General features: G+C 36.9%; 2 protein-coding genes across 5 annotated transcripts; both read right to left on the bottom strand.

Annotated features, from left to right (window-relative positions):
• Window positions 1-1070: 1070 nt before the first annotated feature.
• LOC143660060 (uncharacterized) lies at window positions 1071-57314 on the bottom strand. 2 transcript variants are annotated; one of them, XM_077133456.1, is made up of 5 exons: window positions 57197-57314; window positions 50301-50389; window positions 47511-47637; window positions 46337-46432; window positions 1071-10626 (listed from the first exon to the last, which is right to left on the bottom strand). In XM_077133456.1, the coding sequence occupies exons 2-5, from the start codon at window positions 50307-50309 to the stop codon at window positions 9266-9268; spliced, it is 1593 nt and encodes a 530-aa protein (XP_076989571.1). In that variant the 5' UTR covers window positions 50310-50389; window positions 57197-57314; the 3' UTR covers window positions 1071-9265. The 2 variants fall into 2 exon arrangements, with proteins under 2 accessions (XP_076989571.1, XP_076989570.1); XM_077133455.1 differs by having other exon boundaries at window positions 46337-46435.
• A 15144-nt stretch (window positions 57315-72458) lies between these two features.
• On the bottom strand, window positions 72459-96478 carry LOC143660058 (uncharacterized). Of its 3 annotated transcripts, none has more exons than XM_077133452.1 (5): window positions 96020-96462; window positions 91610-91697; window positions 89335-89461; window positions 87717-87809; window positions 72459-77975 (listed from the first exon to the last, which is right to left on the bottom strand). In XM_077133452.1, exons 2-5 carry the CDS (start codon window positions 91616-91618, stop codon window positions 76606-76608), a joined length of 1599 nt encoding a protein of 532 aa, XP_076989567.1. In that variant the 5' UTR covers window positions 91619-91697; window positions 96020-96462; the 3' UTR covers window positions 72459-76605. The 3 variants fall into 3 exon arrangements, with proteins under 3 accessions (XP_076989567.1, XP_076989568.1, XP_076989569.1); XM_077133453.1 differs by having other exon boundaries at window positions 95955-96462; XM_077133454.1 differs by lacking the exon at window positions 89335-89461 and having other exon boundaries at window positions 96020-96478.
• Window positions 96479-112564: the final 16086 nt, after the last annotated feature.

Below are 112564 nucleotides of genomic sequence, written 5' to 3' on the forward strand. Positions count from 1 at the left end.
AAGAAATAAAAAGAAAAAAAATAAAACTCAAGCATCCCATACCACTTAGCCACCCCAACCCCATCCCTGCTTATTGGCCCCTAGTATTGATTTTTTTCTACCCAATTTAAAGACATATAATAAAAGTAAGTTAACTAAGACATTGTAGTATTGTCAGAGATATATGGATTAGTGGAACAGAATAAAATATCCCAAAGTAGATTCATACAAACATGGGCAACAGACATTTTTTTCTTTTTGCTCTGTAGCTATACAATCATTATTTAAAGATCAGGACTACAGGATTACAGCTCAACAATTTCTGGTATTTCCTTCTAGCTATTTTTTTTTTACAAATTAAATTAATGTTTATTTCTCAATAGCTTTTATCCTTTAAATCTCAAATGTCATTTCCTCATTTTCTTATTTTTTATTTTATTAAATTTGTCACAATTTTAAATTATCCTGTTTAATTATTATCTTATTACTACTCACTTATTCACTTTTTTGATTAACAAGAATCTTCCAGTTTGTTTACCATTGTACTTCTAATCTCTTTGCTACAGAAGACACAAAACATCTGTTAAAATAATTAAAGTATATGGTCCCCAAATAAAAGCTGTTGTTTGATATATACCAATATCTTGAAATTATAGCATGATGGATTATTCTGTGTTTTCCTATAATTTAAACTGAAATGGAAATCTGTTGAAAGCTCAGGTGTCAAAAGTTGAGAGAACCAAGGGCATGCTCTGGTCGAGGTGAGGCAAATGCTCAGCCAAGTCCTCAGGGTTCTAAGGCAGTAAGATAGGAAGGCTTCTGGCTTCAACCAGAGTAGCTCTGCAATCATTAGTGGACACGGATTTTCTGCATAAGCTTCTGTTTGAAGAAAGGGTTCCAGTGCTTAAAATCAGGGAGGTGGTGTTGGTGGAACCACTATTGTATGAATTTTGGAGCAAAAACCTAAAATTTTTGAACATTCTAAATTATATTTCCCCAAAAAAGCTAATATGCTATATTATCAATATTTTATAGTGTCACAACACAAATTTATTCTGCTTCAATATTAAAACATCAAGCAATAATATTTATTTAAAGAAGTTTAGGGATGAATATAGTACTAAGGCTTCTAGTACCAGAAAATCTTTGACTTTTAGCTATATAAATATTAAAAGTTATACCTCATATTGAAGAATTTTTAAATCTTTGGATTCAAAGATATCTCTTTCCACTATATTACTATTACATTTACATTGATTTCTTTCTTTATAGAGAAAGTGTTCTGGTTTGCTAGCTGCTGGAATGCAATATACCAGAAACAGAATGGCTTTTAAGAGGGGGAATTTAATCAGTTGCTAGTTTATAGTTCTATGGCTGAGAAAATGTCCCAAATAAAACAAGTCTATAGAAATGTCCAACCAAAGGCATCCATCCAGGGAAAGATACCTTGGTTCAAGGAGGCCGATGAAGTTCAGGGTTTCTATTTCAAGTGAGAAGGCACATGGCAAACACAGTCAGGGCTTCTCTCTCAGCTGGAAGGGCACATGGTGAACATAGCGTCACCTGTTAGCTTTCTCTCCTAGCTTCTGGTTTCATGAAGATCCCCGGGAGGCATTTTCCTTCTTCATCTCCAAAGGTCACTGGCTGGTGGACTCTGCTTCGTGGTGTTGCAGCATTCTCTGCTCTCTCCAAATCTCTCTCATTCTCCAAAATGTTCCCTCTTTTATAGGACTCCAGAAACTAATCAAGATCCACCCAAATGGGTAGAGACACATTTCCCCCAGTCCAGTTTAACAACCACTCTTGATTGGGTCAACAACCACTCTTGATCATCTCCAGGAAGATGATCTAATTACAAAGTCAAACATACAGTATTGAATAGGGATTATTCTGCCTTTACAAAATGGGATTTAGATTAAAACATGGCTTTTCTAGGGGACATATATCCTTTCAAACCAACACAGAGAACATATAAAAATATAGTTATTGTATTACCCCATTCCAGGTTGTATTTTTTCTAGAGTAGATTTAAAACCAGATTAGCAGTAACAGGATTCTAAGATGTGGGCGTATGTCTATTTGCCATGGACAATCTGTCTTGCAATTAGCTCCTTCATTATTTCATTGGTACCACCATAGATTGGCTGAATTCAGTCATCCATAGAGGCTTTTGCAATTGGGTACTCCCACATGTATCCCCAACCTCCGTAGAGCTGTACACAGTCATAAGCTATACTGTTTTATAACTCAGATGACCAATATTTCACCAGGGAAGCAATGCCAGAGTCCAGACGTTTCATTTCATGCAGCTGGAGACAGCTGTCCACAAAAGCTCTGGTAACGCAAATGTGTGTTTTTAATTCTGCTAGCTTATGCTGCACTGTCTTTACTCAAGACTGGCATCTGCTGGTTCTCTGCTCCTGAGCTCCATTGCTTTCAGCCACTATTCCTACTGAGGTTCCTCACTTCTCCAGGGCTGGCTTTCATTTCGTAGCTTCCCTTGGCTCTCTCCAGGTTCTGGCTTGCTTAACAGCTCATGTCTGCGGCTCCAAGCATCTCCAAACATCCGCGTCTGTGTCAGCTCTGCTGTGATGTTTCTGTCGGCTTCTGTTGTTTCTGTCAGCACTGTTATTTCTCCCTTCTAGCTATTTTAATACACTAGAAACTAAAAAGAAATATCTATATTATGAGTCAGTAGTCATAATCATTTGTTAAATTCAAATTTCTCCATTACATCACCCCCCCTCTCATTTAATCATTGTCTCAATCTTCAGGAATATCCAGGCAATGACCATTTTAACTTCTTTCTGCTGGAAAGTGGTGTTGCCCATATGGGGTTAGAGAACAATTGGTTGATGTTCTTGGAGATACTGGTACCTCTGTGTTTCAGGGCTTATCTGATATAGGAACCACCTGGAGGCCTTGAGTTTCTGAAAAAATAAACTTACTACGTAAAACATTTGGAGTCTTAGATACAGCCCAAGTATTCTGTAGATTTCTCAGGAATACTTTGGTTGGGGGTTGGCATACTGTGGCAATTTGCAATATATGGCTGAAGCTTGCATAACAGTAACCTCCAGAATGACCTCTTGACTCTATCTGAAATCTCTTACCAATTGTTTTGGTTTGTGAAATGCTGCAAGAATGCCATATACCAGAGATGGACTGCCTTTTAAAAGGGGAATTTAATACAAGTTCACAGTTTTCTAAGGCCAGAAAAATGTCCAAACTAAGGCATCCAGTAAAAGATACCCTGACTCAAGAAAGGCTGATGTCTGTCACAAGGGAAGGCATGTGACTGGCAACTGCTGTTCCTGGTTCCATTGTTTCCAGTTTCTCATGCCAGTAGTTTCCTCTCTAAGCATCTTTGGGTCTTCACTTAGCTCCTCCAGGATACAACTCTGGGTTCTGGCTTGCTTAGCATTTCATGGGAAGGTACATGGTGATATTTGCTAGACTCTGCCTATGTCTGGGCATTTGCTTTTTTTTGTCAGCACTCCAAGCAACTCCAAACATCTGTGTCTCTGTCAGCTAGAAGCAACTCTTCTCCAACCATCTGCCTCTGAGATTTCTCCAAAATATTTCCTTTTAAAGGACTCCAGTAAACTAATCAAGAACCACCTTAAATGATGGAGTCACATCTCCATCTAATCAAAAGGTCACACTCACAACCGGGAGAGTCATATCCCATGGAGATGATCTAATCAAAATTTTCTACCCTACATATTGAATCAGGATTCAAAGACAGTTTCCTCTGCAAGATTGTATCAGGAAAAAGACATGGCTTTTCTGGTGTACATAATAGTGCCACTGAAACTCTATTTTGTTCCATTTCTTTTGCCCCTTTTGGTCAAGAAGGCAATCTCAATACCATAATTCTAGGGCCAGTCTCATCCCTGGGAGTCATGTCCCATGTAGGAGGGAGGGTTGTGATTTCATTTGCAGAATTGGCTTAAAGAGAGAGGCCACATCTGAGCAACAAGAGGTTCTCTGGGGGTTACTCTTACACAGGGTTATAAGTAGACTTAGCTTTGCCATTGCAAGAGATAAGTTTCCTAAGTGTAAGCTTCAAGATTGTGTGCTTGGATTATTCAATTGGGAGTCCCTAATGCTTGATATTATATCAAGAGTTCCTCAGGTTGGGGAGATTGATAGTTCCATATTTTTTCCCAGTCTCTCAAGGGGACTTTGTAAAAACTTTTTTACTTTCTGCCCAAAATACTCTGGAATATGTCAGGGTATTACCTTAACCTGTACAAAATAAGATTTCATGTCCTATTTTAAATTACATGTAATTAGGTTGTTTAGATAAACTTACCAGACAGGTTAAATTAGTGTGCTACAGAAAATTTATATTTTGAACAAAATAAACATCTCTTCCTTTGGTCTCACACAGAAGTTGGAGATTTAAAATATAGACAATACCCTCCTTTGTATTCTGATTTACCTTAGTCCTAACCAGATCCATTTCATTCAAATCTCTAATGGAAGTCTGATCTCTTTTTCAACAACTGCTGTATGCAGTAATGCTGACTTCCAGAGCTGCAAAACTCTAACACTGAACATGAGGTGTCACAAAGATAATCAAAGTTCAAGGGAACTACTGGGTTATACAGAAAAAGCACATCATCTCAGAATTTAAAAATAACAGTTAAGACTCAGGAATAGATGTGACTGCTGTAAGACCTTACAATGTAGGAACATTTACAATGAGCCTTATTGAAGATTCTGTATTCCTTAATGATCAATTGCCCAATCTGCCCACTTAGTATTCCCTGATACGTTATGCTCTTGCATTCAACTTCCAAGAGCATGCTCATTATCATTAGTTGTCAGTGTAACCATTCAATATTTGTCCTTTTTTCTGACTTTCCAACCTGCTCTTGAAACCTTTTTGGCCATTTTTCACTTCAGTTATTGTGGTCTTCAACTCCTATAGTCCTTTTGGTTCCCTTTAAAATGTCTGTCTCTTTACTAAATTTCTCATATTGCTCATTGTTTTCCTGAGATCCTTTATTTCTTTCTCTGTCCTTTCCATCATCTTCTTTAGCATTTTAAAGAACATTTCTTAAAAGATTTCGTACAGTATGTACACATTTTCATCTTCCTCAATGGCATTTTCTCTATTTTGATCCTCTCCTTTTTGGGCCATCATTTCCTATTCCTTTGTCTCATACTCTTTTGTTGCACACTGTGCATTTTAATACCTAAAAATGTTAATCAACTCTGGTATTTATTCCCTGCGATGTCTGCTTCGTGGTTTTGTAACCAGCTACTGATAAGACTGATATTTTCTTGAGCTTCAGCCCTCCTATCAGGAAGGTCTGCCCAAATGCAGTGTGCAGGGTTTTCCCTGTCTTTCTGGGCCTCTGTCTTGTTTTGAGCTTTTGGTTGTTAGCTGTTTTGGACATTTCCTGTTTACAGGAGTTTGGTTGTTCCCTCTGCTTTCTAGGAGACAGATCTCCCTCTCCCAAGTATTTGAAGCCAGCAGACCTTTGTCCCAAACTGTCCACCCTTATAGTTTTTGCATTCCTTTTATCTCATGCTGCTTTTGCCTAGAAGGCAAATTCTCTAAGGAGGTACTCCCAGGAAAGGTCTTTTCCAATCCAGATTTTCACAGCCAACAGAGGGCCAGGGACCCATGAAGGAGGCGCAGACAGACTCCAAAGTGCTCTGGGGAGGGAACCAGGAAGGATGCCAATATTCCCAATGGCTCCCTAAAGTTGAGCTTTCCTGGCCTGCTCAGCAAATGCAGCCCTCCAGCTAACTGCCCCCTACAGCCCTGAGCAAGTGGACAAACAGGTGCTGTTCATAAGGGATCGCTACAATGATATCAGAGAGTTAACTGACAGTACGAGTTGAGACAGTTTTCATTCTTATTTTTGGGTAAGTAATAATTCATTTAGTGGTGAATTCTAATTACAAATATATGTTCATAATGCTGTGTTACATTAGGAAAAACCAAGAGAATGAATTCAGATTTGAGGCTAAATCATGTCTCTTTTCCATCATTCTTACTTTGGAGAATTAGAACACATAAAATTCAGATAATAATTAAACAAGTATAGTTCAGGCCTAGACAGACTAGTAATTTTCCTATACCAAAATTATTTTAATAGATTGCTAAATTCATTATCCTGTATTTTATTTAGAATTTTTGCATCTATCTTCATAAAAGTAGCAGGCTTAGACTTTGCTTTTTAGGAACTATTCGCATTTTGTTTTGTATCAGGATTGTATTAGCTGTGCAGAATAAATTAGTAAAATCTTAAGGATTACCTATTCCATAAAACTTTTAGCCGTACATATATCCCATTTAAAAAAAAACAAAACAGGGAGTTTATATAAACATATACACACACATTTGTTGGTTTACTTATGTTCTGTAGCATCAAACTAATTATAACATATTCTTGTAAAACTATAATTCCTCCATATTTTTACACGTTTTTCAATATATAGTATTTCTTTATAACTTTAAAAGAATCTTCTTGATAGTTTGAAGTTATAATACCATCATTGTTAGTACCTTAAATGTATTATCCTTCTTTTATTTTTGCTTGATTAGATCTGACAAAAATCTAGTCATTACTAACACTAGATGAAGCCTGCTATTGTCTTGTCTCTTAACTGCTATTTTAAATTGTACTTTGGGTCTGTTTACTAGTGTAGGTTTTATTTGTTGTTTCTGTTTTTTGACATAAATGCTTATTTATTCCTGCAACACATTTATCAAGTGGCTACTATGTGAAAGGCCCTGAATTGGTTGCTGAGGATAAAGTGAACAAAATGCACATTGCATCTGCAAATGAAGTTTCCTTAATGCATTAAAGATTATTAGTTTCCCACTGTATAGAACTTTCGTGATATCCTCTACAAGTTTAGATATGTAGGCATTTCATTGTCATTCATTTCTAAGTAATCTATACTTCAGTTTTGATATGCATTTTAAAACATTTTATTAAACATTCAAACAAATACTACAAAAAATGTAGTAATATTAAAAGAATGAACATACATGGACGAACCACTCCATTCCAATAATTGTCAACATTTCACCAAACTAGTTTCCAGCTCTTCTCCCCATTTTTTTCCTTTGCTGGAATATCATTTACTAAATACATGAGTATGTGTCTCTAACAAATAAGATCTTTACTTTTTAAAACCACATTGACATTATCACCCCTAACAAAATTGTTATTTCTAAACATAATCTAATACTTGGTCCATGTACATATTCCCCCAATTGTCTCCAAAATGCTATTTTATATTTTATCCAATTCAAGTCAAAATAATGCCCAGGAAATGAATTCAGTCATATGTCTCTCAAGACTCTTTTAATCTGGTAATGGTTGTTTTTTTTCTTTTTCTTATTTCTTGCTACCCAATAGTTGAAGATACCAGGTCTTGATGATTAGTTAATTTGGTGCCACTTACCTTTTCATCTATTCTCCAAATTCTTGGTTTTAAAGAATCTGATTTAAAGGTTTGATTCCTTCAGTATATTATCTTGGTAAAAAGACTTCACAGGGAGTACTGGATACTTTCTGATGCATTTCAGGAGGTACATATTGTCTGACAGTCCATAGTCCTACTTTTATTAAGATTGATCGAAGGGTTCAGAGGTGGGTCAGCTTTATACATCTACTGTAAAATTCCATCAATCTTTCATCAAATAGTTTTAGCATCAACTGAAGAGAATTTACTGTATCCCATCAGTGGATAGGAAATGGTAATTTTCTTTTCTAAACTTATTATCCTTTTTGTATCTACTGTGCAGCCATAATCAAGGAAACTATTAAACCCCTGGTGGAGTCAAGCCAAAAGACCCAGCTTGAAAGAACTCCCACTAGTCAAAGATGGAGGAACATGGACATCAAAAAAGTATACTGACTGCAAAGGAATTATGTTTTCTCTCACACAGGAATCATGCACGTACACACATATGTGATACAACATTTCCAAGTGGTTAATTTCCTTTTTGCCATCTTTTTGATAGCTCCTAATTAATCTTGAACTGTGTTCAGACAATGGGGGGGGGGTGGACTGTAAGCCATTTGTTTTTAGGAATTTATTATAGGCAATTAAGTCCATATTTCTCTTTTTCTTTAGAAGCCATATTCCTAACAATCTCATGTTCGTGAAATTCACAAGGTTTCTTTTCAGTCTAAAATCTCTGAAGCATTGTAAGGGATGAAGAACATACATTAACTATAATCTCTGAGATTTTATCTAGAATAAATTATTTTAAGTGCTGAGAAGTGACAGAAGGCATTTCTACATTTATTTACCTATGCAGAATCTTCCTTCCATATGAGTTCACAAATACTGATAATAATTACAGAGAATATTTACAGAATATGATCTCTGTAGCTGCTATTCTTCCAAGTACTAACTACTTAATTCTTAATCCTATTACAGTGTGACAATCACTTAAAAAAAGGGCCCCAAGGGCCCCTGCCTCATGGAATTCACACTGTTGTGTAATCCCCTCCTGTGAGTGTGGGATGGCCTAGTGACCTGCTACTAGCCAATACAGCAACAGTAATGAGCTGTCACTTCCATGATTAGATTTCATGATAAAATGTTAACTTCCATCTTGCTAGTGACTACACTGCCTTCTCAGCTTGCACAGTTTTGATGAAGAAGACAGCCACACTGGAGGTACAAGTGGCAAGGAACTAAGGATAGCTTTTGGTCAAAAGTCAGCTGGAAACTGAGGACATCAGAGGAATGGATTCAGCCAACAACCTTATAAGCTTAGAAATGGATCTTCCCTCAGTTAAGCCCTCAGATGAGACTTCAGAACTGGCCAAAACTTTATATCCTATGAGACTCTAAACCAGAGGACCCAACCTAAGTCATGCCCAGACTCCTAACCCATAGAAATTGTGAATTAATAAATATGTTGTTTTAAGCTATTATGTGTATGGTAATGTGTTACACAGCAATAAATAATACACATAGGTACTATTATCACCATTTTATGAGTAAAAGGAGGCACCGAAGTTTAAGTTTCTTGCCAATATCACACTGGTAATAAGTAATGAAATGGAGATAATGATTTTTTAAAAAAGTTAAAGGTTTTCCTGCATTCATTACATTATTCTCACATATGAATTTGCTAAAGATAAACAATGTTTGAATGGTGATAAGCTTTTAAATCAACATGCACTTATTCTAATATGAAATTTCTTATTCTGAGTTGTGTACATGAAACAAATTTTCTCAAGAATGAATTTCCTGATGTTCTATAACATGATATACATTTGAAAGCTTTCTTGTATTAAATTCCACTATGAATTTTCTGATGCTGAGTAAGGTGTGAATGTTGTCTAAAGGCTTTCTTACATTCTTTACATTTATAGGGTTTCTCCCCAGTATGAATTCTCTGGTGTTGAGTAAGAAATGAATACAGTCTAAAAGCCTTGCCACATTCCTTACATTCATAAGGTTTCTCACCAGTATGAATACTCTGATGTTGAGTTAGTTGTGACAGTAGTCTAAAGGGTTTCCTACATTCTTTACATTCATAAGGTTTCTCTCCAGTATGGATACTTTGATGCTGAGTAAGTTGTGAGATCACCCTAAAGGCCTTTCCACATTCTTCACATTCATAGGGTCTCTCAACAATGTGAATGCTCTGATGTGAAATAAGCTGTGAGTAACTACTAAAGGTCTTCCAACATTCCATACATTCATAGGGCTTCTCACGATTATGAATTCTCTGATGTCGAACAAGTTGTTGCCTCAATCTAAAAGTTTTTCCACATTCCTTACATTCATAGGGCTTTTCACCAGTATGAATACTCTTATGGACAGTAAGTTGTTGACATATTCTAAAAGCCTTTCCACATTCCTTACATTCATAGGGCTTCTCACCAAAATGAATTTTCTGATGGACTCTTAGGTCTGGACCACATACAAAGGCTTTCCCACATTCTTTACATTCGTATAATTTCTCAGCTGTATGAAGTCTCTGATGTCGAGTAAGGTGCGTACACTGTCTAAAGGTCTTCCCACATTCCTTACATTCATAGGGTTTCTCGCCAGTGTGAATTCTCTGATGTCGAGCAAGCTGCTGATGAACTCTAAAAGCCTTTCCACATTCTTTACATTCATAGGGTTTTTCACCAGTATGAAGTCTCTGATGTTGAGTAAGTTCTTGGAGGACTGTAAAAGCCTTCCCACATTCCTTACATTCATAGGGTTTCTCACCAGTGTGAAGTTTGTGATGTCGAATAAGGTGTGCACGTTGTCTAAAGGCCTGCCCACATTCCTTACATTTATAAGGTTTCTCACCAGTATGAATTCTTAGGTGCTGACTAAGTGTTGAGCGACGAATAAAGGTCTTTCTACATTCCTTACATTCATATAACTTTTCTCCATTATGAACTCTCTGATAATTAGTAAAAAAATTATGATCTTTATAAGTGGCAACTTCTTCAGAGGTAATTTGCCTAAAATATCCCTTTTGTGGTTCCTTTTGTCCCTCAATATTGCTTTTGCATTCCCAATTATTTCCAAAAATGGAACCCTGAAGGTTATAGCTTTGAATTCTTCCCATTATCTCCCATTGAAGGGAATACATTTCATAAATATCCTTTTCTGGAGAGAAATTATTGGTTGTGTATCTGGAATCTAAATCTGAAAAACAAAACAAGAAAGCAAATACATGTTATTTTCCTGTTTCAAAAGAAAATTTCTATAGAAACACAAAAAGCAAACTTAAAATAATGCCTGTTAAAAGTGAATGGATTAGACATACTAAAACATAGGCATTTCTGTTACAGTGCCACATGTGTTTCTACAAAACCTTATCTTCTGTAAAACTACATGCAAAAATTTACAAGGGTCATGGAAAAAACAGGACTGAAGTAAACCACTAAAATCTAACCTGGATAATCCAAAAAGCAGCTCAGCATGTCTGAAGGCTGCTTCATAGATACTAAAACGCACAAAAATAGGGTAGAAATAATGAGTTTAGGTTCTGAGACACTGCATATAAAACAAATCCATGAGCTAGTGAGGCTACCATTTAAGTGGGAACAGAGAAAAAGTGTAACCTGTCTTTAACTACAAGCCATGCAAGATTGAAAATATACTTCTCACAGATGGAGTCCTGGGTGTAGGTATTTATTAATTTTCTTAAAATAAAGATAAAGGAATTCTGATAGCAATACATCAAGTTGCGGACTTAAGCCTTTCGTGTTGAAGGCTATAAGCACTTCTATATTGGCTACACATATCTAGGAAAAATTACCTACTAACTTCTACATTATACTGACATCAATTGCTTATATTCTATCACTATTAAGCTTATTTGCATTATACTTTACTGCCATACATTTTGAAAAAAGGAAAGAGGCACATGGAGAATAATGAGAACCATGAATGCAGGTAAAATTGGTGATTAGGGGAACAAGTCAAGTCAGTGGTTCTCAAATTTAAGTCTGGATAAGAATCAACTGGGAGGTACAGAAACCCCAAACAGCTAAAAGCATATAAAAAAAGAAAAAAAAAGTGGGCGGATTAACACTTCCTGATTTTAAAACTTATTTTAAAGTCACTCTGGTCAAAACAGCATGGTACTGGCATAAAGATAGAAGTACTGACCAATGGAATTGAATCGAGAGCACAGAAACAGATCATCAAATCTACAGTCAACTGATCTTTGACAAGGGCCCCAAATGCACTGAACTGGGACAAAATAGTCTTTTCAATAAACAGGCATGGGAAAACTGAATATTAATAGCCAAAAGAATGAAAGAGGACCCTTGCTTTACACCCTATGCGAAAGTTAACTCAAAGTGGATCAAACACCTAAATATAAGAACCAGACCATAAAGCTCCGAGAAGAAAATGAAAGGAAACACCTTCAATACATAGTAATAGATGGTAGCTTCCTAAACTATGCGCCCAAGGCATGAGAAACAAAAGAAGAAATATATAAATGGGAACTCCTCAAAATCAAATGCTTTTGTGCCTCAACAGACTTTGTCAAAAAGATGAAGACGCAGTCAACTCAATGGGAGAAAATAACTGGAAACTACACATTGGATAAAGGTTTCATATCCTGTATACATGAACAAGCAACATAATTATAAAATGGGATAAAGATATGATAGGTATTTTTCTGAAGAGCAAATAAAGATGTTTAAAATGCACATGAAGAGATGCTCATTTTCATTAGCTATAGGGGAAATGCAGATCAAGACTACAATGAGATATCACCTCACACCTATGAGAATGACTGCTACTAAACAAATAGGAAACTACAAATGTTGGAGAGGATGTGGTGAAATTGGGACACTTATGCATTGCTGGTGGGAATGTGTAATGGTACAACTGCTATGGAAGACAGTTTGGCAATTCCTTAGGTAACTAAATTCTGAGTTGCCCTATGATCCAGCAATACTACTATCCAGAAGACCTGATAGCAGTGACACAAAGACATTTACACACAGATGTTCACAGCAGAATTATTCACAATTGCCAAAAGATGGAAACAATCCAAGTGTCCATAAATAGACAAGTGGATTAACAAAATGTGGTATACACATACAATGGAATATTATGTGCCAATACGAAATGATGAAATGAAGCATATGACAAGATGGATGAGCCTTGAGAACATAATGCTGAGTGAAATAAGCCAGACACAAAAGGATGGATACTGTATGATTCCACTTATATGAACATGTTAAAGGTAAAATCAGAGGCTTATAATACAGAGGGGGGACCTAGAGATACATGGAAGCTTGAGATATGTGAACAGTTAGCTAATGAGTTTGAACTCAAACGTGCAGAATAGATGGAAGTGAAGGTGGTTTAACAGTGGGTCTGTAAGTAATATTACCATACTGAAGGCGAACATGATTGAAAGGGGTTGTATAGACCCATATGTCACACTGATTAACACTACTTATATAAATAAATTCTTACATGAACTACTTCAAAGGTATGACTCTTGTACAAAGTAAGTTCGCCGTATAGGAGAAAAACTACTATTGTATGCTATGGGAGATGTTTAAAAGGAAAACATCAACAGTACCACAGCAACACGAGGGGTAAATAATGGTGGGAGGGATAAGAGTTAAGGGGAGGTTTTAGATTTTCTATTTGGTGAGGGTATGTTTGCTGGATATCCTTCTCTTGGGAGTAATGAAATTATTTAAAATTGAGAGTGCTGATGGACTGTTGACTTTGGACATTGTGGTAGTTAGATTCAGCTATCAACTTGGCTAGGTGAAGATGCCTAGTTATGCTGCTGTGGACATGGCCAATGGCATGTGAACTTCATCTGTTCCTGATCTCATCTGCACTCAGCTAGGAGGCGTGCCTGCTGCAAAGAACGATGTTTGAGTTAACTGGCTGGTGCTTAAATGAGAGAGCTCAACGTAGCACAGCCCAGGCAGCTCAGCATATCTCATCTCGGCACTCGCAGCTCAGCCCAGGCCTTTGGAGATACAGAAAGGAATCACCCCGGGGAAAGATGTTGGAACCCAGAGGCCTGGAGAGAAGGCCAGCAGAGATCGCTTTGTGCCTTTCCATGTAAGAAAGAACGTCAGTCGAAAGTTAGCTGCCTTTCCTCTGAAGAACTTTACATTAACTAAATAAATCCCCTTTTAGTGAAAGCCAGTCCATCTCTGGTGTGTTGCATTCCAGCAGCTAGCAAACTAGAACAGACATTATACATGATGACCAATGAATGGAGTCGGCTGAAGAATGCACTGACTGAGAAGTAGATTGGCGAATGGTGGTGTATACATATGATCAAATATTGTGCTGCTACAAAAAGGAACAAAGTTGTGAGGCATGCAACATTGTGAATGAACCTGTGGGATATTGGGTGAGGCAAAATAAACCAGAAACAAAAGAACAACTGTATGGTCTCATTTAGAAAATACTTATAGAAAAACAGGGGCCTAGATTACAACTCATATAGCAGTCACATTTAGTCTGGGGTGGTAATTATAATTTCTGGATTTTGAGAGGCTGTATAACCTAGTATTTAGAGATAAAAATGTAGCCAATCAAGTTGGGATTAAGGTAATTCAGAGCTGAGATAAAGAAGACATTGTCTATATTTTAGAATCTCATCTACTCCTTGAGACCAAAAGAAGAAAGGTGTATTTTTTCCAGAACTTAAATTTTCTGTAGCACATAATCTAACTCAACCCGTCTGGCTAGATCACGTAAACAATCAAAACACAGGGAGCCCAGAGTAAGAATGAGGGCCTTTAATCTTGTATAGCTTAATGTATTGCCTGAATATCTCCAAGAGTATATTTAGCAGATAATCAAAAAGTACTGGAAAAGTCCCTTGAGGAATGGAAGAATATGGAACTATTAAACTTCACCATGGGGGAAGCCCCTGATTCTGTGTCAAACATTAGGGACACCCAAATCAATAGGCCAAGCCCTAGCTGTTGAGGCTGGCTCTTCTGATGCTCATGTATGTAGTGGAGAAGCTTAGCCTACCTATAAGTATGCTTAAGAATTACTTCCGGATGACCTTCTTTGTTGCTCAGATGTAGCCTCTCTCTCTCTCTCTAAGCCCAACTATACAAGTGAAATCATTGCCCTCCCCCTTACATGGGTCATGACATCCAGGGGTGAAAGTCTCCCTAATGGTATCAGAGATGGTTCCAGGTATGAGCCTGGCCCTGGCACTGTTGGATGAACAATGCCATCTGACCAAAAGGGGGAAAAGAAGCATAACAAGGTATCAGTGGCTTAGAGAGTTCAAATAGAGTCGAGAGGCTACTCTAGAAGTCACTCTTACACAGACTTCAGTTAGATATTGCTACCTACCATAATCTGCCAAACCCCAACCAAAGCCATTCCAGCCAGTCCTGAAGAACACCTAGGGCATTACATTAGATTCTATAAAGGTTCCATGCACTAGGATAACTTCCCAGAAACCTACAACCTCCAGATGAGTCCCTGGACCAGATAAGTCCTGAAACCTAGAGGGCCAGCCTCTCCAGAACATCAGCTAGTTTCATCTCCCTACCCCATATTATTGACAGCCCTTTCCAACATGAAAAAGTTAGAATAGGCATAGCTCAACTACCCCTAAAGAGTAGGAGGAAGACCAAAAGTGATGGTGGAGTTATACAGAGAAGGTAGGGTTTAACAAACAAGTATGATTGCTGAATCACTATACTGATATTTTTTTTAGTCTCCAGTATTTTAGAGCAGCTAGAAGTAAAAACCTAAAATTGTGGAATTGTGACCCATACCAAACTCTGAAAACTGTTTTACAACTAATTGTTGTGCTGAGCTTTGAAATTTATTGCTTTTTTGTATAAATGCTATTTTTTCACATACACAAAAAATATTTCTTCTAGCCTCCAGTGTTTTGGAGCACCTAGAAGGAAAAATCTGAAACAGTGGAATGGTAACCCATAGCAAACTCTGGAATCTGTTCTGTAACAATTTGTTGAAATGTACTTTGAACATCATTGCTTTTTCTTTCTTTTCTTTGTATATATGTTATATTTAACAATAAAAAAAAACATTAAACAAAAGAATCAACTGGAGACTTGTTAAAACTGTACAGAAATAATCTTATCTGACTGAAACTAGGTCCTAGGCACGTGTTCGTTTTGTTCTTATATATATACTCATAAGTATATTATTCTGATGCTAATCAGTGTTTGAGTCTCCCAATTTAATTATTTCAATGATTTATCTTTATCACTAGAATAAAAGACAAATATCTTAGCATGGATAATAAGGCTTCTGTTTACCTATAAGTCTCCTCTCTTGTTTATTCTTTCTGTTACTGAAACTATTAGCCTCTTTTCAGCTCAGAGAATGCACTACAACTGTTTAAATCTATGCATTTTATGTTCTGTCCCAGCCTTTATTACACTTCTCCCAATTTTGGATAACTTATGTATTAATTTTCTCATTTGGAATTTTGTTAGTTTCTTACCCCTAAATTTCCTCAAGGGAAAAAACAATCTCTAACACCACTCTCTATTTAATAAAAAATCCAAATACAAGAAGATATTACTCATTTAATTTCCATAATTATGTAACCATTAATGAATATGTACACCTATCCCTAATTTTTTACAATGTTGTACAATGATTTACTTATCTCCATTAGAGTTTATATTACTTAAAACTGTTACATATATGCTGAGCCCAGCAGAATGACTGTCACATATAGAAGAAAGTCTGGGATCACCAGAATGCAAGAGGGGAAAACTAAGGAATGTTAGCTGTGTACTAGAAGACAGTGATCCAGATCGAGTATGTGCTTCAGGAAAATCTAAAATGCTGACTAGGCAAGCAAAATTTGGGGGGAGAAGTGACAGGGATAAGAAGGAGAGAAAAATTTTTCTGTGACTACAATTTGAATGTATACAACTGTTGAAATGACTCAAACAATATCTGATTCTTTATAACAGATAATTTTAAAAATAAAATCAAGAGACACCATCATTTCAAATTTTAAAAACTTTCTACTAAATAAATTTTGGAATAATAAATAAATTGTAGAATTTCTAAAAAACCATGATGAAAACACCACATCTAGAGTGTATGAACCACAGCCATAGATCACTGAAGAAAATTAATTCACACATTTAAATTTTTATAGCAATAAGAAGGAAAGAAAAATTATATGAATTAAATTTAATTTATAAATTTTGTGAATTAAATTTTTCTAACTGAAAAGTTAGAAAAAGAACAACAAAGTAAACAAGGATGAAATAAACTAAAATCAGTTTCATTAAGTAGGTAATAGAAAAATGATGGAATTAATATACAAATAAAAACCCAGGTTGACTTGAAACCATAACAAGTAAAAAGATTAACCATTAGCTAACATAATAAGAAAAAAAGAGAAAGAGTTCAAACAAAATAAGAGATAGTAACTAAGTATTCAAAAATAATTCCTCATGGGTCTCTCACTTTCCTGCACATCTTAGAAAAAGAGGCAATAATTTCCTTTGTTCTGGACTATCTTTACAAAGATTCTTGATCAGAGATGGAGTCTCCAGCACAATGGGCAGGTGTTTGGTATAATGGTTGTCTCTCACAGATCAGAGGTCATACATGCATATTACCAATTATATATATTTGGGTTCTCAAAGTTCAGGGTTCTTCTCCTATAATGCAGCCAAATGCATGTGGAGGTATTCATACAGACCTATCTATATTGTCCTGATAAGACTTGGGGCAAGGAGGAACTAAAGCAAATATGCTGAAAGCCAAGCTGCTTGCTATGCTTTGTAAAATCACAGACCCTTCACAGTTCTTAACACTAGCGAATAACTAACAAAACAGAATAAAGGCCTACCATGCTGTTTTACTTTGTTAAAACTGCCAGAATGCAATATCCCAGAAATGGAACCTCTGTTATAAAGGGAAATTAAGTTGCATATTTACAGTTCAAAGGCCATAGAAATGTCCAAGCTAAGGCACAGTGATGGTTAGGTTCTGGTGTTAACTTGGCCAAGTGATGATGCTGAGTGGTATTCTCAGCCAAGCAGTGCCCTCAACATTGCTGCAAGGATATCTATATCTACAGATATTTCTGTGGGAACTGCTGTCACTGAATTGGAATCCTGAAACAGAATGGGGATGATCATTTCCTGAGTTGGAAGAAATCATATGCATCTGTGGCTGATTACATCTGCAATCAACCAAGGCATACCTCCCACCAAGATAATCCAATCAGTTAACTTTTTAAGGAGGAAGAGAGACCTTTTCATTGATTCTTCAGTCAGCAAGCCTCTCCTGTTGAGTTTGTGCAGACCTGTCACTAGAGCTTCAGCTTCACAGCCTGCCCTATGAATTTTGGACTCTTTCAATCCCATGGTTGTGTGAGAAACTGTTTTAGTTTGCAAGCTGCCAGAATGTGATACACCAGAAATGGAACAGCTTTTAAAATGGGGAATTTTCAAGTTGCTAGTTTACAATTCTAAGGCTGTGAAAATGTCCAACTTCAAGCAAGGCTATAGAAATATCTAATCTATGGCATCCAGGGAAAGATACCTTGGTTCAAGAAGGCCAATCACATTCAGGATTTCTCTCTCAACGGAAAAGGCAGGTAGTGAACATGGCAACATATGCTAGCTTTCTCTCCAGGCTTCTTGTTTCATGAGCTCCCCTACAGTCATTTTCCTTCTTCATCTCTAAAGGTCTCTGGCTGCGTGGGCTCTCATGGGTCTCTCCAAAATGCTTCCTCTTTTAAAGGATTCCAGTAAATTAAACAAGTCCCACCTGAAATGGGTGGAGTCACATCTCCCTATAATCAAAGGTTAATACCTACAATTGGGTGTGGAAATAATCTAATCAAGTTTCCAATTTACAGTGCTAGATAGGGATTAAAAGAAGTTGCTGCCTCCACTAGATGCATCAGGATTTAAAAATGGCTTTTCTAGGGGACACAATCTTTTCAAAACTGCACAGACACCTTTTTAAATCTCATATTTATAGATATCTCCTTTTGGTTCTGTTTCTGTAGAGAACCCTGACTAATACAGGCATCCAAAGAAAGACACCTAACTCCAGAGAAAGAACCAATGGAATAGGCACGTGGCAATGTTACGTGCTGAGGACTGAACTGCTTACTTGGAGGAACTAGAGAAAGAACAGCAAACTAACCCCAAAGCAAACTGAAGAAGAGCAATAACAATGATTAAAGCAGAATTAAATGAACTGGAGAACAAAAGAACAGAAATAATCAATAAAACAAAAAGTTGCTTCTTTGAGAAAATTAATAAAATCAATGGATTTTATTAGCTAGGCTGACAAAGAAAAAAGAGAGGATGCAAATAAACAAAATCAGAAATCAGAGATGTGCCATTTCCATGGACCCTGAAGGAATTTTAAAAAATCATAAGACACCATGAACAACCATATGTCAACAAACCAGACAATTTAGAGGAAATCAAAAAACTCCTAGAAACACACAAACAAGCTAAACTGACTCAAGAAGAAACAGAAGATCTCAACAAACCAAGCCAAGTAAAGAGATTCAGTGAGTCATCAAAAACTTCCTAAAAAGAAAAGCCCAGGCCAGATGGCAGCCAGAAGTAAAAACCTAAAACTGTGGCATTGTAACCCATTCCGAACTCTGAAATCTGTTCTACAACTAATTGTAGCAATGTATGTTGAAATTTAGAGCTTTTCTGTATATGTTATTTTTCACACACACACACACAAAGTCAATTGTGATGATAAATGCACACCTATATGATGATATTGTGAACCACTGATTTTACCCTTTGTGTGATTACATGGTTTGTGAATATATAATATGTATCAAATAAAAATTAAAAACTCTGTTTAAGGAAAAAAAATAAGAATCTGCAAAGTCCCCTTGGGGAACTGGGGAGAAAGGAAGAAATATTCAACTTCCCCATTTGGAGAATTCCTGATATTCTTGCAAGCAGTGGGAACAACCAGATCAATAGGCTGAGCCCTTGATTTTTGGGGTTTGCCCCTATGAAGCTTATTCTTGCAAAGGATAAACTAAGCCTACTTATAATTAGGCATAAGAGTCACCCCCAGAGAACTCTTTTGTTTTTCAGTTGTGGCCTCTCTCTCTAACCCAACTTGGGTGGTAAACTCACTGCCCTCTCCCTACAAGGGACATGACACCAAGGGATTTAAATCTCCCTGGCAACACAGGACAGAATTCCAGGAATGAGCCAGCCTCTGGCATCAAGGGATTGAGAAAGCCTTCTTCATCAAAAGGGAGACGTGACAAATGAGACAATATAAAGTTTCAGTGGCTGAGAGATTTCAGAGTTGAGAGTTTATCCTGGAGGTTACTGTTGTGTATTATATATATATTCCATTTTAGCCTGTGGTGTATTAGAGTGGCTGATGGGAAATATCTGAAATTACTGAGCTGTGTTCCAGGAGCCTTGACCATTGAAGACTACTGTACAACAATACAGCTTTTACAATGTGACTTTGTGATTGTGAAAACCTTGTGTCTGATGTTCCTTTCATCCAGGGTATGGATAGATGAGTAAAAAATAAGGAAAAAGAATAAATAAATAATAGGCGGGGAATAAAGCCTAAAAAATTGGGTAGATTGAAAAATTGGTGGTCAATGAGGGAGGGGTAATGGGGATGAGATGTACAAGTTTTTTCTTTTTTATTTCTTTTCCTAGAGTGACACAAATGATCTAAAAATGATCATGGAGATGAATACACAACTATGTGAAGATATTGTGAGCCATTGATTGTACACCATGTGTCACAGTCAGGTTCATGTGCCAACTTGGCCAGGTGGTGCTGCCCATTTGTCTGCTTGGGCAAGTGCTGGCCTGTCTGTTGCTATAAAGGCATTTCATGGACTTAAATCATGATTACATCAGCTGCATCAGCAGCTGATTGCATTTATAATTAGCTAAGGGAAGTGTCCTCTGCAGTGAGTGATGATTAATCTAATTAGTGGATGTGCTGGTTTGAAAGGAAGTATGCCCCCTAAGAAAAGCCATGTTTTGATATAAATCCCATTTCTAAAAGGTAGAATAATCTTTATTCAATACTGTATATTTGAAACTGTAATGAGATCATTTCCCTGGTTGATGAGATTTAGTTAAGAACGGTTGTTAAACTGGATTAGGGGATGACATGTCTCCACCCATCTGAGTGGGTCTTGATTAGTTTCTGAAGTCCTATAAAAGAGGAAACATTTTGGAGAATGAGAGACTCAGAGAGAGCAGAGAATGCTGCAGTACCATGAAGCAGAGTCCACCAGCCAGCAACCTTTGGAGATGAAGAAGGGGAATGCCTCCCGGGGAGCTTCATGAAACCAGAAGCCAGGAGAGTAAGCTAGCAGATGATGCCGTGTCTGCCATGTGCCCTTCCAGCTGAGAGAGAAGCCCTGACTGCATTCACCATGTGCCTTTCCAGATGAGAGAGAAACCCTGAACTTCATCGGCCTTCTTGAACCAAGGTATCTTTCCCCGGATGCCTTTGATTGGACATTTCTATAGACTTGTTTTAATTGGGACATTTTCTCGGCCTTAGATCTGTAAACTAGCAACTCATTAAATTTCCCTTTTTAAAAAGCCATTCCGTTTCTGGTATATTGCATTCCAGCAGCTAGCAAACTAGAACAGTGGAAAACTTTTAAGGAGGATTCAGAGAAGACAGTCATTCTTCCTGCTTCAGCTGGTGAGCCTCTCCTGTGGAATTCCAGACCCCTTATCAGAGCCCAGACGCTTCATCAGGGTCATCAGCTTCAGACCTGCCCAATGAATTTTGGACTCTTCCATTCCTATGGCAGCCCAGCCAGGCTCTCCTGAGAGTTTGTTGAGAAACTTCATCAGAGTTGCCAGCTTGCAGCCTGCCCTGCAGACATTGGACTCTACATTCCCACAATTACATGAGACACTTTTATAAATTTTTTGTCTACAGATATTTCCTGCTGATTCTGTTTCTCTAGAGAACCATAGCTAATACAGCTTGGTATTAAGAACCAGGAGTGGTTCTTAAGAAATAGAATCTTAAAAGGGTTTGTACGATTGGTTTTCTACTCTGACTGGGCTCAAAGGCACTAAGGACTCTATTTCCCATAATCAAAATATCACCATTGGATTCTTCTAATACTTTGCTTGTACAAAGCCAAGTTCCTGGGGAAAATGTTTTTGACCTCTTTATGGAGTTTTGTGGAAACAGGAGGTATAGAGATGTTGGCTGGTTGTTGTTAGAAAGGCTGTATATATTAATGAGTGAAAGGGATGGGCTTAAGGCTTCAAATGAGAAGCTTATGCACCCATCTGACAGATATCAACGTTTCTATGAGTGCCCTGAAGGAAAATCCTATTTCCTGTACCCATAGACTTGAGATGTCTGAAAATCAGACTCAGAATCTTATTGTTAGAGTAGCAACTTTAACACATAAACTGAAATCTCAATCTTGCATGATGTCTGCCATTAAAGTAAGGGCATTCATTGATTGGAAAGAAGTGGGACCCTGAAAAATGGGATGGCGACATATCGATTTATAATGATGTCAGTGGAGAAGTTGAAACTCTAGGTCATGCTGAGTCTTTTCTAGATAACCCTGTAATAGTCTGTCCTAAGGACATGGCCACCCCACCTCCACCCTGCCCTGAGAAGCTGGCTATCCAACCTCCACCTGAAGGGATTAGCCCTAGAGGGATTAATCTTGTTTCACCAAGTGAAACTGCAAATGAATGCTCTGAAGCAAATGGCTTGGAAGATACCTCTCATTCTTTTCATGACCCACCCCCACCACCCCTCATTTCTTCCAGACCTATAACTAGACTAAAGTCCCAACAGGTTTGAAAAGGTGAGGTACAAAGTATAACCCATGAGGAAGTATATTATACTCCAAAAGAACTGTGTGAGTTTTCCAATTTATATAGATAGAAATCAGGGGAATATCTGTGGCAATGGATTTTAAGAATGTGGGATAAGAATGGTGGGAGGAACATAAAGCTGGACCAGGCAGAATTTATTGACATGGGCCCACTAAGCAGAAATTGTGTATTCAATGTTATAGCTAAAGGGGTTAGAAAAGGCATTAACAGTTTGTTTGGACGACTGGCTGAAACATGGATCAAAAGGTGGCGGACATTACCTGAGGTTGAAATGCAAGAACTACCCTGGTATACTGTAGATGAGGGGATCCAGAGGCTTAGAAAGACTGGAATGTTAGAGTGGATTTTTCAAGGTAAACCTACTTATTCACCCCAGAAAAGTCCGGCGGATGTACCTTTTACCAGAATTGTGAGAAATAAATTTGTGAGACTAGCTCCCTGAAGAGCTCTGTAGTTGCCCTTCTCTGTATGTGAGATATTACTGTGGGAACTGCTGTCACTGAGCTGGAATCCTTAAACACAATGGGGAAGACTGGATCCCGAGTTGGCAGAAGCCAAGTGGCAGTACTTAATCGTCAAAAACAAGGTATACATGGCTATCATAATAGACAACAAACTCAAAGCAGGAGTCAAAATGATTTGACTCACAGAGACTTGGGGAGCTAGCTAGAAGATCATAGGGTACCTAGAAATACAACAGATGGGTAGTCTACTAAATTTTTGTTTGCGCTGTATAAACAAAAGAGTTGTAGGTCAAGTGAACAAAAGTCTAACTTGAATTACAAAAACAGAGAGTTAGAGTCCCTTAATCTATTTCCAGATTTGAGACAATTTACAGACCCAGAGCCCCTTGAATGAGGGGGAGGCCAGGTCCCTTTGTGGGAGAACGCTGTTACACTGCCACAAATTTATACTGTTAATCTTCCTCCAAGCCTTCTTCAAGAAGACTAATGGCCTTTCACCAAGGTAATTGTGAATTGGGGAAACGGAAATAATCAGATATTTCAGGGATTATTAGACACTGGTTCAGAAGTGACATTAATTCCAGGGGACCCAAAACATCACTTTGGTCCACAATCTGTAGTTATTTCCCAAGTTCCAGAATGTATAATTGGAATAGACATGTTGAGCAACTGGTCGAATCCTCACATTGGCTCTCTAACTTGTGGGGTGAGAGCTATTATGGTGGGAAAGGCCAAGTGGAAACCCCTAGAACTGCCCCTACCTAGAAAATAGTAAATCAGAAGCAATACGGGATTCCTGGAGGGATTGCAGAGATTATTGCCGCTCTTAAGGACTTGAAGGATGTAGGGGTGGTGATTCCCACCACATTCCCATTCAACTCTCCCATCTGGCCTGTGTAGAAAACAGATGGGTCTTGGAGGATGACTGTAGATTATCATAAATGAACCAGGTGGTGACTCCAATTGCAGCTACTGTTCCAGATGTGGTATCATTGCTTGATTAAATCAATACATCCCCAGGTACCTGGTATGCAGTTACTGATCTGGCAAACACTTTTTTTTCAATAGCTGTTAGTAAGGACCACCAGAAACAGTTTACTTTCAGCTGGCAAGATCAGCAATACACATTCACTGTCCTACTTCAGGGGTATATCAACTCTCCAGCCCTATGTCATAATCTTGTCTGCAGAGACCCTGATTGTTTCTTCATCCCACAAGACATCACACTGGTCCATTATATTGATGATATCATATTGCTCAGACTTAGTGAGCAAGAAGTAGCAACTATTCTAGACTTATTGGTAAGGCATTTCTATGTAAGAGGTTTTAAAACCCACAAAAATACAGAGGCCTTCCACCTCAGTGAAATTTCTAAGTGTCCAGTGCTGTGGGGCATGTCAAGATATCCCTTCTAAGGTGAAGGATAATTTGCTGCGTATCACCCCATCTATGACCAAAAAAGAAACACAACACCTAGCCGGTTTCTTCGGATTTTGGCAACAACATATTTCTCATTTGGGTGTGCTACTCCAGCCCATTTATCAAATGACCAGAAAAGCTGCTGATTTTGAGTGGGGACCTGAACAAGAGGAGGCTCTGCGACAGATCCAGGCTGCTGTACAAGTTGCTTTGCCACTTGGACCACATGATCTAGCAGATCCAATGGTGTTGGAAGTGTCAGTGGTAAATAGAGATGCTGTCTGGAACCTGTGGCAGGCCCCTATAGGAGAATCACAGCACAGACCATTAGGATTGTGGAGCAAAGCCTTACCATCTGCTACAGGTAACTACTCTCCTTTTGAGAAACAGCATTTGGCCTGCTACTGGGCCTTAGTACAGACTGTAACACTTAACCTTGAGACCTGAGTTGCTTTTCATGAGCTGGGTGTTGTCTGACTCACCAAGCCATAAAGTTGGGTGTGTGCAGCAGCACTCCATCATAAAATGGAAATGGTATATATAAGATAGGGCCAGAGCAGGTCCTGAAAACACAAGTAAGTTACATGAGGAAGTGGCTCAAATGCCCCTGGTCTGCCCTCCTGCCATATTGTCTTCTTTTTCCCAGACCAGACCTATGGCCTCTTGGGAGGTTTCTATAGTGAACTGACTGAGGAAGAGAAAACTTGGGCCTGGTTTACAGACGGTTCTGCACAATATTCAGGTATGACTCGAGAGTGGACAGCTGCAGCACTACAACTCTTTTCTGGGATATCCCTAAAGGACAGTGGTGAGGGGAAATCCTCCCAGTGGGCAGAACTTCGAGCAGTGTACCTGGTTGTTCATTTTGCTTGGAAGGAAAACTGGCCAGAGGTGCATCTGTATACTGACTCACGGGCTGTTGCTAATGGTTGGGCTGGATGGTCAAGGGCTTGGAAAGAGCATGATTGGAAAATTGGTGATGAAGAAGTATGTGGACAGAGTTTTCTGAGTGGGCTAAAAACATGAAGATATTTGTGTTCCATGTGAATGCACACCAGAGGGTGATTTCAGCAGAGGAAGGTTTTAATAATCAAGTGGATAAGATGACCCATTCTGTGGATACCAGTCAGCCTTCTCCCCAGCAACTCCTGTCATTGCCCAGTGGGCTCATCAACAAAGTGGTCATGGTGGTAGGGATGGAGGTTATGCACGGGTTCAGTAACAGAGATTTCCACTCACCAAGGCTGACCTGGCTACAGACACTGCTGAATGCCCAATCTTCCAGCAGCAGAGACCCACACTCAGCCCCCAATAATGCACCATTCCCTGAGGTGATCAGCTGGCTACATTATGGCAGGTTGATTACATTGGACCACTCGTGGAAGGGGCAGCAATTTGTTCTAACTGGAATAGACACATACTCTGGATATGGGTTTGCTTTCCCTGCATGCAATGCTTCTGCCAAATCTACCATCCGTGGACTTACAGAATGCCTTATCCATTGTCATGGTATTCTACACACAGCACTGCTTCTGATCAAGGAACATACTTCACAGCAAATAAGTGAGGGAATGGGCACATGCTCATGGAATTCTTTAGTCTAATCATGTTCCCCATCATCCAGAGGCAGCTGGATTGATAGAATGGTGGAATGGCATTTAGAAGTCTCAATTACAGTGCCAATTAGGTGGAAATACCTTGCAGGCTGGAGTGATGTTCTCCAGGAGGTTGTATAAGCTCTAAATCAGCGTCCAATGTGTGGTGCTATTTCTCCCACAGCCAGGATCCATGGGTCCATGGGTCCATGGGTCCATGGGTCCATGGTCTAGGAATCAAGGGACTGAAATGGGAGTGGCACCACTCACTATTACCCCTAGTGATCCACTAGGAAAACTTTTTGTTTCCTGTCCCTGTGACCCTTAGCTTTGCCAGTCTACAGGTTTTAGTTCCAGAAGTGGGTGTGCTTTCGCAAGGAGAAAAAACAATAATTCCACTGAACTGGAATCTAAGACTACCACCTGGTCATTTTGGGCTATTCATACCCTTGGATCAATAAGTTAAGAAGGGGGATTACTTTACTGGCTAGGGTGACTGACCTTGACTATCAGGGGGAAATAGGACTGCAACTACACAATGGAGGTAAAGAAGCGTTTTCTTGGAATATAGGAGATCCTCTAGGGTGTTTCTTAGTACTACCATGCCCTGTGATTAAAATCAATGGAAAACCGCAAAAACTCAATCCAGGCAGGGCTACCAATAGCTTTGAAATTTCAGGAATGAAGGTTTGGGTCACGCTACCAGACAAAGACACATGGCCAGCTGAAGTGCTTGCTGAGGTAAAAGGGAAGATGGAATGGGTAGTGGAAGAAAGCAGTGATAAATGTGAACTACAACCACATGATCAATTACAGAAACGAAGACTGTAATGCTGTTTTGTTCCTGCTATAGTACTTAAGTTGTAAGATATCAAGTTTAAGAGTGAATATTACCCAAGAACTTGCACCTTATCCTGGGGAGATTTAATGCATTTCCAGCCGTATGCGGGACAACTGGGTATTGTTAGGTGAGGAAAAAACATGTCTGTTATTGTTTTCTATTTAGAGATTAAGTATGGTTTAAGGTGATGTGTATAGCTGCCAAGTTGACAAGGGACAGACGTCATGGTCAGATTCATGTGTCAACTTGGCCAGGTGGTGCGGCCCATTTGTGTGTTTGAGCAAGTGCTGGCCTGTCTGTTGCTATGAGGACATTTCATGGACTTAAATCATGATTACATCAGCTGCAGCCACAGTTGATTGCATTTATAATCAGCTAAGGGTAATGCCTTCTGCAATGAGCAATGCTTACTCTAATCAGAAGAAAGCTTTTAAGGAGGATTTAGAAGAGACAGTCATTCTTCCTGCTTCAGCTGGTGAACCTCTTCTGTGGAGTTTGTCCAGACCCCTCATTGGGGTCATCAGCTTTACAGCCTACCCTACTGATTTTGAACTCTTCCATTCATACAGTAGTCTAGCCAGCCTCTCCTGAGAGCTCAGTGAGGAACTTCATCAGAGTTGCCAGCTTGCAGTCTGCCCAACAGACGCTGGATTCTACATTCCCACAGTTACATGAGACACTTTTATAATTTTATATCTATGGATATTTCCTGATGATTCTGTTTCTCTAGAGAACCCTAGCTAATACACTATATATAGACTGCATGTGTGAAGATTCCTAAATGAAATTTAAAAAAAAAAATCAGTAATATTTCTATACACATGCAATGATCTAATTGGGGAGACAATTAAGGAAAAAATTCTATTCAAAAGAGCAACTAAAATAATCAAGTATCTAGGATTGAACTTAATCAGGGATGTAAAGCTGAAAATGATCTACAGATAAAACACAATACCAAACAAAATTCTTACAACCTACTTTGAAGACTTGCAAAAGCTAGTTCTCAAATTCATTTGAAAGGGAAAGAGACATCGAATAGCTAAAAATATCAAAAGAAAAAAAAGAATGATGTGGGAGGATTAACAGTTCCTTACTTTAAAGCTTATTATAAAGCCTCTTTGGTCAAAATAGCACGTTACTGGCAAGATGGCAGAAGGAATGATCAACAGATTCAAATCAAGAGGGCAGAAACAGTCCACCAAATTTACGGTCAGCTAATCTTTGACAAGGCTCCCAAATCCACTGAACTCAGGATAATATAATCTTCAATAAATGGGCATGGGAGAACTGGATATCAATAGCCAAAAGAATGAAAGGGGACCTTACCTTACACACTATACAAAAATTAACTCAAAGTGGATCAAACACCTAAATATAAGAGCCAGTATTATATAGCTCCTAGAAGAAAATATAGGGAAACATCTTCAAGACCTAGTAATAGAAGGTAGCTTCCTAAACTTTACACCTAAAGCACAAGCAAAAAAAGAGAAAATAGACAAATAGGAATTCCTCAAAATAAAATGCTTTTGTGTCTCAAAAGACTGTCAAAAGGATGTGGAGGTAAACAACTTAATGGGAGAAAATGTTTGGAAATCACACTGGATAAATGTTGATATCCTAGACACTTAAAGAAATCATAGAACTCAACAAAAGAACAAACGACCCAATTATAAAATGGGCTAAAGATATGAATAGACATTTTTTCAAAGAGCAAATACAGATGGCTAATAAGCACATGAAGAGGGGCTGCAAGGGTAGTTCAGTGGAAGAATTCTCACCTGCCATACAGGAGACCTGAGTCTGATTCCCAGCCTGTTTTTCCCCATCCACAAAAAAAATTTCAGCAAATGGTGCTGCAATAATGGGATAGTCACATGGAAAAAGAAAGAACTGTGACCCCCACTATACAGCATATGAAAAAACTAAAACAAAAACACATGAAGAGATGCTCATTTTTATTAGTTATAAGGGAAATACACATCAAGACCACAATGAGATATTACCTCACATCTATAAGAATGACTGCTATGTGTGTGAAGATTTCTCAATAAAAATAGTTTTAAAAAAAGACAAAAACAAACAAAAAAAGAATGTCTGCTATTAAACAAACAGGAAACTACAAATGTTGGCGAGGATGTGGAGTAGTTAGAATACTTAGGCACTGTTGGTGGAAATGTATAATGGTACAGCCACTAGATAAGACAGTTTGGCAGTTCCTTAGAAAACCAAATATCAAGTTCTCCTACGACCCAGAAAACCAATACTCGTATATGCCCAGAAGAGCTGAAAACAGTGACACAGACATTTGCACATCAGTGTTTGCATTATTCTACAACTGCCAAAAGATGGAAACAATCCAAGTACCCATCAACAGACAAGTGAGTAAATAAAATATGGTATATACAAATGATGGAGTATTATGTTAACAGTAAGACGAAATGAGATCCTGAAGCATAAAACAACATGGATGAACCTTGACAACATAGCGTTCAATGAAATAAGCCAGACACAAAAGGGTAGATACTGTATGATTTTGCTTTTATGGTCTTGGTAAAGGCCAGAGGCTTAACACATAGAATATCAGGGACCTAGAGATACATGGAGGCTAGAGATGGGTGAATGGTTAGCTAATGAGGGCTGAACTTAAATGTAAGGGAATGGATAGAAGTGAAGGCAGTTCATTAGTGGTTCTGTACATAATACTGCCATATTGAAGGTGGACATGATTGAGAGGAGTTGTTTAGAGCCATATATCCCACCTATTAACACTACAAATATAAATAAGTTACTGAATGAACTACTTCAAAGCTATGAACCTTGTACAAAGAGTAAATAATATTGGAGTATGGAGGGGAACTACTATTGCAGACCATAGTCTATGTTTCACCAGAATACTCAACAGTACCACAATAATACCTGGGATAAAAAATTGGGGGGGGGGGGGGGTCGAGGGGCGGGGTATGAAAGCACAAGAGTTAAGGGGAGGTTTGGACTGATTTTCTATTTGGTGAGAGTATGTTTACTGTTTTTCTTTTTTTCTCTTGGGAGCAATAAAAATTGCCTAAATTGAAAGTGTTGATGATTATACAAGTGAGGATAATGTGAGACATAAATTGTTGACTTTGGACATTATATATGATGCCCCATGGGAAGAGGCAGCTAAAGGATACAATGAGAAGAAGAATGGCAAACTGTGGTGTACACATATGATCAGATATTGCGCAGTTACAGAAAGGAAGGAAGTCAAGAGGCATGCAACAAGGTGAATAAACCTGCGGGTCATTATCTGATGCAAAATAAGCCAGAAACAAAACAGCAAATATATATACACCAATACTATGGGTCAACAATGGGGGTTGGGAAAAGGGGTATGGAGGATTTGGGTTTTCTTTTTCATGTTTATTTCTTTTCCAGAATAATGAAAATGTTCTAAAATTGATCATAAGGATGAATGCACAACTATGTGACAGTATGGTAAGCTGCTGATTGTATAGTTCGGATGGCTTGTATGGTGTGTGAATATATCACAATAAAATTGTATTCAAAAAGCCAAAAAAAAAAAAAAAAAAGAACAAATATTGTATGGTCTGATTTAGAATATATTTATAAGAAAATTGGGCCTAGATTGTAAGCTTTTATACCATTTAGTCCAAAGCTATGATTGTTATTTCTAGATTGAGAAGCTGCGCTATATATGTATAAAATAGTATTTCCTTGGAACTTTGTATACCTGTTTGACACCTAAGACTCAGAGGAGGAATTCTGCAGGTCTGGAAGTCAGCACTGCCACATACAACAACTGTTAAAGAAACTGAAAAAGAAATTGAGCTTCTATTAGAGATAAGGACAAAGCCGATTAGACCAGGACTAAAGTAAATCAGAATATCAGGCTAAGGAGGATATTGTCTGCACTTTAAATTCACCTATCCAAGGAGAGCAAAGGAAGTTTATTTTGTCTAAAACCTAAATTTTCTGTAGCACATAATCTAAAGCAACTTGTCTAGATAGATCATTTAAACAACCCAACACATGGAAGTCCCATCCAGAATGGGAATGAGGGCTTGTAATTCTGTACAGCTTACTGTGATGCCCAAATATATCCCAAAGTATGTTGAGCAGATAATTTAAAAGTATTAGCAAAGTCTCTTGAGGGATAGGAGAAAAAATATGGAACTACTAAGCTGTACCACTGGGGAAACCCCTGATATGGCTCAAACATTAGAGACTCCCAAGCCAAGAGGCCAAGCTCTTGATCCTGAGGCTTGCTCTTGCGAAGTTTATTTCTGTAGTGGAGAAGATAAGGCTACCTATAGTTATGCCTAAGAGTTACTTCCAGGGGACCTCTTTTGTTGCTCAGATGTGGCTTCTATCTCTCTAAGCCCAACTATGCAAGTAAAACCATTACCCTCCCCTCTACATGGGACATGACAACCAGGGGTGAAAATCTCCCTGGCAAGGTGGGAAATGAATCTCAGGGACGTGCCTGGCCCTGGCACCATGAGATTGACAATGCCTGTGTGACCAAATGCAGGAAAAGAATTCTAACAAAATAAGTTTTCAGTGGCTGAGAGAGTTCAAATAGAGACGAGAGTGTTTTCTGGAGGCTACTCTTACACAAGCTTCAGCTAGATACCATTATTTACCATGGTTTGCCAAACCCCAACCAAAAACATTCCTACCAACCTAGGAACACCTAAAGAACAACCCAAAGAACACTAGGGATCTACCTGATATTCTACAAAAGTTACATGCACTATGATTACTTTCCAGAAACCTACAACCTCCAGATGGGTTCCTAGGCCAGTTAAGTCCTGAAACCCAGAGGGTCCAGCCTCTCCAGAATGTTAACTAGTTCTCTCCCTCATTCCATATTATCATCATCCCTTTCCAACATGGAAAAGTTAGAATGGGTATAGTCTAAACACCCCCTGTAGACTGGAAAAAAGATCAAATGAGGAGGAGGAGTTATAATAGAAAAGATAAGATGTTACAAATGAGTATGACTGCTGAATCATCATATCATTATTTCTTTTAGTCTCCAGTGTCTTGGAGAAGCCAGAAGAAAAATTCTAAAATTAAGGAATTGTAACCCAAACCAAAGTCTGAAATATGCTCTACAACTACGTATTACAATATACTTTAAAATTTATTGGTTCTTCCTTCTCGACCAAAAGGGGGAAGAGGGAAATGAGACAAAGTGTCAATGGCTGAGAGATTCCAAACAGAGTCGAGAGATTATCCTGGAGGTTATTCTTATGCATCAAGTAGATATCATTTTGTTATTCAAGATGTAATGGAGAGGCTGAAGGGAACTGCCTGAAAATGTAGAGCTGTGTTCCAGTAGCCATGTTTCTTGAAGATGACTGAATAATGAAACAGCTGTCACAACGTGACTGTGTGATTGTGAAAACCTGTGTCTGATGCTCCTTTTATCTACCTTGTCAACAAAGGAGTAGAACATATGGAATAAAAATAAATAATAGGTGGAACAAATGCTAAAATAAATTTAGTTTAAATGCTAGTGATCAATGAAAGCAAGGGGTAAGGGGTATGGTAGGTATAATCTTTTTTTTTTTCTTTCCTGTGTTCGTTTTATTTCTTTTTCTATTGTCTTTTTATTTCTTTTTCTGAATTAATGCAAATGTTCTAAGAAATGATGAATATGCAACTAAGTGATGATATTGTGAATTACTGATTTATGTAAGTTGTTTTATTTTATTTTTTAATTAACAAAGAAATTTTTAAAAATTATTGGTTTTTGTATATATATTTCACAATAAAGTCTTTTTAAGTAATCATAAAGGAACTAGAGAGTAAACTAACAAATAAAGAAAAAACAATTAAAGTATAGAAGTTCAATTGTATTTAAATGGTCCAGTCCATTAACAAACAAAAAAAAGGAAAAACTGTGAAGTTATCTTTAAAAAGTAAGTTCAAAAATGGAATTACAGCCCAATAAAGGAAAACTATATACCAATATCACTCACAAAAATTCACACAAAACCAAGCAAACAGAATCCTATAGCATACTAAAATACAATATATCATAATCAACTGTGGTTTATTCTAGGAATGCAAGAGTACTTCACTTTAGGAAATCTACTAAAATCTAAGATCTATTAAAATATGATCATAGACACTGAAAAGGCATCTGATACAATTCAGCACTCATTATTTATTTTTAAATAAGCATTTGAAATAACTGGAATGTGCAGTTACTTTCTTAACACCTTAAAAAAATTTTGTGGGAATTTGGGGGTGAATGATTGAACTTTTGTAAAACTTTACTGTGATGACAATATAATCCAAATGAAAATAACAATGGATTTATTTTCCCTAGAATTAAACAAGTTGATTTGAAATCCATATAGTAAATAAACAACCAAGAATAACCAGAAAATTGAAAAAGAGCAATGAGAAAGGACCACCCAAAGAGTTATTAAAAACACATTAAAAAGCCTCAGTAAGTAAAATAATATGATATTGATGACAAAAAACTGATTAGAAATGTTAAATTGTTTTCAGTAAACACACTGCTAATAAAAATACTGATGTTGTTATTCTGAAACTTAAGTGTGTGTGTAGATGTAATGTATGTGTTCAAGTATATTAAGATAAAGTAAATTTGTAATTATGTAAATTTCATTAGGATCAGTAAGTCTGTCTCCAGGAATGCAATAAAGAATAAGCTAAAGAAAAGCAAGAGATGTCTCAGAAAAAAGACCTAAGTCGTAAGGACTGATATGAACATTAAGTCCTTTAACTCAATAACAAATATTAATACAAATGTGTTATATTAATACAAATGTGAGGATTAGGGTAAAAGAAAGTAATTTATATTTTATTTGCTCTTATATGTAGAATTAATATAATTAACAAAAGATGGCAAAGGGAACTTCTGCTTCTGGCTATAATGGAAAAGCTGATATCAGACTTAGGACTAAGAACAGTAAATAGGTCATTGAATAAATAAATCAATGAATAAACTGATCATTCTTGAATGGTGGAGGTGATTTCCCTTTCTCCACCTGCCTGCCAGAAGCAAACAACATATTATACAGAAATAATATCATTCAGAACTTCTAAAAGTTTTCAAACATCAAGTCCAGCATTTAATCATAAATTATTATGTATAAACAGATAGGATCAAAATGACTAAAATCCAAGAGAGAAAACAGACAACAGAAAAAGACCCAGGCTATTCCAAAATTTTTATTAACTTTTCAAGAAAATAGATAACAAGATGGAGAATTTAACCAAGGAATTGGAGTGCATTAAATATATATGAACTATTTAAAATATTCTAATAAAAATCTTAGAGCTGAAAAATACAGTAACTAAAGTTAAAATTTTTTTTTTTTTTTTTTTTTTTTTTTTAAAGGGAGGAAGGGAAGGAAAGACAGAGAGAAGGAAGGAAGGAAGGGAGGAAGAAAGGGAAACATCTTCAAACATTTTCTTGTTTTATTGTATTTTGTTTGTTTGTTACATGGGCTGGGGCCGGGAATCGAACCGAGGTCCTCCGGCATAGCAGGCAAGCACTTTGCCCGCTGAGCCACCGCGGCCCGCCCTAAAGTTAAAATTTTAACAGATAGATTTAACACAGAAGAGATTAGCAGAAATAAGTGAACTGGGAATTGGCTAGTAGAAGATATTCAGGTATGAAGCACAAGAGAAAAGAAAAAGCAAAAGCAAAAAGAACATGAAAGATATATGGAAAAATGTAAAGAGGTCTAACATATGTATAACTGGAGTTTCAGAAGAGAGAGTACAGCAAAAGTAGAAAAGAAACAATATTTGAAGATATAATGATAAAGAATTTTCAAAACTGGAAAAAGACATCAAGGATAAGATTTTTTAAATCCCTAAAAACCTCAAGCAGAATATATACAATATAATGTAAAACCAGGGACCACCAGAATAAATCTGAAGAAAACCAAGTTTTAAAAATTATAAAAGCAGTCATTGGGGAAAAAAGATAAAGTAACTCTAAATAGATTTCAATAAGTCTAGAAAACTACTTGTCAACAGAAATGATAGATACCAGAAGACAAGGGGAGGACATCTGAGAGAACACAACTGCTAATCAAGTATTTTGTACCCAATGAAAATGAAGTCAAAATTCTGTACCCTTTAAAAATAAAGACAAGGTTTTTCAAGAGAATTCATTGCCAGTAGACACAATGAAAGAAATACTAAAGGGAGTTCTTCATATAGAAAGAAAATGAATCCAGATAAAAGAAAAAGTATAAAGAGTACGGCTTTATAAAGCAACTTTAAATTAACATCTTATGGGGATTAAAATGTATGTAGATCTGAACACTGCAACAGCACAAAAATATGGGGGACAGGTAAAAGGAATTAAAATGTTAGTAAGATCCTTGCATTATTGGGAAAGAGGTAGAGCAACTAATTTAAGGTATAGTCTAGTAAGTAAAGGCAACCATGAGAAGAAAGCTAAAGAAGTATAAACCAGAATAAAAATACGTGATTACACACACACAAAAAAAGCAGGCAAGAGAGAAAAAAAATGAACAGATTTTAAAATTAAGGAGATAGAAGATATAAACTCATATATCAGAAAAGTAACTAAATGCAAATGAATACAATTTATAAATTAAAAGACAACGATGTTCATTTTCCATATTGTGGGTAGGGGACTGTGTGGATGTCAAAGTCTAATTGGACTGAAGAGGGCATCAACTCATGGGAGCAGTAATGTGCAGAGGAGCAGCCCTATATTTACAGTCAGAACACCAGCAGGATGAAAAGGCATCCATGCACGGAGGTTTGAAGCTGCTATGTACCCCAGAAAAGTCATGCCTTTTTCCTGATCTAATCTTGTGGGGGTAGCCATGAATTTTTTTTTTTTAAATCCTGACTCAACACTGCAGAGCAGAAACCATCTGATTGGATTATTTCCATGGAGGTATGGCGCACCCAATTGTGGGTATGACCTTTTGATTAAATGAAGACGTGACTCCATCCACTCAAGGTGGGTTTTAATTAGTTAACTGGAGTACTTTTTTGCTTTATTTTTTGTTTGTGTGGGCAGGATCTGAGAATTGAACCCAGGTCTCCAGCATAGCAGGTGAAAATTCTGCCACTGAGCCACCATTGCACTGCCCAGTTTACTGGGAGTACTTTTTTCTTCCTTCAGTTCATATCATTTATTTCAGTGAGCATACAGTTTAAAAATTCACCAACACATCAATTTTACTGGTGTTCTTTTAAAGGGGAAATATTTTGGAGAAATCTCAGAGCCAACAGGGATCCAGATGTTTGGAGATGCAGAAGGAAAATATACTTAGGGAAGCTGTTTGAAACCAGAGGCCAAAGCACTAGCAGGCACCAGCTTCATGCCTTTCCAGCTAGCAGAGGTGTTCTGGACCCATCAGCTGTTCTTTTTTTTGTTTGTTTTTCATTTTAATTTTTTATTTTTGTTACATAGGCAGGCACCAGGAAATGAACCCAGGTCTCTGGCGTGGCAGGCGAGAACTCTGCCTGCTCAGCCACTGTGGCCCATCCCCATTAGTCTTTCGTGAGTCAAGGTATCTTTCCCTGGGTGCCTTATTTTGAACATTTTTATGGCCTTAAAATGTAAACCTGCAACTTAATAAATTCCCTTTTTAAAAGCCATCCATTTCTGGTATATTGCATTCCAGCAGCTTTAACAAACAAAACATGGGGTATTCTAGGCAAGGGATGTTGGCGCCCCAGCTGGCTGAGAGCCATACATGCTGAGGAGGGGGAGTGGCCAAGTATAGATATCACAGAGTAGGTTGAGGAGGTTATCTACAGTGGAGGAGGATATTAATGGTGGAGAGGGAATAGGGAGGGGATTTGGAAACTGAACAGGGAGAGAACTACTTCCAAGGCACAGGGGCTATTGGAAATCAGAGTTTGAATGGGTTGATAAGGATATCCATGTGAGACATAGATGAGAGATGGGTTACATACAGGGAACTGAAAAATAAGTAAATATTAAGAATAATAAGACCTAAGTTTTTAATGATTGATATAGGAGTTACAAATAGGGAGAGGGGAAAAATCACAATGAACCCTAAGATGTTGGATTAGAATTACAAGTACTTATACAAACTCATGATTTCCAATACATATGAATCCATCACAAATAAATATAAATGTGTATATATAAATAAAATTCACACATATATGCATACAAACATAAATAAAAACACATATGCTTTCCAGTTCAGTCCAATGAGGAAGTCTGGGAGCAGCAAAGACCAATAGTAATGAGTATACCAAGCACTCCATCTCAGTTGCTAAACACCTCTCTTCATTAAAAGGAAACAGTCCTCTATGACGAAATGGCTGCTTCAGAGCTAGGGAAAAAAGTACAAGATAAGGCTGGAACATCTTGTACCAGAAATCAAGGAAGTACTCAAAAAATAATAGGGACATATCAAAAGGAAAAAGAAATCTGCTTGAATAGCTTCCATTATCAAATGGGGGATATTTTGAACATCCAAATAAATGATGACGGATGTTCAAATGTAACAGCATATAATCCACTAAAAAAATAGAAAGCCCATAATCCATACAGAAACAAAGGGAAGGGGGAACGGAAGGGGAGGAGAAGGGAAAAGAATTCTGCCTTTGGCTGGTCTTAATATGTATTCTTTCTCTGTAATAAACTGTATCTGTGAGTATTACAGTTTTCAGTGAGTTCTATGATTCCTTCAAGTGAAATCTGAAGGTGATTTTAGGAATCCCACAATATACATAGCCTATTTGTATCAGAAGTGAGGGTAGTCTTGCAAATTTGATCCCTAACTTTGGAGTTGTTGCTAGTATTGAGGACAGTCTTGGGGAGTATGCTCCCCCTCAAACATCACACATTCTGAACAATTAGGGGTGATGGGGCATCAGGTTGGCAATTTACTCACAAATGGTGCAAGATGAAAGTTCTCAATACTATCAATTTTTCTGTAAAAGTCTAATTTTTTTCAAAACTAAAAAAATATTTAAAGACAAAATAACCTTTAAATGTATATGTTGGAAGAAAAGAAATGTTGAAAAAATAGTATTAGCAACCATCTGAAGACTAGATTAAAAAAAAGCAAAACTCAACTAAATAGCTAATAAGACAAACACCTTAAAATAAGGACAAAGAAAGATGGAATATAAAATGTATGTATACATATGTATACATGTGTATTATATATGTGTATATATATACATATATAATACACATATTATATATGTATAATATATCTAATATATGTTAGATATATTATACATATCTAACCCAAGAAAGCTATAGTAATTAAGACATTATAATTGGGCTAAAGATGGATAAAGAGACCAGTGAACCAGATACAGTCCACATAGTTAACCTGATTTAGGATAAAGGAAATACTGCACTGCAGTAGAAAGAAGATAATCTTTCCAATTAATGGTGCTGGGTCTATTGGATATCCATATGGGGAATAAAAAGCATACATACACACATATATATCTTAATTCTAGTTTATACCATACAAAACATCAATGGATCATAGATCTAAATGTGAAGGTAAATAAAGAAGTAAACCTATCTTTTAGAAGAAATCATAGGATGGTGGTTTTCAAAACATGGTCCTGGACCAAGAGCATTAGCATGTCCTAGAAGCTTTTAGAAATAAAACTACTGGGCACCACCCCAGACTTACTCAATTAGAAACTCAGCAGGTAGCATTCAGAAATCAGAGAATTAAATTTAAGAACTTCTTATCATTAAAAGACACCATTATGAACATGAAAAAGCAAGCCACAGAGTATAAGAAGATATGTGTAATACACATAACCAACAGAATAATTGTATCCACAACACATACAAAGAATTCTTAGAAATCAGTAAGAGAAAGACAGTCAAACAACAGAAAAACAGACAAAATATAGAGGTGCCCAACATTATTAGCCATCAGAGAAATGTAAATAAAACTATAATGAGATAGCATCAGTGACTACACACTTACCAGAACGGTCAAAATAAAAACGACAGCTAATACTAAATGTTGACAAAAATGTCAAGTTACCAGAACCCTCATACACTGCCAGTGGGAGTATTAATTGGTAAATATTACTTTGGAAAACTGTTTGACTACCAAACATAGGCATATTTTCATAACCTTTCAATTTCATTTCTAGGAAAACACAAAGAAAAAATGTGTACATATTTTCAACAAAAGACATGTAAAAATATTTAGAGTTTTATTCTCAATAGGAAAAAACTGGAAAGTTTCCAAATATCTATCAGCAATGGAATGGGTTAATAAACTGCAGTATACTCACACAGTGGAATACCAAACAGCAATGAAACTGAAGAAACAACTATAAGCAACATGGATGAATCTCACAAACATAATGTTGAGCAAAAGAAGTCAGAAACAAGATGATCTCCTTTAAATGAAGTTCAAAAACAAACAAAACTAATCTACCAGGATAGTGGATGGTAATGACTGAAAATTGGCAGGAGGATAACTTCTTGCAACCTGGTAATATTGACTTTTTATATGTATTAGTAATTTCAGAAGCATTTGATCTGTGACACTCTGGGTACTTGTCTATGTATTTAAGTAGACACTTATGTTCCAAAAAACAAATGTTCACTCAAGAATGAAAGAATAATGAAAGTAGAATAACATAAGCCAGCTTGTCTTGAGTCTGAATTACAGTTCTACTACTTAATTATTGTATAACCTAAGGCAAAGTACTTAAAACTGTGCCTTAATTTTTATATCTATAAAATGCTAACCATAATAGTATCTATCTTAAAGAGTTGCTCTGAGAACTGACTTAATGAACATAAAGGGCTTACAGCAATACCTAGAATAGTGAAGCATTCCATAAATGTTATCTATTATTATCATATTATTTGCTGAAACAGAAAATAACAAAAAAGAGAACAAGTCATTGAAGGGTAGGTAAATTGAAAAGTGGTGTTAATATTTCATATCCTCTCTCTCCTGAAACTCTTAATATCCTCTTTATTCCACACATTCTGCTGATGACTAACCTGCTTACGTTTTACTAAGAACACAGGGGCAATTAAAAGAGAAATATGAAAAGCCAGAGATGGGGAAAAGACTATCCAATGAGGTTGACCTATATGCAAGGAAACGGATAGAAGTGATGGTAACTAATTAGTGAGGTTACAAGTAACACTGCCATACTGAAGATGAATATGATTGCAAAGGGATATAGAGTGTCATGTAATTTAATTATAATTAAATCTACAATTATAAATAAGTTCTCTCATGAACTAATTCAAAGGTTCATTCAATATCGGACAAAGAGTCAATAGTAGAAGGGTATAGAAGGAAAACTAAAAATGCATGCTATAGCCAACAGTTAATAGGAAGACATCAACAGCACCACAGCACTACCAGGGGCAACTAATTAGTGGAGAGGGGACAAATGATAGGGGGTATTTTTTTTTTTTTGGGTGCATGGTCTGGGAATCGAAGCCGGGTCTCCCATATGGAAGGTGAGCATTTTACCACTGAACCACCCATGTACCCCGATAAAGGGTAGTTTTGATTTGATATTTGGTGATGCTGTGTTGGTCAGTTCTTTGTCACTATGGACCAATAAAAATATTGTATAAAATTGAGAGTGCTGCTGATTGTACAACCAAGTGAGGATACTGTAAGACATGGTTTGTTTATTTCGGACATTATTCATGATGCCCAATAGATAGAGGGAGCCAGAGGGTATAATGTCTGAGGAACAGAACTGTGATACATTTATATGATAGAATATGGAGTGGCTACAAAGGCAGGACATGAGATGCACACAATGAACGGAATACACCTTGCGGATAATGTGTTCTGCAAAATAAGCTAGAAACATGTCTGATGCTCCTTTTATCTAGGATATGGACAGATGAGTAAAAAAATATGCATAAAAAGTAAATAATAAGGGGAACAAAGGTTAAAATAAATTGAGTAGATTGAAATACCAGTGGTCAATGAGAGGGAGGGGTAAGGAGCATGGTATATTTGAGTTTTTTCTTTTCTCTTGTTTATTTCTTTTGTTGGAGTAATGCAAATGTTCAAAAAAAGATCATGGTGATGAATACACAACTATATGATGATATTGTGGGCCACTGATTGTATACCATCTATGGAATGCTTGTCAAGAATGTTTGTATGATCTATGTGATGATATTAAGAATTACTGATTGCATATGTAGAATGGAACGATTTCTAAATGTTGTATTAGTTAATCTTTTTTTAATTAATAAAAAAAAGAATGTTTGTATGTTAAATTTTTACAATAAAAGGTCTCTTTCAGAAAATACTTGGAAGAAAATTGGAGCCTAGCTGTAAACCCTTACAGAAGACACACTTAGTCTGAAGCTGTGAGTGCATTTCTAAATTCTGAGGCACTGAACTATATATGTATCAGCTGGTATTTCCCTGGAACTTTGAGTAACTCTGTGACACCTAAGACTCAGAAATGCAATGCAGCAGCTCTGACAGTTAGCACAGCTACAAACAATAATGGTTAAAGCTACCGAAAAAGAGATCAAACCTCAATCAGAATTTAAAATGAAGCTGATCTGGGCTGGGGCTAAGGTAAATCAGAATAAAGGATAAAAGATGATAGTGTATACTCTATATCTTCAGCTACTGCATGAGACCAAAGGCAAAGAGGTTTATTATGTCAGAACCTAAATTTTCTATAACACATAATCTAAATCAACCTGTCTGGATAGCTCATTTAAATATCCCCAAATCCTGGAGTCCAGAATGGGAATAGGGCCTTGTAATTCTTTGTAGCTTAATGTAATACCAGGATACATCTCAGACTATGGTGGGCTGATAATTAAAAGGTATTGGTAGAGTCGCTTGAGGGTCTCACAGGGAAGAAAAAAAAATACATATATATATATATACACACACACATACATGGAACTATTAACTTTCCCATCTGGGAAACCCCAGGTACCCTCTCAACCACTGGGGACTGCCAAGAAAATAGGACAAGCCCTTGATTCTGAGTCTTGTCCTTATGAAACTTATTTCTGTAGTAGAAAAGCTAAGACTACTCATAACAAAGTCTAAGGGTGGCTTCCAGGAAACCTTTTTTTGCTCAAATGTGGCCTCTCTCTCTGTAAGCCCAACTCTACAAGGAAAATCATTACCCTCTTCCCTACATGTGATATGACATTCAGGAGTGAAAATCTCCCTGCTAATGCGGGATGTAACTCCCAGGGACGAGTCTGGCCCTGGCACCATGGGATCAACAATGCCTTCTGGACCAAAAGGGGAAAAAGAAGTGTAATAAAATAAAGGCATCAGTGGCCAAGAGAGATCAAACAGAGCCAAAGGGCTATTCTGGATGCTACTCTTTTATAAGCTTCAGTTAAGATGGTGCTAACTGCCATGGTTTGCTAAACCCCAATCAACATCACTCCTGTTAACTCTTAAACTGAGACTCTTTCAAAGTTTCTTGCACTAAGTTTGCTTTCCTGAAAAAGTTGTAATGGGCACTTCCTGAAAAAGATTCCTATAAATTGGGAGAAGGATCAAAGGAGGAGGAGGAGTTATAACAGAGAAGGTAGAATTTAATAAATGAGTATGGCTGGTGAATCACTATATTAATATTCCATCAAGCCTCCCATGTTTTGGAGCAGCTAGAATGAAAACTCTGAAATACTGGAATAGTAAAACTATAACAAACTCTGAAATCTGCTCTGTAACTACTTGTTGAAGTGTACTTTGAAAATCATTGCTTTTTCTTTATTTGAACAAGGTTATATTAAAATATATTTTTATTGTGAAATATAACCTGTATACAAAGGTTATATAATCTTTGTATACAGGTTATATTTCACAATAAAAAACCTAAATATGAGAACTAAAACTATAATACTCCTAGAATAAAACAGGGGACATCTTTAGGACCTTATATTAGGCAATAGATTCCTGGACTTTGCACCAAAAGCACAAGCAACCAAAGAAAAACTACATAAACTGGACCTCACGAAAATTAAAAACATTTGTGCATCAAAGGATATTATCAAGAAGTGAAAAAAAAACCCTACAGAATGGGAGAAAATACCTAGAAAACACACGTATAAAAAGATTTAATATCCAGAATTTATAAAGAGCTCCTACAACTCAACAACAAATAGAGAAACAATCCAATTGTTTAAATAAGCAAAGGACCTGAGTAGACATTTCTCCAAAGAAGATATACAAAAAGCACATGGAAAGATGCTGCTCCATATCATTGGCCTTTAGAGAAATGCAAATCAAAACACAAGGAAATATCACTTCACCTCCACTAGAATGGCTATTATTTTTTTTTAAAAAAAGGAAACTAACAAGTGTTGGTTAGGATGGGGAAAAATAGGAATCTTCAGGCATCGTTGGTGGGAATGTAAAATGGTGCAGCCCCTATGGAAGACAGTTTGGCAGCTCCCGAGGAAGTTAAGCAGAGAATTACTACATGACCCAGCAATGCCAATTCTAGGTATATAACCCAAAGAATCAAAAGCAGGGACTCCAGCAGGTATGATGTTCACAGCGGCATCATTCACAACAAAGAAAGAAACTGGATCCAATACATATGCACACACAAACACACACAAGAAATTTTAGTCATTGAGCAAGACTTTGTTCAAATTTTTTACCTATATCCTCTCACATCCCAAAGGACTTGTTTCAACCTTTGAAATTGTATTTATTATTAAATTTTGAAATAATTATAGATTCACAGGAGGTAACAAAGAAATGCACAGAAAAGTCCTGTGTACCCTTCCTCCAACCTCCACCAATATTAATATCTTTCTCATAGAATTATAGCACAATATTTAAGCCAAGAAATTAAAGTAGGTACAATCCATTGAGCTTATTCAAATTTCACCAATTATACATGCTCTCATATATGTGTGTACATATAGATCTATGCAATTCTATCACATTTGCATAGCCACCACTGCAATCAAGACTGCCTCATGTTACCCCTATTTATAACCTTAACCATTCCTTCTTTTCCATCCCTACCACTTGGCAACCACTAATCCATATTCCATCTCTATATCTGTGTAATTCAATAAATATTATACAAATGGAATAATACAGTATATAACTTTTTGTGATTTTTTCCACTCAGTATAATTTCTTTGAGGTTCATCCAAGTTATTGCATATATGAATAATTTACTCCCCTTTGCTGATGAGTATCATTCCATATACATGGAATATATATTTTATTCATTTTTAATTGAGTTTATGTTTTTAGGATTGAGTTGTAGGAGTTTTTTATAAATACTGGATACCAGTCCTTTGTCAGCTATGTTTTACTACTATTTTCTCCCAGTCTGTGACTTACCTATTCATTTTCTCAATGGCATAATTTGATGAGACCAAGTTTTTCATCTGGATAAAGTCTAATTTATCAATTTTTAACTTTTATGTGTATTGCTTTCACCTAAGAAACTTGCACCTATTTCAAAGTCATGAGTTGAGACTTCCATGTCTGTTTTCCTCTAAAAGGTTAATGATTTTATCTTTTATATTTAGATCTGAAGTTCACCCTAAATTAATTTAAGTATGCAGGAGAGTTGAGGTTATCCAGTTATTCTAGCATCACTTAGTGAAATGCTTTCCTTTCTCCATAGGAATACTTTGGTGCCTTTGTCAATAATTAATACTTTGGTGCCTCTGTCCCACCTCTAGGTGGTGGGAGGTCTATTTCTGGGACCTCATTTTGTTCTGTTTATTGATACTTATACCAGTATCACAATGTCTTTTATAAAAGTTTTATAAAAAATCTTGAAGTATCTTGAAATTATGTAGTCTAAGTCTAAAATATGTTCTTTCCTTTTTAAGATTGCTTTAGGGATGCTAAGTCTTAGTCTCTCCACCTACATTTTAAAATCATCTTATAATTTCTACAAAAAGTCTGCTGGATTTATAACTAGAAGTGTGTTGAATATATAAAACTGTCCTTTTACAATTCTGAGTCTTCCAATCTAGAAAATGGTATCTCTTCAATCTATAATTTCTCTATAATTTCAGAGTTTTCACTTAAGAGATCTTATATACGTTTTGTTAAATGTATTACTATGTATTTTAAATTTTCTTACATCATTGTAAACTGAGATATTTAATTTTCCCATATTTTTTGTTTCTAGTATTTGAAAACACAATTGGTTACTCTATATAACTTTATATTTTATGACCTTGCTAAATTCACTTATTACTTTGAGTAGTTGTTGTTTTCTTTCCCTAGGATTTTCCAAGTAAACTATTCTGCTAACTCCAAAGAGGTAGTTTTCTTCTCCCATTCTGATCATTATGTGTCTTATTTCTTTTCTTGCCATATTGCAATGGCTAGGCCCTTCAATATAATGTTCAATAAAGGTGGTAATAGTTAATATTCTTGCTTTGTACCAAATCTTGTACCAAAATATGACATGCTAAATCTTAGTATAAGAAAATTTAGCACGTCATATTTTTTTAGATGTCTTATCAAGTTGAGGAAATACCCTTCAATTTACATTTTGCTTGAAGTTTTCCCATGAATGGATGTTGAATGCTGTCATATGCTCTTTTTACATTTATGGTGATGAGCATATACTTTCTCTCTCTTTTTTTTTTGTTAATATGGTGAATTACATTAAGTTTTGAATGTTAAACTAAGCTTTCATTTCTAGATAAACTCTACTTGATCACTTTTTTTTTTTTATATTGCAGAGCTTGATTTGCTAAAACTCTGTTAAAGATTTTACATCTATGTTCATGAGAGATATGAGTCTGTCATTTTCCTTTTTTTGGAATCTCTTTGCCAGGTTTCAGTATAAAAGTCACACTGGCCTAGGGCAGGCAATGGTGGCTCGAGTTCTCATCTGCTGTGCCAGAGACCCAGGTTCAATACCCAGTGCCTGCCCATGTAAAAAACAAACAAACAAACAAACGAACAAACCAAAAAAGTCATGCTGGCCTCATAAAATGATTTAGGAAGTGTTTCTTCCTCTTTTAAAGGAATTTTCTAATATTACTGTTATTTCTTCCTTAAACTTTTCAGAGAATTCACCAGTGAAATCATCTGGGTCAGGCATTTTCTTTGTGGGAAGAATTTCGCTAATGAATTCAATAGATATAGGGTAATTCATATTTTTCTTTTTATCTTGTGTCTCTTCTGCTAAAGTGTATTTTTCAAGGAATTATTTCATTTCATTTAAATTGACAAACTTACTGGCATAAAGTAGTTCATGGTATTCTCATATTATCTTTTCAATGGCTATAGAATGTGAAATAAAGACCCTTCTTTTATTCCTTGATATTATTATCTTTTTTTAACTTGATTAGTCAAGCTAACTGTTTATCAGTTTTGTTCTCTTTTCAGTAAATCAACTTTTGGCTTTATTAATTTTCTCTACTATTTGTTTCTTATTTTGTTGATTTCTGCTCTTACATTTATTAACAATTTTTCTTCTGCTGAGAGTTCCTCTCATTGATGGTAAAGAAATGAGAGAAGGGAAACAGAGTGTTGTAAACTGAGGTCTTAGACCTTTGCTAGTCCAGGCTTTAATTTGCTTTCTAGGTCTCAGGTTTTTTCTGCACAGGCTAGGGACCTTAGAAGGGTGTTCCTCAACAACATATCAAGTCTGTGCCTCTACCCTAACCAGCTTGGCTACTACCTATGGTAATGACATCACCATGCCTGCTTGGCCCTCACTCACCAAGGCGGTGTCTTCTTATCCCTTCCTTCACAACCATCCAGGGCTCCTTTCCTTCATCCAGTAAAGTAATCACATCTGGCTTAGAAATAGAAGGTGCTGCTTAAAAGAAAGACATGACATAAAATTATAAGCCCAAAAGACCTTAGACTCAGACTTTGTTAAATTTATAATTAACTATAGATAAAAATAGTACTTTATAAAGTCTGATCAAAGAAAGGTAATGGAGTTGAGAAAACTTATATTAGGGTAACTCTGGGACCACAAGGACTAAAGAATCCATATGGTTAAGAAAAGGTCTAATAATATTTTAAATTTGCACAGGCTCTATTGAGAGGCAGTATTGGGTACTGGTTGAAAACCCAGACTTTGGATCAAATCATGTCTCCATTGTCTGTATCACCTTGGCAAATTAATAACCTCTTGTGCCTAAGTTTTCATATCTGAAACGGGGAGGATAATAGTATCTTTCTCATAGAGGTGTTGTGAGGATTAACCACTAATATAAAATGTTCAGAACCCGTACCCAAGCACAAATCACAGTTCTATGTACATATGCACATAATATATTTGATAGCTATTAATTTTTATTCTTGTTTTGCTGGCAGGAGAACAAAAGCCTTCCTAAGACAATCACAGATCTTTCCTAAGGTATTCATTCAATGTTAAATGCAAAGTTCTTGGATTTTAACTTTTAACCATGAAGAAGATAGAACCGAATATGTCTGTATGGGAAACAGAATGTGTTTACTTGAGTTTTAAATTAACTCTATGGATTCCATTATATAAATTTTACATGCTTCTTTGTTAGCGAAACTTAAGAACTCCATGGCTAACTAGCCTCCTTGCATTCGGATGAGAAGTACTGTTAAGCATCTTCATCAATTCTTAGTTCCAATATAAAGTGAAATCTGCTTTCTGGGCCAATGCTTCTGCTCTAAGTTATCCAGAATTCAAATCCAACCCCTTAGACTTTGAGGAAAAGAGGAAAGTACTGGAAGAGCCTGAAGAAAGTCTGAAGAACATGGGAGGATGGGAAAGAAGTATTAAACTGAAGGGCCCATTTCCAACCTAACAAAGCTTAAGCCATAGAGAGCAAAAATTTATCTAGAGTTTCAAAAAAGTCCTGAAATTAACAGCAGAAAAAGCCAATATCATTTGGGATAAATAATCGTACCTAATGAGATGAAGTTGCTATAGTTTTCCCACATCACATCCCTATACAAGTCCCTCTGAGCAGGACCCAGGCATTCCCATTCTTCCTGTGAGAAGTCTATGGCCACATCACTGAATGTCACTGAACCCTGAAAAAAAAAAAAAACTCATGTATTACTGGTGAAAGTAAATGAAATAGTTTCAAATGGAAAGAGAAGAGATTAAGTATGCAATGCAGACAAGGGGTCACACAGCAAACAAATAGGCTAGGGCTTAAAATCTGTAACATGAATAAGGGATAAGAAGAAAATTACTATGGCTGAAGCCCAGTACCTACACATTCTTAAAGAGTCCTGGAGCTGCAGATTAAATTCTTGCAGTGTGGACTACCTTAATTATCCAAACATATCTGGAAATAACTAAAATAACCAGAGAACTCCAATTAAATAAAACAGTATAGATAAACCTTCTGCATGCTATGTGCCTTCATCATAAATGCCTAAGAAATGGGAGGACTTCCACCCTCTTTTCCCTTTAATAATCATGAAAAAAAATGATAAAAACTTGTCCAAAATGAACTACAAAATCTGTGAGAAAATGCCACTTAAATAAAATGAAAGACGTTTTCCAAGACCCAAATTCAACACAAAGTCAGATTTTATCATAAACCTTTTCCGTTATGGCCCATTATTTAGTAAATGTTTAAAAAATGGCTACATAGATCACATTTTGAAATCTGTTAGATTCAATCCTTTAAAATTTATTATTTAGATGTTTTAATTCAATATAATCTCAAGCCTTCCATTACTCTCAAAGTCAACAATCATGTAAAACTTAGGTATCTGGGTGATCTTTTGTTCTTTATCATTAATCATCCTTTACTGAGCTCTTTGTTTCTGAGTAAGAGGAATCAGAATTGTGAGGGTATCACTTTAGACCAGTAGTTTTCAACAAGATTTTTTCTCCTCTCTCAAGGACATTTGGTAATGCCCTGAGACATTTTTGGTTGTCACAACTGGGACAGAGGGTGCTGATGGTATCTAATGGATAGAGGCTTAGGATGCTGCTAAACATCCGACAATGCACAGAACAGCTACCCATAATAAAGGATTATCTGGCTCAAAATGTCAATAGTGTCGGGGAAATGAAACCCTGCCCTAGAACAGCACATCCTGTAAAACTAGACAATGCACATTATCCCTGGTACTCTCTCAGAATTTCCCAGAGATAATCCTTAATCTATATGCAGATCCCAGCCACATCCCTACTCAATCCTAAAAGCCTTATAAAGCATAAAATTGTAACATATATAGAGATCGAGACCAGTGAACATTAAATCTCATCAACTCAGAAAACTCAGGTTTGTGGAGTAGTTTAGTTTTCTGTATGAATAGTCAAACAGAACCAAATTCTTGCTTTCATTAAACCCAAATCATCTAGGAAAGTTCAAACTACAGCTCTCCCACTTAACATCAGTCATCTGTTCTTGAAAATCAGACATTCTAGCACTACATTATTAACCAGGTACCTAGTTTCCCATCATTTAAAATCAGAAAATTATATCATATTTATAATACATAAATCCTAATCATCCAACTAGCTTCACAACTTTTCCTCACAGAATAGAATCATATTACACATGGAGGTAACTCTCTTGTCAGCATGCACTTGATGTCTTTGGCTTTATTATTTCACCCTTTCTTCCACAGAAATCATTTTTTCTCACTTGCTTTGTTTCTTTCTCCACAGTTGTCTTCAATAATTTTAAAACTTTTTAGGAACTCATTTTATATTAGACTAAAACAAGGGCTAAATATGAAATACACTGTGGAAACAGTCAGTTTAATGCTCTAACGCCTCCTTTATTACCAGCAGCATCAGATACACACATACTTAGTACAAAATTCAAAACATCTGCAGATGATTCTGACAGTCTAGCAACTGTACTTGCAATATGACAAGACTCTTCCTGCATACTGTATGTGTGTGTGTGTGTGTGTGTGTGTTTTAAATGTTCTGTGGAAATCTGATTCTAAAAATAGGCAAAATTAATCTATGGTGGTCAAAGTGAGGACAGTAGTTACATTTGGGCTGGGCAAGGTAGGTGGGGAAGGACCGAAAGGAAGGCATCGAGGTGCTAATAACATTCTTTCTTGACCTGAGCACTGGTGGCATGGATATACTCAATTTATGAAAATTCATTCAGCTATACACTTGGGATACACTTTTCTGTACGTTGTTTTACTTTAATAAAAATTCAAAAAAGTGGGTGGGCCACGGTGTCTCAGCAGGCAAGAATGCTTGCCTGCCATGCCAGAGGACCCGAGTTTGATTCCCGGTGCCTGCCCATGTTAAAAAAAAAAAAAATTCAAAAAAGTTTTTAAAATTTCATAATATATATTGGGGATATAAATTTTTCCTATATAAAGCTGGACTAAAAAATACAAAATTAAAAAGGACATTCTACTGGAAAATGTTAACATAGGAGAAATTCTACTGGGAATATCTATCTCCATTCTTCTCAACTCATTTCATTTTATGCTCCCTCATTACTCTTGAAAGAAGATTTTGTAGATGGAAGAAGCTGAACACTGGTCAAAAAAAGGGAAGGACTCATAAAGAAAAAATGAGCTATTTGTCTCTATGAGTCCTTTCCTTTTTTGACTAGTGTTCAGCATTACAGTAATAAAAGAAATTAGAAAGCAAGTTCCTAGAAGGAGCTCTGCTTAGTTGGAAGTTTCAAGAGAACAAATTAATATGTAAATATAACCGAAAATTAATAGTACTTCAAAAAGAAGAAAAACCAACTTACGTGGGCCATGGTCTAAGAATGCAAGGACTGTGGTCAGTCCTTGTCAAGATTTCTCTGTTGGAGAACTGCAGAATCCACAGAAGCCAAAGCTGGAAGAAGAAAACGAAGTCAAGAAACCAGATGTGCTTCAGAGCTCCCAAAATAACTTTAGTTAAGATGAGCTTTTTTCCTCTTCCATTTCTGCTTCCAAACTATATCCTACCACTACACCAAAACCCACCACATGAATCACACAAACTGGAAGAGAGTAAATGGAATCTGAAGAAATTCAAACCCTCTTCAATCTTGGGAAAACCCAGTTGAACAATGAAGAATGAGATGTAGAAGCTCAGATATTTCAGCAGGAATATTTCTGACCAGCTTCCCATCTGGCAATGGGATCTAGACCTGACATTGGGGAACTCAGACTTGCTTTGAACAGCTTCTCCGCCCTCCAGGACAACTTTCCATGGCTGAGAAGGGGCCATGCAATCCAAACAGAGGCTTTTTTTGAGCTCCCAGGATCCTACCTGAACTTTCCAAACACAATGTCTAAAAAACACACAGACTGAGTGTGGCAGCTCCTGCCACTGCAAGACTGCACTAGACAAGTCACCACTCCCTGCTTCCCAACCTCTCATACCACAACTCACTTCCTTCTTCTTTTGTTTTTTCAGAAGTGCTACTTTTTATTAAGTACATATTTATGCATATTTTATTACAACTTGCTACAATCAAACATCTTTTTTTTTTTTTTGCATGGGCAGGCACTGGGAAACTCAAACATCTTTTAAACTCGAAAGTCACTCCTGTTTCCTCCAAAACAAAAAGCAAAAGAATACAGTTAATACAAATTAGGCTGAGAAATTCTATGAACTATAAATGTTAGAACAATTGAAATTTAGATCTTATTTACAGTTTCAAAACATTTTGCACTGATTTGGTTTGATTACCATATTATCCGGTTATGTGCATTAGAAAATGTCTCTGTGATGTGCCCTCTATAAGACTCACTTCCTTCTTTACTACCATCTTTCAGCACCTAACCTGGGGAAGAGGGGATTTATGATTCCTGCAATTAGACAAGCACAAACATTCACTGGGAACTTTTATATGATGGGTACTTTAGACAATACCATTTGATTTTTAGCACTGTGCTGCAATTTAGTTCTTTTCTCTCAATAGCTTAAGAAATTAATGCTCAGGTGGCCCATGGTGGCTCAGCAGGCAAAAATGCTTGCCTGCCATGCCAGAGGACCCAGGTTCGATTCCCGGTGCCTGCCCAGGTAAAGAAAAAAAAAAAGGAAATTAATGCTCAAAAGTCAAATCATTTGCCCAAATTCACAGTTATTAAATGGCAGAACACTGTTTTAAATCCACATTTTCTAACTAAAAAGTCAGTTTTCTCAGTTTGGCAGTTCCTTAGAAAACTAAATATCGAACTGCTCTATGACCCAGCAATACCACTACTCGGAATATATCAGAAGAACTGAAAGCAGTGACACAGTCAGATATTTTCACACTGATGCTCATACCAGCATTATTCACAATTGCCAAAAGATGGAAACAATCAAGTGCCCATCAACAGATGAGTGGATAAATAAATGTGGTATATAAATATGAAGGAATATTATGCAGTAGAAAGACGAAATGAGATCCTGAAGCATAAGACAACATGGATGAACCTTGAGGACATAATGCTGAGTGAAATAAGCCAGACACAAAAGGATAGATACTATATGATTTCACTTTTATGACCTTGGTAAAGGTAAACTCAGAAGCCTCTTTTGTTGCTCAGACGTGGCCTCTCTCTCTAAGCAGGGAAAATCATTACCCTCCTCCCTACATGGAACATGACATTCATGGGTTTTCCCTACCCACCGCCAGCAATGTGGGACTGACTTCCAGGGATGAGCCTGGCCCTGGCACTGTGGGATCAACAATGCCTTCCTGACCAAAAGGGGCAAAAGAAATCTAACAAAATAAGGTATCAGTGGCTAAGATAATTCAAAAAGAGTTGAGAGGCTATTCTGGAGGCTACTCTTACACAAGTTTCAACTAGATAGTGCTATTTACCATGGTTTGCCAAACCTCAACCAACACCATTCCTGTAACCCTAAAGAACACCCAGGGCTCCATCAGATTCTATAAAAGTTTAACACACCAAGATTACTTTCTAGAAACCTACAACCTCCAGATGGTTTCTAGGCTAGGTAAGTCTTGAAACCCAGACGGGCTAGCCTCTCTAGAATATCAACTAGTTCCATCGCCTAATCCCATATTATCATCCCTTTCTAACATGAAAAAGTTAGAATGGGCATAGCTCAAATATCCCTAAAGATTGGGAGAAGGACCAAAGGAGAAGGAAGAGTAGATAGGATTTAACAAATGATTATGACTGCTGTATCATTATATTGATATTTCTTTTAGTCTCCACTGTCTTGGAGCAACCGGAAGGAAAATCTAAAATTCTGGAACTATAACCTATACCAAATTCAGAAATCTGTTCTACAACTACTTGTTACAATGGACTTTGAAATTCATTGCCTTTTTGCATATATGTTACATTTCACAATTTAAAAAAATGTTTTTTTTTTAAGACAGTCTTCTTCCAACCTTGATTTTTGCCTCTGAAGGCTAGAATTTCTTCTTCCTGAGCATGGACAATTCACTAAAAACTAGGAATAACAAAAAACCTTTCAAAAGATAATAAATTCACTACTCATTAGGGAGCAACATGTTAATACAACAAAAAACTAACTTATTTTTCCCTGTGTTGCTACAAATTACTTCTCTCAGCCTGCATGCTTTTTTGAGGGTGTCCCATGACCTCAGAGAGTATTAGGACCACTTTTTTATTTTCTACACAAAAATTTTAGGCATGTTAAGACCACCAGGGTAGATTCTTAAAAAACACACTTTTTACAGTGACTAGACTAGGAGATCAAAAAGACTCATGATGCCCATATTAGCAAGGTTGTGGGGAAATGGACACTAAGTCCAACTTTACAACTATGTGGACGCAGCATTTAAACCTTGTAACCTTGTGAGTCAGAAACTCTACTTCTGGAACTAAAGAAACCAACTGTACATGCAACATAAAGATGTACACAGAGTTATGCTAACAGATATGGTTCATGAAGGAGAAAAACTGAAAAGAACCTAAATGGGGAAATGAGTAAATAAATCATTGAAAACCATGCAACTATTAAATTTTATATTTCTCTAACGCTCTAAGTTTGACATGGGTGAAGCCAGTGTACTGAAAAAGCAGAATGTGAAACTTTTTTTTGCATTGGTGGTTTTTAATTAGAAGCATTCCTTTGAAACACTGTTTCATTTTTTATATTTGAAGTTCTAACTACTCAGCAATGTGAAACTATTTTGAGAAAGAGAAAAAAATCACATATATGCCTAAAAGGAGGAGTTAAAGTGTTTAATGAAAGGCAGCAAAACTCACCACAATATTAAACAGCGTGTGAACCTGAAGTAAACAGATACTTCAAATCAAAGAAAGACATCTTTCTTTCAGTTTTCTCCTGAACTGGGGGGTGGTCAGGGGGGAAACAGCTCAAGATAATCTAAAAACAGCTGCTATTTTCCCTAAGCGGCTTTTCTTTTATTTCAGCTTCCAAGTCATGAAACAACCCTATGATTTCATATATGTTGGAATACTGCCTAAAAAGGAACAGAAAAAATCCCTGACCTCATTTAAGTACTGATGACAGTGTCGCGGTTGCTTCCTTTCATATCTCCCTGACACATAGGTTTATTTTGTTTCTGAACCAGTCCTTTTAACTAAGATGCCTATGAAGCCCTCCAGCAGCTACTAGCTCTTCTTGTTCTATTAGTCTCACTCTGCATATAACATCATTTATTAAAATAAAAACTGTAAGGCATTCACCTCCACAGAGATCCCATAGCTTCAGTATGATTTGGACATATAACAGGACAGCTCTTGCTGCCATCTGACTGCTTACCTATGAACTCCCAAGGTATGACATGTGAATTCTTGAATGACCTTTATTATACCTTACCTTAGACTTAAACTTATTATTTATATATTTTATCTTCTTTGCTCAATTAAAAGCAACTTAAGGAGAGCACCTATTTCTTTATAACGGTGGTAGCTCCCCACAGCACTAGAATAAGTTCTGGCAAATTGTTGGTAAATTAATAAATGCCTGTTATTTATTCCCAAATTTGCATTTGTAGGAACTTTTTTTAAGGAAATAAAAAGTTCACAAAGATATATCCTAAGAATGTTTATCAAAGAATAATTTATAACAGCCAAAAATTAGACCTATCAGTAGATCAAATTACAGTCAACTATATGATGACATTCAATGTCATTATTAATAAGGATGATGGTCCACAACAATAAAAGGGAAAAGAAATTATGAATTATTAAGGCAGGAAGGATTTTTTTTAAAGTATACAAGTTAGTATATTGCTATAATTACAAATATAAGATTTGCTGTCAGACATCCAGGATATAAATCTCAGCTCTGTTACTATCTGTGCAATCTTTTCAGTACCTCAGTTTTCTCCTCTATAAAACAGTGATGATTAAAATTCCTGCTCAAAAAACGTGTTATGAGAATTAAATAAGGTATAACATATAAAGCACTAAAAGAGCCAATAAGCATTTAACAAAAGTCAGCTTAACTATGTCAGTGAAGATGAAAAATACTGAATAGCTTTCTTTCCATAATTACTACAGAAATGCTCTACTGCTCTTTACTTTTTCTTCCATAAAAAAATATAAGCTTCTCAGCCCTGCTCTTATAATGCTAAATAATATATTTCAAAGCCTCACCTTTATAGGCAATGTTCGATTAACAAAAATTTACAAGGAGGGGGGTGGATAGATGAAGAAAATGTGACAAAATTCTGATAATTTTTTAATATGGGTGATAGGAAAGAACATGAAATCACAATATAATGGTAGCAGTTAACATCTATTGAGCACTTGCTATGTGCCAGGCTTTATCTAAGGGTTTTTACACATACTATGTATTTATAACAGCCCTATACAGTACATTCTATCATTATCATTTTGCAGATGAAGGAACTGTGGCATAGAGAGAAAAAATAATTTGCCCCAAGCTTATCCAGCTATGTGTCAGGTTATGAGTTATGAAACTAATTACCACAGTAATTAGTTTCATAACTCATAACTACTGACACTCCACTAAACTGCCTATCATAAAACCACATACTTTTGTGGCCTGAAACTCAAGCTATTAAAGACTTCAAACCACATCTTAAATTTCCATAAATGTCTTCTGTAGAATAATTCCTAAAATTTCACTAAAAACTCTTATCACATCACCATTCCTAGGAGCCTCAAAAAGCAACATATCTTGTCTCCAATTAAACCATCTCCTATCTTTCCCTGCTTTGAAACTCTATTTTGTGGAGAAGATCAAAGATACCCAGTGTGTGATTCCATCTAAACTGTAATATCTGTAAAAAATCACAGCCTAAACTAACTCTGCAGTTAGTCCATCTTCAGGTTTACTTGCAGACTATGCAAATGATAAAACAGCTCACAGGAGAAATTAAATGATCTGCCAAATGTTTATGTGAATTCCCTCTGGAGAGGGAGGGACATAGTGTGCATGTGTGTGTTGAGGGGGGAGGCAGTTCTATCCTCATGACACCCATCATTCACTGAGAAGGAAGTCAAAAGCACTAGCCTAATCAGCTAAAGACTACTAAGAACGAGTTTGTATACTTTGACAAAATCATATTTATTAACTTGCAGAAAAGGAGGGAATTCCAGAGGAATGGTGGAACAAAATGGACAAGAGAAAGGAGAAAAGGATCTTTTGTACGAATTGAGTTACCGCTGAAGAATTCTGAGGAGGATCTAAGACAAGCAGGGATCAATTCTGGATTGGCTGCAATTTCTGAGGTGAGTTTAAGAGAAGCAGGGTTTGAGGGATTGATTGGAAACTGGGTGCTGTCATTAATGCTTAAGCAAATGACTTAATAATTGCACAGCCCCAGTAATAAAATGAAAATAAAGCGGGTCTGGGGCATCATTCCTTAAGAAAGCAGTAATTTTCCAAAGAAGGAGGTCAAAACGGTTTTTACAACTACTACACGACCTTGGGAGAAATATTTTCTATTATTTTTGCAGCCGATTTATCTGGCTTTTCTTTCTCACCCTAATGACGTGGCTGCTTTTGCTTTTTTCCGTCTGAACGTATTTTCTCGCTTTAACAGAAAAAAGCAAATGTTTCCATGCACAGAAAAATAAAAATTACAGTTCATAAAACAAACAGGAAACACAAACTCATCTTAACCTGGATTTTTATATGCACAACAGCAATTCCTTCCTCTTCTTCTTCCTCCTTCCTAGGGCCTTTCTAGCAAATATCAACAGGACTGAAGCAGAAGACGGTCATCTTGAGACACCAGGCCTTTCTCGGAACTCTCTGCCTGGCTAAATCAGGACACACTCCCGCAATCACGCTAGCTCCCACAGTTTACCACACGCACAACCAGATATAAAAGGGAGCCTTGGGGTAAGCTGACCCTTTCCGATATCAGAGAGAAAGGCCAGAATATATGAAAGCAGAAGTTATAATCTGTCTCCGAATTCAGGGCACATTCGTTGGGAGGGATTCTGGAGAAGCTGTGGTTCTGAGATCTGCAGCTGTTCCTCGCAGGACAGCAGCGCCTTTTTGTTGTAGCCTTTCACTCGGGGGTTCAGAAGTCTAACTCGGAGACATGTGAGGCCGCTAGGCCTGTGCGGTCTCAAAGCGGGAGGGAAAAGGACGCAGCAGGACAGCCAGCGCCAAGTCAGCGTCACAAACTCCACAGCCACTGCAACCGGCTTACTCTGAGGCCCGCGCCGCCCCCGCGCCGCCCCCGCGCCCATTTCCTCATGCACGCTACCAACTCACCTCTCCGAGCCGACACCAGCAAGGAAGCCGGAAGGAAAGTAGGAGCCGAGGTTTGTGGGAAGCGTAGTCCGCGGCCGGGAGGTCCTGCCCCAAACGTTTGCTAAGAGTGTTCACAGTGCGCAAGCGCAGGCGCTAGCACCAACCCAGAGGGTGCGCGACGGCTGTAAGGACCTAGCGGGGGGTTAGAGGCTGCAGCTCGGGTCTGTGTTTGCTGCTGAGGAAACCTTCAGGAGCGCTTGGGAAGAAATCTGGACACCAGCGCGAGCCTAATATAACTACCCACGCAGGACCTACGCACACAGCAGGTTCTCGATGTATATACCTAAGCAAGGGCATGGGTGTAAAGCAGGCATTCAGTAAGAATATCTCCTAAACGCCAGCTGAGCCTGGACCAGAACCTAGACACAGAAAGATGGCTTAAGCCAATCTCTCTCTCCCTCCCTCCTAACTTATCTCCCTTTCTTTCTCTCTTACTCCATTCCTGTTCTTTCTCTCCTGCAGGGCTGAGTGTAAAAGTTCTATAAATATAAGGCAACGATAGTTGATATTGTCATTGAGGTGTTCTTACTGAATTTTAAAATCTAGTTATATTAATTGCTGAGAAAGGTGTGTCTTATATTTTCCTTTTAGTCCTATCAGATTTTGCTTCAAATATTTCCAAGCTCTATTTATACGTGAATGTTTTCCATGTAACTGTTATGAAGAGGATTGAAAAGTGAACAGTATCTTCAGAGGTCTTTCTTAGATTAGTAATCATTGTAATTGTCCTGTCCAGGGTTGTTCAAGAAGAAAAAGGGAAAGTCCATCAGACACCACACTACAGCAGCATCCTCAAATTCTTCGAGGATGTTACTAGATTAAATAAGTTTTTCTTTCATCAAGAATATAAAATTTTAAAAAGTTTTGAAAATGTCTCAGCCAATCTTGTCTTGTTTTGCAAACAGAATATATACGAAGTAGACGATAACATGAAAAAATTCAAGCTACTTTATAACTACACAGAAGGTCTAAGTCAAAATATTTCTTTAAATTCAAGACAAAGTCTAATTTACTTGTTCCTAGTTAAATTTATGCGAGGAAAAGCAACACTCCATGAAAACAAAACAATAGAAAGAACTTCTTAAGTGGTTTCTCCATCTTCCATTCTTAATCTTATTCTTTCTCAGGTTTGACTAGGTTTTGAGGAGTTTAAAACTCCAGACTGTAAATTCTTCATACCTATAACTGCTAAGGAGTTGACCCTTGATGGCAAACCGTAATCCATCTTCCTTGCTAGGCCGCTCAGCTCAGCAGTACCAGAGAATTAACTTGTGATTAACCAAGATTCAGCAAAAGGACTTTTGGAAAGAACACTGCTCTGTGTCAAATTATGGTACACTTTGTCACTTGGTCCAATGTGCTCACTGAATTTCTGAATATAATTTTCTTTAGGTTGTTTGTTTCCCTGTGTTATTTAGAGGTTTGGATCTTCAATTCATCAATGGTCATCCAGAGCAAAAGATTTTGTTTCAGATATTTACTTTTCTCAATATCTAAATTTGAACTATTTTAGTTGTCTCTTTGGTGTCTGTCTCATTGAAACAAAGTCACTTCTCTGAAACCTTTTACACTAATCTTTTTTGTTGTTAATAACATTTCATTTTAGTAATTTTTGAAATCCTAAACTAAAAATGCTTCACCAGATGATAAATCCATGCCATCTCAATATATTTTGGGAACTTTAATGTATTACCATCTAATAAACTATATCTCATGGATGTACTTTGAAGTACGTTTATACTCTTAGAACAAGAAAATGTCCCCAAATGTAATATACCTTATGTTTTAAATATTTATAGCACTATCAGGTAATTTATGACTTGAACCTTTGTGAAATACTTTCATGGCAAAGGCAATGTCAGCAAAACTCACACCACCACCACTGGTAGAAGAAGAATTTGTTTCTGATTTCTTTTGCCTTCTTAATCTTGCATGAGTTTATTTCATTGGAAAAACGTAAATAGCATCCAGAATTCTAGAACCAAGAGTCTAAGGATTGGAGTTCTTAGGCTTCCAGCCTCTGTGGTACAAAAAAAAAAATTGTAGTTCTCAGGCTTCCAGCCTCTGTGGGGGTAGACTTGTCAGAACAGCTACAAAAAAGATATCCAGCACATTTGTTTTGTTTTTTAATTTTAATATCGTATAACAAATGGTTTTGATATTTGAAAGAAGAAATACTTAACTCATCACATTAAAATAGTCTTGTTCCTTATTTGTCTATGTACCTTATTAGCCTCCTCATTCATGGTTTCTAATGTTTTAATCTCCTCCTTTGCCTGGGCCATTGCTTTCTGTTTCTTTAAATGTTTTATAATCTTTTGTTGAAACTTGGGCATTTTGGTATTTTAGTGTGTTATTGCTGGAATTTAGACTCTGAAACATCTGTTCCTTAAGCTTTTTTTTTTTTCTGACTTATTTATTTTTTATTGACCTATAGTTTACATAAAATTCTCTCTTTTAGAGGATGCAAGTCAGTGGTTTTCAATATATTCAAAAGGTTGGACAACCATCACCGTTATCTGATTCTTTACGATGACTAATGTACTATCTGTTTCCATGGATTTGCCTATTCTGGATATTTCATATAAATGGAATTGTACAATATGTGTCTTTGTGACTGGCTTCTTTCAGTTAGCATAATGTTTTCAAAGTTCATCCAGGCTAAGCGTATATTAATATTTCATTCCTTTTGATGACTGAGTAATATTCCATTGTTTGAATATGCCACATTTTGTTTATACATTCATCGGTTGATGGATATTTAGATTGTTTCCACTTTGGGGCTTTTTTTGGTTTACTGATGCTGCCGGAATGTAATATACCTGAAATGGGTTCATTTTTTTTCAATGAGGATTTATTAAGTTACAACTTACAACTCTAAGGCCATGGAAATGTCCAAATTAAGGTATCAACAAGAGGATTCCTTCACTGAAGAAAGGTCAGTGGCATCCAGGGTTCCTCTGTCCCATGGGAAGGCATCTGCTGGTCCGTCGTTCCTGGGTTCCATTGCTTTCAGTTTCCGAGTGTCTTTGCTTGCTTCTCCAAGGACACCTCTCTGAGCTCTCTATGTCTGTAGGTCTTCTCTTGGCATCTCTGGGGCATTTCTCTTTCTGCACGTCCTTCACTTGGTTTCATCTCTCTATCTCTGTGCTTTTATGGTCTTTTATCCTCTCACAAAGGACTCCAGTAAAGGATTAAGATCCACCTTGAATTGAGTGGGTCTCACCCACAATAGGTCTGCCCCCACAGGGGTGGATTAAAGGAACATAGGCTTTTCTGAGGGTACGTAACAGCTTCAGACCAGCACAGGGCTATATGCGTAATGCTTCTGTGAATAGTTGCCTGTGAGTTTTCATGTGGATCTCTGTTTTTACATCTCTTGGAATGGAGAGGGGTTGGAGTTGCTGGGGTCATATGGAGACTCTATGTTCAACTGTTTGAGGACTGCCAAACTGTTTCCAGAGCGGCTGCACCACTGTACATTCCCACCAGCAGTAAGGGTTCCATTTCTCTATATCCTCCCCAGCAGTTGTTATTATCTTTTCATTGTACCCAACCTAAAGAGTAGGTGTGCATTCATTGTCATTTTGATTTGCATTTCTCTGAGGACTAATAATATTGAACATCTCTCCGGGTGTTTATTGTCTATTTGCATATCTTCTTTGGAGAAATTTCTAACCAAAAATGTCTATTTTTAAAATTGGATTATTTATCTTTTCACTATTGGGCTGAGCTTTCCATATGCTCTGGATGCCAGATCCTTATCAGATAAATGATCTGCAACCTTAAGCTTTTATCCAGCCAGTGTTATGACAAAGCTTTCCCTGAATTTCAGGAGTAAACAAAGAAGGGGGAAGAAGGGAAAACACCATTCCAGGCATTGCAGATTGATCTGTGTGAATGCTCTCCTTCATTGCTTATCCATACAAAGAATTTACAGAATAGCTCCATGCCAAAGTATAGGGGCCTCCCTGGTCCTTTCTGTACATGTGTCTCATCTTGGGCGTGCACATTTGGCCCTAGGAATTACCCCATTTACGTGGCTATGAATGTCCCCTCTTCCATAAGAAACAGCTAATAATAACAAACTAGCAATCCCTTGCGCCAGGGGCAAGCATGACTTGATTCTGTGTGCCTCCTTCTACATATAGGGCAAGTTCTGGGACAGATCCCTCAGGCCACCACCAGACAGATTGGGCCACATTTATAGTATGTGCTTGAAGGTTATTCTGCTCCCTCTGAACAAGGACCAGGGATCTTCACTGGAAGCAGAAATCAGCTCCAGATCATGCCAATGAAGAGTGGGGAAGGGGCCAGCTAGGACACCAGGAGATCCTACCACTTTTAAATAGGTTTTTGTTTGATTCAGCACAACAGCTCTTCAACTGTTTCCTGAAGCTTTGAGAAAGATGTTTCTACCAGTTCTTACTAATTGTTTAGAAATTCTTTTGGGGGACAGAGCCCTGAAATCTCTCATTCTGCTATCTTGATCTCGGCAGTGTTAATCTTTTAAAGTACAGCCATTCTGGTAGATATGTAGTGTATTGCATTGTGATTTTAATATTTGCATTTCCCTGATATCTAATGATGTTGAGAATGTTTTCATTATTGGTCATTTCTATAACTTCTGTTGGTAAGTCTTTGTTCAAATCTTTTTGCTCATTTAAAACTTTGAGTTATTTGTCTATTATTGAATTATAGTAGTTACTTATATATTCTGGATATCAGGCTGTCGTCAAATATTTACTGTACAAATGTTTTCTGTGGCTTGCGTATTCACTTTCTTAACAGTGTCTTTTGAAGGGCAGACATTTTAAATTTTGATGAAGTCTAACTTATCATGTTTTCTTTTGATTATTACCTTCTGCACCTTGTTTTATAAACTTTTGCCTATCCCCAAGTTATGGAGATATACTCCCATATTTTCCTCAAAAGCCTTTTTGATTTTGCCTGTTACAGAATTTCATATCATTAGAACCAAACTTATATACTCTTTTGAGTCCAGCTTTTGTGTACCTGTCTGTGAGATTCATCCATGTGTTGCATGTATCAGTAGGTCATTCCTTTTTATTGCTGAATAGTATTCTATTATAAGAATATTCCACAATTTATTTACATATTACTCTGTTAGCGACATCTGATTTTTCCAATTTAGTCTATTATGAATAAAGCTGCTATGAAAGTTCATGTGTATCTTCAATTTTATAAGAAAATTCCAACCTTTTCCCAAAGTGTTATGGCTTTTATACTCCCAGTATAATATATGAGAGTTCTAGAGACTCCATATCCTCACCAATATTTTGTGTTGACAAGTTTTAAAAGTTTAGTCATTCTGATTCATGTGTAGAGATACCTTATTTTGGTTTTAAAATGTATTTCTTTGATGACAATGATGCTTGAACCCTTTTCTCATACTCATTGGATATCTGTATATCTTCTTTTAAGAACTCTGTATATATACTCAAGTCTTTTTCTCATTTTTAAATTGGATTATTTTATTATTGAGTTGTAGGTTTTTTCTAAATCCCAAATACAAGTCCTTTGTCAGATAGATGCTAAACAACAATTTTATTTTTTAATGGTATTTCTTAAGTTTTTGCCTGATCACAGGTTGAGAAGATACTCTTCTACAATTTCTTCTAGAAGCTTTATTTCTGAAACTAATTTTGTAGGATGTCTTTATTTACCTATTATGTATATATATGCATGTATATATATGTATGTGTATTATATAGACAGCCTACCTAATATGTACATATATATAGCTGGAGCAATTTTAAAACATTTTCTTAGTTATTACAGATTTTCTATAAGATTGAGAAGATATTATATCTTCTCAAAATGTTTGATAGAATTCACTGGTAAAATGTTCTAGATCTGGGATGTTCTTTGAGGGAAGGTTTTTTTTTTTTATGAATTCTAGAAAATTGGATGCCCCCTAAAATCTACCAAAGTTGGTTTTTTACTTTGTGTAGGTCCATTTGTCTGTTTAATTTAGTTTTCCTAGTGAAAGGAATGTTTTAATGCGAGCTTTTCATTTTATAAATACACTATGAGTTACTGAAAGAGCATGGATTTTGTTTATTCCTAAAATGTACATATAACATAGCAATACTTAAGCTAAAATACCCAGTACTCAGTTTTGAAAGAAAAGGCACACACACACACAAAAAAAAAAAGTACAGGAGAAAGCTGAAGAATGCACATTTTTAAAGTTAGTACATTTTGCTATACATCAGAAAATCAGATGAAAACTTGATTGTGTTTCTCAAAACTGAGCAATAAACCTGAGAGGTGCCTGCCATGAGGGAGACCAGGGTTCAATTCCCGGCCCATGCACTTCCCCAAAACACAGACAAACAAAAATTCAACAAATGGTGCTGCAATAATGGGATACGCACATTGAAAACTAATGAAATGTGACCCCCGCCATACAGCACACAAAGAAAAAAAAACCTCTGAGATAATTTTTTCTATTTGATCTCTTAAACATAAATATTTAGGATGCGTTGCCGTACTGTATTAACAACCCCCTCACCTCTTGTATCAGTCTTGAAATATTTTGTTTAAATCAATGTGTTTAATATGTTCTGGGTATTTATCTCCCTGTAGATATATTTAAGTTGCAAATAGTACCAGAAATTAAATCTATGTATACCCCAAATCTGTGTGAGTTTCACCAACTCATGTCTGCTCACTTTCCTCATATACAAATGAGAGAATTGGCTCACTGATCTGGGAGATGTCGGTTTCAGGTAATACTTTATATGATTCTTTCAGCTTCCTCAAGTCTAGCTTCTGGGCCACTAGACCTGGCATTTTTTTATACTGTAATTGTTACATGCTTACTTTAGTATTTTTATCATTAATCTTTTTTAATGGTCTAACTATTCTGTGGGTCTTTGCTGAAATCTATGGAAATGGATCTGAAACATATCCTTTAAGGTAATTGGGATGATCTGCTTATTAAAAAAAGATTTCTAACCCTTTGCTTTTATCTTCAGTGTACTTTCTTAATCCAACTTCCACTTGATTCATTTATCTTGTTGAACACTGAGAGTAGGGTATAACCTTATGGGTGAAGACTTGAAAAGAATGGAGCTAATAAGACTTCTTATTCTCAAATATTGACTTGTTATCTGCAGTCACAGATTCTATTTCAGGATTGAGAATAAGGATCCTTCATACTTAATAGCGTCTGCTGAACTGAACACCATTTCTCTTTATGACTTTATTCTGTCTAAAAGTCTGTGGACAAATCCCTAGCACTTTTCCTATCAAATCTGAAGAAAGTCCAAATAATTTTCCTATGTATTATTAGGCTTTTAATTTTCAGTTTACTTACAAACTTTTCTTAACCTTAACCTAGGGTTAAGAATGGGCCAAGAAAAACAGGATTGACCGGAGGAGTGAGGAGTCCACTTAGATTTCAGGAGGGAATAAAGACTTTATATATGCTCTTAAAGACAATAGTGCAGTACAACCTTGGCATCACTTGGCTTTCTGAAAAACCAACTTTGATATAATGGTTGTTGAAAAAGCAGTGATATATTCACTTTAGAGCTGATTAAGCCAAGTAAATTTTTTTATTTAAATGACATCTTTGATGCTTTAAAATTAGGTACCACTTTTGAAAGTTAGCTGTGTTAGGTAAAACAAATACCAAAACCCAAACAAAAAAGGCTGCTTCTTTTCCTCTAGACATAACATTTCTGAATACTATCCTTTTCTACCTAAACAGCTCTAAACTTTTTAGAGCAGGATGAAAGCAGGCAATCATGATGATGCTGGCCAAGTGGTACTTAGCAAGTAGAAACGAAACATAATCCAAGATTTCAGTAGAGTTAAAAGCAGGTTGAATGTTCCCATGTACCAATGTTGCACACTTGTATAAAATCTCTGGAATTGGAAAATATGTACTAGTGCATGTTAACCTGCTTCTTTGGGCAAAGATGAACTTTTGTTTTGTTCCATAATTTGTATTTAAAGTGTAAGCATTTAAACATTGGTTTCATTCAAAGTGTTATTCTAATGACATATTTTGATGTTCCTATTATACCAGCTCCTTGAGGCTGACACTGTGACCTTTTAACATGTTTCTATCAATTCTTTGAGCATTTTCCTAATTTCTGCCTTCATAAAATGTTCCAGGCCAATCAAGCATTTTCTCTGCCCAGCCCTGAAATACACTGTTTTTCCAAGGAGCCCTGGTTCCTTGGATCTGGCTGTTAGGTATGCTCATTGCTCACAGAAGCTAGGGACATCATTGCTTCAATGTTCTCTCTGCTAGGATATATGTATCTGTTTATACCTATATACACATAAATATACATATATATATATACACATATACATCTAAATGTCTATATTACCCATATGTATATTTTTAAAGCATGACTTTATAGTGATATCTCCACTTGCAATCTAGTATCACAGGGTTCATTGTTGCCTCATTTCCTTATTTGCAACTCTGTTCTCCAGCAATGATAAACCTGGACCTCATTATCCACAACAGATTGACTTTTGTGTTCAATACTAGAACACATGAAGTAGTTTCAGAATTGTCAATCCATATCATGGTGAAAATCAATCCTACCTTAGTATTACTTGTTCACAGGTTTTTCTTTCTTTAGTCTGAGGGTATATGGTCAAATTTTATTCAAAAATTGCTTGAGTTACTTCTTTTTTCCACTTTAGTGTGGGGGAAATATTTGTTTTGCTTGTACTGCAATTTAGTTTCTTTCTTCAACTTTGTTGGTACTTTAAAAAATAAATAAAACATTAACATGATCCCCAAAGCAAAAACTATACAAAAAAATCTCTATGTATTTCAGTCTATTTATGGATTTTGCCCTATTCCACTGGCAACTCATGCACTAGTATCACACTGTTTTTGATTATAGGAACCTTTAAAAAGACAAATTTGGCAAATATGGATTATTCAACTAACCCAGCATTAATTATTGAAAAGACCATCCTTTCTCTACCACATTGCAGAGGAATCTGTCATAAATCAAGTGAACACATATGTGTGGATCTACTTCAGATCTCCTTATTCTGAAGTAGATCATTTTTCCATTGTTGCACCAATATCATACTGCCTTAAGGACTAAAATACAGTTTATTACATTAACAAATTCAAGGAGAAAAACATATTAATGTGCCAAAATGACATCTGACAATATTCAGCAGGCACTCCTAATAAAAAAAAAAAAAAAAGTTAAATAGGAACCGAAGGAAAAAATTTAGCTGCAATAAAGTCTATTTACTTCAAACCAAGGGCAAACATTACACTTAGTGATTTCCATTAAATTGGGGGAAAAACTAGATACCTGCTTTCACTACTAATATTAAGCCTTCTGACAAAGATTGTTTTCCTTCTCTAGACCAAGCTGCTGGCCCTAATTCTCACACATCCCTACCTACTACCTCCCTAGACCTGACAATCTTGAAACTAATCTTGCAGCTGGGGGGCTGCAGGAAAAAAAGAACTTAGACTGCAGAGGGGGAACAAAGGAAAAAACACAACTTCACACCCTATTTTAAATATTCACTCAGCCCCCAACCTGTCCCTCCTCTCTTCCTCTCATCCTGGCTAACCATGGTGCCTGAGAGGCTCCTAATTAGATAGTTCCTTAACTCCCTCTTCTCATACTCCACTTGCTCAGCCCTAACAGAATCCAGGTGGCCTAATTACTGCAAAGAAAACATTCTGAATCAAGGAGTGTTAGTGTTAATCACAACCTCAGTAAATCTATCACCCAACTCCGGAGAACCAAAGTATTCTAAATGCAACCTCAGTAATTACTCACCCTCCCAGTGATCAATCGCCCCTATCTTCCAGTGCTGTTCCTCCAACCCACCCCGCCCTTAAAAATCTTGATGTCCATTGTTTCAATGAAATTGAGTTCTGCTCTCTCCTGTTATACCAGTCCCCTAAATAAAGTTGTCTTGCTCTGTGTAACATTATCTAGTGCAGTTTTTCTTTTTCTGACACTTGTTCTGGAGATTATTTCCATTACAATACGATTAATTAATAAACTAATCACTCTAAATATTCTGAAATTACATGTATTTGCAGTTGACACAACTGGTTGCCTAGAAAACCAAGAATCAAGTAAAATAAAAAAGATTATTGGTTAAGAATGAAAGCTATTATTGCATCCATAATTAAAATTTTTATATAATCATGTCATTATAAATACAGATGTAAAAGAAGCCACAATCTCGAAGAAAGTAAATTCATCATGGACCAGATTTTTATCCAGGGTGCTATTTTTTTTAAATACTATCATTCTTGTAAGAAATTTTTAAAAAGATTCTTAAGACAGAACATGGTAAAAAGAAATTAATTGGAAAGTCATAGGGTTTGCCCAATAAAACATGAAAATGTTCATCTCACAATTAGTTAGGAAAACATTAAACCACATACCAGAAATGGGGATAAAAGAAAATTTTTCACTAATTGAGGAATTGTACATTGGACAATGATGTCCTCAACTGCTATGGCAATATTTAGTGAGGTTGAAGGTGAGTATAATCTGTAACTGACTGAGCAATTTCACTTTTTGTTAAATACCTCAGAAAAACTCTTGCTTATATACAGCAACAAAAACATTAAAGCATTTTTGAACAGTGAGAAATTATATACAGCCTATAAATATTGATCAACAGGTTTAAATACATTATGGTGATCTATGTAAAGTATAGGATTAGTGGGTTTTCCATTCTGATGAAAAGCACCATCTCCACATTCAAAAAATCAAGTTGCATGTTGCATGATATGATGTGAGTTGCAAAGAAATTATTCTTGGTTTTCTTCCCATAAAGGTAACCACTACCTAGCATCTAGATTTTCCCATTCTGGAAGTCACTCTTTTTGGTTGTGGCAGCTATCAAAGTTCAATTACATCTACAACTGGTACCAGGAATAGAGTTCTATAGCGTAATCTGAGATATACTGGGTTATACAAAATAAAATAACTTTCTGTGCTAGTCTTTAGATAGGTACAAAATGTATTTTCTTTCTCTAGATCTCACAATCTTCTTAGACCACAAAACCATTTTCTTCAGATACTATTAAGTAGTACGGTTCAGCGGAACATAATTCATAAGTGTATCCTCAGTAGCCGCTAACACAAAAACATTACCTGTGAGGAGGACATAACTTTTAAGTGTTGAATTCCTGTTTTGCATATTCATTATTCATTCCTTTTGTAAAGTCAGATAAAGCTAAATGGAAACAAAACCAAAGATGTTTGGACTGAAACAGGTCATTTTTTTCACTTTACATTGCTAAATTATAATACTTCAAATAGGGATACATTAATTGAATCCTATCAGGCCCTGGGTATGTAGACAAATTATTTCACATTTTAAGATTACTTTAGTATACTGAGTTAAATCTAAAGATTTTTGGAATTTTTGCAGGTGTTAAGTGACATTGGTCCAATATTGTTTAGGTGCTATCTAACTTTTATTATTGATATATTTGCCTTATAATATTCTGGGTTTGAAAGCTAAATTATGTCCCCCAAAAGATATGATGAAATCCTAACCCCCTGTACCTGTGAATGTGAATTTAGTTGAAAACAAGGTCTTTGCAGATATAATCAAGTTAACCTAAATCCAATGACTGCTGTCCTAAAAAAAATGGTCACATGAAGAGTCACAAGGAGAATACCATGTATGCTGGTCTGAATCTGTTATGTACCCCAGAAAAGACTATGTTTTTTTTAAATGCAATTTTATTGAGATATATTCACATATCCTATAATCACTATGTTCTTTTAACCCATACCTGTGGGAGCAGACCTGTTCTGGGTGGAACCTTTTAATTAGGTTGCTTCCAGGGAGATGTGAACCACCCAATTCAAGGTGGGTCTTAATCCTTTACTGGAATCCTTTTTCTTTTTTCTTTGTAATTGTCTTTGTTTTTATTAATTTTTAAATTAAAAAAATATTACAAGAAAAAAATACATTCTTAACATATGATCATTCCATTCTACATATATAATCAGTAATTCACAATATCACATAGTTGCATATTCATCATCATGATCATTTCTTAGAACATTTGCATCTATTCAGAAAAAGAAATAGACAACACAAAAATAAAACGAAAACAGAAAAAAAAATTATACATACCATACCCCTGACGGCTCCCTTTCATTGATCACTAGCATTTCAAACTACATTTATTTTAACATTTGTTTCCCCTATTATTTATTTTTATTCCATATGTTCTACTCATCTGTTGACAAGGTAGATAAAGAAGCATCAGACACAAGGTTTTCACAATCACACAGTCACACTGTGAAAGCTATATCATTATACAATCATCATCAAAAAACATGGCTACTGGAACATAGCTCTACTCTTTCAGGCAGTTCCCTCCAGCCTCTCCATTACATCTTGGATAACAAGGTGATATCTACTTAATGCATAAGAGTAACCAGGATAACCTCTCAACTCTGTTTGAAATCTCTCAGCCATTGATGCTTGATTTTGTCTCATTTTGCTCCTTCCCCCTTTTTATCGAGAAGGTTTTCTCAATCCCTTGATGCTGAGTCTCAGCTCATTGTAGGTTTTCTGTCCCACGTTGCCAGGAAGGTCCACAGCCCTGGGAGTCATGTCCCATGTAGACAGGGGGAGGGTGAGGAGTTTGCTTGTTGTGTTGGTTGGAGAGAGAGGCCACATCTGAGCAACAAAAGAGGTTCTCTTGGGGATGACTCTTAGGACTAATTTTAAGTAGGCTTGACCTATCCTTTGTGAGGTTAAGTTTCATATGAACAAACCCCAAGACTGGGGGCTCAGCCTATAGCTTTGGTTGTCCACACTGCTTGTGAGAATATCAAGAATCAACTTGGGGAGGTTGAATTTTCTCCCGTTCTCACCATTCCCCAAAGGGGACTTTGCAAATACTTTTCCACTCACTGATCAAATCACTCTGGGGTTCATCGGGGCATCTCTCTGGACAAACCTACAAAATCTCATGTCCTACCCAAGGTTCCATGTACTTATGTTGTTCAACCAACTATCTACATAAGCTATATAAGGAGATGCACTAGTCAAAATATAAATTTTGTACCAAAAAACATATTTTGCTTTAGTCTCACACATAAGTTGAAATTTTAAAATATTAATTGCCATCTATTTTCAGCTCCCTGCAGTATTGACATTCCTTTGTTCTTCCTCATGCAAAAACATTTTTAAAATTTGTACATTTAGCCATTATCATTATACACTCTAGGCATTCCTAGATTACACCATCTCAATCTTTATCATCTCTCTTTCTTTGTGATTTCATTTATGCCCCCAGCCCTCCTCCATCATTCTCACATTCAGCTTCATTCAGTGTTTTAACATAATTGTATTACAGTTAAGTAGTATTATTGTGCTGTCCATTTCTGAGTTTTTATATTCAGTCCTGTTGCACAATCTGTATCCGTTCAGCTTCAATTACCCAATATCTTACCCTATTTCTACCTCCTGATGGTCTCTGTTACCAATGAAATATTTCAAGTTTATTCACTAATGTCAGTTCATATCAGTGAGACCATACAATATTTGTCCTTTTGTTTGCGGCTAATCTCACTCAGCATAATGTCCTTAAGGTCCATCCATGTTGTTACATACTTCATAACTTTATTCTCTCTTACAGCTGCATAACATTCCATCATATGTATATGCCACAGTTTGTTTAGCCACCCATCTGTTGATGGACATTTTGGCTGTTTCCATCTCTTGGTAATTGTGAATAATGCTGCTATAAACATTGGTGTGCAAATGTCCATTTGTGTCCTTGCCCTCATGTCCTTTCAGTACAGACAGCATATAGATGGGTCCTGTTTTTTAATCCATTCTGCCAGCCTATGTCTTTTGATTGGGGAGTTTAATCTATTAACATTTAATGTTATTACTGCACGGGTTTTACTTTCTTCTATCATTTTGCCTTTGGATTTTATATGTCATATCTAATTTTCCTTGTTTTTATCTTTCCTCATAGTCTGCCTTTCTACACTCTTCTCCACACCTCTCTCTTCTGTCTTTTCGTATCTGTCTCTAGTGCTCCCCTTAGTATTTCTTGCAGAGCTGGTCTCTTGGTCACAATTTCTCTCAGTGATTTTTTGTCTGAAAATGTTTTAATTTCTCCCTCATTTTTTAAGGACAATTTTGCTGGATATAGAATTCTTCATTGGAAGATTTTCTCTTTTTAATAATTTAAATATATCATCCCACTGTCTTCTCACTCCATGGTTTCTGCTGAGAAATCTATGCATAGTCTTATTGGGCTTCCCTTGTATGTGATGGATTGTTTTTCTCTTGCTGCTTTCAAGATCCTCTCTTTCTCTTTGACCTCTGACATTCTGATTAGTAAATGTCTTGGAGTATGTCTATTTGGATCTATTCCCTTTGGGGTACACTGCACTTCTTGGATCTGTAATTTTAAGTCTTTCATAAGAGTTGGGAAATTTTCAGTGATAATTTCCCTCATTAGTTTTTCTCCTCCTTTTCCCTTCTCTTCTCCTTCTGGGACACCCACAACAGGCATATTCATGACCTTCATATTGTCATTCAATAACCTGAGTCCCTGCTCATATTTTCCCATTGTTTTCCCTATATTTTCTTTTTCTTGTTGGATTTCAGATGTTCCATCCTCCAGTTCACTAATCCTATCTTCTGCCTCTCAAAATCTACCATTGTAGGTTTCCATTGTTTTTTTCATCTCTTCTACAGTGCCTTTCAATCCCATAAATTCTGTGATTTGTTTTTTCAGACTTTTGATTTCTTCTTTTTGTTCATTCCTTGCCTTCTTTATATCCTCCCTCAATTCATTGATTTGGTTTTTGATGAGGTTTTCCATGTCTGTTTGTATAATCTTAATTAATTGTTTCAGCTCCTGTATCTCATTTGAATTGTTGGTTTGTTCCTTTGACTGGGCCATATCTTCAACTTTCCTAGTGTGATTTGTTATTTTTTGCTGGCGTCTAGGCATTTAATGACCTCAATTAGTTTATTCTGGAGGTTCCTTGCACTTCTTTTACCTAGGGTTTTCATGCTGGATGAATTTGTTGTCTATCTGTTCTTTGACATTCACTTCAGCTTTTTCTGGACCACTAACTTAGGTTCTGTTTAACAGAGGAGAATTTTTCAGTTCTTGCCCTGCTTGTATGGTGCCTGCCCCCCCCCCCCCCCCCCCCCCCCACTTAGGAGCATCTGCTTAGTTATTATAGACCCCAGCCGGACTTCCCCAGACCAAACTGGCCTCCTATCAGGAGGAAAGAGTCACCTGCATCAGTTTTTCCTGAGGGTGAGACCTAGCAGGTTAAAAGACTTTCCTGTGAAGTCTCTGGACTCTGTTTTTCTTATTCTGCCCAGTATGTGGTGCTTGTCTGCCTGCAGGTCCCACCAGCATAAGATGATGCAGTACCTCTAACTTTGACAGACTCTCCCTGCTGGGGGTGTGGTGGAGACAGAGGAGAGGTTGTAGGCTGGTTTTAATGGCTTCAAATTGCCAAGCCCTGGTGTCTGAATTCCTTGAGGGAGGGATTCCACCTGAGCTGGGCTTCACCCCTCCCCTGGGGAAGGCACAGGCTCCAGACAAGCCCCAAAAGAGCTCACTTCTGCCTATGCCTGGGCCAGTTGCAGCCTGAGAAGCCCTGCCACTGTATCCAAAGGCAGTCAAGCCTTTGTAGAAACACGGCCACAAAAACCTGTTTCCTTTTTTTTCTTTTTCCATCAGCCCTGCCCCCTTGGGACTGGGGCAAAAATGAGTGACCTCTGTCCGCTGTGACCAGGTTCAACTGAGCTGGGGTAGTCAGAATTTAGTAGTCGGAATTTGTTAATTCCACAATTGGCGTTTGGTTGCGCTCAGCCCCTGCTGCTGGTAATGTCTCTTTCCTTTCCCCTATGGGAAGCAGCCTGTGGGGGAGGAGCGCCGGCCGCCATGGCTTGGGGAATTCATGGTTCTTGGGGGGCTCACAGCTGGTCCAGCTGGTCCAGACTGGGGTATGTTGTGTGTCCGGTCACTGACGTGGCCCCACGAGCTGTTCTGTATTGTTTCTGGTTATTTAGTAGTTGTTCTGGAGGACGAACTAAAACGCACACATTGCTAAGCCGCCATCTTGGCCCAGAACTGGAATCCTTTTAAGAGAGCTCAAGAAGACAGTTTAGAAAGAAAATGCCCTTGTAGAAGTGGAAAGAAATGCCAAGAGACATTTTGGGTATAGCTATTTAAAGCAGAAGTGGGAAAGAAGGGCCAGCAGACATCAGCCATATCCCTTCCAATGTAACAAAAGAACCCTGGATATCAGCAGCCTTTCCTTCAAGAAGGTATCTTCCTGTTGATGCCTTAATTTGGACACTTCCATGGCCTTAGAACTGTAAAAGTGTAACTAATAAATTCCCATTGAAAAAGTCAACCCACTCCTGGTATTTTGCATTCCAGCAGCTTTAGCAAACCAAAACACCACATGACAAAGGAGGAAGATGCAGCTGTAGGCCAATATAGACGAGGAACTGTTGATTAACCAGAAGCTAGAGAAAAATATTCAATACATTTCCCCCTCAGAGCCTCCAGAACCATGAGAATTTCTGTTTTAAGCCACCCCAATTGTGATACTTATTACAGCAGATTTAGGCAACTAATAGAGACAGCAAAAACATGTTAAAGATTACGTTTCCTTTAAATATTTTTATTACCTGCAAAACTATTACAAGTTTTAGGTGTGTTTTTTTGTTTTTTTAACAAGATCAACTCATTTAAAATTTTTCATCTATTTACAGGTTTTGTTCAAGTTTTTTGTAGTATAGGTTTCTCTAACTTCTTCTGTATTTTTGTACATATTGGATATATGTATATAGTATTACATATATATTTTTTGAAGTCTGTGGTATATGTAATTATCTCACCTTTCCCATACATAAAGCTGCAATTGAGTTATCCACACCACCTCATAAGAACTACCAATTCTTTAAGTTTTCTTGAAGAAAACATCCTTGCTTAAAGTCTATTAACTATTCCAATAATTTCTGTTTCATCGTCTTACTTTGTGCTAGATTGGTTTTCTTTCCTTTTTCTGTCTGCTATATGGCAGGGTCACATTTCATTATTTTTCCATGTGAATATCCCATTATTGCAGCATCATTTGTTGAATTTCTGTTGTCATTGTTTGTTTTGCTTGTTTCTATTTTGGGGGGCAGAAGTGCATAGACCAGGAATCATACCCAAATCTCCCACATGGGAGGTGAGAATTCTACCACTTAACTACCCTTGCACCCCCTCTTTTAAGTTATTTCTGTGGCTTTAGTCAATGCTAATTTTTTCTCAATGTGTAAATTGCCTGTTATGTGACAGGCACTGTGTCAGATTAAGGACAGTGGTAAATAAGACTAGTAAGTTCTTCAATTTAAGTTTTCTGAATGCATTAAGGTTTCTAGCTTTCTACCAAGTACAGAATTGGCAACATCGCACAAATTTTTATTGTAGACATCACATTATCATTCATCCCTAAATAGTCAAAATTTCAGATTTGATTTAATTTTCAAATATATGCAGTATGAGAATAGGTACCATCATATGATTTTTAGGGATGCATGTACCTTATAGTGTTGTGGGGTCAACCTATGTACCCATTACTAGCTTCAACATTTTGCCAATCTTGTTTCAGCTATCCCTCTCACCTTTTGTCTTGAAGCATTTTAAAACAAATGATAGATGATATAATTTTACCCTTGGCCACTTCAGTGTGGATCGCTAATATACAAGGACTTACATAAACAAATAGACACTTCCACAATGTCATTATCATGCCTAACAGTGTGAACAATAATTGCTTAACATCCTTTAATACTCAGTACAGGTTCACATTTCTGCAAGTCTCAAAAATTTATTTGCTCAAATTAGGATCCAAATCTATTCCTTACACTATTATTTGATGTGCCACATAAGTCTCTTTTTATTTATAAGATTCATTTTTTCTATGATATGTATCGACTAAGAAACTAGGCCATTGGTCTACTGAATTTCCCACATTTTGGATTTGGTTATTTGCTTCCTTGTCATCAATTTGTTTCTTTACTCTCCCTGTTTCTTGGAAACTGGTAATAAGATTTAGAGACCTAATAATGATTCTGGTTCAATCTTTTGGGCAAGATTTTCACAGGTGGTGGGGTATACATTCCACTGTACATATATACTGAGGTGTATATTCTGGCTGATCCACTTTAGAGATGTTAATATAGATTGGTCAGTTGTCATTCTGCTCCTTTAATTGTCTTTCACCTAATGGCTTTGATATCCACTGATATCACCATCAAGATTCATTATTTCATAAATAAGATAAATATCATTCCTTCGATATTTATTGGCTGGAATTCTCTAATAAAAACTTCCCCTCAACTTTTCGTTGCCTTGAAATATAGTACGTAAAGGAAACATAAGATAAATTCCCATTCTTTAACTTAAAAACAATACTATAGTTGACCAATACATTCAGTCAGATCAAAGAAACCATCAAAGGTTATAGTGACCCGACACAGCAACCAACTTGAGTGGATTCCTACTGTTGAAGCTAGAATATTCTTTCATATGAATTCTGAAAAAGAGTAGTATTAATGATAGTAATAAAACAAAATTTAGTGGCTTAAAACAACCATCATTTTATATCTTGGGTCAGAAATTTGGGCTGGGACTCTAGCTGGGCAATTCTTCTATTCTTTATGGCATCAACTGAGGTCCCTTGGTGGCGTTTGACTAATGACAAGTCTGAAGGATCCAAAATGATTTCACTCACATGTCTGGAGTCTCAGGAATAAAAGGCTAACCAGGGTGCTTTTCCCCCTCCACATGGTATCTTCAGATGGATAACCAAACCTCTTTTTAACATGACAGCTCAGGGATTTTAAGAGTATTCCAAGAAATGATGCCAGTAAAGCCTGCTTCCAGAAACTGGCACAATAGCACTACTGTATTCTACTGGCCAAAGCAGTCACAGAGCCCACCCATTAAAAGAGTAAGCAATATGGACTCTATTGCTTGATAGAATATCAAAAACTTTGTAGCCACCTTTAATCTGACCATTTTATGCCAACATTTTATAAATGAAGAAACTGTAGCACAAAGTAATAAAATGTCTAGCTCAATACTAACATAATTAAGAAAGTGGTAGATTGAGATGGTATTAAAGTGTTTTTCTCACATTTGCTATATTAGTAGGATTAGTTTTTAGAATGAATTTGCTAAAGTTTTAGTGATGGTGGAATATATTAACACATTCTTTCACTGGTATAAAATCTTTTATGCCAAGACAAGGGATTAATTACTACATTCATAGAATGTTCTATAACACAAGGTTGAGAAGGTTTTCTTATATTTTTACATTATGAATTTTCAGATGATGGGTAAGGTGTGAATGTTGTCTAAAAGCCTTTTTACATTCCTTACATTCATAGGGTTTCTCACCAGAATGAATTCTCAAATGTTGAATAAGGGATGAATTAAGTCTAAAAGCCTTCCTACATTCCTTACATTCAAAGGGTTTCTCACCAGTATGAATGCTCTGATGCAGAGTAAGCTTTTGACGCAATCTAAAGGCCTTTCCACATTCCTGACATTCATAGGGTTTTTCACCAATATGAATACTCTGATGTTGAGTAAGTTGTGAGAGTAGTCTAAATGTTTTCCCACATTCCTTACAGTCATATGGTTTAATACCAATATGAATACTCTGATGTGAAATAAGTTGTGAATAACGACTAAAGGCCTTCCAGCATTCTTTACATTCATAAGGTTTCTCACCAGTATGAATTCTATGATGAAGAATAAGATGATAACCACGACTAAAGGTCTTTCCACATTCGTTACATTCATAGGGTTTCTCACCAGTATGAATTCTCTGATGGAGAGTTAGTTGTTGTCGCACTCTAAAGGCCTTCCCACATTCCTTACATTCATAGGGTTTCTCACCAGTATGAAGTTTGTAATGTACCCTAAGGCCAGAGGCACACAAAAAGGGCTTCCCACATTCTTTACATTCATAGGGTTTGTCAGAAATATTAATTCTCTGGTGTCGTGTAAGGTGTGCAAATTGTCTAAAGGCCTTCCCACATTCTTTACAAACAAAAGGTTTCTCACCAGTATGAATCCTCTGATGGAGAGTAAGTTGTCCACGCACTCTAAAGGCCTTTCCACATTCTTTACATTCATAGGGCTTCTCAACAATATGAATTTTCTGATGTACTCTAAGTTCTGAGCCACATATGAAAGCTTCTCCACATTCCTTACATTCATAGAGTTTTTCACCAGAATGAAGTCTTTGATGTCGAGTAAGATGTGCGGTCTGCCTAAAGGCCATCCCACATTCCTTACATTCATAGGGCTTTTCACCAGTATGAATTCTATAATGAAAAGTAAGTTGTTGGCGTACTCTAAAGGCTTTCCCACATTCCTTACATTCATAGGGTTTTTCAACAAAATGAGTTCGCTGATGCGGAGTAGGAGACATGTGTTTCTGGTAAGAGGATACTTTTTCAGAGGTGATTTTCACTTGACTGAAATATCCCTGTTGAAGTCCCTCTTGTCCTTCAAATTTGCTTTTGCCTTCCCAATCATGTTTTAAAACAAGGCCCTTAAGGCCATGGTTTTTCATTCTTTCCATTATTTTCCACTGGGATAAATTTACTTCATAAATGTCATTTTCTGAAAATAATTTCTTGGTCTCATAACTGGTCTCCAAATCTGAAAGACAAGAGCACAAGCACATGCTGTTTTCTCATTTAAAAGAAGGAAAATTTCTACAGTGAAAAAAAAAAAAGACAAATTAATGTCCAATAAACTGTAAAATACTATCATGCAATTTGAAAGACAAAAAGCAAAAAGAACAGTGGGAATAATAAGAGTTCATCTAAGAAAAGTGAGGCTTTGATTAAGTAAACATTTGAAGTCAATGGTTCTCAATTTGAGGTGTGGATCAGAATCATCTTGGAGGCTTACTACAAATACTGAAGTTTAGACACCACCCAAACAGATTTTACAGTTCTGGGCAAGTCTATATTTAATACTTTCCATATAATGATTCTAAAGGAGATCAAAGACTAAGGATCCCTACATAAAATTTTTTTCAACAATTTCTCTTAATTCTTAGACTAGAATCCAAACTTGCCATGGTTAACAAGGTCTCTGCTTACTTATATGACATCATCTCAAATCCCCTTTATTGGCACCTGGAGGGCCTTCATTCCAACCTTAGAACATGTCCCATCTTGATCCCATCTCAGGATTTTTCACACCACAGCCAGCTATATCTCCCACAAATGCTCTGACAGTGTTCTATACATGACTGGATCTTTCTTATCCTTGAGTTCTGAGATTAAGTCACTTCATTTAAGGTTGATTGTACTGATATCCATACCTCCTCCAGGGCACAAATGGTCTTTACTCTATTCTCCATTAATTAATAAATCATAAGTTTTATTAATTTAATTCTCATTGTTATATATTTGTTCTGAATGTATCTCCCTGCCTCTAATCTCTCACACCTTACTCCAATGATTAAATATCCTCTTAATTCATCCAAGCCAGTCCAGTTTAATGTATACCTAGGCATCCTTCCATTGCTTATACCCTTCCCAATGCAATGAAAAGGTACTAGGAAGTTCTACTTATTTACTTCCCTTTAAGCTCATTCTATTACTCATCCATTTTATAAATGTTCAACCATTTTTATTCCTTCCCCCTTTCCCAAGTCATTGTCTTCCATTCCCTCAAGGCAAGGAAGGCCATTCCTGTATTTCCTGGAAATATATATCAGTGATTTTTTCAGAGAATGAAACCCAGTTATACCACACTGAAATTCCTAACAATAAATATGTGCATATGTTAGTAACTCACAATTGGGGACAAAGGGTCTGTGCCATCACCTGAGTGTGAAGGACTTACTAACAAAAGTCATGCTGGATATAGGCTGGAGGATGATAAGACAGTATGAGGAATAGATGAAAATCTAAATGTTTAAATGAGTTATGTTTAAGAGGGGAAAAGAATGAAATTTTCAATTATTATAATATGGTCTGTATAAAAGTACAGAAAGCATACAGGCATTTTGTACTAAAATTAAAAATAACAAATTCAGACAACTATATATAGTCTATATACCTGAACAATTAAAACTTGGTATTAAATTCTTCTTAGATCAGGTTTTAATTAAAGAGTTCAAAACAAAGCCAATCTGGCAGGGTCTAAGGTAAATAAAAATGCAGAGTAAAAGAAGATAGTGTACATACTCTAGACCTTCAGCTACTGAATGAGACCAAAGGCAGAGAGGTTTATTATGTTAAGAACCCAAATTTTCTGTTACACAAAAATCTAAATCAATCACTCTTGATAGCTCATTTAAACAACCCAAACTTCTGGAATCCAGAACAAGAACTGGGCCTTATAATTCTTTATAGTTTAATACCAGAATACATCTCATACTGTGGTGGGCTGATAATTTAAAAGGACTGGTTGAGTCCCCGAAGGGCAGGGGTGGGGTAAATATATTATAGTATATTTATTATTAAACTCTCCCATCTAGGAAATCCCAGGTACCTCTCAACTTGAGGACTTCCAAGAAAATACAGGTCAAACCCTTGATTTTGAGGCTTGCCCTTATGAAACTTATTTCTGTAGGGGAGAAGCTAAGACTACCCATAATGAGGGCTAAGAGTTGCTTCCAGGAAGCCTCTTTATTGCTCAGATGTGGCCCTTCTCTCTCTCTAAACCCAACTCTGAAAGGAAAACTGCTGCCCTCTCCCCTACATGGTACAAGCCATTCAGGTGTGAAAATCTTCCTGACAACATGAGGTCGAGATCAACAACCGAAAATGAGAAAAGAAGTGTAATAAAATAAGGCATTAGTGGCTAAGAGAGATCAAATGGAGTCAAGAAGCTATTCTGGAGCCTACTCTTAGATGAGATTCCATCACTAACTGCCATGGTTTATTAAACCCCAATCAACATCACTCCTGCTGACCTTTAAGAACACCTAGGGCTTCAACTGAGATTCTATAAAGATTTCATACACTAGGTTTGCCTTCCTGGAACACATAATTCCCAGAGGGTTCCTAGGTTAGATAAATTCAGAAATTCAGAAGCACCAGCTGCTCCAGGATTATCAATTAATTACGTCTCCCTATCTTTTAGTGTGGACACCCCATCTCAACATGAAAAACTCAGAATGGACATTGCCCAAAGATCCCCACAGATTAGAAGGATTAAAGGAGGAGAAGGAGATATAACAGAGAAAATGAGATTTAACAAATGAGTATGGCTACTTAACCACTATATTAATATTCCTTCTAGCCTCTAGTGTATTGGAGCAGCCAGAAGGAAAAATCTGAGATGGTGGAATGGCATCTCATGACAAACTCTGGGATCTGTTCTGAAACTACTTGTAGAAGTATGCTTTGAAAAGTTATTTTTTATATTAAAAAAATGTTTAAAAAAATAATTCTTAGATCAACAGCAAAATAAACCCAAAATAGCCATTTAATTTTTTAGAAAACAATGGTAATTTTACAAACTACATAAGTATCTGCAATATAACAATAATGCTTAGAAGAAAATTCAAACACTTAGATATTGCAATAAAAATGAAAGAAAAATATGAATAACCCTACTTAAAAAATTAAAATAAGAAAAAAGAATAAAGCAAAAACTGATTCTTTTTTTAAAAAAATCAGCAAAATAGATATGCCATTCGTGAATATGATGAAAACAGCAAGAAATAAGACTCAGCAAAGTGAAAATAATCATTTCTACAGAGAAGAGTTGAGAAAAAGATTACTTTGCCAATAAAATTTTAATGCAGCTGAAACAAATTCATTTTCTAGGAAAACAGAACTTACCATAACTGACCACAGAAGAAAGAGAATATTTAAACAGATCAATTTCCACATAGAGAATAATTCATACATACCATCTATCAACCCCCTACCACTACCATTTGCCTCTGCTGCAAGGAAAATAGGCATCAAAAGAATACTAAGGTTTTGATAAACAGGTAATCCAAAACTTACTTAGACTTAGAATTAAGAGAAAGGAAGACTTTTCATGGAGTGACTTCACAGTGAATAAAGATCACTCATAAAAAGAAAGCACAGACTAATATGCTAATGAATAATGATGTAAATATTCTAAACATACAATAAAATATGTTGAAAGACCCATTACTGTTTAATCTAAGAATGTTAATGTGGTCTATTATGGAGAAATTTATTGAGATGATTCATACTAACTGAGTTAGGGCGGAAAAAAATCACGTTAGTTCCAGACATACTGAAACGACAATTAAAAAAAGGCAAAGAACCATTCTCAATTTAAAAAAAAACAAAACAGGGCAGTGCAACAGTAGCTCAGAGGCAGAATTCTCACCTGCCATGCTGAAGACCAGGGTTCAATTCCTGGAGCCTGCCCATGCCAAAAAAAAAAAAAAATCAAATAAAAAGTGGGGAAAAAAAAACAGCTCAATAAAACAGGAATGAATACTTCCCTCAAATGATAAAATATATATTATTTCAGCCAAAAATGCAGCTTGCTCACCATTACCACTACTGTTTAACCACATACTGGAGTTGTAAGACAACACAATTAGGAATCAGAAGAAAATCCCAAGTAGAAGAATAAGAAGATAAAACTTTACTTCTAAATAATATGATTTCATAAATGGAAAGCTCAAGAGATTTAAATAACAGACAACAGCAGAATTTAGTCAAAATACTAAAACCAATAGCCTTCATATATATATTTAACAATAAGGTATAACTAGGGAAAAAGATCCCATTCACAATGGTAACAAAAAGGGTAAACTTCAAATATATACATAAGGAAACTTCAAACATATACATATGAGGAAATTTTTTAAACATTCACGAAGTATTTGGTATTAGATTTTCTAAATCACAAACCAAGTCACAAAAGGGAGATTACTCTGCACAAGATGAGCTTGGCCTACAAAGATAAGTTGTCAAGAAAGGTGCAGGTGTGGAGAAAGTGGTAAACACTGTGTTCGAAGCAGTGAAATGGACTGAATTCTGTAGATTATCTCCCTTGCACCAGACAACAACTACTACCATTTGCCTCTAATGGAAGCAATAGGCATGAGATCCAGGAAATGAGAGGCAGGCAGTATTTGATTCATGTCCTGGGGATATTTCACACTAATAGGCCCAGCTGGCAAAGCACCCCTGCCTAAGAAGAGTCAACTGCTTGTTCCATTCCTGGACTATGCACACACCAATAAATAAATAAAAGAACATACATAAATACCCATTGCTAAAAATCATGGCTATCGAAAACTAAGTGTGAGAGGGACAACTAGATTGGGGAAGCATAGTAAGTATTCTGCACTACATTGCAATTTCAGTTTTTGTTCTAATTTTAAAAAACTTGAAACTAGAAATAACAGACAATGCATTTTATGTGGTTTAGTTGACAAAAAACTAAATACTATGAGGCTTGGCCAAATGTAAACACTATGAGGCTTGGCATACATTTACATTTCAATGTTCTGAGTTAAAATAATACTTTTACATTATGTAAATCCATTTTTATGAATTAATAGATCAAAGACATGACCTTTTATTCTACTGGATCAAAGGATTTCTATTCTGTCAAACATTGCTGATAAGAACATAGGAAAATGTTAGGCCTTTTTTTTTTTGATCAGGTAAAAATACAGGTAAAAAATTATATATATTTGCATTAGTTATAGTTTATAAAGTATTGATAACCCTGAGTTAGTGAATACTGAATCACTCCTCCTAGGGGAAATACAAGGTTACGTTCCTGCAAGCCTCTGGTCACAATGTTTTCATCAACTGATTAATACATAACCTTGTTTCATGTGTTTCTGTTTAAAGAAACTTGTTTAATATATAATGTTGGTTCATTAACATTGAACTCAGCCAATACTATAACTCATACTTGAACAAACCTTATCTAACACATATTTTCATAGCTTTGTTGCATTTAGGAACACCACAGAGCACTTCAGCACTATGTTTTTTAGCTATTTTAAACAAAATGCAAAAAATGTGGAATATACCACAATAAGGACATTTGTTTACAGTATGAGAGCTGAAACAAGAAGGCAGAGTGTTACCTTGTTTGACTATAGCTAGGAATATGCATGCTGAGTGACTCGAGTTTTTTGCTGTTTTGCGCATGTGAGCTAATGACATTGATTTGGGGGCTACAATAAATTTTAGCAAGTAGACAAATTTTGCAAATACATGAATTTATATTTATATAAATATATATAAATATAAAATCACAAACATGATTCTCAACTTTAATTAAATGGAAAATATGAAGAACGAGGTTAAATTAAATAAAAAATATGAAGCAAAAATCACCTGGATTTAGCACTTAACCTGTATGGGCATTGTTAATACAAAATGATTTGGTTCAAAGAAAGCCCTATTCACATTTCAATACAGGGGAGTTTACTAAAATCTGAAAATAAAACCTGACAACCAAGGAACTGTACCTCTGAGAATTAATTCTAACAGTATTCTAATCGTAAATCCATACTGAATACTAAACACTGAATAATCCTCACATACTGATGATCTTATTTCTTATTTCACTGAGAAAACAGGAACAATAGAAAAATATGCTGCATTCCCTCCTCCATACTGACCAATATACCTGCATCCATAACCACATTGCTTTCCTTTTATTCTCTCTTGTTCACGGAATCCCTATCCCCTCCCCTATTCCCAACTCAAGGATTCTGCTCCCACCATTATCCTTTCTCTAAAATAACAATTTCTACTATCTACAGAAGCATTCCCATCTCATATCACAAAATATGTGCTTATTTCCCATACCTCCAAGTCACTACAGAACCTATTTCCCAGCTTCCATTCATAGATAATTCCTCCAAAGAGCTATCTTATATTCATTCTTGTCACTGCCTCATCAACCCTTCTCTCTTTAAGTAACTCCAATTAAGCTGTCATCCTGATTCAAGTGAATTCACTACTGATAAGGTCACTGGCATTATCCATCTTGCCACAACCTGAAGATCAGTTCTTACTCCTCATTTTCTACTCCCTACATCTTGGAACACTTTCATCTGATTTAACTTTATCTCAATAACTGTTCCTTCTCTATCTGCTTTGCTGCCCCCTCTTTTAAAGGTCTAAATAGTGGAACTCCCCATAATCAGTCCGTAGGCCTCTTCTCCTTATCTGTTCTCTTCTATCAGCATGCCTTCCCTAGGTGAGCATGTCCAGATCCATGCCTTTAAATTCCAAGCATAAAGTAAAAACACTCAGATGCATATATCAGCCCCGAATCTCTCCTTGCGCAACAGGCATGCCCACTCAACTGCCTATTCAACATCTCAAACTGAATTACGAACAATTCAAACTTAAAATATTTGAAACGGAATTCAATGTCTACCTTCTAATCCACCGTTCCTTTCTTCAGTAGACTATGCTTCCATTTATACAGCTATTCAAGTTAAAACTCTTATCTTCTCCTTGAGATCACTCCTTCCTTTTTAACCCATGTATAAAACCAAGGGCATGTTCTTTTGGCACCACCTCCATACATATTACCAATCTAACAGCTACTCACCTCCTTCTACCACTGCCATTCTTATTCAAACCATCATTATCTCTAGTCTGGAAAACTGAAATTGCCTCCATACTGGTCTTTCCGGATTTTTTTTCCTCCATTTTAATTAACACTTTACAACATAGTACAAAATACTTGTGGGGAACATTAGGTACATTTTTTTCTCTCCATAATACAGTATATGAATTTTGAGGGTTTTGTTTTTCTCCAACAAAGAAAATAAGCATGAGGGTCCCTGGGGGATGAAGATTTAGGACTGCTCAGCTCTCTCTCACCCCCCTCCCCCCCAGACCTTGAGACAGATGACAGCACTACTGCTACTGCTGGTGCCATGGGGCCTGTCATGCCAGGTGGGCCAGATGGCAGGAAGTCCCCTGACCTCTTGAGGTGGGGGGGGGGGGCAGGGGAGAGGCCCTTCAGAGCCTCACTGCATACCCAGTACCCACCCTTCTCCCCCATCTCAGGATAACAGAAATTATTTTGGCATAGAGCAAGAGGGGCACCAGAAATGTTTTTGTTGTTAGTCCCTCACTGTTTTGGAACCAGCCCTGCCTGCTCAATTCTCCCTGGTATTTTCTGAACAGGTAAACTGAGGCAATAAAAGTAACTCACACAGTGGTCGGCCTTTTTCTTAGGCCCTGAACTTGGTCTGTTTCTTCTTCTCCCCTGTGGTTTCCAAAACTTGCTGGAAACTCTTCCAGGATGGGCCCCGAGTAAGTGAGGGTGCATCGGCACCCACCCTCTCACCCTGTGAATACTACCATCAGGACCAGCCACTTCGCAGAGGCAGCACCGGAGGCCCAAGCCACTCAGGAATGGCTGCATGGTCCCAGCTAGGAGTTCCTAGGCATCTGCAGAGCAGAAACTGCCTGGGGCCAAGCCCCTGCTCAATGCTTACCCCACTATGCCCTGATCACCTATGTGCATGGCCCATGGGCAAGAGAGCTCCCAAGGACTCCAAATAACAAGCGAGCCAGACCTTAGCTCACATCTGGATTCTGCACAAGCATATACACGCACATATACTAATCTGTGTCACATTTACGTGTATATAAAAACACAGGTGTGGTTGTGTGCAGAACCCAGTGTTCAGACTCCCTGGGAAGGGGCCGCCCTGCAGTTCCAACTCTTATGTTCTCCCCTTATTAAAAGGTTCCCCCCGATTTTGAACCAGAGGGATCATTTTAACATAAGCAGATCATGGCTTCCAATTTATCCTATGATTGCATATCCTTGCTCAGAATGTTCTTTCCCTAGAAAGTCACATGGCTTAAGCCCTTACTTAATATCTCTGCTCAAATATCACTTCCTCAAAAGTCTTCCCTCATTTGTTCACCTTTCTGTATGCATGTTATATTTAAATAAAACTCACTTAAAGGAAGGAGGGGAAAACAGAGACAAGGAAATGAATTATCTTGTTTAAGATATCTAACTTTGAGCCAGCAGTTATTACTTGGCTTATTCACTTGGAACCTCAGCATTGCATTTTCCTTTTGTATTAATAGTTTACCTTAATATAAAACAGAAAATACATTAGGATTGGTAAAAAAAAAAAAAAAAAGCCATTTTTCTTTCCTTTGCTAGAAAGTGAGTTAGAAGATATGTATATATAACATCATATACAATGTGGGCATTGAAATGGCCCTATAGTTACAAAATGAGAACTGCTAGTTCAAAATGAGTTTTCTTAGTCAGCCCTAAATACCCAGGTAATAAAATACAAAATGACAACATATGTCTCTATATAAAGAATTTCATGGAATCTTTTTTTAACAAGAGATTCAAAGAGAGAGGTGAAAATAGCACCGAGGTAGAAACTAAACCAAAGCATTTTCCCTGTAGTCAATTGCATCCATGTTTTTTCCCCTCAACGTGAAAGTAGAGGTACACAGATTAAAAAAGGCAAAGAATGATATTCTGTGAGCTAAGGCATCTTCTACAGTAAACATATATGAAACCTTAGTCGCTGATAAAACATATATTACAGTGTCAATCGCATCCTTCTTTATAGACTCTTATTAAAACATTTATGGAAAAAGTTTTTTAAGAAAGACAACCCTGACCATAATAACTAAAATGGCCTTCTCATCCCAGCTTTCTCTCTATCCCTTTACTCTTACTTTTCTTCAAAACACGCTGTTATTACCTGATACTATATTTTGTATTTCTTTAAGGTCATTATGCTTCTATTATTACAACATACACTCCACTGGTTTTGTTCACCACTGTAATGAGAATGTTAGGCTCAGAGTAGGCACTTAAATATTTGTTGGATACATGGAATAATGTACTTTCAGGTTACAGAGACATATATTTAAGCCTAAATACAAAAGAGGAAAGAAACTGAACAAAATACAGATGGAAGGTTGTCAATAACACTCCTACTCCCTGACTTTCTCATAGGGGAGGAAAACAGAAGAGAAAAAAAAAATGAAAAGAGTGGCAGGGGTACACTAGTAGTTCAATGGTAGAATTCTCCCCTGCCATGCAGTTCAATTCCTAGCCCATGCACCCCCACCTTCCCCCCCAAAAAAGTTGTGAACAAAAATTCCCTATGATATACATATCTGCCTGTGTGTATGTGTATGTACAGATTAGAAATACATCTATATAGGGAGACATATAAAAAAATAAAACAAACGAAGAGTGGTAAATAGGTAAAGAAGTTCTTCTAGTATCCCCACCTGAGAAGACCTTCATTTGATTCCCAGGTCTCAGACCTTTTCTCCTCAGGCCACAGACCTTTAAAGAGGGCTTTCTAAACAATATCACAAGAGTGTGTGTCTCTTCCTCAACCAGTTGGGCTGTTTCCTCTGGTGACGGTGACCTCTTACCTGATTGATCTTTACTCACCTGAGTGTCGTCGTCTTCCTTTCCTTGCAACTTTCCAGGGCTCTTTTCCTTGTTCCAATAAGGAAATCACATCTGGTTTAGAAATGTAACATCCTGTTTATAAGAAAAAGGAAGAAATAAAAAATAAGTTCAAAATTACTTTGATTCAGTCTTGGTTACATACATAATAAACTACAGGTTAAAATGGTAATTCACAAAGCCCTCTCAACAAAAAAGGGCAAGATAATTACATAAAAACATTAAGGACACACAATAACAGAGATTAGAGAGGGAAAAGGTCTTATTTTAATTTTATTAAACAGTGCTCCTTCTTTAGAGGCATTAGAATGTCGTGACTGAGAGCACACACTGCCCGAATTCAAGTACTGCTTCTGCCATATCCCAGCTGTGTGACCTCGGGCAAGTTACTTCTAGACCCCATTTTTCTCATCTGTAAAATAGGGATAAATAATAGTACCTATCTTACACAATTGTCCTGAAGATTATATATTAGTCTATTTGTCTCAGAACAATGCCTTGAACATATAGCAAGCACTGTATCTCTATTTATTAACTATTATTTGCTGTTACTGTTATCTTTGTTGAGAGGAAAATAAGAAGTTTCCCAAGACATTTACACTTATTTCTTAGGATATCTGGGTTAAATGTAACGTACTTAGATTTCTAACTTTCAGTCACAAAAGTAGGTAAAAGTGAATGTTTATTAAAAAGGAATGTGTTCTCATGAATTGTAAATAAATCCTATTGATTCAACTTACATAAATTAAATGTGTTCCTTTGATAGAGAAAAAACAAGAAACAGAATCTAGCTATTTTCCTTACAGGCATACCAACAAATAAAACATCTATAGGAATTCTGAGTTCAAAAATAAAGTAAAACTTGGTTCCAGTGACACTGATTAGGCTATAAATCACAGATTTCAAATCCAACCCCTTGTTCATTAAGGAAGGCCTGAAGATGCCTTAGGGTGCTCACTTCCCCCTAATAAAGCTCAAACCATTTCTCAGAGAACTGGGAGCAGTAATGTAGCTAGTTTGTTCAAAGAAATTCGCAGAAAAGCTGTTACTCCAGAGAACTTAGTCTAAATTACTTGTGCTGTTTTGAAGCTGTTAATGTACCCCAGAAAAGGCCATATTCTTTTAATTTATTACCGCGGGTACAGACCTATTGTGGGTAGGACCTTTTGATTAGGTTGTTTCAACTGAGATGTGACCCACCCAATTCAAGGTGGGCCTTAATCCTTTATTGGAGTTCTTTATGAGGATAAAAGATAGAAATAGCCTCCAGAGAAAGGACAAAGAGAAAAGTTCTGGAGACACTAAGAGAGAACCCATAACTCCGAGAGGAGGCCACTGGAAACAGGAGCTGAAAGCAAGAAAACCCAAGAGTGGAGGACGAGCAGATGCCAGCCACATGTCATGCTATCTAACAGAGGAACCCTGGATGCCAACAGCCTTTCTTCAGAGAAGGTACCTTCCTCTTAATGACTTAATTTGGTCATTTTCCGGGCCTCAGAACTGTAGATTTGTAAGCTAATAAACCCCCATTGTCAAAAACCAGTCTATTTCTAGTATATTGTATTTTGGCAGCTTTAACAAACTGAAAAAATAGCCTTACCCAGTGAGACCAAGTTGCTGTAGTTCTCCAACATCACATCTCTATACAAATTCCTCTGTTCCAAGTCTAGGCATTCCCACTCCTCTCGAGAAAAGACTATGGACACATCACTGAACATCACTGATACCTGAGATGACAAAACCACGTATTATATAATTAAATGAAAATTATTTTAAGATGGCAGGAGAAAAGATGGAAGAAAGTGCAGGAATGAATAGCAAGTAAGCAGGCTTAGAATGGAAGCCTATAACATAGAAAGTGAGTTAGGAAATGAGTGTGCCTGAAGCAGAGGTTCTGAAGAATCCTGTTGCTACAGACACAGCTTCTTGTATACTATGGTATATCTTAATTATACAAACATGTCTGGGAAAGAAAAACAATCAGTTTTCCAATAAAATGAAAGCTGTACATAAGCCTTCTACATGCTGTCTTCATAAATTCCGAAAAACTGTGAGTTATTTCAACTTTTTCCCCTTAAGGGACAGATAAAAAAAATTTCCCTTCAAAATCACTATCTTAGAAAAGGACCTAAATACAATTAAAAGATTTCACTATTGAGCCAGAGTATATCATAAGCATTTTTCCTTGATATGACAAATTTTTTATGAACTTAAAAAAACTGGTTGTCCCCTGCAAAGGCTAGGCCAAGCCTATTTAAAATTAGGTCTAAGAGTCACCCCCAAGAGAATCTCTTTGTTGCTCAGATGTGGCCTCTCTCTCTCAGCCAACACAACAAGCAAACTCACTGCCTTCTCCCTCTATACGTAGGACATGACTCTCAGGGGTGTGGACCCTCCTGGCAACTTGGGACAGAAATCCTAGAATGAGCTGGGACTCAGTACCAAGGGATTGAGAAAACCTCGACAGAAAGGGGGAAGAGAGAAATAAGACAAAATAAAATGTCAATGGCTGAGAGATTCCAAACAGAGTCAAGAGGTTATTCCTAGAGGTTATTCTTACGCATAAAATAGATACCACCTTTTTAGTTAAGGTGTAACAGAGAGGCTGGAGGGAACTGCCTGAAAATGCAGAGCTGTGTTCCAGTAGCCATGTTTCTTGAAGATGATTGTATAATGATCTAGCTTTTGCAGCATGACTGTGTGATTGTGAAAGCCTTGTGCCTAATGTTCCTTTTATCTATGGTATGGACAAATGAGTAAAACACATGGATTTAAAAATAAATAAATAATAGGGGGAACAAATGTTAAAATAAATTTAGTAGTCTGAAATGCTAGTGGATCAATGAAAGGGAGGGGTAAGGGGTATGGTGTGTATGAATTTTTTTGTTTCCTTTTTATTTCTTTTCTGAATTGATGCAAATGTTCTAAGAAATGATCATGATGATGAATATACAACTATGTGATGAGAAAAAAGAATGTTCATTTTGTATGTTGACTGGTTTTATTAATAAAATTTAAAAAAATAAAATTTAAAAACCTGGTTGTCAAATAGTCTAAGCAATGGATATATGAGATAATCTTCCTTCTAAACTTAGATATTTTGATGGGACAAAATCTCTAAGGTTCTTCTCAATTGTGAAAGCCTATGATCATCTACAATCACTTATGTATCTGGATGATCTTCTTAGGTGCTACCATTTTCCATTCCTCACTGTACGTAAGTTCTTGTTCCTGAGTTAGAGTATACTGATAAAGTATGATCCAAAAACACAAAGATGTCACCTTAGACCAACACATCTTATTCAACTACAAAATGAACCTTGTTTCTGGGTACAAGTCTTAGGGATTCCTAGAGAAGATCCTTGATTTCTCACCTATGGCAAGACCTAACCTCATTCCCCCCCCCCCCCCCCCCCCCCCCCAGTCCTCAGAGTGTGAGATCTCATAATATACTGAGGCTGAGGCCAACCAACAACAAATCCTATCTTACATTCTTGGAAAATGCAAGTCTAGAAAAGTTGAGAGTTTTCTTTTTAGTGGTCAAATGGGTTTATCCTCTCTCATCAATTCACAGGGATTGTCAAACAGCTCTCTTAAGAGATTTTGCTTCTGCTCCATCACTGCTCTTGGCAGAAGATTAAGCACATAGGAGATGTGGAGTGATCTGTTCAATGAACACAAGAACAATGACTGAAAAAAAAGGAGAGCTTGGATGAACATTAGGTAATTTAATTTCATCCCTTTCTGGATTTAGAGCAAATGGGGAGTAGGTTCTTGGATTGGGCTCTGACAGTTAGGAAGTTTCAAGATAAAGAAATATATACAGGACCTCAACATGACAAAATTTCCAGATGGAAAAAGAACCAGTAACTTACACGGGCCATCGTCTAGAAATTCAAGAACTGGTCAGTCCTCCTTGAAGTTTACTTGTCTGGAGAGGCACAGCATTCACAAGGGTGAGAGCTGAGAGAAGGAAAGGGAAGTCATGAGAACAGACAGGCCTTAAAACTCCCAAAATAACTTGAGTTAACATAACCTTTTCCCTCTCCTCACCATCCACCCCCACCCCCCCGCCATACACACACACAAGGAAAGACCTGAGAGAGTCTGGACAAATCTAATGCCTTACCCTTCAGTCCTGATAAAAGGCTACATCATCCAAACCAGAACCTCTTTAAAGCCTCACAGGACTACCTGGATTCACCAAATATAACTGAGAGGAATTCCAAAGGACCAAGGTTGCCAGGGTTTACCACGGCAAAATTTCTGCATCGGTAACCCTACCCACCCCTAAATGAAAGTTCCGAATCCTCTGGGCTTATCCTTCTCAATTTCCAATCAGAATCATCAACATTGCTTTCTTGGATAAGCCATTCTCTTTCTTACCATCTAGGCTGAAGGAGTGTATTCATACTATCTGCAGCTAAGCAATAACATATATCTATTTATTGAAAACGCCCATGTAATAGGTATTTTATACACATAAATTTTATCATCAATATTGCTATATAATTTAATTATTATGTGAAACAGAAAATTCACCCTCAAAAAAGTGAAATCATTTGTAGAAATCCAGTTTATAAATGACAAATCTACATTTAAATTCTTACTTTCTGACCTACAAGGCCAACTCTTTCAATTCCAGGTCTTATCTCTGGGACCCAGAATTTCTAGCTTACTGAGAGAAACTTGAGCATGCATGATTCACCACAAAATAGAAATAATATATTAACTTACCAAAAGATATTTAATCTCACTTAAAAATATACAGGTGCCCCACATTAGCAAGTTTGTGAAAAAATGGACATTTTATCAGTATACTGCAGCTGTGTAAATTTACAAATCTGTACAAGCAGCATTTAAACCATGCAAAAACCTTTGACTCAGAAATTCTACTTTTGAGATTAGAGAAAATAATTGCCCGTATGGATAACGATGTAAGAGTGTGTTGGCAGACACTGTTCATAATGGAAAAAAGCTTTAAAGAACCTTAATGTCTGTCAACAGGAAATTGATTATATAAATTACACAGCAAACGTAGCATGAAAAAACTGCTGCTATTAAAAAAATGATGATATCCTGAGATGATGGTATTGTAGCCCATGACAGACTCCAGGATCTGTCCTTCAACTACTTGTTGAAGAGTGCTTTGAAAACTATAGTTTTTTTCTTTCTTAGTTCTGTATATATGTTATACAATAAAAAAAAGTGGGGAAAAAAAAAGACAAAACCACAAGGCAAAAAAAATGATGATATAGATCTTTAACTGGAAAGATGAATATATGTATATAACATATTGCTGAGTGAAGAATGCAGATGATAAAACAGTATGAATAGCGTCATCCTGTTTTGAAAGGGCAAAAAGACTATATATACATATATATATATACGTATGTGTACAATGATCATTAAATGCTAAGTTGTAGAAAATAGTCAAGATAAACAGTTTTTAAAAAATAACATGAACACTATGATTATTTTTGTAATTATAATATAAAGAGGCATTAACACGCATCAGCAGATAGAAAAAAAATCTAGAAACTGTGAATCTAAAACCTGTGATATGAGTGGGTCCAGTAAAAATATCCTGTGACAGAAATAAACACACATCAGTTCTTTTACCATTCATCAAAATTATGAGAAACCTTCACTATCAAGAGTTTTCTGTGAATGAACACAATCAAGGTAAGCAAAATTTTCCAAATTCAATAAAAATATACCAAAGTAGATAGTATTTGGTACACAATACATGTTTAAACCCACCTCTCTCTACTGAATAAAGTTTCACATTAGGGGTAATCCTTGCAAAATGTAATCTCTGGTCTGATAAAAAAGACTCATATATAATTAAAAATTTCTTGAGTCTTGTTCAAAACTATGACCACTGCTTAATAATGATCATGTACTTTTAGCTTCTCATGACTAACATATTTATTAACAATTAAAAAGCATCACATGCTTTCCGGTGCTTGCCCATGTTAAAAAAAAAAAAACAACAACAACTCAACTTTGGGTGGCCCATGATGGCTCAGCAGGCAGAGTTCTCACCTGCCATGCCGGACACCCGGGTTCGATACCCAGTGCCTGCCCATGAAAAAAAAAAGCATCACATGGATGGAGTATGGCTTAATCATTTTATATTGTTAGACATTCATTTCACAGAGGACCATCTCAAAGAACATTTCCAGATAACAGTCTTTTGATTCCAGGCTGGGGGTCTGAATCATTTCGGGTCAGGTTTGATAATATCATGAAGTTATAGACTTGTATGGTCAGTTTAGCTGAACACCATAAGTACATGGAAATGTGAATAGGGCACGAGATCTTGTTGGTCTGTCCAGGTTAGTGTGATGCCCTGATAAATCCCAGAGTAATTTGGGCAGTGAATAAAGAAGTGTTTGCAAAGTCCCCTTGGGGAACCAAAGCGAAAGAAGAAATATACAACTTTCCCATTTGGAAAATTTCTTATATTCTTGCAAGCAGTGGGGACGACCAAATCAATTGGCTGAGACCTCAATCTTGGGGTTCACCCCTATGAAAACTTATTCCTGCAAAGGAATGCTAAGCCTACTTATAATTATGCCTAAGAGTCACCCCAAGAGAACCTCTTTTGTTGCTCAGATGGGGGCCTCTCCTTCTACTCCAACTTGGCTCACTGCTCTCCCCTCTATGTGGGACATGACTCCCAAGGGTGTAAATCTCCCTGGCAACATGGTACAGAACTCCTGGGATGAGCAAGGACCTGGCATCATGGGACTGAGAAAGCCTTCTTAACCAAAAGGGGGAACAGAGAAATGATGAAAAATAAATTTTCAGCGACTGAGAGATTTCAGAGTTAAGTGGTTATTCTTATGCATTATACAGATATCCTCTCGTAGTGTGTGGTGTATTGGAGTGGATGGAGGGAAGTAACTAAAACTGCTGAACTGTGTTCCAGTAGCCTTGTTTCTTGAAGACAATTATATAATGATATTGCTTATACAACATGACTGAGAAAACCTTATGTCTCCATTTATTCAGGGTATGGAAAGATGAGTAAAAAAATATGGATAAAAAAATAAATAATGGGGTGGATAAAATAAATTGGGCAGGTTGAAATACTACTGGTCAATGAGAGGGATGGCAGGTAAAGGGTATGGGATGTATGAGATTTTTCTTTTTTCTTTTTATTTCTTTTTCTGGAGTGATGCAAATATTCTAAAAATGATCATGGTGATCATGATGATGTACTATGTGATATCATTGTAAACCATCGATTGTACACCATGTATGGACTGTATGTGTGAAGATCTGTCAATAAAAAAATTTTTTTAAAAAAATCTGGTTCTACACCATTTGAGCAACTGGTTCATTTTCTTACTAGCAAGCGCCCATCAGAATTAACTTCGTAGTTTTCACCTTTCCTGCTTTAAAGACTGATAGTGAATTGTCCAGAATCACCGCCTAACACTTAGCATTATATTAAGTATTTATGAAGCACCCATGAAATGAAAGCTCATAGATGATTCAGAAGCATCCACCCAAAGTCTTGGTGCCTACAGGTACTCTGGAAGGGGGCCTAGGTATCAGTTCAATGGACAGGACATTTAAGAAAGTAAAATAGTCCCATGTCCAAAAAAAAAAAAAAAAAAACAACGCCTTTCACAAAAGGAAAGCCTTGACTTTTTTTCTCCACAAAGACGTCAAGAGTTTGGCAGGACTCGGGAAGGAGGGAATCTTAAGACATCAGGCCTTCCTACCTGGCTAACTTACCAAACAACTCCATGAGCACACCCACCCACAAGCCACCAACCACGCATATACAGAGAAAAACAAGAGGCAACCTCCGTGATTCTTTCCTGGTTCTGGGTAAATAGACAAAAGGCTCAGATCTCAGACTGAGATATTAAATCGCTCAGATGTCTCATCATTTCTCTGAAATGCCAGCCGGCGTAGGGAGAGAGCAAAAGACGCAGCCATAACGCTAAGGTCAGAATCACACAATACACGGCCACAGCAACCACCGCTCAAACAAAAGGTTCTACAGCCAGCTCACTCACACGAACGTCGTCACGTACCGGTCCCAGCCCCATAACCTTTGTACACAGTCCCAATAACACACCCGGCCCAGTCACGCCCACAGACACGCGCACACACACCACCAGCCTCATCACGCACACTCAGGCCTGAGGCGCACAATCTCCATGCCTTGCCATAGGGCCTTCTCTCCCCCCTTCTTACGCCGTGGGTCGCACTGCCCTCCTGGCGGATGGCTGGATCCTACACTCCAATACAGGACTACCCACCTAGGCGCGGAAACTGACACGCGATGATGCCCACAGTAGCCGACAACACGACAGCCCAAATTTATCCACAGCTCACGGGACCTGGCGGGCCGAACGCAGGGCATTCTGGGAGAGCCGGCTGCGCGCGCTGAGTACGCAGGCGTGGCTGGTCTTAGGGGGCGGTGCATTGGGACGGCCCGCGTGTGCCTGGCTGCGGGTTCAGTCCGCGTGGTTGTCAGCTGTTAGTCCCTGAGTAATCCGCCGTAAGGCTTGTAGCAGGCGTAATAAATGGGATGTGTGTGGATATAGATTCTCCGTGGGGCCTGCTGTGGCTGTGTGACTGTGGAAGGCGCTGCTTGTCTGTGGGGTGGTTCTGGGTGTAATTCTTTAATTGAATGTGACTGGTTTGTGTTTGCAACTCTGCGACTGTGGGGAGGCTGTTAATGCGGTTTGTGAAAGCAATTGTGATGGAGTTGTGCGTAGGGCTGTCTAGGACTGAGTGACGTGGGGACCTCTGATGTCATGATATTGACTGAGTGCATGAGATTGTGTTTCTGTGAACGTCTCTGTAACTGAACGTTTATGTGGTGGTTTTGATAGATTTGCTTTCTTCATCGGGCCTCCCCTGGGGACCGTGGATGTGCTCCTTACGTGTATGTCTCAGAAACGATCTCCTTACAGGAAGTGCTGTGTGTGTGTGTGTGTGTGTGTGTGTGTGTGTGTGTGTGCGTTTCTACGTGGCTGTGAAGAGGTGGCTATCTAGGTGACTTGATATGACCCTAAGCGTTACTCTCCTCAACTCTTAAATATAGAGAAATGTTGCATCTTCATGGAGCATCACCCTTACTGAAGGATTTGGTTTTTTTTTTAAAAAAAGCGATTTTTCTGTAAAATGTATTTATTTTACATTCACTCACAAATATTTATTATGGAGAAGAATGCAAATGAACATAACTTTTAAAATAAGATTTCAAAGGAATTTCTGTCATGGCCTAGCTGATTTGTTTCTGCCCCAGATTCCCTGGAGTGGGTTTTTCTTCCTAGTGTTGAGGGCATTGGTCTGGAAGATTTGAGAGATACCCTAGACTGAGAAAGCATCCTTACATAAAAGATGTCAGCATTGTTAAAGCAGACAGCCCAGGATTAGAGAGTCAGTTATCTGGGGTTCTAGATCACTCTTCCTTTGTTCAAGGAGGAAAAGAAACTTGTTTAAGACTCAAAACAATATTCACACTGACATTTGCCAATTCGAATTTTAACATTACAGGATTTTATTCTTACCTTTCATTTATTATTCATGTCTCTTCTCTAACAGTAGAAATCTTGGTTCCGAATAACATTACCATTTACTTATTTGCTTTAGCCTCTAATTACAATAAAATCATTTAAAATTACAGTGCCGATATTATTACTAACAATAAACCCAGTAAACAAAATTTTTTTCTGTTCTACATATACGTTCAGTAATTCTCAATATCATCACAAAGCTGCATATTCATCATTTCTTAGAACATTTGCATCAATTCAGAAAAAGAAATAAAACAATAACAGAAAAAAAAAAGATTATACATATCATACCCCTTACCCCTCACTTTCATTTATCACTAGCATTTCAAACTAAATTTATTTTGACATTTGTTTCTCCTATTATTTATTTTTATTCCATATGTTCTACTTGTTTTTTGACAAGGTAGATAAAAGGAGCATCAGAGACAAGGTTTTCACAATCACACAGTCACATTGTGACAGCTATATCATTATTCAATCGTCCTCGAGAAACATGGCTACTGGAACACAGCTCTACTCTTTCAGGCAGTTCCCTCCAGCCTCTCCATTACATCTTGAATAACACGATGATATCTACTTAATGCATAAGAATAACCTCCAGAACAACCTCTGGACTCTGTTTGGAATCTCTCAGCCATTGACATTTTGTCTCATTTCACTTTTCCCCCTTTTGGTCAAGAAGGTTTTCTCAATCCCTTGATGCTAAATCTCAGCTCATTCAAGGGTTTTTCTCAATCCCTTGATGCTGAGTCTCAGCTCATTCTAGGATTTCTGTCCCACATTGCCAGGAAGGTCCGCACCCCTGGGAGTCACGTCCCACGTAGACAGGGGGAGGGTGGTGAGATTGCTTGTTGTGTTGGATGGGGAGAGAGGCCACATCTGAGCAACAAAAGAGGCTCTCTTGGGGGTGACTATTAGGCCTAAATTTTAAGGGGACTTGACCTATCCTTTGTGGGGTTAAGTTTCATATGAACAAACCCCAAGACTGGGGGCTCAGCCTATAGCTTTGGTTGTCCACACTGCTTGTGAGAATATCAAGAATTCAACTTAGGGAAGTAGAATTTCTCCCTGTTCTCACCATTCCCCGAAGGGGCTTTGCAAATACTTTTCCACTCACTGATCAAATCACTCTGGGATTCATTGGGGCATCACTCTGGACAAACCAACAAAATCTCATGTCCTTTCTGAGATTCCAAGTACTTATGGTGTTCAATCAAACTACCTACATAAGTTATATTAGGAAATGCACTAGTCAAAATATAAATTTTGTAACAAACATTTTTTGCTTTACTCTCACACATAAGGTGACATTTTGAAATATTAATTACCATCTATTTTCAGCACCCTACAATAATGACATTCCTTTTTTCTTCCTCATGCAAAAACATTTTAGAATTTGTACATTTAGTCACTATTATTATACACTCTAGGCATTCCTAGATAATACCATCTCAATGTTTAGCACCTATCTTTCTTTCTGATTTCATTTATATCCCCAGCCCCCCTCCCCCTATCATTCTCACATGCAGCTTCATTCAGAGTAAACAAAATTTTAAATTGAAGTCTTTTAGAGCAGGGATTGGCAAACTACAGCCTGCCTCCTGTTGTACAGCTGGTGAGTTAAGAATGGCTTTTGCATTATTAAGTGATTAAAAAAGAAATAAAAAAAAGAATATTTTGTGAGATATGAAAATCAGGAATTTCACATTTCAGTGTCCAGAAATAAAATTTTATTAGAACATAGCCATGCTAGTTTTTGTAGCCTCTGAGATACAAGACAGAATTGAGTAGTTGTGACAGAGACTGAATGACCATGGAACCTAAAATATTTACTATTTGGCCAACCCTTTTTTCACACTATATCCCCCTTAGTTGTATTGGTAGAGTGTTTTAAAACTACTTGAAATAATTATTTTCCCTGTGCCATCAATAATGGCTGAAATTGATTGTAGCCCATTAAATAAATCAAAATCCACAGTTGTAATCTGTTGTAAAAAGGGTGAGTGAAAAAGGAAAACTCTTTTAATAGAAGAATGCCAGCTAGTAAGTGGCATTTACCTACAAGTTGTGAAGTCTGCTTCAAATACATTTGTGATATTTAGTTTTGATGAGAATTTTGTAGACAATGGTGTTTGCCTTTAAACATTATTTCTATTGCCTTCCCTTATGCCTGCTATTGCCTGCAATCATGTAAAACAGTGACATCATTAGAATGAATACATCCTCATGGTCCAATGGCTACCCATTGGTAGGATAATATTTCAACAATTTAAAGGTAATACTGATGTTTTGAAGTCAAGCCTCTATCTGATTTGTTCTAATGCTTGGTATGTATCGTGCCTCCTAGTGACCAGCTTTTCTGCTTCTTTATATAATTTTGTCATTTACTCAGTGTAAAGGCAATGCTGGAAACAAGTTAGCCATGAGTCTCAGGGGGTAAATGTGTTCGAATCACATAAACTGTGCTGGTAACTTCTGTGTGTTCTCAACTGCATTACCACTGGGGTGCTGACTTGGGCCTAATGTGATTGCTAAGGCCCTGTCCAGGCCCTTGTCCAGGAAGTAAGGACACTGATGCACTGGTCACCTCTCAGGTGTGGACTACTGGGACCACACCTCATATTTGCCTACTTCCCATCACTATTACTGCCATGAGCAAGCCAAATCACAGAGCTGGCAGGTCCAGGCACTCGTGACTTCAAAAGCTATAAGAAATTGCAAACGTATTTGTATCTTTTATAATAATGTATTCATGTATTGTTTAATGCAATGTATAAAAGCAATATAGGAAACAATGAGATAGGCTATGAATAGGCAGTTAATAGAAAAATGCTAATAAATGTATAAATTTACTCAAGTTAATGAGAAATATCTCAGAAGAAAAATCAATTAAAATGACTTATTTTATTAGGCAGAATTTTTTTTTTTATTCCATCAGTTTTATTATGAACTACATAAGGGGACTACCTTTCCCAAAGCATCAGACGTTTGAATTTCCTTTTCCTCTTCATTAAAATTTGCAGAATGAATAAACTTTTCAGCATACATTACACTAAAACTTGGGTAAATATTGCTCTATTTTCTATCATTTAATATTCTCAACAAAAATTCAGAGATCAGACTGAAATTTACCTCTGTATAAGTGACAAGATTTTGCCGAGATTTCTACGGAATTCTAAATTTATGCTTGTTGTCCTGTGTTTGTTCACTTCAGCTTGTTTATATAATTCTGGCAGTAGTACATGATTAGGGAAGTAGTTAAATTGGGGGATTCCGTACACAGAATATTAGTCTAGATAAAATATCCCGTGTATAGTCTGGTCTAGAGATGAGAGAAATCTAAATCCATATTATTTCTAGATTAAATTAGATTGTATAAATCACCTCCTTCTCACTCTCTTATGTTCTCAAGGAAAAAATTACTTCTAAGGTATTCACAATGAAGTAAAAGAAATATTTTAGTTTCTAGCCTGCTGAAACAAATACCATGAAACGGGTTGGGTTAAACAATGGGAATTTATTTGCTTATAGTTTTGAGTCCAGGAAAAAGTCCAAATCAAGGCTTCCTCAAGAAAATGCTTTCTCCCTGAACCCTGTGGCAATCTGGAGATGGCTGCCAGTGATCCTTGGTTACTCCATCACATGACAAGGCATGTGATGGCATCTCCTAGTCTCTTCTCTTCTGGGTTCCATTTCAGCTTCTTACTTCCTGTGGCTTTCCCTTTGTGTGAATTTCATTCTCTTATAAAGGACTCCAATAATAGGACTAAGACCCATTCTGATTGCAGTAGATCACACCTTAACTGAAGTAGCCTCCATCAAAGGTCCTACTTAAAATGGGTTCACACCCACAGGAATGGATTAACTTTAAGAACAAGTTTTTCTGGAATACATATAGTTCCAAACCACCACAAAGGTATTATGAAATCTATTCAAATAATCACTATTTAAATGTGACTTCACATTTTCTCATGCATTATAAACCTCACACTTAAAATTACATCATGAGCTTTAATTTATGACTTATCCTTAATATTTTAATGGATGCATAATATTCCTTTCCAGTTGATGTGGTGATATTTATTACATGCCCACATAATTCGCTCTTGGGAAAGAAGTGGCCTCATCCTTTTTAATATAAGGAAAAGTTCAGAGAGATGTTTTGTTGATAGTCCTTGCAAAGAAAGTGTGACTCCATCTCCTGCTTGAGTTTTTTTCAGTTTTTAAATTTGATTCCAGCCTGTAATCCACATCTCAAATATAGGAAACACCCCAAATTGTAAAGTATCATTTTCTAGAAAATTATGCTTGAAGTGCATTCTTTCTGCAGCCAGTGGGGCCCGGTGGGAGGCTGTCAAAGCCTAATTAAGGAAGGTCACCTTCCTGATATTGACAAAAAACCTGGGCTACAGGTAGAATTTTTGGTTTGTGCGTCTCATAAATAGAGAATAGATTTTTGATTTCTTATGACTCTATAAGGTAAATACAATTTTTGTCATATTAGAGATTTTTCCCATTTCTGTGTTTATGAAACCAGATGCTCTATTACCTTTATTTCTTCTCTAATGGTGTTTCCCAACATGAAAAAAAAGGAAAAATAATTTGGCCTGATGTTTCTGCTTCACCAAGGATATAGCTATTTTTCCAGTGATAGGGTCTTTTTTAACTAGAAAACCAGTACTCAAGTTTCATTGATTGATTTTATTGTTTTCAATTCTCTTGACAATTCTGAATAGCAGAATAGATAACTCTTCCATACTCAAGAGGTGCCCAATACTGAAAAATCTAAATTCAGGAACATAATGGGGTATGATGGGTTGAGACACTGTATCCTATTATAATTCAATGATTGTTATATTCTTGTTTAAAATATATATAAACTTGGCTTAGGATACCCTAAGGCAAAATTAAAAATTCAGTTCTTGTTTTATTTTTGTTTTCTTAGAACATTTCTATACAATTTTCTTTCTATCATCTGTTTTACATGGGGTAGTTCCTTTGCTAATATGGTAATCGGCTTTAAAGATATGCCTACATTTGTATTTTGGAGGACTAAAAACTCTTAAGCTGCCCAAATGAAACTCTGAAGGGATGTTACATAGGAGAATTTCAGAAATATGCTATTGCTAAATAAATTCCTTTTTTCCTCCTGTTATACCAGGATAATGATTTTGTTTTCTTCTTGGCACAATCTACTCAACTTCAGAAATTTTGAGTAGGGTATTAAAAGAAGATAAGGAAGAAAAGGTTTGAAAAAAAGGTCTTGATCTACATAAGGGAAGAGGGCTGAGGCTAAGTAGCCCTTTGTTATTTAACTCTCTTTGATCACATTAAATTCTCAAATATTTAATGTTTATGATACATCCATCCATATGTGCAAAGGTGTTTGATATACGTTATTACTTTAGAACTAGTGTATTGGTTTAATGTTTATTCCTTTACTACCAACAGACACAAAATGAAAGGGCAATTAAGTACATCCCTTACAATGTGCAGTAAAATTTTGTACAGCTATATGGGTAATTGAATATGCTTCTGTTCTTCACCATTTTATTTTGTTTCACTTTTCCTGGGAAGTGGGACTCTCTAGGAATAATGGGAGCACAGGAGTATAGGACATACACTGTGAAAGTAAAATACATATTTCTTTCAGACTTACAAATATCAGTAAACAGAAGCAAATGCAAAGTAGTCAGCTACTAGCAAGAGGCTATACAGGAAACACCTGTGGGATATAATAGTATTAGGGGCACTTACGACAGGAAATTACAGGCCATGTGAATTCCACACGTTGGAAATATTTTTCTCAGTGTCAACCCTTGCTGAACATAGCAGTGTCCACATCAATGTGAAACTCAACACATGTTTTGTGTATGGTAAGAAGTGTAGACAGCTTAGATCGCCTCCATTCAAGATGAGAGAAAAGCCAAATGTGATGAATGTTTTGAAGTCTTAGGCCTTAATCAATGCTTCATAAAAAAATCTTCATAGGGAAAAAACACATAAACAAATAAATGGAAGAAGGAAGCTATACAAATATAAATGGAAGGTCAAATTTTTACCATCAGCTAGGAGTCTCCATAAGAGAAAAGCTATATGTTAGAACTGTGGTAAATGTTTTTCTTGTGGCTCAATTTTTCAGAAAGGCAGAGAAATCTGATAACTGAAAGCTGAACTCTCATTGCTGTTAGTTACTGAAGAATCCACAAATGCATGACTCTCAAGAAACAGACATTGACATTAATAATTCACATTTATCCAGTGTCCTCACACACATTTACTAGTGGGAAACAGGAATAACATATCTTATTATTAGCACAGAGCTAGGACTACTGTAGACAGAGGTGGAGCCTTGTCTGGGAACCAAGTAAGCAGCAAGTTCATTGTTGACTAGCAATGATGATAGCAGGCATTCTTGCCTTGGTCCTAATTTTAAAGGGAAAGATTTCAACATTTTGCCATTAAGTATAAAGTTTACTTACATTTCTTAGATAGCCTTTCTCAACCAAAAGAAATTCCCTTCTATTTCTATTTTTTAAGAGTCTTGATGATGAATATATATTGAATTTTATCAATTATTCTTTTCTGTCTCTTTTCAGATTATCCCGTGATTTTTCTACATTAATCTGTTAATGTTGAGGATCACATTAACTGATTTTCTTAATATTAAAATTAAGCTTACATTTCTGCCCACAATGAGATACCACTTCATATCCACTAGGATGATTATTATTTTAAAGAGTGGAAAATAGGAAAAATGTTAATGAGGATGTAGAGAAATTGGAGGTCTCATACATTGCGGGCAGGAATGTAAAATGGTGTAGCCACTGTGGAAAACAGTTTGTCAGTTCCTAAAAAAGTTAAACATAAAATTATTATATGATCCAGTGATTTCACTCTTAGGTATATACCCCCAAAGAACTGAAGGCTTGAACTCAAACAGATACTTGTACACAACAGGTAAAAAGTGTAAACAACCCAACTATCTATTTACAGGTGAATAAATAAACAAAATGTATTGTATTTGTACAATAGAATACTATTTAGCCATAAAAAAAGAATGAAGTTCAATACATACTACAACATGGATGAAACTTGAAAGCATTATGCTAAGTGAAATAAACAATAGCTAGATATTGCTAATTACCACAGTTTTCCAGACCCCAACTAAAACTATTCCTGTTAACCCTAAAGAACACCTAAGCCTTTATCTGAGATTTTACAATAATTTTACATGCTAAGATTAATTTCCAGAAACCTTCAACCACCAGATGGGTTTCAAGGCCAGATAAGTCCTGAAACTCAGAGTAGCCAGGCTGTCCAAGAACATCAACAAGTTCCATAACTAAGAAATGACGATTTAAAGGATGATTTTAATTAATGATGGACAAGGAAGAGTACCTGAAGCTCTGAACTGTAATTAAACTGTCTGGACATCTGGAAGGATTGCAAAAGGCCTTATCATTTATCTGGTGCCTGTGTGGCTGTGAAAACTATAATGTCTTTTATCGGGTTCTTTTCCTATATGCATTAACTATAATATAGGTTTATAAATTATATCTGCTGGACTCTGCCATTAAAATATAGATAGCTCCTTTCAACTTACGTTAACAATTTTTTTTCTGCTTTGCTACTCTGAATTTACTATCTGAAATGACCTCATCTCCCCTTGCTAGAATCCTTAAAAACCTCGAATCCTCTTTGTTTGGGGAGACAGATTTTGGGCTGTTAGGCTGTCTGTTCTCCTACTACAGGTGTAGTAATAAACTCTTTTGTTTATTACAAAGAAAGTAATAAACTCTCTTTGAAACCCCAGGTTCTCAGAAATTGGTTTTTTTTAAATTTTTATTAATAAAACCAATCAACATATAACATGAACATTCTTAACGTGTAACATTCCATACTTGGTGTGCAATCAGTGGCTCACATTGTCATCACATAGTTGTATATTCATTGCCATGATCATTTTTCAGAACACTTACATCATTCCAGAAAAAGAAACAAAAAGAAAAAACTCATTCATACCATACCCCTTACCCCTCCCTCTCATTGACCACTAGTATTTCCCTCTACCCAATTTATTTTAACATTTGTTCCCCCTATTTTTTATTTTTAATCCATATTTTTTACTCATCTGTCCATACCATAGATAAAAGGAGCATCAGAACAAGGTTTTCACAATCACACAATCACTTTGCAAAAGCTATATCATTATTCAATCATCTTAAAGAACATGTCAACTGGAATACAGCTCTACAGTTTCAGGCACTTCCCTCTAGACTCTCTAATACACCATAAACTTTTTAAAAAGGGGTTACCTAAATAATGCGTAAGAATAACCTCCAGGATAACCTCTCAACTCTATTTGAAATCTCTTAGCCACTGACACTTTATTTTGTCTCATTTCTCTCTTTCCCCTTTCAGTCAAGAAGATTTTCTCAATCCCTCGATGCTGAGTCCCAGCTCATACTAGGATTTCTGTCCACATAGAGGGGAGTTTACACCCCGGGGAGTCATGTCCCACATAGAGAGCGGGAGAGCAGTAAATTTGCTTGCCAGGGTGGCTGAGAGATAGGCCACATCTGAGCAACAAAAGAGGTTCTCTGGGGGTGACTCTTAGGCATAATTTTAAGTAGGCTTAGCCTCTCCTTTGCGGGGATAAGTTTCATATGAACAAACCCCAAGATTGAGGGTTCGGTTTATTGATTTTGTTGTCCTCACTGCTTGCAAGAATATCAGGCCTTCTCCAAATGGGGAAGTTGAATTTTCCCTCTTTCTCACCACTCCCCAAAGGGAATGCAAATACTTTTTGATTCACTGTTCAAATTACTCTGGGATTTATTAGGGCATTACTCTGGCCAAACCTACAAAATCTCATGCCCTATTCAAGATTGCACACACTTACGGTGTTCCATTAAACTGTCCATATAAGTCATATTAGGAGATGCACTAGTCAAAATACAAATTTTGTACCAAATAAACATTTTTTGCTTTAGTCTTACACATAAGTTAAAGTTTTAAAATATGAGTTACCATCTATTTTCAACACTCTGCAATATTGACATTCCTTTGTTCTTCCTCATGCAAATATATTTTTTAATTTGTACATTTAGTCATTACTGTTGTATACTTTAGGCATTCCTAGATTATACCATCTCTGTCTTATATCGTCTATCTTTCCTTTTGATTTCATTTGTGCCCCCAGCCCCCCGCCCTCTTTCATTCTCACATTCAGCTTCATTCAGAGTACTTACATTATTGTGCTACAATCAGGTAGTATTGTGGCATCCATTTCTGAAGTTTTACAATCAGTCCTGTTGTGCAATCTGTATCCCTTCAGCTCCAATTACCCAATATCTACCCTATTTCTATCTCCTGGTGACCTCTGTTCCTAACTGAAATTCTCCAGGTTCATTCATTAATGTTAGTTCATATCAGTGAGACCATATAGTATTTGCCCTTTTGTTTCTGGCTAATCTCACTCAGCATAATGTCCTCAAGGTCCATCCACGTTGTTACAAACTTCATAACTTTATCTTTCTTACAGCTGCATAATATTCCATCGTATGTACATACCATAGCTTGTTTAGCCACTCATCTCTCGATGGACGTTTGGACTGTACGAATTGGTTATTGTGCTCTTGGAGGAGAAGAATCCACAGCCTTTGTCCGGAAACAGCTCCATCCCCCTATCCCATATTATCAACACCCCTTTCCAACATGAAAATGTTAGAATAGTCATAGCTCAAATACCCCTAAACATTTGGAGAAGGATCAAAGGAGAAGGAGAAGTTTTAACAGAGAAGATAGGATTTAACAAATAAGTTTGACTGCTAAGTCATTATATTGATATTTATTTTAGTCTCCAGTGTCTTGGAGCACCTAGAAGGAAAAACCTAAAATTGTGAAACTGTAACCCATACCAAACTCTGAAATCTGTTCTATAACTGTTATTATGTTCTTTGAAATTTATTGCTTTTTTGTAATATATTTCACATAAAAGTGCTTTAAAATAAACTAACAAAAATTGTTTAAAGAGAGTTATCTACGACTTTAAACTTTATATGCCCAAAGGAGGAATTAGAATACTAATTCTATTTTTTTGTTAAATCCTATCTTCTCTGTTATATTTCTCCTTCTCTTTAAATAACGTATATTAAAAAATAGTAGTTCCATAATTTTTCTTCCATCTCTCAAGGGACTTTGCCAATATTTTTTGATTATCTGCTTGATATACTCTGGGATGTATCCAGATACTACATTAAACTATACAGCAGTTTAACAGCCCTCATTCTTATTCTGGGTTGCTTGTGTTTGGATTATTTAAATGGTCTATCCAGACAGGTTCAGTTAGATCATGTGCTATAGAAAACCTAGGTTCTGGGCATAATAAAACTTTCTTCCCTTCGTCTTAAAGAATAGATGAAGTTCTAAAATACAGGCAATGTCTTCCTTACCCCTTTATTCTGAATTACCTTAATCCCAACCTGATAGGCCTCATTCTTATCTCTAAATACCAGGTTATACATATATTAAACAGGCCCTCATAATTAAGAAATAGCAATTACCACTCCAGACTAGATGTGACTGCTATAAGAGCTTACAATCTAGGCCCCAGTTTTCTTACAAGTATTTTCTAAATGAGATCATATTTACTCTTTTATTTATGGTTTATTTGGCCTCACCAAATGTTCCACAGGTTTACTCACATCCTTGACTAATTCTAATATTGAATAGTAATACTAAGGAATTAATTTCAGAAAGATAGTGGAGCAGGGTGGATTGAGTTCACCCCTGCTCACTGGGACAAGATAGTGGAGGAAATGACTAGGACTGTGGTCTGATCTTGGGGGGGAGGGGGTGCTCTTCCATCATTCTTTGAGAGGATAAAGACAGGAAGATAGGGGTAGGGAGAGTGGGGTGAGCCAAATTGGCAGTGATCCCTTCCAGGGGCAGAGGGCAGCACATAAGGAAGTGTGGATCAGAGGGAACTGACTTCCCTCCACTCCAGGCTGCCCCAGATGCTGGCTGGGGAAAACTCCCTGGGCAGCTCCACATACAACGGTGCCTGTGGGGAGCCAGGAGGCAGGTCTGGCTGACCGCCATGAAGAGCCCAGCGGGGCACCGCAAATAGCCGGCCCATCAGCATGATATGTGGCAGATCTTCACATGTGCTGCAGGTCAGCTACTCCCCCTGGGCACTGCTATCTGCTCCCGCAACCCTTGCCAGGACCAACTATCCTGCCACATCAGGCCAGGAGCAGCCCCCGGTAATGCACAATGACTTTCCAGAGCCGCTGTAGTTGGGGAGGGGCAGGCCTAATGGGAGGTGCCTAAGGAGCACTGCTTACTGGCAAGAAGCAAGAGCAGGTTGGCAAACTCCCTATCTGCCTAGGTTGTTTCATTTGCTTGTTTTGTTTTTTGTGTGTGTGGTTTTTTTTCCCTTTTTCTATTATTATTATTATTATTTTGCTTTTTTAAATATAGCTTTTTTCTATATTTGGTTAATTGGTGGTATTATTGTCAGTTTTATTTTTATTTTATATATTTATATTTTCCTTGATTTTTTTATTTTTCATTTTATGTTATTAACATTATTTTTAAATTGTTTTCTCTCCCTTCTGTGGCACCAGTCTGAGTTCATTTCCAATATTTCTTGGGACTTTGGGGCCTACTACTGTTGAGTTATGGGGTTTTTTTCATATTTTTATTTTATTTTCATTTCATTTTGGTGGGTGCATGTGCTGGAAATTGAGCCCAGGTCTTCTGTGAGGTGGGCAGGTATTCTGCCACCGAAATACCCAGGTAGTCTTGTCTAGCCTTTAATATACCCCCAACAGAAATTTACCCTATCCATGAGATCTGGGTCTTGGTCTGGTGGGGAATTACTGACAAACCAAGTGTAAAAGGAAACCTTCAATGCAAAACCTTCAACACAAAGGGAACTTTCAATACAAAACTTTAGATGAGTGAAGAAAACCAATTTGAAAAATAATTTTACTAATATAATCAAATGTCTCAAACACAGAAGAAAATCACAAGGCATGTGAAGATCCAAACAGAAATGGCCCATCCAAATGACCAAATCAAAACTCCAGAGGGGATACAGAATATGGAACAACTACTCAAGGATAATTATAAGGAAATAAAGGATATCAAGAAGACACTAGATGATCATAAAGGATAATTCAAAAGATTAAATAGAAAAATGGCAGATCTCACAGAGAGGAAAGATATAGCAGACCAAAATAGAAATATACAAGAGACACATGATAACAGATTCAAAGAAGCAGAAGGAAAAATAAGTGAGTTAGAAGACAGAACAATTGAACTAGAGTGCACAAAAGAACAAATGGCAAAAAAGGAAAAATGGAACTGGCACTTAGGTAGATGATGGACCATAAAAGGTGCACAAATTTAAGAACCATTGGTGTCCCAAAAGGAAAAGAGAAAGGGGTTTGGAAAGTCAGTTGAAGACATAATCAGGGAAAACTTTGCAAACTTTATAAAAGACATAAATAGACAAATCAGAGGCCCAAATAATTTCAAATAGAATAAATTCAATAGGCCTACCCCAAGACATATACAAGTCAAACTGTCAAATGCAGAAGAGAAAAAGAAAGTCCAGAAAGGAGCATGAGAAAAGTAATATGCTACACACCAGGGAGAAACACATAAGACTAAGTTTAGAATACTCAAAAGGTGCCATGAAGGCAATAAGGAAGTGGTATGATATATTTAAGATCCTGAACAAGAAAGGGTTCCAGCCAAGAATTCTTTATCCAGCTAAATTCTCCTTCAAAATTGAGGGAGAGGGGGACTCTGGGCTAAGAGGTGGCTTAGCAATGTGATCAATTTAGTTCATCCTCCAGAACAGCTACTAAATAACCAGAAACAGTATGGAACAACTCCTGGGGCCACATCACTGACCAGACACACAACATATCCCAGTCTGGACCAGCTGGACCAGCTGTGAGCCCCCCAAGAACCGTGAGTTCCTGAAGCTACAGTGGCCAGCGCTTCTACCACACAGGCTGCTTTCCAGAGGGTAAAGGAAAGAGACATTACCAGCAGCAGGGGCTGAGTGCAACCAAATGCCAATTGTGGAATTAATTAACAAATTCTGACAACTAAAAATAGGCCCCTATCTTAGGTGAACCTGGTCAAAGCAGAGGTTGCTCATTATTGCCCCACTGCCAAAGGGGCAGGGCTGATGGAAAAAGGGGGAAAAAAAGAAGGAAACAGGTTTTTGTGGCTGTGTTTCTACAATGGCTTGATTGCCTTTGGATACAGCAGCAGGGCTTCTCAGATTGCAACTGGCCCAGGCATAGGCAGAAACAAGCTCGTTTGAGGGCTTCTCTGGAGACTGTGCCTGCCCCAGGGGAGGGGTAAAGCCCAACTCAGGTGGAATCCCTCCCTTGAGGAATTCAGACTCCAGGGCTTGGTAATTTGAAGCCATTAAAACCAGTCTACAACCTCTCCTCTGTCTCCACCATGCCTCCAGCAGAGAGAGTCTGCCAAAGTTAAAGGCACTGCATCATATTATGCTGGTGGAACCTGAAGACAGACAAGCACCATATACTGGACAGGATAAGAAAAACAGAGTCCAGAGACTTCACAGGAAAGTCCTTCAACCTGCTGGGTCTCACCCTCAGGGAAAACCAATGCAGGTGATTCTTTCTCCTGATAGGAGGCCAGTTTGGTCTGGGAAAATCCTACTGGGGTCTATAATACCTAAGCAGACCCTCCTAAGGGGGCGGGGGGGGCGGGGAAGGCACCATACAAGCAGGGCAAGAAACAAGAACTGAAAATTTCTCCTCTGTTAAACAAAACCTAAGTTAGTGGTCCAGAAAAAGCTGAACTGAATGTCAAAGAACAGACAGAAAACAAATTCATCCAGCAAGAAAACCCTAGATAAAAAAGTGAAAACAATCTCCAGAATAAACTAATTAAGGTAATTAAATGCCTAGACACCAACAAAAATAACAAATCACACTAGGAAAATTGAAGATATGGCCCAGTCAAAGGAACAAACCAACAATTCAAATGAGATACAGGAGTTGAAACAATAAATCCAGAATATATGAACAGACATGGAAAACCTCATCAAAACCAAATCAGTGAATTGAGGGAGGATATAAAGAAGGCAAGGAATGAACAAAAAGAAGAAATTGAAAGTCTGAAAAAACAGATCACAGAACTTATAGAAATAAAGGGCACAGTAGAAGAGATGAAAAAACAATGGAAACCTACAATGGTAGATTTCGAGAGGCAAACAATACAATTAGTGAACTGGAGGGCAGAACATCTGAAATCAGAAAAGAAAAAGAAAATATAGTGAAAAAATGGGAAAATATGAGCAGAGACTCAGGGAATTGAGTGATGATCTGAAGCACACGAATATACATGTTGTGGGTGTCCCAGAAGGAGAAGAGAAGGGAAAAGGAGTAGAAAAACTAATAGTGGAGATTTTCACTAAAAATTTCCCAACTCTTATGAAAGACTTAAAATTACGGATCCAAGAACTGCAGTATACCCCAAAGAGAATAGATTCTAATAGACATACTCCAAGACACTTACTAATCAGAATGTCAGAGGTCAAAGAGAAAGAGAGAATCTTGAAAGCTGCAAGAGAAAAGCAATCCATCACATACAAGGGAAACCCAGTAAGACTACATGTAGATTTCTCAGCAGAAACCATGGAGGCAAGAAGACAGTGGGATGATATATTTAAATTACTAAAAGAGAAAAACTGCCATCCAAGAATTCTATATCCAGAAAAATTGTCCTTCAAAAATGAGGGAGAAATTAAAACATTGTCAGACAAAAAATCACTAAGAGAATTTGTGACCCAGAGACAAGCTGTGCAAGAAATACTAAAGGGAGCAGTAGAGATAGATATGAAAAGACAGAAGAGAGAGATGTGCAGAAGAGTGTAGAAAGGAAGACTATGAATAAAGGTAAAAACAAGAAAAATTAGATATGACATATAAAATCCAAAAGGCAAAATGGTAGAAGAAAGTACTACTCACGCAGTAATAACACTAAATGTTAATGGATTAAACTCCCCAATCAAAAGACATAGACTGACAAATGGATTTAAAAATATGCTGTCTACAGGAAACACATCTAGACCAAGGATAAACATAGGTTGAAAGTGAAAGGTTGGGAAAAGATATTTCATGCAAATAACAATCAGAAAAGAGCAGGAGTAGCTATACTAATATCCAACAAATTAGACTTCAAATGTAAAACAGTTAAAAAAGACAAAGAAGGATA

Source organism: Tamandua tetradactyla, chromosome 16 (assembly GCF_023851605.1).
Source record: "Tamandua tetradactyla isolate mTamTet1 chromosome 16, mTamTet1.pri, whole genome shotgun sequence".
NCBI lineage: Eukaryota > Metazoa > Chordata > Mammalia > Pilosa > Myrmecophagidae > Tamandua > Tamandua tetradactyla.

Bases quoted from the DNA above. Each gene is read 5' to 3' on its own strand.
- LOC143660060 (XM_077133455.1), bottom strand. The intron at 46,436-47,510 runs GTACGATTATTT...CTTTCTTTTAAG, and splicing joins TAGCAACTTCATCTCATTAG to CAGCACCTTCTATTTCTAAG. The intron at 10,627-46,336 runs GTGAGTGAGGGC...TTTGTTTTTCAG, and splicing joins GATAAGAAGACACCGCCTTG to ATTTAGATTCCAGATACACA.
- LOC143660058 (XM_077133452.1), bottom strand. The intron at 87,810-89,334 runs GTAAGGCTATTT...TCTTATAAACAG, and splicing joins CAGCAACTTGGTCTCACTGG to GATGTTACATTTCTAAACCA. The intron at 77,976-87,716 runs GTGAGTAAAGAT...CTTGTCTTTCAG, and splicing joins AGGAAGACGACGACACTCAG to ATTTGGAGACCAGTTATGAG.